Source organism: Dipodomys spectabilis, unplaced genomic scaffold (assembly GCF_019054845.1).
Source record: "Dipodomys spectabilis isolate Male_0828 unplaced genomic scaffold, ASM1905484v1 ptg000034l, whole genome shotgun sequence".
Taxonomy (NCBI): domain Eukaryota; kingdom Metazoa; phylum Chordata; class Mammalia; order Rodentia; family Heteromyidae; genus Dipodomys; species Dipodomys spectabilis.
Window position 1 is genome coordinate 11,834,442 of NW_024870711.1, and position 142,254 is coordinate 11,976,695.

General features: G+C 50.3%; 2 protein-coding genes across 6 annotated transcripts in view; one reads left to right on the top strand and one right to left on the bottom strand.

Moving 5' to 3' along the window:
* The first annotated feature begins 7,104 nt into the window (after positions 1–7,104).
* On the top strand, positions 7,105–92,933 carry Rbm33 (RNA binding motif protein 33). Of its 5 annotated transcripts, none has more exons than XM_042677117.1 (19): positions 7,105–7,155; positions 16,764–16,842; positions 19,077–19,125; positions 23,450–23,526; positions 25,671–25,983; positions 29,486–29,605; positions 42,127–42,298; positions 47,994–48,202; positions 50,391–50,673; positions 55,326–55,384; positions 67,286–67,418; positions 67,804–68,147; positions 69,962–70,255; positions 71,926–72,213; positions 76,354–77,004; positions 84,827–85,036; positions 86,980–87,168; positions 90,216–90,304; positions 90,557–92,933. In XM_042677117.1, exons 1-19 carry the CDS (start codon positions 7,113–7,115, stop codon positions 90,603–90,605), a joined length of 3,651 nt encoding a protein of 1,216 aa, XP_042533051.1. In that variant the 5' UTR covers positions 7,105–7,112; the 3' UTR covers positions 90,606–92,933. The 5 variants fall into 5 exon arrangements, with proteins under 5 accessions (XP_042533051.1, XP_042533052.1, XP_042533054.1 ...); XM_042677118.1 differs by having other exon boundaries at positions 84,830–85,036; XM_042677120.1 differs by lacking the exon at positions 84,827–85,036.
* Positions 92,934–135,376: 42,443 nt separating this feature from the next.
* Positions 135,377–142,254, bottom strand: part of Shh (sonic hedgehog signaling molecule) — a 7,336-nt gene continuing 458 nt past the window's right edge. The window contains exons 2-3 of the mRNA XM_042677113.1: positions 138,077–138,338; positions 135,377–136,098 (exon numbers count right to left, since the gene is read on the bottom strand). Coding sequence (XP_042533047.1) covers positions 135,377–136,098; positions 138,077–138,338 — 984 coding nt within the window. The remainder of the gene's footprint in view (positions 136,099–138,076; positions 138,339–142,254) is intronic.

The window sequence follows — 142,254 nt, forward strand, 5'->3', positions numbered from 1 at the left end:
ATGTCAAGCTGACAAGACTATGTGGTTTTCTAATGATGAATATGCCCTAGTAAGGCCACTAATAGAGATGCTATCTTATGGGTAAAATGGATAACTAGAGCAATAAAAGAGGTAATTACAAAAGACTGAGAACACTGGGAAAAAAAATGTTTAACCTCACTAGCAAGAGCCAATACTGAGATGTCATGATTCACCAATCAAATTACCACACACACACACTGAATTTATTAACAACAAGTACTGTGTGAGAGATGATCCAGCCTTCCCTGCAAGGCCTGAAGCCAGAGGCTCATAGCCTTTGGTTCATTTAGAGGACTAAGAGGCACATGAAAACCTGTTTCCTGAGGCCAAACCCAGGGTATACTCCTACTGTGCAAGGTGCAACTCTGGAGCCATTCTAACTTTTCACTAGGTAGGATATTTTGCTGTCTAAACATCTTGATAAAGGAGACTATCTCCCAAGAAAGAAAATACTCAGCTGGGCACCGGTGGATCATGCCTGCAATCCTAGCTACTTAAGAGGTTGAGATCTGAAGATCACGATTCAAATCCAGCCCAGATAGGAAAGTCCATGAGACTCTTATTTCCAACAAGCCACCAGAAAACCAGAAGCGTAGCTGTGGCTCAAAGTGGTAGAGCACTAGCTTTGAACAAAATTTCTCAGGGACAGTGCCCAGGCTAGGAGTTCAGGCCCCATGCCCAAACATATATCAGAACAAAAATACCTAACCAAACTACAAAAATACTTAACCAAACTATTAAACGTTGATATGATTTTATGTGTGTAGTCAACAAAAACGAAGCCCCTACTCATTCTGGGTGGTGAGTATCAGGAAGCACATAGGAACGTTGTCTCTAAGTAGCAAGACTACAGCTATTTTCTCAGTCCTAGTCTTGCTTATCTCCACTAGCCAGTTTAATGCAATGTTTGTGTTTGCTTTGATGATAAGAAGAACTGCTGCTGGACTTCATGTCATTTTCCTTCTCTCAGAGGACCCAGCCATCAGGTGCTATCTTGGAGGTGGAAAGCAGTCTTCACCAGACACCAGCGGGCCCACCTCCTTACTTTGACCTTCCAGCCTCCAGAGCTGTGTCAAGAAGCCCCAGTTCTTTATTACTCCCCCACCCCCACACCAGGGTGGCCTTTTGTTTTGGCAGCATCGGGGGACTAAGGAAAAGGGAAATTTACTGATTTTCCCCTTTTGAGTTTTCTCCCTCAGGAGCCTGCATTACCTTCAGCATCAGAAAATAATTTGAGGGAAAAAATGAACAGTGACTCATAACATACACCATAACAAAACATTAACTCGAAATGATCATAGACTTAAATGCAAAACCTAAATCATAAAACTTCTAGAAGAAAGTCTTTACAACCTCAGGTTAAGCAAAGATGCCGTAGTATCACAAAAGCACAAAAGGAAAAATTTGATAAATTGGATGCTACCAGAATTATAAACTTATGTTCTTTGAAAGACACTTAAGAACATGAAAAAATAAGTCAACTGGGAGAAAGTATTTTCACACCCATAAAGATTTCTATCCATTGCATAAAAAGTTTTCTTAAAACTTGGTAATGAGAAAACCACAGATAGGTCAGCAAACAAGACCTACCCACACCAAAGAAGCTCATGAAAGACACTCTGTCTCTAGTCATTAGGGAAACAAATTAAAACCACAATGGAACACCACCGCATTATCTATGAGAATGGGGAAAAGCTTGAAGTAAGTGCAACCTGGCTCTCCTGCACTGCAGGTGCAAATGCAAGGGAGAGCAGCCATTTCCAAGAGCAGCCAGGTCCTGAGCTGACTTGTGGGGAGGCGGCGGTTCCTGCAAACCTGGGGTTTGGAGATACTCAGAACAGTGAAGGATGGGCTGAATGGCAGCTCCTGCCTTTACCCTGAGGAACTCACTTCCTCCTTGAAATACGTACTTTTCAAGTATTAAAGATACTGGGTTGAGCCACATGCTGTGTCTGTAATCCCAGCTACTTGGGAAGCTGAGATTCAGAGAAGCTGAGAGCAGCCCAGGAACAAAGTTCACAAGCCTCCAGCTCAACAAATAAAAAACGGGAGTGATGTGCATGATGATCATCCCAACTACAAGGGAAGCGGAAACCGGGATGGTGGGCCAAGTCCTCCGGGCAAACGCGAGACCCTATTTGAAAATAACTACAGCAAAAAGGACTATGGCCATGGCTTAAGTGAGAGAATCGGTCTTCCGTCCTTTTTTTCCAGGCTCAGCATGAAATGAACAAGATGTGTTCCTGCTGATCCTCCCTTAGGATGCAGCCTCAAGAATTGGGATTTTTCAAAAAGAAGGACTAAGGACAAAAGTAATCTTCTGCAATACTTCATTGTGTCCAATAAATTAGAAAATGGAGAAATCTGATGCATAAAGTCTTCAACTAGACTTATTTCACAAAATTAGACCTATTTTTATAAAAGTAAAAAAATGGTATAACTTCATGTGTACAACTTCTCACGTGATTATGGCAGAAGCCAAAATTCTGTGAACAATGTAAAGTTTATTACGTTTCCCACCTGCCCCAGTGAGACAGGAGTTAGTGTGATTGCCTGCCTCCTGCTCAGGGACTATTCTAAAACAGTACAGATGTGGTATGTATGATAGGATGCAAGTCTTTCAGCCAACACTGGAAGATAAACACCTTCAACAACCAGGACCTCTAGTCAGGTGACACCAGCCTACTCCACCCCCACTCTCTTGGCTGCCATCTCTAATAGGAGCAAGAAGAAACATTTTGTGTGAAGATAGGGCCATTGCTGCTGTGTGGCAGGAAGTAGTTTCTAAAGAAAGAGAGCTATGGCCTTCCTCCCTTATAAAAGTACAAAGGTCCACGCTCTGTGTGTGGGGGGGGCGCGCACACACACATGCGTGTGCACTGTTGCTGTTAAACAGGGAGTTAGGACATTTCATGGAGGAGAAAAATGGCTTGGATGTTGATTAAAAAAAATAATAACATTCTGGCCCGCTAACTTCAAAGAAGAGCCCGGGACATGCAGTAGGTCTTGCCAATCTGCAGCCCTCCTAGCCCAGAAAAACTGAGAAATGACAGCCATGGTCTAACCACTGAAGGCCAAGAACTCTTCTGCCTGATGGAAGAGGGCTTGACAAATCCTAACTTGGTCTCAAGAAAGTTAATGACACATGAGCCCTGTTTTCTACACCTGACACCTCCATGTCCCCATACTCCAATAAAAGCTTGAACCCAATCTTGGGACTTCCAGAATAGCTCCTTTTTGAGCCTGCCCACCTTCCTATCAGGAGAGTATTTTTACTTTGTTTGTCTTTGCCCAATCAACCTTTTTCTGCTTAAGTCTCCTCTGTGTCCATCCTTGAACTATTTCTATGATGTCACCAAGAATCTTCTGGCTCGTGGGCCTGGTATCTTAGCTTCAGTAATGCTAAGATGACATGGTTTTAATGATTTTATAGGTAAAATGCTCTTTATAAAGAGCAGATGAAAATAAACTAAGCCGCATAGTAAGTGAAGGTGTTATGATTGAAAGTCAAAACAGAACAGACATGGAAGTCAGTGCGAAGTTCTTCTTTGCAGGGATGGATTATGTGGAGGTGGCTTGTAGGCCTAGCAATGTAATCCGGGACACCACTTGTGAGGGTTTAGGACCAAGTAGAGAAAAAGAGAAGAATTCTTTTTTTTGGGGGGTCCGGTCGTGGGGCCTGAACTCTGGGTCTGGGCGCTGTCCCTCAGCTCTTCAGCTCAAGGCTAGCGCTCTACCACTCGAGCCACAGCGCCCCTTCCGGCTTTTTTCTTTTTGCTTATGTGGTGCTGAGGAATCGAACCCAGGGCCTCAGGCATGCAAGGCAAGCGCTCTACCACTGAGCCACCTTCCCAGCCCCAAGAGAAGAGTTCTTGGGCTACCTGCACTTTAGCTGTCTGTACACTAAAGGAACAACTCATAGAACTCGTGTTATACTTTTAGAGCTTTAATTTTTTGCTAAAAAGTTGGAAGACCCTGGGCAGCCAGGAGTGGCACAGCTGGTGACTGCGTCGCCCCCAGGTTGTCTCCTCCTGAGAGCGCTCCCAGCGCCTCCCTTCAGGACGGGCCTCTTGTCATTGCACCTGCTGGTGTCCCGGCTGCATATTTGCTATTTGTGTGTGCACACACGCACATGCACTGGTACCAGAGGCTGAACTCAAGGCTTCTGGCTTCCCTGCACACCACTGGGGTTTTACCCACTTGAACCAGGCCTCCGGTCTGGCATTTTGTTAACAGGAGATGGAGTTTCACACACTTTTCTGCCTGGGCTGGATTTGAACCTCAATTCTCCAGGTCTCAGCTTCCCAAGACACTAGGATTACAGGTATGAATCTTTGTGCTCAGCTGGCTCATTTTATTTTATGGGGCTTGAACTCGGCCTGGGTGCTATCCCTGAGCTCTTCAGCTCAGGTGAGTGTTCTACCACTTGAGCCACAGCACCACTTCCAGTTTTCTGGTGGTTAATTGGACATGAGAGTCTCACAGACTTTCCTGTCTGGGCTGGCTTTGAACCACGATCCTCAGATCTCAGCCTCCTGAGTAGCTAGGATTACAGGCATGAACCACCAGCCCCCAGCTAAACTGGCTCATTTTAAAAAACATTTTTTTAAAAAATCTAGCTTTCATTGGAAAAGTTTCTGTTGCTGCCCCTGCAATTAAAAAAAAAAATCTCTGTATCATCTAATATGCTTCTCCTTTCACCCTGACATTAATTCCAGATCCATAGAATATTTGCAAATATACAAGTTTACGTCTTCCAGTTATATCCATCTGATGTGTGTGTCATAAATCAAAGTCGCGTGATTCAAAAAACTAAGGAACTATCACGATTTCATGTATCACCAGCTAAACAACGCATTTCACTGGGAATTCTCTCCCCCCTCCCATTATAGTGCTTTTTTTTTTCCGGTTCTAAGATCCAATTCAGGACAATGTCTTTTGTCCTCTGTCTTTCCATCTGTGGGCATTCCTTTGTCTTTCATTCGTTTATAATTTTGGCAGTTTTCAAGAGGACTGACCGAGGGTTTTGTAGATGACTCATGAATTTTGGTTGATGTCTTTTTTCATGGTTGGACTGAAAATATGCATTTTGAGTGATGAATATCAGAAGTGCTATTCTCTATCCATTAGATCACATTGGGGGATATGGTGTCAATATGGCCATGTTTTTCCACCTTAGTGACATTTCCTCCTTTTCTACTCTAATTACGAGTGATATTAGGTCTAGCTGCTATTCAAGGGGAAGAGAATAAGACTTTCTGGAGGGGGGATGTGTATAAGTTCTCCACAGGAATGAACTATTTTGAGTAGGAAGCTTTGTGGCTATGAAAGGGTCCTTCATTTCTTTAAAATCCCTCACTGATCTCTGCATCCACCGTAGACTCTACAGCACTAACTGTTGTCCTGTCTCATGATTCTCATGTCCCACGTTTAGTTTATGAAATCCTTCCATTAAGGAGAGTGTCCCCTCTTCTCCATTTGTAATTTACTCAGTCACATACCTGGATCATCCCTGGGTTACAATCCAACCTCGTTGTTATTCTGTTGCTTGAATTGTTCTAGCTTTTGCCATTGGGAGGCATGAAGTGCAGTTTCTTTAGCCTTTTTCTTTTTAGCCTTTTATTCTCGGATATCGCAAAACTAGAATTGCCTAGAATCATGATCAGCTATTTCCCTCCAAAGCCCCAGTTCCTTTAATTTTGAGATCAAGTGCTAAGTGTTTCCACTCCTGGGTCACCGATCCTGGATCACAATCCCTGGGCTTCTTCGTACTCAGTGGTGAAACACCTGCTTATGGACTAACGTGGGTGTGTGCCCCAGATCTCCCTCGATGGCTTCCTCCCCGACGTTCGACGCTGGTGGATCAGAGAATAGAAATGCAACGGCACTGTGGTGCGTAGAGGATTTGCGTCTTGGCGAGGCCAGACGTGAACCCCCAGGCCAGCCACGACGCGGTGTGGGAACAAGGGGAGGCGCTGTGAACCGGGGTCTTCCGCATGGACAGCCAGAACAAGCCCTAAAGTGCGGGTCTCGGATGCTTCGGGGTGGTGACCCAAACCCAACTGGCCCGTGTGTGCGCACGTACCGGACCTCACTTCCGCCGGTGGGAGGCGCGCGAGGCTCCTCCGGCCTCGGGGCCTGCGCGGCGCGGGCGCGATGCGCGCGCACCCCCGGGCGCACGGCCCTCGGCGGGCCTCGCGGGGCCGTCGGGGCGGGGCCGGGTCGCCGCGTCCCACCACCAGACAGGTTTCGAGTGCTTCGCTCCCGGGCGAAGACCACGTCCACCAGCCGCTACTCCAGGGATATTTACCCGCCCGCACTCACGGCCCGCTCGCCCCGGCCGGCCCGGCCCGCACACCGCGGCCGCGGGGTCGCCGTCTCGGGCCGCCCTACTGGGTCAGGGCCCTCGCGGACCGGGCGCCGAGGCCTCCCCGTCCGGTGCCACCTGACAGGACAGCTGTCAGCTAGGCCCCGCGCGCGTGCGCGTGCGCGTGCGCGTGTGCGCGCGCGCTGCCGCCGCCAGGCCGCGGCCGCCAGGAAGCCGGCCACGCCGTTACCGCCGCGGGCGACGCCGCGGCCCCACTTCCGACGGCGGGCGGGCCGTCGTAAAGCGCATCTGTGCCGACTGCTGCAAAGCGCCGGACGACGGCCCTCGATTGGTCTACGGCCTGTGGCGACGCCAGCTCCCGCTCCCAGGCTTCGGGGTTCGGGCCGGGCTGGCGCGCGGGCAGGCCGCGGGGCGCGGCGGAACGCTCGGGGCGGGGCCCGGGGCCTCGGCGGCCGCGGCCCCTCCCGCTGCGCGCCCCTCGGCCCGCCCTCCCTGCGTCCCTCCCCACGTCCCCGCCTCCCGCCCGCCCGCCGCGGCCGGCCCTTCCTTCCTCCCGGCGTGCACCGCGGCGCGGCCATGTTGCCGTAGTGTTGTTTTCCTCCTGCGGTGGCGACGGGCCGCAGCCGACCGCGCCGCGCCGGCCTCGCCTCAGCGCCCTCGCCGGCGCCGGCCCGCGCCGCGCCGCCGCCGCCCCGGTCCGCACCGGCCCCGTGGTCCCGCCCGCGGCTTGGGCGGCGGCTGAAGACCGGGCTCGGCGGGCACCATGGCGGCCGCCCTGGGCGCGGGCGGAGGAGCGGGCGCCGGAGGTACGTGGGCCCAGCGGGCCGCCCCGTCGTGCGGGCCCCGGTCCCGCCGGCGCCGGGCGGCGCCCGTCGCGGCGCGGAGCGTTGGGCCCGAGGCGGCGCGGGCCGGCGGCGGCACCGGGGCCCGGGCCGGCGGGCGGGACCGAGCCGGGGCGGGCGGGCGGGCGGGCGGGCCCGAGGCCCGGCCGGGCGCGGCGGGCGGGCGGGCGGGCCCGTGCCCGTGGAGAAGCCTCGTCAGCGTGAGGCTGTCAGCGGCGGCGAGGGCGGCCCCGCACCGGGGCCCCGGGCCCGGCCTCGGCGGCGTGCACGCGGCCCGGTGCGTGGGCCGCGCCTGTCACCCTGCGTGGCTGCCGTCCTGCCGGCTGGTGAGCGGAGCCTTTCCAGCCGTCGCCTTCGGGACGCGGGTGCGGGGTGCCTGGTCTGCGCGGGCCTCGTGCCCGTGCCCGCTGCGCCCCCGCGCGCCCGCAGGTCCTCCGCGAGCTGCCCGCCGCGCCCCGCGGGGCCCCGCGGGCCGGCGCCGGGCGCACGGCGCGGGCTGGGCCGACCCTGGCCGCACACGGGAACTACAGATGGATGTGCTTCCTTCTGGAGTCGGAATGTTCTTCAGTGCTCGGAGGGTAGACTTTTTCAGAAGTGGTTTTCATGCTGTCCGCTCGTCTACTCACAAAGTCATGCTCCACCAGAAGGATCTACATGGCCTAGTAACGCCTCCCTGAGAGCTCCAGACAGCGTCTTTGGCACTTCACGTGAACATACTACTGCATTTGCCCCTCTCCGTGGTGGGGATTGGATTCTGGGTGTCCGTTTTGGTAGGCATGTGTTCTGCCACTTGCGCCATGCCCCCAGTGCTTTGCGCAGTCTTGAAAGTTTAAAAAAAAAAAAAAAGATAAATCATCCTGTAGCGCCACCTATACTCATTGTGTACCTCCACTTCAAAACTTGGAAAGAATACTAAACCATTACAGTTGGAAGGAAGGTAGCCTGGAGAAAATGATACATTAGGATGGAAGTAGACGAGCTCAGGGCTTTGACTTCTACTCCAGTGTTATGTTACTATTTATTTATTTTGCCAGTTTGGGGGCTTGAACTCAGAACCTGGACACTGTCTTAGGTTTTTCAGCTCAAAGCTGGCTCTCTACCACTTGAGCCACAGCATCACTTCTGACTTCTTTTGCTGATTAATTGGAGTTAAGCATGTCAAGGAATTTTCAGCTCTGGCTGGCATCGAACTTCCATGGTCAGATCTCAGCTTCTTGAGTAGCTAGGATTACAGATGTGAGCCATCAGTGCCTGGACTGTTTGAGTTTTAGTATGTCAATACGTAGTAAGGCAGGAAAGTTCGCAGCACAGTGCAAAAGTTCGTCGTTTGAGATTAAGACATTACTACTTTTTTTTTTAACGTTTCTTTTGTATGATTATAAAGGTGTGATACACAGAGGGGTTACCGGTCAGGTAATGAGTACATTTATTTATTTATTTTTTTTGTCGGTCGTGGGGCTTGAACTCTGGGCCTGGGCGCTGTCCCTCAGCTCTTCAGCTCAAGGCGAGCGCTCTACCACTTGAGCTACAGCGCCACTTTCGGTTTTCTGGTGGTTTATTGGAGATAGGAGTCTCACGGTCTTTCCTGCCCGGGCTGGCTTTGAACCGCGATCCTCAGATCTCAGCCTCCTGAGTAGCTAGGATTACAGGCGTGAGCCACCAGCACCCTGCGAGTACATTTCTTTTTGAACAGTGTCACTGCTTCCCTCGCTTTCTCCTAGTTCCTCCGCCCTCACAAATTGTATAGTTCATTTTCAACATAGTGTTTAGTGAGTATCACTACTGCATTTGTTCACCCTTTGTCCCAACATTTTTGTGCTTCCCTTTTACCCTCCCCCAAATAGATAAACTTACATACAAGACAAAAAGTACAGAAAACAAAAAGAGTGACATTTCTTGGAGTTCATTTCCATAATTGTCATTTTACATGATTGCAAGCACATAGCTATTGAGCCTTTGTTATCCTCTCCCAAGAATATCTTTCTTTAGTCTCACTGTGTGAATGTCTAGAATCCTGTATAATTTATCATGTCCAAGTGAATTTTTTTTTGTCTTTTACCATTCAGTTGTAGACAAATTTTAATGGAATTCAGATTGAATTTACTGAGTAGAGTGTTTGTGGAATTACTTCTCCCATGGTGTTGACTGATAGTTATCTCTATGTGGCCATTTGATTCTTTTTTTTTTTTTTTTGTCGTCGGTCGTGGGGCTTGAACTCTGGGCCTGAGTGCTGCCCCTCAGCTTTTCAGCTCAAGGCGAGCGCTCTACCACTTGAGCCACAGTGCCACTTCCGGTTTTCTGGTGGTTTATTGGAGTTAGGAGTCTCATGGTCTTTCCTGCCTGGGCTGCCTTTGAACCGCGATCCTCAGCTCTGGGCCTCCTGAGTAGGATTACAGGCGTGAGCCCGGCTGCCATTTGACTCTTAACTTTTTTTTTTTCCTTCAAGAACGCTTAATTTCTGAGCTGGTTGTTGGTGGCTCACAACCTAATTCTAGCTACTCAGGAGGCTGAGATTCAGAGGATGCTGGCTTGAGGCTAACTAGGCAGAAACATCTGTTAGACAGCATCTCTAGAATAACCAGCAAAAAGAGCTGTAAAAATGTAGGCAAGCAAGCATCAGGTTCCTGAGTTCAAACTCTGGTGCAGGCAAAACAAAACAAAATTTAATTTTTTGTTTCACCTGCTAGCATTTGAGGAGTGTCGGAAACAAATGCTTTATTTTCATGTAGCCAGAGGGACTCCTTTCAGCATTTCTTTCTTTCTTTGTTTTTTTTTTTTTTTTCTGGTTGGTCATTGGGCTTGAACTCTGGGCCTGAATGCTGTCCCTCAACTCTTCAGCTCAAGGCTAGCCCCCTGCCATTTGAGCCACTGTGCCACTTCTGGTTTTCTGAGTGGTTTATTGGAGATAAGAGTCCCATGGACTTTCCTGCCCTCCTGTCCAGACTGTCTTTGAACCACGTCTTTGAACTGCTATTCTCAGATCTCAGCCTCCTGAGTAGCTAGGATTACAGGTATGAGCCACCAGCGCCTGGCTTTCCTTTCAGCATTTCTTGTTGAGCATGTGTATTACTGAAGGACTTAGGTTTATTTATCTGGGAACATAACTTTTTTTTTTGTTTTGTTTTTTTGGGTCTGGTCGTGGGGCCTGAACTCTGGGCCTGGGTGCTGTCCCTCAGCTCTTCAGCTCAAGGCTAGCGCTCTACCACTTGAGCCACAGCACCACTTCCGGCTTTTTTCTTTTTGCTTATGTGGTGCTGAGGAATCGAACCCAGGGCCTCATGCATGCAAGGCAAACGCTTTACCACTGAGCCACCTTCCCAGCCCTGGGAACATAAGTTTTGAAGGGTAGTTATTCAGATATACACTTTTTGTTTGACAGGTTTTTCTTTTAGCATGTTAAAATATTTTATTCTACTACCTTCTGGCCTGGATGGCTTTTAATGAAGTGTTGTCAGTATGCCATTTAATTAAGGATCCCTTGCATATGACTAGTCACTTTCCTCTGTGCTTCCCAGATCTTTGGTTTGGTGTTTGAAAGTTCTGCTACTGGGGCTTGAACTCCAGATCTGAGCGCTGAAACTGATCTTTTGTGCTCAAGGTTGGCGCTCTACCATTTGAGCTACAGCTCTGTTTTTGGCTTTTTTTGGTGGTTAATTGGAATCTTGTGGACTTCAGAGTCTCATGGACGTTCCTGCCTGGCTAGTTTTGAATTGCGGTCTTCACATCTCCACCCTTGGGTAGCTAGGATTAACAGGTTTGAGCCACTGGCACACAGCTTGAGTTTTAATTATTGGTATGAATACCTGAGTTTATCCTGCTAGTTCATTGAACTCCTAGATTGTATGGAGTCATTTTACATCAAAATTGGAAGTTTTTGGCCATCAGTTCTTGAGCAGTGTGGATTACAGTCTGCCTCCCTCTCCTTTGGGTAACGAAGGCTAATGGGGCCTTTTCTAAAGATGTGTGGCCTCTCTGTCAGTTCCCTGAGAAATTAGTTCAGAGGTCTGCCTTTATTTTGTCCTACTTAGAACACTTTCAGAGCTAAAGTTAACAACAAAGTTAGTGTTGTCAAAACCATTTAAAGACGAATACATACACTGTGTTGGGTCACCTGGGATGCAAAGAACAGTAGGAGGCAGAACAGACAAAACAGACCAAAACCTGGGAAAAGGATGTTGGGGAGGAACCACATGAGGAAGTACCCAGAGTACCATGCAAACATGAAATGTTCATTATAATTTTCATTTTTCTGATGTCCAGTAAATTTGGCATGGTTATGTGTGTTCATTGGCTGTTTGTTATCTTTGGAGAAATATATATATATATTTCAATCCTTTGTCTATTTTTATTCAATCTTAATATTTTTGTGACAGACACTCCTATTTTGTGGGATATAATAAATTGTCAATAATCGTAGACACCAGGTGACACAATTAAAAGCTTGAATTTTTTTTTCCCTAACTGGATTTTGTTTTAGTCTTTTGACCCATACCTCCCATAACATCTTCCCTAAACCCAAGCTTCTTACCACTACTGTTTTCATCTTTACTTTTATGAGTTCAACATTTTAGATTCTATAATTTGTATATTTAATACAGTTATGTGGCATTTATATTTCTGTGCCTGGCTTATATTAGTTAACATAATATCTAACATCTATGTTGTCACAAATAACGTTTCCTTTATGAGGGTAAATATTTCATTGTATAGATGTAATTCACATTTTCTTGAATCATTTATCCATTTATGAACATTCAAATTGTCTTTGTTGCTGTGAATAATGCTATGGTGAACATAAAAGTACAAATACCTTTTTTGACAAAAAATGAAATGTTCAATTTCATTTTAGAATTTATTTATGATCACAAAAGAGATTGACTTAGAGTTCCCTTCCTTTGCATGTGTGAATGCATATATGTTGAGTGTAACATTTTTATTAAGTACTAGAAGAACTTTGTGTCTGCAGGGTCATTTGACTTTGTTGTTGTTGTTGTTTGGTCATGGGTCCTGAACTCTGGGCCTGGGCGCTGTCCCTCAGCTCTTCAGCTCAAGGCTAGCACTCTACCACTTGAGCCACAGCACCACTTCTGGCTTTTTTCTTTTTGTTTATGTGGTGCTGAGGAATCAAACCCAGAGCCTCATGCATGCAAGGCAAGCACTCTACCACTGAGCCACCTTCCCAGCCCCTCATTTGACTTTTTAAGTTATGCTTTCAGTTAGTTTTCATTGTTGGTCTGTTTAGCTTTTATAATACAAAGGTTAATTTGGTGATAGTTCACCCAGAAGAAATACTCTTTATATGTTCATGTCAATACACAGTTAATACTGTTGCTTCCTCAGAGTGGGTGTGTTGAAGATAGATTTTTTTTTTTTTTTACATACCTATACTGGGGCTTGAACTCAGGGCCTGCCTTACACTTGGATTTGGCTCTTTTTACTCTACCACTTAAATAAGCATACTTCCATTTGGTGGATAATGGGAGATGCAAGTCTCATGGACTTTTCTAGCTAGAAGCCTCAGATTTCAGGATTATAGGTGTGAGCTACCAGCAATCAGCAAAGATAGATTTTTAAAAAAAAATTTTTGGAAACTGGTGTGTCTGAACAAATTTTTAACTTGGCTCAACTTGGGTGGGCTCAGAATTCTGGGTAGGGATTCATTTTCTTTAAATTTGTGATGGCTTGCTGTGTTCTACTCTTGACAAGTCATTCTAATACCTTAGAATTTTTGTGTTACCTTGTTTCTCTGAAAGCTTTTTTTTGCCTTCCAGTACTAGGTTTGAACTCCAGTATTGCTAGTATTCTCTGGAAATTTTTAGCAACTTTCTGTCTGTCTCTTGCTGTGTGTGTATATGTATATATGCTTCTTTTTCAGTGCTGGGGAATCATACTCAGGGCTTCCCACATGCTGGGCAAGTGCCCTCCTGTTAGCTACATCGCTAGCACAGCATTCTGTCTCTTAAGCTTTACAAATTTAGAACGTGGCATACAGTAAATGAATTTAGGTTTCACGTTTTAAAAAGTGTCTAGTAATTCATGGGAAAAGAAATGGAGTATCAGTTACTCTTAGTGAGAATGGGACCATGGAGTTGGCTGATGTTGGCTTCCTCCTGTGTCTTCTCGGGGTGTAAGGGGGGCTCTGTGGCCCCCACAGCAAGAGGCAGAGCCCTGGCTTACACCAGATAGGACTTACTTTCAAGATGACCAGTGTGCTCCTTATTTCATAAATCGAAGGTTCTTTTTAGGAAGACCCTGTCTTGGGGCCCCTTACTACATCAGTTTTGCTTGTTTGTTTTTTAAACGAGTACAAGCTTATATAAAACATTATGATGAAAGAATTTTTTTGAAATTTTTGTTTGGCTACTTAGTAGTTGATATTTATACTGTAGAGCTAATATATTGACTGCAAGTTACTGAATATTGCCTGTTTTTTTAAGTTAATATCTCAATAACTGGTCTAGATTTGTCTTATATAAAATGAGTAACTTTAAGTGACTCAGAATAGGAATATATATGAAGTAGGAAGGTTGAGAACCTTTGAGACACAAAAGTTTACAAATTTTACAAGGCCAAGAAGTGAATGTTACAGACTTTCCAGGGCTCATGATTTCTGTTGTAGCGATTCACCTCTGCCCCTTATAACTGGAAAGCAGCCATGAGATTACATTGACGTTAATGTGTTCCTTTAAATGTTTATGTACACAAATGGGTGGTGGCTGATTTTGGCCAACATCTGGCAGGCCTTGTTTTGTCACAGTAGTTACTAAAACTCTGTCCCAAGCTAATAGTCTCTAACATTTCTAATCCAAGTCCAAATTCCTGGAAAGAGGAGGAAATAGTGAAAACGGTAAATAAAAGTTGGGTTCATTGGTGTGTTTTAGAAAATTATGAAAATTGCAGCAGATGTCGTGATGGAAAGGAAATACCAGTGCAAGGTTTAGCTTAGGAGGAGGCTGTCCTGACAAGTCGTGGACTGTGCTCCTCTTGCTCATTGCCCGGGCCTTGTCACCACTGCACTTGCATTATCTTCCTTTGTTTCTGCTTAGCATGATTCATAATACTGTGAACTGATGTGACTGATGTAAATAAGTTAGAGCCTTAAAAAGAATTTGTCTAAAGATCTGAAGGAAAGAGGGAAGTGAGTGGAGAGAATTTAAGAATTAAGCCAGGCTTACAGGGCTCTTAGTATTCTTCTTAAGACTGAATCATTAGTTCAGTGAGTGTAATGCCTTCATTTCCATGGGTAGCAGAATTGCCATGTGAGTCATTAGTTCAGTGAGTGTAATACCTTCAATTCCCTGGGTAGCAGAATTGCTATGTGTGTCAGAATTTCCTTTCTTTTTTTTTTTTTTTTGGTACCAGTCCTGAACTCAGGGACTCTGGGCACTGTCCCTGAGCTCTTATTGCTCAAGGCTGGTGCTCTACCACTTGAGCCAAAGTTCTAACTCCTCCTTTTTGGTTTTTAATTGGAGATAAAGAGTCTTACAGATTTCACTGCCTGGTCTAGCTTCAAACCAGTGTCCTCAGTTGTCAGCCTCCTGAGTAGCCAGGATTACAGGCCTGAGCCACTTGCACCCAGTCAGAATTTCCTTCCTTTTAAAGGTTAAGTAATATCTATTGTATATAGACAGTGCCTCCCTTTCTCTTAATTTCTTTCCCCTGATAGCCCCCCTCCCCTTTTCTTTTTCATCTTTCAATAGAAAGGTTCTGAGGCTTGAACTCAGGGTCTGGGTGCGGTCCCTAAAACTCTACTACTTGAGCCACAGCTCCACTTTCAGCTTTTTTTGATAATTGCAGATAAGTTTCATGGACTCCCAGGTTGGCTTTGAACAGTGATCCTCAGATCTCAGACTCCTGAGAGTAGCGAGGATTGTAGGCGCGAGCCAGAGCTACGTGTTGAAAAATTTAGAACTTTCACCCTCAACCTCTTGCCTCCCAGGAGAAGAAGAGGCTGGAGGAGCTACCTCTGTCATTCATCGTTAATTCAACCAACCATGCCTTTGTAATGAGACTGCCATAACGTCTCTAAACTTTGGGTCAGTATACCATGGCCTGTCACCAACACCTTTCTTCTCCTTTTTCCATCTTCGTTAAGTGACACCTTGACTTGCAGATTGTTCAGCGTTCAACCGTCATTCTGAAAATCTCCCATTTCCCTTCAGTGGTGGCACTCCAGAGTGAGAGCAGGCCCTGCATACTCAGGCTCAGTTCTGCAGCATCCCCACTGAAGATGCCAGCCGTTGGTGGGCTCACATTTCCTCCTAGGTTTAGGTGTCTCAATTCACACAGGAACCAGGCAAACAGTACAGTACTTTGAAGCACTTCATCTCCTAGTCTGACTTGTTTTTATTTTCTTAACTGTGTCTTTTGGAGAATAGATGTTTTAAATTTTGGTTGTCATAACTCATCAGTTTGATATTCCATTGGTTTGGTTTTGCAGTCACATAAGAAATTTTTGCCTAACCCCAAACATATATTTTAGGGTGCAGTTTTATGAGGTATTGATTCAGGTTTACATCTTAGTGTAGTAGCAGTAATATTTGGGAGGCAGGGATTGGGGGGGAATCTTGTTTGAGGCTAGCCCAGGTATGAAAGTTTAGGATACTCTGTTTCAACTCCATGGCTGGGCAGTGGTCTCCATCTGTTACCTCAGTTTCAGTGTAAGTGGAATGGCTGGGTGCAGAGGTACATGCCTGTCATTCCTAGTGACATGGGAAGCATGAGGATTGTAGCCAGGCTGGGCATAGAGTGAGACCCTACATGACAAGTAACTGAAGCACAAAGGGGCTGGAGACATGGTCCAGTACTGGAAAAAAAATTATTGCCGATCCTGGGTCTGAACTGGGCCTGGGCGCTGTCCCTCAGCTCTTCAGCTCAAGGCTAGCGCTCTACCACTTGAGCCACAGCGCCACTTGTGGCTTTTTCTGCTTATGTGGTGCTGAGGAGTGGAACCCAGGGCCTCGTGCATGCAAGGCAAGCACTACTACCACTGAGCTAACTTCCCAGCCCCTAAAATTTATTTTTAATTAAAAATGTCTAAAAAAGACTAGATCAGAGCCCAACAAAATCATTACCAGGAAATGGATACATACAGGGTGGGAGGAGGGACAGACAAAGGGGAGAGGGGTCGATGAATAAACGAAGGGGGAGAATTCAGTCAAGAATTCACGTTTTTTTTTTCTCCAATCCTGGGGCTTGAATTCAGGGACTGAGCACTGTCCCTGACCACCTTTGTGCTCAAGGCTAGTGCTCTACCACGTCTAAGAATTCATTGTATATGTCACAGAATTAAGAAAAGTAAGGGGAGGAGGGTGGGTCAAATGGGGTAAGAATGTTAAAGGGTGTGACACTGATCGAGATGCAGTGCTTTCATAAACTGCTTTGTTATGTGACTTTATACAATCACTTAAAATAATACAAAGAATAACATTAAAAATGGTTAAAGTACTCATAATACCTGAATCTTTTGCATCTTGAAATGTCAGACTAGGAATCCTTCAGTTGTTTGGTAGTTGATTATTTGTGTCTGTCTTGGTTTTGCAAAGCTGACTTGAATGGACTCTTCCTCACAGATGATGACTTTGACCAGTTTGATAAGCCTGGTGCAGAGCGGTCCTGGAGAAGAAGAGCTGCTGATGAGGATTGGGACAGGTACATACATGCTGTCTCCTGTGCGTCTTTACTGGGGAGTCTAGGCTGACTCTTGATGCTGCCCCTGCGATACATAGAGATGTTACTGAAAGTGGTGTTGTGGCTCCCTGATGATCTGTTACGAATAGGCCTCCCTTGTGGACTAGTGCTCTCCAGGTAGAAGATTGCTCAAAGGGCTGTGCCAGGGCTGTACTAGCAGTACTAGCATTGACTTTGTGGACATTCACGGGTGTAATTATGCCAGAGTGCCCTCTGCTCTACATCCTATCCAATATTTGGATAGACTTTAAAAATTACCATCTTAATATATATTGATTTTAATTGCATTTTCCTGATTGTTAATAAAAATGAAAGTGCCTTTTTAAGAATGCATACATGCATACAAGGTACAAACTCACAGTAAAGACAGATGTCAGTTCATATTGCTGGGCTTCTGGTGGAGAGTTATACTAAGGTAAGGGGGGAGATGTTTTCTGAAGCATTTTTCAGGACATTTCTGTTTGTAAATAAAAATGTGCTTGCTTTCAAAGAGGTGCTTGTCTCCAATTTTTGATAAGATTGTTGGCCAAAAAGGTTGTTCTTACCCAAATGGTTATCCTGGTGAAATCCTTAAGAGTTCCCTCAATAGAACAAAGAAACCTCTTCCCAGGTAGTGTGCTTGCTTTTAAAATTTCTAGAGCAAGATTGTTGGCCAAAAAGGTTGTTCTTACCCAAATGGTTATCCTGGTGAAATCCTTAAGAGTTCCCTCAGTAGAACAAAGAAACCTCTTTCCAGGTAGTGTGCTTGCTTTGAAAATTTCTAGAGCAGTTACTACTAGGTGTTTTGTTTTTTTTTTGGCCAGTCTTGGGTCTTGAACCCAGGGCCTGGGCACTGTCCCTGAGCTGCTTTTGCTCAACGCTAGCACTCTACCACTTGAGCCACAGCACCACTTCTGGCTTTTCTGTTTATGTGGTACTGATGAATCAAACCCAGAGCTTCATGCATGCTAGGCAAGCACTGTACCACTGAGCCACACTCCCAGCCCCAGTTACTATTAGTTATTGTGGGAGAGAGTCACATGACTAATTACTCTTGCCACTAATTACGAGGGATGGCCAGGAGTTCATTACTAAATTTTTTAACAGTTGGTGTAGTTTTAATGTATTTGGTAAACTTCTTTGCATATTTACATCTTTTGTTAAGCTCTGTCTATCTAACTGATGACTGTATGAGAAACCATGTTTACTCTGGGCTGTGTGGTTGGTACTTAGGATTTGGACTCTAAAGCCTGACTGAGTTCACCTATTGTATCACAGCTTCCAGGCAGGTGTTCTTGGGCAAGTCATTTGACATCTTAGAGTATGTGATTTCCCACTGAAAAATAAAGGTGGTGTAAGTGTCTACTTGATAGTTATTAAGTCAGCTAGAGCTATACCTATAAAACAGTGCTTAGCTTTCTCAGATCTTTCCCAGCTCTCTTTGCTCTTTTTCCCAGCTCTTTCTCTTTCCTTGCTCTCTTTACGCTCTTTCTCAGCTCTTTCCTTCTCAGCTCTGTCCCAGCTCTCTTAGTTCTTTTTCCCAGCTCTCTCTCTTTCCCACCTCTTTTCCCAGCTCTCTCTCAGGTCTTTCCCAGGCCTTTACCAGCTGCGTGGAGTGCCAACCTGGCCTGGTTCCAGCAGGTCTACTGAATAAACCTACCCCTTACCTGAAAAAAAAAATAGTGCTTGGTACATTTTGATTAATTGCTATATAAATTATGCTTGTTCTGTGGGCTTAGCTCTAGTCTCCATCCTTTGGATGCAGTACTGTGCTTTTGTTGTGTGCAGTTCACTTATAACAGATGGGGCTGTTTATCTTCTTTCAAAACCTTCTCTTGTTAAAGAGATTAGTCACTAAAGATTTTTTTTTCCACTTTTTTTTTTGTCTGTCAGCAAAAGTCACAAATTCTTTCTAGTTTATTTACTTGCTCTTACTACCGCTCCAGTTAGTGTGCCTGGGGAACTGCCTTCCTCTTTTCAGATACCTTAAAACAACAGCGTAGAGGAACGCTCAGCTTCAAAGATGTGCCTTTATGTTTTGTTCATTTAGAGTCAGACTGAGATAGGGCTTTTCATTGTTAATAAAGCAGAAGGAAAGTATAGCAGCTTCACATGAAAGCCCTAAACCCACCAGGCTTTATCACATTTCAAATTGACCCACTTACTTTCCAATCTTATTAGGAATAATATTTTGACATTTCTCTTTTTTCCTTCAGTGAACTTGAAGATGACTTACTTGGAGAAGATTTGTTGTCTGGCAAAAAGGTAAGAAAAATACAGGTACTTCTGAGCAAAATCATGGTCATTGAATTTACTAGAACACATGCATGGGATGTACAATTACAAAGTCATTTGCCTTGTTATAGTGCTGGAAATGGAATTACATTATACCTCCAGCTCTGAATTCTTTCTTTAAATGCACAATTGGTTGTTTATTAGTAAATCCTTAATTATAACTCAGTAAAAAATCCTTTAAAGCAAAATATTTTATTTTATTTATGTATTTTTTTGGTCAGTTGTGGAGCTTGAACTCTGGGCTAGGGCCCTGTCCCTGTGCTCTTCAGCTCAAGGTGAGTGCTCTACCAGTTGAGCCACAGCGCCACTTTTGGTTTTCTAGTGATTTATTGGAGATAAGAGTCCGACGGACTTTCCTGCCTGGTCTGGCTTTGAACCTCGATCCTCAGATCATCTCAGCCTCCTGAGTAGCTAGGATTACAAGCATGAGCCATCTGGCTTAGATATTTTAGTTCCAACTGTGTCCAGAGCACTCTAGCAAGTATCAAATATGGGACTATGATAACATAAAACTTGCTCTTGCTTTAAAGGAATGTACCATTTGGAAGTTTGATATTTTGTATACTCATTCTGGAATTCACTTTTGGGGGTATTGATTGATGAGTTTGAAGATAAATATACCGAGATAAAACAAATGTTCATATAAGTAAGATTAAAAATTTCTTGTAAATAAAACATGTAAGTCACATTATCTTTTGTATGTATATATGTACATTATAAACTGTAGCAATGTATTTTATATACAAAACACATAAAAGTAGAAACATTAAGCAAGAGATGAAAATGAAACTTTGAGGTTTTATTTCTCAATAAAAAACTTACTATTCTCAATATAAGTTATTGACGTTTAAAATTTTAAGTTTTAAAATTATGAAGGTTTACTCTCAACAGTTATACTAAAGCATGTTGCACTTTTAGTGTTTAGTGGTATTCAAGTCTATATTTTCTGTATTTTAGATAACACAGATTGTTTTATCTGAGTTTTTTACATCATTGTTTTTTCATTTTGTCTTCTTTAGTATTACTTAAGATCTTATAAAAGAAATATTAGTTTTGCCGTTTTTCTGTTAACTTTCTCTGTTGTAGTATTAGCATTTAGGATTCTTTTTCCAAGCCAATTTTCCTTCCTCTGTTTTGCTTCATACTGATTATTAGCCTCCACATAGCCTAACTTTAGAGTGCCCAGACCTCTCCCATTGTAACAGATACAGCCTGGAGGAATAGTGACACCGTAGCAATTAGACAAACAACACACGTACCACCACCACCAGAAAATCTCAAGTGAATGTAAGAGGAGAAGTATATTATTTATCTTAATGTGCCTTTCAACCAGATGTCATCAGTTTTCAGTTACAGGTACTCTTGCTTCACCTCTACCCACCTCCTTCCTGAATTAATTTGAAGTAAATCTCAGACAATATAATCATATTTTATTTGTTTTTTTTGGTCCGGTCGTGGGGCCTGAACTCTGGGCCTGGGCACTGTCCCTCAGCTCTTCAGCTCAAGGCTAGTGCCCTACCACCTGAGCCACAGCGCCACTTCCAGCTTTTTTCTTTTTGCTTATGTGGTGCTGAGGAATCGAACCCAGGGCCTCAGGCATGCAAGGCAAGCGCTCTACCACTGAGCCACCTTCCCAGCTCCTATAATCATATTTTAACAAGTAAATCTTAGTATGTTTCTGGGATTCTTTTCTTTGAAAGTTGCCATAAATTTTTGCCCTTGTTTCATATTGCCACATTGCTTTCTAGAAATGTTTGTTTAGTCAATTTCTGTTCCGAATAAGTGTATTTAAACATCTCTCTCACCTATCCATTTTCCAGCTTTGATGCTGCTTTTTAAAAATACTCTTTGTTGGGGCTGGGAAGGTGGTTCAGTGGTAGAGTGCTTGCCTTCCATGAGGCCCTGGTTCGATTCCTCAGCACCACATAAGCTGAAAAAAGCCGGAAGTGGCACTATGGCTCAAGTGGTAAGGCGCTAGCCTTGAGCTGAAGAGTTGAGGGACAGCGCCCAGGTCCCACGACCGACCAAAAAAAAAAAAATTGTCACTGTGAGCTATGGAAAGTGATTTCTGGTGGTTTAATGCTTCTTTGATGTCTGGTTGAGGTACTGTGCCTTTGAGGTATTTATTGGTGAGTTTGTTGCTAAAGTCAGTGATTGGTCCCACCTGTTGGGTGTGTTCTTGTGTGGCCTTTGCTTTCTTCCTGGAGCCTGGTGAAGTGTTCATTGTGTACCTGTCTAGAGAGGCTCCTAGCTCCTACTTGACAGGGTGAGGGTACGGTGCACACTGTCATTTGTCAGAGAAGGGAGGTTGCAAGGGTCCAGTTTTACAGGCACCGTTGAAACGTGAGGATGAAGAGGCTGGTGTGACTAAGCCAGAACGTTTAAAAGATAGTTAGAGAAGTGGGCTACAGGTCTCCGCTCCTTCATTGCTTCTGTGTTTTACCTGAGTATCTCATGGGTCCAGTATGGGAGAATGTTTGGGGAGCCATCTTTTCCCATTTTGTAATTTTTGCTCTATGAAGTTCTTGCCTGTGAGCATTGGAAAATGTCATGGGAAGAAAGGTCAGGAGGAGGGTTTCCACTAGCATCCACTGCCACTTCTACCCCCTCCTGCCTGTCCTGCTGTCCTGCAGACTATGATGAGCATTGGGAAAAGTAATGGGAAGACAGGTCAGGAGGAGAGTTCTCACTAGTGTCCACTACCACTCCTACTCCCTCCTGCCCGTCCTGCTGTCCTGCAGACCATGCTGAGCAGAACTCTGTCCAACTTGCCTGCCTCTTGTGGAGAAAACAGTTCTCCCCACCTTCCTGAGGTGTGCAGAGAACCAGCTTGACCCCTGGAATGTAACCATAGCTCTCTTGGAGAGTCTTAACTTTTCCGGTGAAATGGATATTTGTGTCTACCTCCTGTGTCTATTACTTGGTAGGTTGGAGTTGAGAGAGAGGACTGAATTCTTAAGTAACATTTGTCCGTGGCCCATCACAGCATGCATTCCTTTTGTCTGCTTGGTGAATTATTACTTTACTGCTTCTTGACAAATACTTAAACGTTTACCTGAAAACTCATGGAAGCAGCCTCTTAAGTGATTGAATTGTTAGTTTCTTGAGATTTTATTCACTGAATTTGGATACTTGAACTTAGGTTTCTCTGTGACAGGCCTGGCTTACCCCTGATAGCAGCATGTTGGTTTGGATGGCAGGTTGTCACCTAACAGAAACTTCATTTTGAGTATCTTAAATATAGTGTTGTTTAAATCCACATTCCCTTTAAGTAAGCTGATCATTAGCTTGTTGTTTTAATCCTATTGTAATGTCCTTAGTAGATGGGATCCCTTGGAACTACCTTTGCTTATTAAAATCGCTGACGTTTCAGAAGCCTATTTTTTAAGGGATAGGTGTCTTTCCCCCCTACCCCCCCCCAAAAAAAAAAGAGAAAAAATCATTTGTTTCATTTAAGTAGAAGACCAAGTAAGTGTTTCTAATGTTAAAAAAAAATGAGCCAGGCACTGGTGGCTCATACCTGTAATCCTGGCTACTCAAGAAGCTAAGATCTGAGGATCACGGTTCAAAGCCAGCCTGGCTAGGAAAGTCTGCGAGACTTTTACTCCAGTAAACCACCAGAAAACTGGAAGTAGCCCTGTGGCTCAAGTGATAGAGTGCTTGCCTTGAGCTGAAGAGCTCAGGGACAGCATCCAGGCCTGGAGTTCAAGCACCCACGACTGACAAAAAAAAAAAAATCCCAAAAGTACGTGTGAGTGTGTATGTGGTTTTGGCCATCTTTTAGAAGAGTAACAGTAATTTATACATATAAAAAATTACAAAAGAGGAGGAAGGTGGGACCCTCTATCCCCCAAGGTAGAGTATTGGACTATTTTTGGCAGATACTGTGAAATTTGGCACTCTCATCAATATGATGAAGCTGCCTCTGCTTTCTGGTGGATCTGTGCCCAGCACTGTCATAAACTTGACATTCACTTTTTTATTGACCTGTAATAAAATAACTCAGGGTCATCCTACCCTCTTTCTTTTCTGTTAAGGTTAAGCTACATTTGATTGTTAAGCTTGCTGCTGCTTTGCTTTGCCTGTGGCATCTAAAAATCAGTCAGGATCAGTTAGTCAGGAGGCTGTATGTGAGATCTTTTCATTGTCTATGCTGGTACCAAACTGAGGGAACCTGGATGGCAAATGTTTTAGTAACATGAATTAGACACATTGAGTATAATGTGCCTTTTTGTAACAAGTTTTTCTTTTTATAGAAGTGACACTCATTAATTAGATTTCTTATTTTAATTAGAATCAGTCGGATTTGTCAGATGAAGAGCTGAATGATGATCTTTTACAGAGTGATAATGAAGACGAGGAAAATTTCAGGTACCCAATATTAACTCATTAAGATGTTCTTTATTTAAATTGATAGGAACCACTTATAATTACAGTGGAGCACAATTGAATAATGTGGTATTATGTCTTTGATGAGTAATTATATTCTAAATGGATATTAGTATTTTCTGAAGCCCATATGGATTGTTTCATAAATAAATTTAAAATCCTTTCTGTTGATGCAGGTCATGAAAGCTTGGTGTACCTGATATATTTTGTTGGTCAAATTCACACAGTGAGATTGAAGAGGATATTCTTAGGAGAGGATCACAAAAGCTTAATTCGCATATGATCATATAAAATGTTTATCAAAATGAACTAAAAAAATGGAAACAATAGGTTTTTTATTTTACCTTTTGTGATTTCTGTAAATTTATCTGTTTGGGGGTAGGGTAGGAGAAGCACAGAAATATTGGGGACAAAGGGTAAATAAATTCAGCCCCTGTATAATTATACAGGGGCTTAGAAGGTGGCTCAGCAGTAGAGTGCTTGCCTTGCATGCATGAGGCCCTGGGTTCAATTCCTCAGCACCACATAAACAAAAAAGGCCGGAAGTGGCACTGTGGCTCAAGTGGTAGAGCACTAGCCTTGAGCTGAAGAGCTCAGGGACAGAGCCCAGGCCTAGAGTTTAAGCCTCACGACCAACCAAAAAAAAAAAAAAAAAAAAAAGAACTAAATAGCTTGCAGGGAAGGGGGTCGGGAGGGAAAAAAGTTGGAGAAAACAAGGGAAGAGGTGACACTGTTCAAAAAGAAATGTACTCATTACCTCACTTATGTGACTGTAACCCCTCTGTTCATTACCTCTACAGTTAAAAAAAAAAAAAAGAACTTGTTTGGTTGGAGGGCAGTTACCTCAGACTTAAGCAAGTGACTGCAGTTTGATGATACTTTCTTTCATTTCAGTTTTTATTAATATGTATTTGGTTACTGAGTTACTATAGTAGATAGGTATACTTGGTAATACTCTGGTAGGTGGAATTTATTTTTTATTTATTTTTATTTTTGTTGGTCGTGGGGCTTGAACTCCAGGCCTGGGCTCTGTTCCTCAGCTCTTCAGCTTAAGGTGAGCGCTCTACCACTTAAGCCACAGTGCCACTTCCAGTTTTCTGGTGGTTTATTGGAGATAAGAGTCTTATGGACTTTCCTGCCCAGGCTGGCTTTGAACTGCGATCCTCAGATCTTAGCCTCCTGAGTAGCTAGGATTACAGGCATGAGCCACCGGCATCTGGCTTATTTTTTATTTTTATTTTTTCGTGATATTGGTGTTTAAACTCAGTTTTACACTTGTCAGGCAGACACTTCCACTTTAGCCATTCCCAGACTTAAGTTTTCTTACCTATACCACCTGTGTACCTGGAATTACAGGCGTTGCTTCATAAGCACACCAGACTTGTTCTTTGCTCTAAGGTTCTGTTAACTTTTGCCTTGGCCAGCCCATGATCCCCCTATCTCTGCCTCCCATGTAGCTGGGATTACGTAAACCTCTGCCTGGCTCAAGACATTTTTCAGTTTTGTGAGGAAACATTGGAAAACTGTAAACATACTTCTTGGTATTCCCATTGAGCCATAAGTTTGTAACAGATTTTCTAATGTAAGTTTAATTTTTTTTATAGATAAAAAATTACTTTAAAATTATTCTACCAGTTTAATTTTTTCAATCAAGTACTTTGACATTTTTGTTATATTTAAGTCTTTTGAGTTAAGTTGGTTTTGATAAATATCGTGGGAGTTTTTCAGACACGGTGTCTTGAAGTCTGTGATATATTTATTCAGTTTTGTGTTAAAGTGGGATACTTAATATGTGTCAACATAGATTTGTATAATCTTGCATTTGAAATATTATCCTACATCTTACTGTTGGTTCTTTGGGTGTGTGATTAACAGTTAGCGTGTTATGTCTTGCTGTGGTTGACTTGGTTCTTTTGGGCAGTTAAGCTGTAGTAGACAAGTGGAGGTGCTGTCTGCATGGTGGGTTTGTTACCAGCTCAATGGCTCATGGGGCTCTAGTTCGCTCACAGTTAAGTAACAGTGCGCTTATTAAATACTTGAATAACTTGCTTGGCGTAGTTTAATCTTTGTAAAATTTGAGCTCCACTCACAGTGGTTATCCTCGTTTGTATTCTTATCCTCTCTAGTTCTCAAGGTGTCACAATTAGTCTCAATGCCACCTCTGGCATGGTTACATCGTTTGAGCTGTCTGACAACACAAATGACCAATCTGGAGAACAAGAGTCTGAGTACGAACAAGGAGAGGATGAAGTAGCCTACCACAAACCTGACGGACGAGAATTGTATGCTCAGGAATACACAGAGGTAGGACAGTATGAAGGCCACGGTACAGAATTAACCGAAGACCAAATAGAGTATGGGGAAGAGCCGGAGGAGGAGCAGCTGTACAGTGATGAAGTGCTGGACATCGAAATCAATGAGCCTTTAGATGAATTTACAGTGAGTCTTTCCTCCTTTGTGTGGCCAAAGATAACGTGGCTTCCTGCTCTTAGGTTTCTAGACTGATTTGAAATCTATTTTACCTCCCTTGGGAGGAAGAGAAATTAGACCTTATTATCACTGTCTGCCAGTTTCTTTATCTGAGCTATGACAAAGTTTATGTTGACAGCTTGTTTGGCCAGAGGTAATGCTCTTTTGTCATTCTGGAAGGCTGCAAAGAATTGTGACCTTGAGGATTGCACCCTAAGGAAGAAAACAGCTTTGTGTGGTAGAGATGCTCTGTCAATTGTTAGAAGTACTTAATGCAGGGCTTTATCCAGGCTTTAGACAAGATCTGATAAAGTCCTTCTAAGGTGAAAAGATTATTGACCTGCTAAAGACATCTTTAAGGTGCTAATATACCACAGTGATTGATGTCCTGTTCATTCATTTTTTTTTTTTTTGGTAACTGAGAACTGTCCAAACCTGAATAAAGAGATTGGATGGTATAGAAAATGTTACACATAATTTCTTATCTGTAATCAGCAAGCAAAGATTGTGCTGATTTTTATTTCAGAAAGGTTTTCTTTAAGTTGAACCATCTGGAAAGACAAATGTAAAACTGTAAGTTTGCTCATCTGTCATAGTGAACCCTCTAAAGAGACTTGCTTTTTTTCAGTTAAGCACTTAATGACATTCATACAGGAAGGAGGTGACCTCAGCATTTGTGTAGAGCCATGTGATTTTTGGAGCACCAGGGTCCCATTGAGGTGCAGAGGAGTTGGGAGTGCCAGGCCAGGCAGGAGGTGTAAGGGCCCTTGGAGCATCTGGGAGAATAGTTCTTGGATGTGTCTTCGTTTAGGGTCTGCTGTCATTTGAGGAAGATGCTCAAAAATTACCCAGGGTTGGTTTTTTATGTGTACACATGCATATTTTTCAGAAGGTTTGATACATGAAACCTGAGGATGTTCAGTTTCAGTCATGATTGTGCCATGTGTGTATCTTAGTGAGAAGTTTCTTTCTGAATGACTGTTCTTCAGAAAAGATGTTACTGGATTGGTTAATAGAGTTAAGGAAAGACATCATGGGGATGTTTTACCTTGTAGCCTCAAAATGATGTGTTTTGTCAATAAATCCTTCATTAGATAAGGGATTCTGATATATAGGTGTATTTGTATTCTTTGTTAAAGTAGGACACTATTTTAAAACAATTCCTAGAAACTATGCCAAGGCCTCATCAAATCATTTATAAATTAGTGATAAAATCAATGATTGGCTAATTATTCTGGAGTCCTTTCCCCTTTTAAATTTGGCTGTGCAGCATATCTTTACTGATTGATGTCTAAGCATTGGCTTTGGGACACAAATACTGTTGAACCATAAAACGTGAAACTGCTCATGAAGTTAGAATTTAGTTGGACAGATGACTTTGAGGGTAGTACTTCGTCATATAGGAGCATTTTTCACTTGGCATTTTTGAGTTGTAAGGAGACATTTCTTCTATGTTCTTCATAAGGGTTGAAATAAAATTCAGTCTTAATTGTAGAGTGTCTGTGGTCTGAGATTCAGATGTTAGAAAAAAATCAAATTTGGCAATTAAAACATTTTTATAGAATTCTTCCACATTAAAATAAACTATTTTTGTCAGAATTACAAAAAGTAAACATTTACTTAGAAATTCTGAAAGTGTCCTAATGTTTTCACAGAGAGTGGTCAACTTGGAATGTGCTCACCTTGGACTGTGAGAGAATGTATCTGAAGGTTGTGTGAACAAGTCTGGTGTGGCAGCCATGGCCATCCTTTTCTGTTTCCATCCTTGACCACTGTGGTAGTATCTGAAGATGGGGTTGTATAGGAAAAGGTGTGTGGAATTAAACTGGAATACTCCATTCCTGTTAGGCATTTGGAGGCCTCTCTCATGGTTTTTCAAGACTGTCTCTGACTTGTAGAATACTTATCTATATTTAGACTAAGGAATATATGAGTAGATTGTGTCCTGGTGGTATGTGGCTTATGATAGTTTATTTACCTGTTCCTTGTTGTAATTGGATTTGTTAACCTGCTCTCTAAAGTCAGGTTTAAACTCTGAAGGTGGCCCCATGAGCACATTCTTTTCTGTGAGAGCTCACCTTACAGTTCTGAAGACTGTTGAGGCATAACTTGTAAACCACCGAATGTTCAACTAGAAGGACTCTCGCCTGTAAAGAGGGAGATCCTGAGATGCTCGTGTGGGCAGTGAGTTTTAGTCATCGTTACTTTCATGCTCCAAAGTAACTTTTAAGTGTGAAGTTTGCTGATAACTCTTCTTGAGAATAAATAGTGATTTTATTTGAATTTATATTCTTGGTGCAAAAAGGCCTGTACATTGCTTGGCCATCAACAAAATAGTAAAAATTATCTGTTGATGATGAATATTTTAGTGTAATTAGTATATTAAGGGCTTGCAAAAATTAATGTAGATTGAGACTCACAAGACATTGTTTGGTAAAAACACTTCCAGATTTACTTTTTTTGGGTAGCAGATTCTTTTCTTCAATGCCTGCCTGCATTGCGTAGTGAGGGTTAAAGGCTGACCCTGCCTGCATTGTGTAGTGGCTGGAATCTTGATCAGCATCTCTGGCTTATTTAAAATCTAATCTGACTGTTTTGCTAAAGTTGATGCTAGAGTAATGGTGGCGATTCTTTTTCGTAGGCTTAAGTTTCCTCTAGAAAGTAGAAAAGTGTGTTCAGATCATCTTGAGAGGCAGTTTGGACATTGAGGTAGTTTCTGTACTTGGACACAGCTGCTTTCTTGGGTATGGGCAAGACTGTCATACATACTATGTGGTAGGTAATGAGGGGCTAGGTTATGAGGTTAGGGCTGCTTCTGCTTCATAACCATTTTACTGTACAATTTGAGCATGTGGCCTCTGGGAAGCCTGCCTTTGCTAAGTAGGATCAGTTCTGTAATTTGCTCGTAATATAGGAGTATCCTACTTTCTTTGGCAGTGATCATCTCCAGTCAGCTTGCCTATATCCTTCCATGAGCCCAGAAGGGCTTGCTGATTTGCCCCTAGCATTTCATGCAAAGCCTAAAGTCAGCCCTTCGCTCAAGGGAGGACTTGATGGAGAAACCAAATTCAATCTGAGATTTTCAGAAAGCACTGTATTGAGTCAAGTTGCCCACAATTTTGTGGTCTCTACTGCTGTAAGACTCGTGAGAGTGGGCATGATTTCAGCCCCTCCTGCTGCCAAACTCCTCAGTAGAGCATTTGGCTCAGGTCTGCCAGGGCTATTTTTCCTGGGGTGGATTTGAGGGAGAGCTGTTTAACAGGGCACTTGGACAGGAAACAGAGCTCATGTCACTAACTAGGCCAGCATGATACCAATACTTTGTTTGCATGAACACAAAGGAGGTGCTTCCTGCTTTGTGCTCAGTCAGGTAACTAAGATAATGCCGCATGAGTCATGAGATGAAAAGTGCTGTAAAAAAACAACCCAAAAGCTTGGTGAGAAACCATTTCTTCTCTTTAATGGCTGTTAGGATGAAGAATACTTGCAGGCTTATGGTGGGCACCAAAGGCTGCGAGCACAGGAAGACTGTGCGGCTGAAGATGACTTAGATGAGATTACTGATCCCCAGGTTGCTCCTGAGACCCACGAGGTATTTGTTCAACTTCTAAAGTTTCCTGGGTGTTTTCCCCCCTTCCAGGTTTAAAATCGGCATCTTTGATCTCTTTTCTTGAACTGTCAGTGTAGTAACATACTCAAGCTTTCTAGACCCTTAGAGAAACATATTTCCAGAAAATTTATGTTAGTGTTCTATATCAACAGTGTGAAAGTGCTTAGAAAGCAGTGTTCTAATTATTTTTAACTAGTATCCGTTAATTTGGACCATTATTAAAAAAATGCTGCAAGATTCCCCGTGTCTGGGACCTGTCTTAGCTATGGAAGAGGCAGAGGTGAAGGAAGCTGGATACTCCTACCTCCAGGCACTTCATGTCTGATGTTGGGAGGAAAAGACATTGCTCATTCTGGGATGTACTGGCAGAGGCTATATTACCAGGGTATCCTGTGGGAAAGGGCCAGGTCCTCCCCCCTTTTCCACTCCCCCCTCCCCCACCCCCCCCCCCCCAACATAAGGAAGAAGTGACTCTGAAACAGCCTTCGAGGAGGTCAGGGCTTTGGATTATCCCATGCCTTTCTTTGAGAACTGACCTTATGGTTAAACCCTTAGGGTATAGAGTCATTGCTCAGCTTAGGGGGTGTGTGTGTGTGTGTGTGTGTGTGTGTGTGTGTGTGTGTGTGTGTGTGTGTGTGTGTGTGTGTGTGTGTGTGTGTGTGTGTGTGTGTGTGTGTGTGTGTGTGTGTGTGTGTGTGTGTGTGTGTGTGTGTGTGTGTGTGTGTGTGTGTGTGTATGGCTCATTGCTCAGCTTAGCGGGGTGTGTGTGTGTATTTGGCTCATTGCTCAGCTTAGCGGTGTGTGTGTGTGTATGGCTCATTGCTCAGCTTAGCTGTGTGTGTGTGTGTGTGTGTGTATGGCTCATTGCTCAGCTTAGCGGTGTGTGTGTGTGTGTGTGTATGGCTCATTGCTCAGCTTAGCGGTGTGTGTGTGTGTGTGTATGGCTCATTGCTCAGCTTAGCGGTGTGTGTGTGTGTGTGTGTATGGCTCATTGCTCAGCTTAGCGGTGTGTGTGTGTGTGTGTATGGCTCATTGCTCAGCTTAGCGGTGTGTGTGTGTGTATGGCTCATTGCTCAGCTTAGCGGTGTGTATGTGTGTGTGTATGGCTCATTGCTCAGCTTAGCTGTGTGTGTGTGTGTGTGTGTGTGTGTGTGTGTATTTGGCTCATTGCTCAGCTTAGCGGGGTGTGTGTGTATGTGTATTTAGCTCATTGCTCAGCTTAGGGTGTGTGTGTGTGTGTGTGTGTGTGGCTCATTGCTCAGCTTAGCGGTGTGTGTGTGTGTGTGTGTGTGTGTGTATGGCTCATTGCTCAGCTTAGCGGTGTGTGTGTGTGTTTGGCTGTGTGTATGTGTATTTAGCTCATTGCTCAGCTTAGGGGTGTGTGTGTGTGTGTGTGTGTGTGTGTGTGTGTATGGCTCATTGCTCAGCTTAGCGGTGTGTGTGTGTGTGTGTGTGTGTGTGTGTGTGTGTGTGTTTGGCTATAGAGTCATTGCTCAGCCTAGTGTGTGTGGCTAGAGTCATTGCTCAGCCTAGTGTGTGTGGCTAGAGTCATTGCTCAGCCTAGTTTTTGTGTGTGTGTGTGTGTGTGTGTGTGTGTGTATGTATGTATGTATGTTAGTGTCCCTGTCCCTGACCTTTTTTGCTCTAAGGCTAGTGCTCAGCCACTTGAACTATACAGCTCCACTTCCAGATTTTTCCTTGTTTAATTGGAGATGAAGAGTCTCAAGGACTTTCCTGCCTGGCTAGCTTTGAGCTGTGGTGCTCAGATCTTAACCTCCTGAGTAGCTAGGATTATAGGCTTGAGCCACCAGCACCTGGCTTCTTGTTGGTTTTCTTAAAAAGATGTCCTTATTAGTGTTTATTTCTCAGTAATTTTCCGTAATGTGGTTTCTCTGATCTCGAGAGATCACCAAGGCTGATATTTACTGGCTTCGCATTTATTTGGTGTGTTACATGGAGACCCAGTGGGCTCTTTCCTAATGCACCAGGAGCACATGTGCTGGTACAAACAGAACTGGTTCCTGGGTGTACCCCCTTCTTCCCTCCCATAGCTACATTTGAGCTATTTGAAATAACTTGAGAGTTAGAAAAAAAACAATAATACACAAGGGACTCTGTAGGAAAATTTGTGTATCCCAGGAACCCCAGCAAAGCTAAAGGAGATGCTTTAAAAGCTTAAGAAGACAGGCACAAGCAGGCCTGGTTCCCCGACGACTTCTGTAGCATGAAGCTCAGACCAGTCTAGTCAAACCCTGTAAGGAGTGACTAGGTGAAAGAAAATTAACCCTGTGAAAGGAAGGAGCGTAGCCGACAGGACTCATTCCCAGAGAAATACAAGGCCTTTGGTGCCCATTAATTTAGTTCTTTTTATTAGTATTGCTGTATTAAGGTTTTTATCTTTATTTCCCTCCCTGTTCTCTTAAATTTTGTTTGTAGTGTATTTTGGAGTGGGGAAATATTTTATGAATTTCAATCTTCAAATGGTCTCTGGAGATGTGCATAAACTTTTGTGTTGTAAAGTATGTTAACAAGCTTTACGTTGCCTGGTGCCTCCTGGAAGTGACAGCCCATGGCTTGTACATCTAGATAACTTGAAATTTAGTTTTGGGAATGTATTTATTAAACTGTTAAAAATACAAATGGCTACTTGTCTTCCAGTTTTCAGTGCCTTCTGGGAGTGGGGAAAGGGAAGAGAGAAAAAAGACTGAGGGAAGTTGCAGCAGGTACACACACTAAGGGAGGGGAGGAAGGAAATGACAGGCATACATGCTAGGGGAGGAGAGGAAGGAAGTGTCAGGCACACATACTAGGGAAGAAGAGGAAGGAAGGGGTCTTTGGAGGAACATGAGTAAACAGACAACTTTTTCTTAAGTGAAAGCATAACGCACTAATAGGCATAACATTTCAGACAGATTGAGAAAAGATTCCTCTTTTGGGGAAAAGAGATTTCTGTTTAAAGCAATGTGAAATCTCAGATTAAAGATTTCAGCATTAACCTTCATGTACATATAATCACCCTTCCCCCAACCTTAAGTATGTTGGGAGAAAGCATTTTAATCATTAAGCCATTAGGCTTACTGAGATAGAAAACCAAATATTAGGTTTTGTTTTTGTTTTTTTGGGGGGGGTCCGGTCGTGGGGCCTGAACTCTGGGCCTGGGCGCTGTCCCTCAGCCCTTCAGCTCAAGGCTAGTGCTCTACCACTTGAGCCACAGCACCACTTCCAGCTTTTTTCTTTTTGCTTATGTGGTACTGAGGAATCGAACCCAGGGCCTCATGCATGCAAGGCAAGCGCTCTACCACTGAGCCACCTTCCCAGCCCCCAAATATTAGTTTTATATCCCACTAGTGTCAAAAGATGCCTGAAGGCATTTGGGATCTGCTATTGGCCTCAGCATTAATCAGGTAGGTAATCAGGCTTGGTTCTCAGACTTAAGTAATAAGTTCCAGGCCTCGTTCTTGTTGGTGGATTGCAGGAAGATTGAAAGGGTCTAAGGTCACCCTTTTGGGTGTTTCAGAGTTCTCACATACCACTCATAGACCTCACAAATTAAACCTCAGTCTTGCGCTCTTCCTGTTAACAGGGCAAGCTAGAGATAAGTGTTTTAGTAAGGTGACAACATGTTCAACTAAAATTGGGAGTTTGGGTGTTGATTAGTAATATCTAGATTTTTGGTGTTAGGAGTTTTAAGCCATATGGAAAAAATGTGATCTGATCATAAACAAGTGATCTTAAACACTGTAATCAGAGTTAAACAAATAACTGATGTAGGGAAACAGTTGCATACAAGCCTGAGAATGAATATTTTAGTACACAAAACTAATAAGTTAATATTCAGTACATTGTATATTCAGTATATTTGGATACGTGCTATGAAAGAAGGGCAGATAATATGAGGATTCAAAAGTAGAATAGGCAAATGAGCTTATAAAAATATATTCAGTGAAATAAAAATTGAAGCAAAATGTGTGGAATATGTAAATCTCTCCCCCCCCCCCATAAGCTAGAACCTGGATAAAGATTAAAAAAAAAAAATCAGCAGTAGATGATAGGATTAGTCTTAACTATTATATAGGATTTTCTGACTTAAAATTTTTTTTGTTTTTGACAAGGAGAAAGTGACAGTGTTGTTAATTGTTTTTGCAAATAAAAAGTAATCTATGTAAATAAAAGTATTTTGTCTTCTAAATTATGAAGAAGCAAGAAGATGTGGATAGTTCCATAATTTGATGCTCTTATTTGCAAGGCAATTAGAGGCTGTGTTGGACTCTTGTGACTTCTAGTTGCTGTCACCTCTTACATGGAATCTCCTGAGTGTTCAGTAGACAATTGAAAAAGCTAAATGTACAATAAGCCAAATCAACGTTGCATATTTTTATACCATTTGCTAAGAAATACGTTATTTGCTTTAAAAATGTATGCCTTTAAAGTTTAGTAATTAAAAGTAGTCTTAAAAGTTTAATATTTTACCCTTTTTTATTATTGGTTTCAATTTAGCTTGTATGTGTTGCTTGTTTTAGGGTTTCCTGCAGAATTTCTGTATTGCTCATTGTGGGTAGCATGTCTAATGGTTTTATTGTAAGTATGTGATGTACTAGTCTTTTTCTGTAGCAACAGATAATTTGGGCATATATTCTTCAAGTAAGTAGAATCATTGCATTGTTAACCTAAAAGATAGTTTTGGAGGATTTTAGGTGCTAAAAAGTTGATATCACCTACTGTTTCAGTGCATTTACAAGCTTTGGTTTTGGGGTGCTATTGAGTCATAGTATTAAGTCTGAATAAATTATATCCTTTTCAGGTTTTTTTTTGTTTGTTTGTTTTGGGCTTGAATTCAGGCCTCGTTGCTGTCCCTTAACTATTTTGTTCAAGGTTAGCGCTCTACCATTTGAGCCACAGTCCCCCTCTGGCTTTTTGGTGGTTATTTGTAGGTAAGTTTCTCACGGATTTAGCTCTTTGGCTGGCTTGAAACCATCGTCTCAGCCTCCTGAGTAGCTAGGATTATGGGCCTGAGCCCTGGCCTCAATAGCCACACATTCCTGCTTTTTGATTTTCCTAGTTCTTTGGCTTGTTTTCTCTTTCTTGCTTGCTTTCTGTTAGTATTGGGATTTGAGTTCCAGGCCATCTGCTTGCTAGGCTGGCACTCTATTACCTCCGCTAAGCCTCCAGGCCTGTTTTTTTCTTTTTTCTTTTTTCCTGTTTATTTTTGAGATATTGTCTCTTGAACTTCCCTGCCCATGTGGCTTTGAATTTTGATCCTTCTTAACTGTTTTGAGTAGCTGTATTACAGGTGTGAGCTACCAGCACCTGCCTGGCTCCTTCTCTTAAATTAGATGTCTGCAGTATTGAGTAACAGTACCCTTTGTATTCTGTTATCAGTAGCAGCAGTGCACGGCTCTGTCTTGACTCAGACAGAAGGAGGAATTAAGTTGCAGTTTTCACTTGACTCCAGTGTAGTAGGAGTTGTAAAGGTCCAATGTTTGAATCTGAATTTGAGCCAAAAAAAGTGAATTAATTTTAATTGAAAAACCTATTTTAGATGGTTTATTTTATGTAATGTGTTTGCTTGGTTAATGCACAGAAACCACTATATTTAAAACAAAGTGGAAAATAACTGTAAAGATCATCCTTTCTAATTATATAGCTGCATTAGTGCTAGTTGTGCTGTTTTATTGTGTGTGTAAATTAGGCTTGCTAATTCAGAAAGTTTTGGCATATATAATGAAAAAAAAAGTGGTTTTACACTACCATTTAAAATACTTTAAAATTGTAATAGTTTACATTCAGGAATCAATTGTTTTTTTTTATCTCGGGCACAGTAGATTTTGGTGCTTTGCATGTATCCAGATTACCATCTAGAATTTCATATGAATGAAATCATGTGTCTCATGTCTTGCTAAACTTGTTTCTGAAGTTCAAGTAATTACATCTATCAGTTTATTCCATTTATGGATATATCTTACTAATACATTTTCTTGATATTAGATATTTGGGATATTTATACTATTTTTTGCTACTGTGATATTACTCATCTTTTTGTGGTTATATTTTTTGTGGAATCACTAAGACAAGGTATATGTTTGGTTTTATGAGAAACTGCCAAAAAGTTTTCCAAAGTGATTGTATTTTTTTTTAACCTCCTCCCCATATTGTAGGAGAGTCTTCATTGTTCCTGTTATTTGATGATGTCACTCTTCATTTAGTCCTAAGGAGTGGTCACTGTGGTAGAAGGTTGTCTTTATAATCTGGATATCAAATTATTGACCAATAATGTGGTGTATTAATACTTTCTGTAAACCTGTGGGTTGTGTGTTCATTTTCTCAAATTTATCTTCTTTTGAGTAAACAATTTTAATTTTTCTGAAGATAAAGTAAGTTTGTTACCTAAGGAAAATTTCCTCATCCTAAGATTATAAAGTTTCATTCTGATGTAGTTTGGAAGGTTTATTTTTGCCTAGCTTTAGTTCAGGAGTTTAGGATTCGGTCTGCTTCAGCTGGATATGAGATAACATTGTTTCTACACGCTTACCTGATGGTTTCACCACGACTTGGTATGTACGCAGACTTCCTTTCCTAGGTGAGTGGCTTAGTGCTTGTGGACTTTATGCTTCTGCCTTTTTCTAGTCTTTGTTTCTGTTTCTTTGATTCACATTTATGTCTGTATTATAGTCTTGACTAGTGTATCCTGGCATCAGGTAGTATTAACCCACTAATACTGTTCAAGATTATTTTGGCTATTCTTGGTCAGATTTTCCATATACATTCTAGAATGTATCTGGTAGTATCTACTAAAGTCTGGCTGTGGTTTTTAACTAGATAGCATTTAATCTTTTGATAAAATGAGGAAGATTAACATAATCTCCGTGATGTCTGTTAATACGGACCATTTAAATTCTTTACAATCTTAAGCCTTTTGTTTTATTATTTTTCTTTTGCCTTATTTTGTAGGTATTTAGCATAATAGAAACATTGAGTGCAGAAGATCTTGATGTTAGGGGAAGATGCTTGGTAATTGATCAGTCATTACGTATGCTATTAGAAGTTGTGTGTTCAGATTGGATGAAGTTGTTTTATTTTTCCTTTTTCTCATTTGCTTCAAGTTTTTAAAAAATCAGAAATGAGTGATTTTGTTGATACATACCTTTTCTATATCCTTTATCTTATTACTGTGGATTAGTTTCGCTTCTTAAGACTATAACCATAACTGCACTTCACCGGTTTTCCCGTGAGTGTTCTTATGGGATCCAGTTCCAGGTGCCATTGTTGTCATGTGTCCCCTTTGTTCCCTGTGGTATGGGTGTGTCAGCTTTTTCTTTGTGTTTCATTACCTTAACACTCTGAAGTGTGAGCCAGGTATCTGGTAGAATATCTTGCAGTGTGGGTCTTAGGATTTGACTGAAGTTAGGGCTCATGAAGAGTAGGTACTGCAGAGCTGACATTCTCTTTTCTTAGGTTTGTAGCAGTAGGCACAGGGTAGCATCTAGGACGTCACTGTGGGATACAGAGATGACTTTACCGGTGGTAGCTGCATCTTCATCACTTGGACAAGCCCGAGTCCGCCACTGCATCCTTTTTCTTTTCTTTTTCCTTTTCTCCTTTTCTTCTTTTCTTTTTTCTTCTTCCCCTTATCTACTTGGAGGCAGTTCTGGGCAACCCTTCAAAGTAAGGGGGAAGACTGGGAACTTAAACTTCAGTTTTTGGAGAAGGAAAAGGATCATCTTCATAGATTTGCAGTTCTTTCCTAGATAAGACCTGTCACTTACCAGGTGTCAGTAGTTCACACCTATAATCCCAACTACGTGGGATGCTAAGATCTGGATGGTTATGGTTTGAGGCCAGCCTGGGCAGAAAAGTTCACCACTCTTTTTTTTTCTTTTTTTTTAATTGTGAAAATACTGTACAGAGGGGTTACAATTACATGGGAGAGATAACGAGTACATTTTTTATCAAGCATTGTAGCTTCCTCCTTTGTTTCCCCTTCCCATCCCTTCCCATCCTCCCCCCCGCCCCCCAAAGTTCACCACTCTTATCTCCAAAATAACCAGTACAGCAGCAGGGCTAGAGGCTCAAGTGGTAGAGTGCAAGCTTAGCAAGCGTGAGGTCTTGAATTCGAACTCCAGCATCTCCAAGAAAGAGAGGGGAAAGTTTTGAATGTTAGATCAAGCTTGTGTTTATATGAATTCTAATTGGTTTTGATGTATTATCTTATTTTCTATTTTGCTGAATTCCATGTGCTTTTCTAACATTTTAATTTTATTGAAAACTGCACTGAACACTAAATGCCTACCTTTACAATAAACAAATACAATAACAATAACTCACATTAAGATGCAAAATACTTTTTTTTTTTTGGTCGGTCGTGGGGCTTGAACTCTGGGCCTGGGTGCTGTCCCTCAGCTCTTCAGCTCTAGGCGAGCGCTCTACCACTTGAGCTACAGCGCCACTTCCGGTTTTCTGGTGGTTTATTGGGGATAGGAATCTCACGGTCTCTCCTGCCCGGGCTGGCTTTGAACCACGATCCTCAGATCTCAGCCTCCTGAGGAGCTAGGATTACAGGCGTGAGCCACCAGCGCCTGGCTTTGCAAAATACTTCTGATAGCTACTATTCTTCTGTTTGGGATAGTTTATAATTTTGTCATAGAACCAAGAATGTATCATATTGTACAAAGGTTCAAAATAGGCCATCTTTTAAAACAAAAAGGCAATGATTCACAAGACTATGAATAGAAGATGTAAATAATTGATGAGAATTTAATATGATTTGTAAAAAATCAATCACATTTAATAACACTTCACATGTTTAAAATAACTTATCAGTGTCTAAAAAAGTGGGTTGGTTCATAGATAGTCTGACAAGTAACCATAAAAAGTTTCCTGAGACCTAAAGGAATGCTTATAGTTCAAAGACTTTGTACTCAATAAACAGCTGAAGATCTGAAACTGAGAAAGTATTTTTGAGTTAAAAACAGCTTATGAAACTTAATATTTTTCTTTTTTGCCTCATCAGAGGTAATTAGTGAACTTACAACCCACCTTCCTGCGCAGTATGTAGTGGTGAAAGAGACACTTCTGCTCAGAACTAGAGTTATAAGGTGGGGACATTTTTTTCTCGCCTTTTTGTGCTGGGCTCATTAAACTCAGGGTCTGGTCGCTGTCTCTGGGCTTTTGTGCTCAAGACTATTGCTCTACCACTTGAGCCACAGTTCCACTTCGATGTTTTTGGTGGTTAATTGAAGATAAGAATGTCAAGATTTTCCTGCACAGGCTGGCTTTGAACTATTGATTCTTGAAGCTCAGCCTCTGAGATGCTAAGATTACAGGCCTGATCACTGGCACCTAGCTCAGTATTTTTTATTTTGGTGGAAATTATTTTTGGAACTCATGATGCAACAATTCTAGAGCAAGATGCTCAGGACCTGCTGTGACCAAAACATTGATGGAAGAGAGGTCTCTACTTGTGATTTCAGGCACAGATGAAAATGTAACACATAGTAACAGAAGTTAGTGTGTGGTAGTTCTTGTCCTAGACTTTTAATGCTTTCATAAGCAGACCACACCTTCAGTTTTCTAGCTCTTCTAACCTTGACACTGCAACATCAATAATGTGTATGTCCGAGATCAATGAAAAAGACTCAAACTCTTTCTCTTGGTTTATCCATATTTCCTCTCTTGGTCCCAAGTTTATCTGAGTGACTACTTCTCATCACTCTCTGCTCGTGCTCATTGGGGTTCTTCTGATTACCTCTGTGTGTTTGTGGCCTGTTTGGGAGGGGCAGGGCATGACTCACTGGGATGCCTACAAGGCCAGTGCTTCTGGGGGCTGCAGGGACTCCTCGGGACACCTGCATGTGGGTGGCACCTGGGACCTCCTTATGGATCAGATCGCTTGCTGTTCCATTACCAGGGAGCTGATGTGATTAAAACAAACAAAGCTCTTTGTTTACCAAGTTTTTTAAGCTTTCTGGGATTGACCCGTGACTGCTCAGCTGGTCTCCATGGCAGCTGCCTCCCTCCTCTCTCATGAGGTTGGTTCACCACTCTGGGCCATGTCGCGAGTACAGATGAAATTTGGTGGATCTTTCAGTGGACCCTGAACAAAGCTAAAGTGTCCTTCATGAATGACAAAAGCTACCCCTCAAATCCCACCCTTTTTGGGGCCTGGGCTAAGGCTTCCTCCTAAATTCATCAGGAATGCCTCTTGCTTCATCTGTTTGAGGCAAGTTGCTAGTAGAGTGGTGGTTATGTTTGTTGAGTTTGATATCCAGGGTTACATAGTCACTGATAGAGAAGGTCTGTAGGGTGTAGACCCTCTCATGTCCAGAGACTGTTCTGTCTCGTCCGGCAAGTAGGGATCATAAAATGCATTGTTGAATGCGAATACCTGGCCCCATGGTACTGAAGCTGACAAGGCCTCTCCCCACGAGTTTGGTCTTCTGAGGCTGCCCCTCATATCTGCCCCCAGTCTGTACTTGTGGAGTCTGGTAAGCAATGTTTTGTTGTTCACAGTGAGGACTAGGCAGATGGTCGGAGCCCTGTTGTACAGCTGCATAGGGAGGCTTGTAGCAGCGTGGCGTCTGTGTTGTCCTGGCCACTGTGGATCTGCAAGGTCACTCAAAGGGCCTTGAATGTTTCCATGTTTTCCTTGGTGAAGTTATGGTTTGGTGTATCATGGCACCCACAACCTGTTCAGTACCTTCTTTTGGATTTCCTGAGCAGACGGTTGCACAAGGCCCCAGCGCCCTGCTTCTTCAGGATGGACTTTTCCTTGGTGCAGTCTATGCCATCTAGCCCAAGTGCCACTACAGAGCTGAGGTGCTGGGGCCATTCAAGCTCTAGAGGACACACACCTTTACAAATTCTGTCTAGTCACTGCTTTTGGATTTGTTTGTAAAGTCTTGGAGCTGCAAACACAATTACTTGAATTTCCAGGATGGCTGTAATAGTCTCTTTGCTTTGACAATGGTAATTTTTCTCCTCTGTGGCCTTACTATTCTGTGTCATCTATAGTCCTGAGCATTGGTTCCCCTGAGAACTTGTGAGAAATGCAGAATTTCAGGTTCCACCCTAGGACTGCCCACATCAGAATCTGCTTTGAACATTTTAGTGACTGGTATACAGTGATCTGAGGCAGCACTGTCTGTAGCATCTGGAGGTAGCAGAGACTATACTAGAGTCTGGACCTCAACAATGGTCTTAACAGCCACCACACACTCTGATTTCAGATGCCCAGGAAACAAATCAAGATTTCACAACAAGAGTTGGAGATGCTCATGCTCTAGCATTTTCCAGCAGACTGAACCTCAGAGCTGAATGGTAACATTGTAGCTACAAACAAAATTACATAGGCTACAGTGAAATTGGTTTATCCTTTGTCTTTCCCTTTTTAGGCATTTGAGTTCCTGAAGATGTTTCCACTTGTTGTGTTTGTCCTAGAGACTTCATTTGTGGTTTTTCTTTTTACAGTGAAAATATTGAGGAAAGGAAGAATATAGAATGATTGTATTATGGGGTTATTTTAAAATTTATTAGGCACTTATAAATTTCTATTAAAGGTAAATGATATTTTTGAATTATAAATCACAAGGATAGAAAGGCAAATTCTGTTTTCATTAAATTCATGAAGTAGTTAAGGATTAGGTGCATGGCTCAAGTGATTGAACTTGAGCCTAGCAAGTACAAATCCCTGAGTTAAAAAAAAAAGCAACAAAAAATAAAGGAAGCTATACTGAAAAAGTGATTAAAGAATCTCACATTCTGTATGCACCTATCTTCTAGCTGACAAAACTTGGAGGGAAGTTCACAGACTCTCATGCTTGACAGCCAGAATTGTCTAAAGAAGCTAGTTTAGGATGAGATTAGAGGGAATTTTTGTGGCAAACACTGATGTAATGAAATTTGGTTTTAGTGTGAAGAAGTGACATAACATAAGTATTGGTAAGTTAACTCTAGAACTAAATGAAGTGAATAAGGGAAGAGGTGGTGAATGATAAAGACAGACCCTGAAGGGTAGAGCAGCAGCAATCTCGACAGCTGGTTTGGACTGCTTCTTATAAGGGCCAAGAATTGAACTGTGGAGCCCATGTGGCTAGAAGGAATATGCCATCTAACACAGGTTACCATACAGCTCACACTCTAGAAGATTCGTGTTGATCTAACTGGTGTGGAATTCATAAATATTAATTTGGCTTATGTTACATTCAACTTGATGTGCCATGATCTGGATTAGGACTCAGGACCCATAGGAATAGTTGGAAATGACCCTAAGAAGTGTAACAGGAATGTATAGAACATTGGATGTTAACATGACTTTATGCTTTTTCCAACATTAATTCTAATACTTGTGTTTTTTTAGGGTTAGCCTAGCATTTCACATGATCTTATACTAGGACATTTTGAAGCATCTTTACATCTTAAAGCTTAAAACAATTTTAGCATATCTAATATTAAATGAGTGAATATGAACTCAGTATTTTCTCCCTGTTTGCTTTGTATCTGCCATGTAGGGAGGTATGGAAACCCTGGAACTGCAGAAGGATATTAAAGAAGAGTCAGATGAAGAAGATGATGATGATGAAGAATCTGGTCGATTACGTTTTAAAACTGAAAGAAAAGAAGGAACAATTATTAGGCTCTCAGATGTAACTAGAGAGAGGAGGAACATTCCAGAAACTTTGGGTAATGTTTTTGCCTATCTTCCACCTTCCTTCCATCGCATTTCAGATTTCCTAATAGTTTTATTATGGTTGATTATGGTGGATCACACAGGAAAAGAAAATTGACTGTAGGTGACTCCAGGGTGTAAGGTGGTGCTCAGCTGTGATACTGTGGAAGTGGCTGTTTGTCTTGAGTCACAGTGTTTGAGCAAGCTAGTTAAGCTTGCTATGTCTTGATGACTTTCTTCGCAAGTCCATGCTGCTCTCCCTCATCCCGTTAGCTCCAGGCTTGTCCTCCGCCGGCATTGGGATGCTGGGCAGAGACACGAGCCATCCTTGAGACACTTCTCGAGGTTGCCAGGAATCATTCTTGACCAAAACAGTTTTATTTTGTACTTTTATTGTCTCATGGCCATTGCTTTTGGGTGTTCTTCTGTTCTTAGTGTTTAGTGTGGTAACTTGTTTTCTAGAAGTAATCCATTAAATGTTACTGTAGGCAAGCGCTGCTATGGAATATCAGCCACAGCCTGGTGCTCACTAATAGTCATGCCCCACCCCTCTAGGTAAGGTTTGTTCCAGTGTCCTCTCATCCAAGACTTCTCTAGACATTTCTGAAGTTATGATATAAAGTTGTCAGTTGATCTAAACCCAATTTCTTAGCAATAAAACATTTCTTAGAAACTTAGGATGGTTCTGAGAAATTCTATCTAAAGTTGACCGTGAATAAAAGGAGGTAGAGTAAAAGTCCCAAAACATGAGGTGAAAAGAAACTAAAATGCATCAGCAAGAGACATTGGTAACAGCAGAAGAAAGACATGTCAGCTTTGGATCTGAGCAGGGTGAACAAGGGAAAGAGTTCCCATCTATTGGCAGCCCTGGAGGGGAGAGGTGGGGAACATTTTTCTACTTGGTCTTAGGCCCCATTATTTGGCTGTGGCATTGATTACCTGCATTTAAGACCAGAAAAGTGAGCTGAGCTGAGCTCCCATGGGTTGCTATGAGGTCTAAGAATATTGTAATGGTAGCAGTGGGAATCTTTCTTCTCTGGAACCAGCTGGCTATATGGCCTGATTTTGCCTATCATGTCCCTTCTCTCTACGCCACTTCAGTCACCCAGTTAGTGATAATGTCCTTATTTTGAAATGCCCAGCTTGCCTGTGTTGATAATTTTTATTTCATTCCTTCAACTCTTTGTTGTCAGGACCTTTGTTGTGTTTCCTTCTTTTTAGAGCCTCCCTCCCTTCCTCCCCGTCTCCCTCCCTTGTCTCCCCCTCTACCTTTTTGTCAGTTCAGGGGCTTGAACTTGTGTTGTACCATTGGAGCCAGGCCTCCAGGCTGTCTTTTTGCTAGTTAATTGAAGATGTAGTATGTCAGACTTTTCTACCTGGACTGGCTTTGAACCTTACTCCTCCAGGTTGTAGCTTCCTGTGTGCGTGGCCAGCTTTATAGGTGTGAGCCACTGGCACACAGCATATACTTTTTTTTTTATTCAAAGCAGTTGCCTTAAATCTTTTCTTGTATTCGAGGCACCCGACAGCTTTAAGTTATACTGCTTTTTTAAACATTAGGAAATGACTTTAACTGAATGTGGGTAGTGTGTAGTTCATTTGCTAGATGATAGGGCAAGATCCTTACTGCTTCCGTTACAATATTCTTAGCCCTCATAGCAACCCATGGGAGCTCGGCTCAGCTCACTTTTCTGGTCTTAAATGCAGGTAATCAATGCCACAGCCAAATAATGGGGCCTAAGACCAAGTAGAAAAATGTTCCCCACCTCTCCCCTCCAGGGCTGCCAATAGATGGGAACTCTTTCCCTTGTTCACCCTGCTCAGATCCAAAGCTGACAAGTCTTTCTTCTGCTGTTACCAATGTCTCTTGCTGATGCATTTTAGTTTCTTTTCACCTCATGTTTTGGGACTTTTACTCTACCTCCTTTTATTCACGGTCAACTTTAGATAGAATTTCTCAGAACCATCCTAAGTTTCTAAGAAATGTTTTATTGCTAAGAAATTGGGTTTAGATCAACTGACAACTTTATATCATAACTTCAGAAACGTCTGGGTAAGTCTTAGATGAGAAAATGGAGGAGGAGGAAACTGAATGGGAAAGGGAAAGAGAACTTGTAGCCATCTTCATAAACTAACTGTTTAGTGAAGTACCATGTGAAGAAGAGCAGCTTTCTGTGTTGACTTGTTACAGTATCTGCCTGAAGACTCTATCTTGTCCTTAGAGACAGATGTTCATGTTTTACACTTTCGTGTATACTTGTGATGAGAAGCTTAGTGTTTGGAAACACACTTTTTCCTGTAACCACAAGCTAGGATTAGTCCTAATGCCCAGAAATAAGAAGGTCTGGTTGTGCACTGGTAGTTCACGCCTTAATCCTAGCTACTCAGGAGGCTGAGATTTAAGGATCAGGGTTCAGAGCCAGAGGGGGCCGTTAAATCTGTGAGACTCTTATCTCCAATTAACCACCAGTAAACCAGAAGTGGTGCTTTGGCTCAGACAGCACCCAGGCCCTGAGTTCAAGCTTCACAGAACTATTAGCACCTCCTCAAAATTAGACTACTTCATACTGAGGACGAGGCACAGGAGTTGATAAGTCGAAATTTGCATAAACTATCTTCTAATGATAGAAGTCAGTCTCAGGATTTGTACAGAGATAAGTAATTTACTTAGTTGTATAATGCTGTTTACTTTCTTTGGTACTGAGATTAAAACATCTTGCTATGGGAATACTATTTTGTCTCATGATTTTTTGGTTTCTGGTGGTATTATAATTTGAATTCAGGGCCTCTGACTGGCTAACCTGGCGTGGTATCTCAGAGCCAATGAAAGAAACAGCCAGTCCTGTTTCACTTGCCATTTTCAGGGTAAACTTGCCTGTATGTACGTAAGCCACATAGGGCTTCCTATTCATAGGTGTGTTCCACCATATCTAGCTTTTCTGTGATGGAGATAAAGTCTTATGGACCCTTCTGCCCAGACTGGCCAAGAATCTGATACTGACAATCTCAGCCTCCCTTGTTGTTTGACAGGCCTGTTGTCACTGCTCCAGGCTGTGGGTTGAGAAGGGGCTCTCATGAACTTTCTGCCCAAGCTGGCCTCAAGCCACAATTCTTCCCTTTTTGTTTTACCAAGTAGCTATAATTACCAGTGAGCTTGGCAATATGTTTTTTTTTTTTTTTTTTTTTAATTTTTGTATATGGGCCTGAGCAGTTCCCCTGAGCTCTTCAGCTCAAGGTGAGTGCTCTACCACTTGAGCCACAGGACCACTTCCAGCTTTTTCTGGTGGTTAATTGGAGATAAGAGTCTCACAAACTTTCCTGCCCGGACTGGCTCTGAACCATGATCTTGAGAGCTCAGCCTCCTGAGTAGCTAGGATTATAGGTGTGAGCCACTGGTGCCTGGCTATCGTTTTTAATATTTTGATTTAAAAAACCAGTTTTCTTTTTTTTGGGGGGGGAGATAATAGCATTGGTTAATATTGAGAACATTCTGTGTTTAAAATGAATGAAAGCTCTGATCCTAAAAAGGTTATATGTGAAGTGAGTTATTTTCAAAATCTAGAGGGGAGTTTTGGTTATCTTTAGTCTATTCAGATACAGTGTCCTATAGATTGGCATGTGACAGTCCTGACCATTAAGGAACTTAATGCACAATTTTTGACTTGTAGTTTTGAGTTTGGATTAGTTGAATTTGGGAGTTTCATCTAGATTAGGAACTTGAATGGTTAATTTTTTCCTTAACCAGGTTTCTGGAAATTCAACCCTAGAGAAAAAAGATGTGAGTGGCTATTTTCTCAATTTTCCCAAGAACAGTGCATGACCTCATATTCAGATGAATTAGGTTATCACATACAAAAGATGGTGTAAGTGGTAGCAAGTGGTAGTTTTCTCATGGAACCCAGTGGAGCAGGGTGGCAAGAACATGTATATGTTAGGGATATATTACTTTGAATGCAGGTGGGATGTCATTGACCAGTTTCCCTGCTGCATGAGCCCTGAAGTTCAGAGCTGTCACTTGGGAAGTCGACCTCACATGGTCTTTGAAAGCAGGATGAGCTAGAAGGGCAAGGCTGCATGTATGTTACTTTTTTATTTACCATCTGTGAGTAGACATTCAAATTCTGTGTTAATGCTAAGATGAACATGTATTATGTTAAATTGTTTTTTCTTGCTTTAGCCAAAGAACCTGCTTTCAACATCTGCTCAGTGTTCTTTTGAACTAATCCTTAATTTAGTTTTAGCAGAGTATGTGGAAAAAGATTTTCACTTCGCGCCAAACCATTAAAGATTGGTAGTGCCAGCAATTACATTTGGCGCTTGTGTTTACAAGATACAAAATAATTGTTTGGTTTAGTTAACCTTTTTTTTTTTTAAAACAACAAATTCTAGATTGTGATTTGCTAGGTTTTTTTTTTGTTTTTAGTTTTTGCCAAACAGAATATGCCATTCATTAGTCATTCCTTTCCAACAACTATATGATTATCTGTGTATATATATATATTCTTACTGTATAAGGAAGAGGCTATACAGTATAAAATGTTGTTATGTTGTGCTATATTTTACTTTTGAATCTGGACATAGTTCAGAAAACACTTAAAGAGAAATTAACATTTCAGTTGAAGTTACAAATGTAATTTCCATCCTGTCATATTTTGGTGACCTTTTATGACAGCTTGTCTCAATTGGAGGAAAGCATTTTTACTTGCTGATTAAAGATGTCATTTGAAACCATTTTATTACTGAGGATAGTGAAATTAATCTTGACATTCAGAACCACTAGAAAAATAATTGCTGATTCACTGCATAAAATGTGTGTGTGAACCAATCATGTAGTAAAGATTAGAATAAAATCAGATTAAATTTTCTTTCACATAGGCTTGCAGTTCATTTGAAGGGGAGGGGAATATCATAGAACAATTTCAAGAAAATGAGGTATAGCTTAGACTTTTCAGAGTTTGGAAAAGGTAACAGAGTGCAGGATAGGAGATAGATTTCTTAAAATTTAATGTGCTGTTGGAGGGCAGGTTTCTTAGTCTAGTGCCTATATTCTTTTGTATTTGAGCATGGGCAAAGAGGTGAGCAGCTGCTCAATGCTCCACAGTTCTTGCATCAGTAAGTTTTTCCTTGTATGGTTTTGCATGAATTTAAGTCAGCATTTTTTTACAGAATGAAATTTTCATATGATTATAAAATTTTGAGGCAAAATAGTTTTAAGTGAGCTTTATATTCTTTAGGGAATTCATGATTTGACTTGAGTGGGTTCATTAATTTTCAAGTTAGAATGATCAGAACTTGTTTTCCAGAGTATTTTTTGCCATTGTATGTAAGAGCTGGGCTGGTACAGGCTTAGGAGAGAGTTCTGACCAGTGTCATTAGCCTAGAGAAGGAGAAATGAGTCCAAAGGACTCAGTTTCCTGAGACAGTCATTAACTCTAATGTTGGCTGTTGTTGATAGTCTCACTAAGCATATCGTTGTGGTCTCAGGTGAAAATACTTTAAAATATAGGTGACACTTGCATTTTGTTGCACAGGAAAGTCTGTTCAACAGATACCACCATTGAGTGTGAGTGGCATGATGGTTTCACACTTGTGAGTTGTGACTGAAGTACCTGCTGCCTAAGCTAATTGTCACACATTTCTTTCCTGTTCTCAAGAATCTAGTGTAGGCTGTTTGAAGATATCTAATATGTATGTATTTTTGTCAAACAGAGCTTTCAGCAGAAGCCAAAGCTGCATTGCTTGAATTTGAAGAACGAGAGAGACAGCATAAACAAGGACGCTATGGTTCCCGGAGAGGAGGAAGACGAGGAGGCTCTCTGATGGGCCGTGGAGTGGGAGACCAGAGGCGAGAGAGCAATGAGAGGGGAAGGATGAAAGACCACAGGCCAGCCCTGCTTCCTACGCAGCCCCCTGTCCTGGTAATTGCTCTGTTTTGATACCTGCAGATTTGAGGGCAGGGAGTGTGCATTTGTGCATAGTGTATTCCAGAGACTTACCCCTTCCTAGCATGAAATTCAAGAGAAGCAATGGAGTAGTGCCTGACAGTGTCTGCTTTGCAGTTTCTGTAGTGCAGTTTCATAGTAGTCTTAGATGTTAAGGCCTCCGGTGATCGAGCAGTCCCTAAACCCCATCCCTCACCAACTGTCAAGGGAAGAGCTAGCTACCTTCCTGCTGCCTCTCTGTCAGCATGGCCCTGCTCCAGCAGAGCACTGTCTCCTCTCTTGCTGCTAGACAAAGGGTCCTTTTGGGTAGACTCTCTTCTAAAAATGTCCCTTTTCTCCCCCTCCCTCCTCTCCTTTTTCTTTCTCTCCATTCCATATAAGGTAGTGTTATAAAATGTATACAATATATATAGTGTGTATCAGACTAGTAGAGCTCCATCTCCCCACATTCTTACTGTTTTCTTTCTTTTGGAATGAGGGTGAATGCATTTAAAATCTCTGAATAGTTTTGAAATTCCTCTTCTGTTATTTTTTAGGGTTTGCTTTCTTCTCTCTGAGCAGCTTTTTTGCCACCCTCTGCCATCTTTGTATGAATCTCATCCCTTCTTTCCCTCTCTGGTTTCTCTAGAGGAACATTTCCAGCTGCTCTGCCTCTCTACCTGGCTGTTGCACATGCCCTAAGCCTCATTCATTTAAAACCACACAGAGCTGGGTGCAGTATACATGTCTATAATCATAACACCCTAGAAGCTGAGCTAGGAGAATCACAAGTTCATGGCCAGCCTGGATTTACATAGTATTTGAATTTAGCCTTGGCAATATAGCAGGACCCTGTCTCACAAAGGGGGAAAAAGCCAGACATAGTGGTACACACGTTAAAAGTCCAGCTTCTCAGAAAGAGGTGGGAGAATTGAAGTTCAAGAAACAAATGAAAGCAAGAGTATTATCTTAAAGTACTTGCTAGAAGCCCTGTGTTTAATATTCAGTACTGGACTCCATCCCCCCCCCCAAAAAAAAAACCCATTTAGGATCTTTCCTTTAAACTATTATGCTCTTAAATTAGACTATGTGTTACTGTGGGTGTCCCCATGTTGACTGGTGTGCTCTCTAGGACAGTACAAAAGTGAAAAAGATAAGCCAGGTCCTCACAGTCAATGTGCACACCACAGGGTGAGGAATAAGAGGGAGGAGAGCATAGATTCTGGGAGTGGAGAGAATGTCCCCCAGAGCATGATAGCTAGCCAAGGCCACATATGTATAGTCTCAGTTGTACTCATCGTACTTCATCAGATCTTGACCCTTGGTCCATTCACTTTTTACTGTGGCTGGGGTTCTTTAATCTTAGCATAGTCCCTGTCACACAGTTGTGACTGGTGCCAAGACCTCTTCAGCATCCACATGGCAGCTTTCACGTGGAGTCAAAAGCCCTTCTTGTTTTGGCATTATCGAAGGAAAATGGCTTGTTAAACTAGATGGCAGCAAAGAGTATGAGTATACAGCTTCTTTATTGTATTCTAACTTGTGATCTTTGGGCAAATAGGAATGGTATCACTGGATCAGATGGGGTAGTTCTGTTTATAGTTTTTTGAGGAATCTCCAAACAGCTTTCCATGGTGATTACATCAGTTCTCACCCATCAGGAAGAATAGATGGATCAGAGAAACAGATGGATCTGGAAAACAAGTGAAGTAGGTCAGGCTCAGAGAGACAAAGGATGTATGTTTTCTCTCATGTGGAAATTATTTCTAAATTAAAATCGTACATATGGCAGGGCCATATACATGTATACAGAAACAGATTGACTAAAATATACACAGGGGAGGGCTACAATGGTGTAGCTCCTTTGAACAACTGACCTACAGTTTGACAAAATAAATAACAGGAAACTAGAAGACTAGTGGAGAGAGGAAGGGTAGTTACTATAGTCAGTATTCAGAGTACCACGTGAAAATGGAACTGGGTAACTTGAGGGTGCTGGGTGGGGTGGAGACAGTTGAGAGTGGGATGATGACATGGGTCAAGATGCACTGTTCTCACAAACTGACGTGGCTGAATTGAAACCCTTTGTATAGCTCCTTTATACGCTTATAATACATGTGCATCCCTTCCCTTTGCTTTTACGAGTATGGATTTCCATGAATTTCTCTTGTTTTGTGTTTTATAGGCTCACTCTCCGAGGCTAATCCCTCCTCCACAGCCACCTCCACCCCCGCCCCCACCCCCACCCCAGCAGCAGCCAATCAGAAGTCTGTTCCAGCAGCAGCAGCTCCAGCCCCTGCTCCCCCTGCAGCACCCCCACCACCCCTCCCCGCCACAGGGTGTTCACATGCCCCCGCCAATGGAGGCTCCGAGGATGATGCTTGCCCCACCCCCCGTGACCCCGCAGCAGCCCAAGAACATCCACATCAACCCGCACTTCAAAGGCACCGTGGTGACCCCTGTTCAAGGTGTGTGTCTGTCCAGTTGATTGAAGCCCATGGCTTGTGCCTCTGGAGGCTTTGAGGTTGGGCAGGAGCCCTTGGTGGCCAGACTCATTTCAGGCTCAGGTTTGTGAGGAGCCTGGTTGCCTTTCTACCTCCCTTTACTTGGATACATTTTCCCTTACTGTCTTGTCTTGTGGTTGAGAGGACGGTCCCGAGCATGCTCTCAGGGTGAAGCACCCTCCTAGCGGTAGGGGAGAATATGGCCAGTGGCGTGTGTCCCTGTCCTCTGCCCCCTCCTTGGGCTCCCCTTAGTTCCTATCTGCTGGTGCCGAGGAGCCTGGTTGTCTCCGTTATTGTGACCTGATAACTTCTGGTGTTACCATGACAGGAATGGGGTTACTGGAGGTGGGGGCTGTTGAGAAAGCTCCCCTGAAGCATAGTTACCCTGGAGTACAGCTCCCCTGAAACGTATCTCCTCTGTATATGCTTGGATATGCTCTGGATGTGCTCCTGGAGCGCCAGACACGCAGATGTGCTCCAGCCAGGCCGTTTGAGCAGAAGCTTTCTGTCAGTCCCCTGCTTTCTCCTGGCCTGGCAGTCAGTCCATCAAGGGAGTGTAGTAGGAGTGCTCATGGGTTCAGTCCTAGGTGCAGGATGTGAGAGGAGAAGGGAGCAGGTCGGTCAGGAAATCAGAGGAGGACAGCAAGGTAGTGAGATGTCTTCCAGGCAAGACGGTCACAAAAAACAAAACACAAAAAAAAAGCGAGACGACTAGTTTAGTCAGGCCTGTTGCAGCCATCCTCAGGACTTGGCTTGTACTGAGGAGTGACACAGCATTGCATTGGTTTTGTTTGGGAAGGGTCATTTTACTACTACGTTTCAGAATAAGGCTTTGGGGGAAGCAGGGTGAGAGAGGCATGCAGTGGGAAGTGACTGTAGGAGTGGAGGGAGCAGAGGAGAGACCTCTGCTGGCGTGGCAGCCGCAAGAGGGAGGGGCGGCCGGCCTGTGCACTGGATTGATGAGCACACACCAGAGCTGGGGGAGGTGGGAGCAACCCAAGACTGCACCCACCTGTGGGGGCAGTGGCTATTGTAGGTTCACATTTAGAGCCTTGGCCAAAGTGCAGATTTGGGCATCACCAGTGCCTAATAGATCTCAGGTTCTGCAGGCGGGTGTTGATTGGTTGGGAGACCTGAGGTACTTTATGTGAGGGGAGAATCTGGTGGAGGTGCGAGGCAGGAGGACAGTACTGAGGAGATGAGTGCCTGTATTCAGTGGAAGGAAGGTCTTGGCCAGTGACTAGGGGCGCAGGAGGGCAGTGTGCACAGGCCTAACAGTGTTGTCTCCAGCAAAGCTATTGGTGATTGGTGGGAGGGAGTGATTTACTTGACTGAGGGTCTTTATTTCAGATGGGGAGGATCTTACCACACACTGGAGAAAAGACTAGCTAGCATTCATGTAGGTGAGAGGAAAAACATCTTGACAGGCAGTATGCTGAGCAGGGCTGAGCTGGGGCACTCAGTGAGTGTGGCAGACAGCTGCGTGGGGGTCAGTGGATGGGGATATCTTCCATGGTTCTTTGGATGGCCTCACTTTTCTCAGTCAAGCTGGGAGTAGGACATGGAGAGGTCTGAGAGGGAAGTCATGCGGTCGCTCTCCTGGACTGATGACGGTAGTGAGAACGGGCAGCTTCTTTCCTGCTGCCTTCAACCTCCTGTGTCCTAGGTGACCATGAACAGTTGGGTTTACAAAGCAGTGTAGGGGCAAGCCTCGTGGATGATGATACATGACGGCCCCTGTAGGGAGGAGATGGCAAGGGGGGATAATGGACGGTTCAGGTCGGCCCTGAAGACGGGGAGCCAAAGTAGAGAAGCTGTACAGAAAAGCAGGCTGGAGAAAGGACGACAGCCTGAGGGGCAGGGTGCTGGAGATGGTGGAGCAGTCCAGAAGCTGGACTTGCGTGGTATACGAGGAGGGTCAGCTGCTGTGAGACTCCAGGCTGGGGTTGAGAACAGCAGACTGAGTGGGAGGGTGCCCGTCCTGGGTGAGGAGAGAGGGGGTGCCCATCCTGGGTGAGAAGAGGGAGGGTGAGAAGAGAGGGAGGATGCCCGTCCTGGGTGAGAAGAGAGGGAGGGTGCCCGTCCTGGGTGAGGAGAGAGGGAGGGTGCCCGTCCTGGGTGAGAAGAGGGGGGTGCCCGTCCTGGGTGAGAAGAGGGAGGGTGCCCGTCCTGGGTGAGGAGAGGGAGGGTGCCCGTCCTGGGTGAGGAGAGGGAGGGTGCCCGTCCTGGGTGAGGAGAGAGGGAGGGTGCCCGTCCTGGGTGAGAAGAGAGGGAGGGTGCCTGTCCTGGGTGAGAAGAGGGGGGGTGCCCGTCCTGGGTGAGAAGAGGGGGGTGCCCGTCCTGGGTGAGGAGAGGGGGGGGTGAGAAGAGAGGGGGGGTGCCCGTCCTGGGTGAGGAGAGAGGGTGAGGGTGCCCGTCCTGGGTGAGGAGAGAGGGAGGGTGCCCGTCCTGGGTGAGGAGAGAGGGAAGGTGCCCGTCCTGGGTGAGGAGAGAGGGGGTGCCCGTCCTGGGTGAGGAGAGGGGGGGTGCCCGTCCTGGGTGAGAAGGGGAGGGTGCCCGTCCTGGGTGAGAAGGGGAGGGTGCCCGTCCTGGGTGAGAAGACGGAGGGTGCCCGTCCTGGGTGAGAAGAGGGGGGGTGCCCGTCCTGGGTGAGGAGAGAGGGGGGGTGCCCGTCCTGGGTGAGGAGAGGGGGGGGTGAGAAGAGAGGGGGGTGCCCGTCCTGGGTGAGGAGAGAGGGTGAGGGTGCCCGTCCTGGGTGAGGAGAGAGGGTGAGGGTGCCCGTCCTGGGTGAGGAGAGAGGGAGGGTGCCCGTCCTGGGTGAGGAGAGAGGGAGGGTGCCCGTCCTGGGTGAGAAGAGAGGGAGGGTGCCCGTCCTGGGTGAGAAGAGGAGGGGTGCCCGTCCTGGGTGAGGAGAGAGGGGGGGTGCCCGTCCTGGGTGAGGAGAGGGAGGGTGAGAAGAGAGGGGGGTGCCCGTCCTGGGTGAGGAGAGAGGGTGAGGGTGCCCGTCCTGGGTGAGGAGAGAGGGAGGGTGCCCGTCCTGGGTGAGGAGAGAGGGAGGGTGCCCGTCCTGGGTGAGGAGAGAGGGAGGGTGCCCGTCCTGGGTGAGGAGAGAGGGAGGGTGCCCGTCCTGGGTGAGGAGAGGGGGGGGGTGCCCGTCCTGGGTGAGAAGGGGAGGGTGCCCATCCTGGGTGAGAAGGGGAGGGTGCCCATCCTGGGTGAGAAGGGGAGGGTGCCCGTCCTGGGTGAGGAGAAGGGGTGCCCGTCCTGGGTGAGAAGGGGGGAGGGTGCCCGTCCTGGGTGAGGAGAGAGGGAGGGTGCCCGTCCTGGGTGAGAAGGGGGGAGGGTGCCCGTCCTGGGTGAGAAGGGGGGGTGCCCGTCCTGGGTCAGAAGAGGGAGGGTGCCCGTCCTGGGTGAGAAGAGGGGGGGTGCCCGCCCTGGGTGAGGAGAGAGGGAGGGTGCCCATCTTGGGTGAGGAGAGGGGGAGGGTGCCCGTCCTGGGTGAGAAGAGGGGGGGTGCCCGTCCTGGGTGAGAAGAGGGGGGGTGCCCGTCCTGGGTGAGGAGAGGGGGGTGCTCATCTTGGGTGAGAAGAGGGTGGGTGCCCCCAGCTTTTTGTCAGCAGGAAGGTGAAGGGTCTGGGGCTGGTAGCCAGGGCTGCTCTTGGTCATCCTGTGCCTCCAGCAGGTGCAGTAGAGAGGTGGGGAGCGCCTGTGGTGGCTCCCACGCTGACAGGCATAGGGGTCTTGGAGCAGAGGACTGTGGCACTGACAGGCTGGCTGGCCCTGAGAGCAGAAGTTAGCACCATCTTGAGAACATGTGGTCCTTCAGAGGACCATGCCTTTTAGTCTCAGGCCCCTCAGCCCGTGAGATACAGGCAGTGGAGCAGGGTCAGCCCTGCTCGGGCCTGCCCATGTGAGGGAGAGCTTTTCAAAACTGAGGGGGCTTAAGTACATGTCTTGATAAAAACGGCTTGATTCTTCTTGTAGATTGATGACTTCTGTTGGTTTGAAAACAAAGAGTCAAACCATATGTTAGCATCACAGATAGTTTATTTGACCGTCCCCGGCATGGGTGTATGAACCTTTTCCCCAATTGCCAGGGTGTGCTGTTTTTCTTTCTCTGCCTGTTTCCCTCCTCCCCATCTCTCTCTCTCCTACCTCTCTACTCTCTACCTCCTTTCTTTTCTTCCCTCCCTCTTCCTCCCTCCCTCTCTTCCTCCCTTCCTCTCTCCTCCCTTATTCTACTCCCCCTCTCTCATGTGGTTATAGAGAATTAAAATTTGTATATGAGTGTAGGAAAAGTGCCTGGAATTAGTGCTTGGATAACCTGGATACAAGTTTGGAAAATAAACTTAAGTTTTTTATTTTAGAGGAATTTTATCTTTCATTGCAAAATGTTTTAATTCTGACTAGTAATGTTCTATTAAGATTTAAGATTCAGCTTGTGCTATTGTGTACTGAAAAATAATTATTCTCCCTTTCCTTTTATGTAGTTATTAGAAATACTGATGCTTAGATGTGAACCTACTGTATGATTGTGTGTGCATTTGTACTTTGCTGTCCTTTCCAGTGGTGTGGACATGCAGTGATCTGATTGTAATGCAGGTGTTTTCTTGCAGTGCCGTTGCTGCCAGTTCCGAGCCAGCCGAGGCCTGCTGTGGGACCACAGAGATTCCCAGTGAGTAGCAGCTGCTCCTGTCGTAATGAGGAGAGCACATGTTCAATAGGAGATATTAGTAATACTATAGGCAGGAGCCTAGCCAAACACAGTTGTAAGGATGGTAAATACTGACAGTAATCTCTGCAGTGAAAATGTTTGTTAAATAATTAAGGTCATTGGGTTTTTGAGGGTGGAATTAATTTTGTTTAACTGTAAAATTGTTGATCAGGGATCACCTGTGGAGTACCTTTCACCTTAAAGAATATGAATTCTGATTTTGTTATTGTCCAGTGTTAAGTGGAATAAGATGGCTCTTGCCTTAGAAGAGGGGGCATGTGTGTGCAGACATGACAGATACGTGTGTTAGCTATAGGAATAAAAATGAGGTTCCCTGCTTGTAAAAGAACCTTTAGAGTCTTAATGAGCAAATGAAAGTGTCCACTTCAAATTAGATTACAAACAAAGCACATATTCATAATTTTCATCTGTAAATAGAAGAAAAATATCCTTTATGTGGTTATTTAAATACATACATGTGGATTCTTGTTAGATTTGTGGTCTGAATTTATGATTGTATTATAGCAGTGAGTACATGTTCTCTTTAAAACACAATGTGGAGAAAATGGACATTTATATGTAAAGCAGAGAGTTAACTGAGACTCAACAGACTGATTTTCAGGAAATATATAAATGGCCCATTTGACTAATTAACTGTGATAATTTACCAAACTGGTTTAAATGGACCACCTACATGTATAATTATTCCAGTAATTATTCAGAAATACACTCTTTTGGATTTAAGGTTCTGAACATTCTTTAGACGCTTTCTTGATTGTAGCTATTATTTATAAATTATGATAGGGTTTCCAAACCTGGTTCTTGTTGGTCTCGTTCCAATGTTTTTTGTTTTTTTTTTAAGATTATTTTTCTAGTTGCAATGGTTTGTTATTTTTAGTTGCTATTTAATGAGTATCAATTCCTATTTAGGGCACTTGTCTAACCGACAGGGTAACATGATTTTCTTTTATCTTTTTGCAGATTTTTTATTGTGATTGATTATTTCACAGTATTGTGGGATAGTGATGCTTAGTTAAAGTCACACATTCTAACCTTCATGGGGCAAATTGTCTATGGTGGTCTATAAAGTTTATGAGTTTTATGGGCTTTGACAATACAGTTATTTCTTCCACATCGGGTGATCTGTACATTTCTTTCCGTTTGCTTAGTGTCAGCTGTTCCCTCTTTCCTTCTCATTCCCTTCTTCCCATCGCTGCCATTGAGTTCCTTAATTCATTTTGATCAATGTCCAGTGCAGCTGATGGGTCCCACTGTTGTATGTTTTCCCCTGATTCCCTCTAGTTCTGTGTCCTCCTCCTAGTTTCCCTCTGGTGTGCACATATATACCATATATGTGACTAGCAGCATGGGGTCATTTAGTAATGATTTGACCAGATGAGTGGAGGTCCTTTGTTTCTTGAGTCTTGTTTACTTTATTATATCACCTTATGTTTTGGGTTTAACATCCACTGGATAACATGATTTATACTTTAGATGATTTTAGACTTTAGAAATATTTTTTGATGAAGTAGTTGATCCACTTGGTACCAACATTTTGCCAACATTTTCAGCACTTATCCTTTAGGGTTGTGAACATTTTTATTAAACTATTATTAGACTTGTTTTCAAGTTTTATTTACACCATAAGAACAACATTGTATGTGGAAAGCACTTGCAGTTTTTAGAATAAATGTAGAGTAATGCAATTCAGTACTTTCTATTAAAAAAGTGTAGTATTTTTCAGTATAAATGAGGCCTGTGGAGTTTTCAGATAATCTTGTAAACGTGAGTTTAACTCACTCAATTGGGAGGGGGGGGTAGAGGAGTCTAGGAGTATACTTTCTGTGAAACTTTGCATAGGACAGTATTTATGCTCCAAACATGGAGAATCAATTAAAGGGGCATAGACTGTAGAATCAGAAGATCATAACAAACCTTGCTTTGCTCAGTTCTCAGTTTGATGAAAATTGGCACAGAGACTTTCAGACTCGAAGTTTTACATCCCAAGGAAACAGATTCTGGTACAGACTGCCAAGGGTAACTTCACAAATGTTTATTGTAGGGAAGAGGGATGCGGCAGTGCTTCACAGTCAGATTCTGTGTTTGTGTCTGTTTGAATTTTGTTTTCCAGTGTTCTTTGTTTTGTGTACTTACAGTCTAATTGCTCTCTTTTCCACAAAGGCTGTCCTTGGTATTTTTATCATTAATAGGAAGTTATTAAGCCCATTGCTTACCCATAGTTCATGTGTTTGTCTTCCAAGCTATGTTTTTAAAAAGCTTACTTACTAATGTATCACTAAAATGTCAATTATTTTGAATGTTTTGAAATGTTATTTTGAAGTTTTGAAAACTTTGTTTTCCTGACCTGCTATTTTATGGGTAAATTCCAGGATTCACATTGAAATGTTTTTGACCTGTGGTGTTTCAAAATTGATTTAGGCCTTCGATTTTTGCATTGGTTATGTTGGGCAATGCTGGGTTAGAGTTAACTAGTTAAACACCATGTAGTTTGGCTCTTGAATAATTTCTTAGTGCTCTTTGCTTAATTAAGAGTGGAAATTGTGTGTTTGAGTTAGTCTTCTTAGCAGTTGTATTATGTGTCTTGAGCCAGCAGAGAGGTTGTTGTGTGTACTTGCTCTGCATGGCAGTGCAACATGCTGTATCAGGTGCTAGAGATTGAGTCCTGCTGATGTGCCCCGAATGCCATTTCATGCAAATCATGTCTGAGAAGACTGCTGCATCAAATCACATTTCATTCTGATTATACCTCTTACAGATGAGAAACCAGACTTTATTCTCTACAGGAAAGAAAGTCTTGCTTTTGAATGCTTACTGTTTTTACAACATGCTGGTGATGACTTGTAATTATTAGCACTTAAGATAGGGCAGGGATGATGGACATTTTCTCTTATCAAATCTACGAGTAGTAGCAGGAGAATGTAGTAGGAGATCCTTCCAGCTGTCAAATGCTGTCAGGCTTGCAAGGAGAGAATGCAGTTTAAAATGCAGGTGACATGATACCCAACATCCTGCACTTGCTCCAGAGTTTCTGATTAATCATGATTACCATACATTATCATACCATCAAATTCAATCATATCAATGAATCCCATCAGTGGCAGCAGCAGGAGCAGCTAAACACAGGGGGCAACAGCCATTAAAGAAGGGGGTTTGTCAGATTTCGTGACTCTTAACTTGGCTGGTGGCTCCTGGATGTGTGGGTGGTGATAGGGGCTGGCAGTTGTCATTGGTTATCTTGTAAAATTGGTTTCTACTGGTTTTTACTGTTGGTGCCATTGAGCTACTCTGTAAAGATGTAAGGGATTTATAAACTAGTATGCTTTTTTATTAGTTTACTACTATTTTGTTGCAATAGCAGTAACACCATCATAAATAAAACCTCTTCAGAGATATAATGCTCCAGAAATGTGGTTAAACCTTGAAATACTGTTTGTCAGTCTGCAGTTTAATAATGAAGACTGTTAATGTCAGACTGTACCACAGAATTTTAAACTCTGGTGTTTGGAGTATAATTCCTCAAGAGGCTGCTTTGTGGGGAGGAGGGGGTTGGGGATGGTGGTGAGTTTTTTCCCCTCCTTATCAGGCAGGCACTCTACAGCTTGAGTCATAACCCCATCCTTTTTCTGTTCACTTATTTTTCAGATAGTTTCTTGTGCTTTGCCTAGGGACAGGCTCGGACTACAGTCTTCCACCTGAGACTACTGGAGTGGGCCACCATGTCCATTTCTTTCTGTTACGATTGAGGTGTAGTCTCCAAAGCTTTTTGTCTGAGTCCACTGCAGACTTTGATCCTCCTGATCTCTGTCTCCCAATAAATGTACTTTTTTAGATTAACTTTGAAAGAGATCCAGAATATATCAAAATCCAATGCTTCCAAAAGTTTAGTTTTTTTTTCCACGTAATCTTCTTAGTGTACTATCCTGTGAGTTTTACCTGTGCCTACTATTGTATAATTGTCATAGTGAGTACAGAGGACAGTTCTGTCACCAAAAGATTCTGTATTTCCCTTACCCAGGCGTTGGTTCATTTTGTTTCTTCAGTTATACTATAGTTTGGGGATATAAATGGTATTCTGTTTGCAGTTTGGCTTTTTCTACACAGCACAACCCAAGGTTCATCTGTTTTGTAAGGTAATTGCCCTGTGGTATTCCAGGGTATAGAGGTACCACAGTTTGTTCATCCATTCCTAACAAACTGGCTAGAAACATCAGTGTGAACATAGGTTGTCAGCAGGGACCGGCAGGTAGGATCTATGGACTTAACACAAACTGTATGCTCTCTGTTGGTATTGTTGACATCACAGCTTTGCCTTTTTTTTTCTTTCTTTTTTTGGTGGCCAACAGGGGCTTGAACTGAAGGCCTGGGCACTGTTGTTTAGCACTCTACTACTTGAGCAACACATCTGCATCCAGCTTTTTGGTGGTTAATTAGAGATAAGAGTCTCAGACTTTCCTGTCTGAGCAGTCCTTAGATCTCAGCCTCCTGAGTAGCTAGGATTACAAGTGTGAGCCACTGGTACATGGCTGCCCTGCTTTTTAATAGGTTTTTGGGGTTTTTTTGATTTGTTTTATTTTTGGTGGATTGTGGGGCTTGGACTTAGGCCTGGGTGCTGTCCCTGAGCTTTTTGAGGCCAGTGCTGTATCACTTTGAGCCACAGCACCACTTCTGGTTTTCTGGTGGTTAATTGGAGATAACAGACGTTCTACCTTGCCTGGCTTTGTACTGCGGGTCTCAGATCTCAGCCTCCTGAGTAGCTAGTATTACAGGCATAAGCCACCGGCATCCGGCTAATTTGTTGTTGTTGTTTAATGAGGAAATATAGTTTTCCTAGAACACACGTTGTTGAAGATTAAGGATGAATAAAACGTTTATTGAGTAATTACTGAATTTCACATTTTGCTAAGAGCAAACCTTTGCTTAGAATAACCTTATGAAGCAGAGGTATCATTATTTTCTCCATCTTACAGATTGGAAAGCTGAGTCTTAGAAGAATGAATGGCTTGAGTTCACCTAACTGTGCAGGAGATAGGATTGGAACCAGAGTTGTCTACATCTTAATTCTTAGGCTGTACTTGCTCTCTAAACTCTGAAATTGCACCATCACACTGCAAGTCTGACTGCCGTGGGTTCTGAGTGGGGCATGAACTCCTAGGGTGCAGGGCCTGGCAAGGTATGTGGGAGGATCTTGGTGGAAACATGCCTAGGGCTTCTTTTCTGAAAGAATGGAGGAGTCCTTGGCAGGTTTGGCTAGAGCACTGTTGTGTCTACAAAAAAGTTTCCATTTGAAGTGTGTTCTGGTTTCCTTGCTTAAACTGGTAGCATTGTTTAAATGAAATCTATGTGGTGTTTTCTTTTCCTATAGTCTGAAGCCTATTACTTGGCTTTGACTATGCACTTCTCCAAAGTGGTTAGCGGGTGTGTGCAAATACAAAAATACCTTCTAGGAAAATGAATGTAGGTATTTAAACAAGGCACAATCCCAAAGAAAAAGTCTATGGAGAATACGGAGATAAGAGGATTAACACATTGTGTGATAGAGGGCTGCAGTTTTAATTATGTCAGGGTCACTGGTGGTCTTTATTCTTTGAGTTTAACCCATTTAATCAGAGTTAACTGAGAGGTGTTCTTAAGTGTCAATTGGTTTCTTATGTAGTTCTTTGCATTTTGAGTGAGATTAATAAATGAAAACATGTTATATAGGAAGGTTATAATTTATTGAAAGATTCATGAAATTTCAATGACATTGTTAAGGTATTTAATTAGTCTTATTAAAACATACCAACTGACCCTTTTAAGGAAGCTGATAAGTCACATAATAGCTGTTGGAACCTTTTTATTCTCAGCTTTATACGATTAACTTTGTGTTAAGCAATTTATGCAAAGTTGCCATCTCTTTTTTGTAACCAAATTATCGCTTCTTCCTGAGCAGGATTAATATAGATAACATCATGTAATTAACAAGAGATGCAAAAAAGTGAAAATACAATTTGTGTAAGAATTATAGGAAAGAGAATGGTAATTTCTTACCTTGGATTTTTAAAGCGATATAAAGAAAAGGAAAACAGCAATGATTTGAAAGGATTAAAGTAAGTAGTCTTTTCTTTCAAAAGATAAAATTACAGTAAGCACTCAAAATTTTGTTAAGTGATATAGTCACAGCTCACTAACAGTCTTAAAATAATTTCTGCATTTGGTAGAGGAAATTGGTAATTCATTATCCTTTATACCCAGGAGACAATAGAAATTACTAATGGAGTGAACATGAAAGCTGAGAGCCCTGGTTTCTTGAAGGCACAGGCACTGTGCTAAGATGGAGAGAGCAGTTCATAAGCCATGATTTCCTGAACTGCCATTCGTTGACGATAGAGCCTTAGAATCTGGCTCTGTCATCCTCTCGTTCGCTTAGAATCTAAACTTCTCCAACCAAGGAAAAGTGGCTATTTAATCTGTTTCTTGGCTGTTATGTCAAGGTTGGCCTTGGGTCTTGTGTTGTGTGAAGATCTGAGTGGGCTTGGACAGAACTTAAAGTGACTTGAAAACCACAGATGTTCTTTTTCTGCATGAGAAGGTTCTGACTAGTCTAGCCGCTCTGTGTTATTGAGGACCCATCTCTATTTTCTTCTGTCCAACCATCACCTAAGTACATTTGAGAGTCTGGAGATACATGGCAGCCAAGGCACCCAAGGATTTGGTGAGCCAGCATGGATTCTATGAGCCACCTGGGAGACAACCAAGATCCCAGGTTTGGAGTGATTGTAACTGGGCCAAGACTTAGGGCAACAGAAGCAAATCTGAGATGGGAGTTTGGTCACTTCAGTTATGTAAGGGCTCCAGGGAAGCAGGAAAGGGATGGAGCAAGCAGGTCTCTGATACAGTTTCAGGTTGAGTCTTGAACTGCCTCCCAGTCCTTGGGGTGAGCCTTGGAGCTTAAGTCCTTCCTTAATCTAGAGTTGTGAGCCTGAGGCAGCATGCTTCTCTCTCTTACTATGTCAGGCATTCCTTGGAGAAGCAGTGCTCATAAATCAGGGTAGCCTTTGCAGTATATAGGTTATGGCTCTGTGACCTAGTTGGCTCCCAAATGTCCTGTCCAGGAGTAGTCTTTGGTACAGACTAATTTCATAGTTTGGGACCCCTTGGCTTGGCACTGCATAATGCATTAATTTTTTGTTAACTTCCATCCATAGACATGAACCACTTGGGCAAATTCAGAAAATTTTACATACTAAATGAGTTATTCTGCCTTTGTTCAGACTTTCTCCTGTCTTTTGCTCTTCCTTAAGCGATTTTTACTGTAACATGCATAATCCGAATTTGTCAATCTGTATTTACGCTTAGGACTTGACCCTGTAAAATGCCTTGATGTTATGTGGGGTATGAGGAGTTAGTGCTAAATACCATCTTTTGAGGAAAAGGAGTTTCCTGTCTCTTACAGGAATTTCACTCAGTTCTATAGTAGAGCTGGGGAGGCTGGCTGGAGGTATGTGCTTTTGACCAGTGTGGAAGCAGACACTGGACTGTCTGAATAACTCTTTCTTCAAAGAAGAGTTACAGCCTTGAAATAGGGGAGTTGGTTGCAAGGGAAAAGGCAGTCCTGGTCTCTCCCTTTTCCCTCTCTTCTGATGTTGCATAATTATGATAGGATCAAGTTCAGTCACTGGAGAACTTGGATCTGTTTATTCTTTTGGTCACCAAAAGATCATCCTAGATCTTGGCTTGCCTGTCCTTCTAGTATACTGTATGTTTGTTTCATACCCACTCGTTGTAGCGCCTTGGGCACATCTAAACCTTCCATACCTCCTTCATGCTGCCATTCAGTAAGTCCTGTGTGCTTTATGGACATGAAATCAGCTTGCTGTTAGAAACAGGAAGTTCATTGATCCATTCAACGTCCATGATGGCCTGTGTGCCAAGTCCTTTACCAAACACAGACACATACTGGTGTCCACAGCAGACCTAGCCTTGTCCCTCCCTGACCCAGCTATCGTAGGCTAGAGAGGGAGAGGCGTGGACAGAGGAACTGGGAGACCCAACTTATGCCTTATTTATGAAGGCTTTCTGATTTGAACATAGAAGTGAATGCAGGAGGTGGATCTGTGATATTACCTTTTACCTTATGAAGAGATAGGGAAATTGTCAGAAGCTCTGTGTCTTCATTATAGCCTGAATTGCCATTTGTGAAAAATGTCATGTAAAAACTGATGATGACACCTGCCCGTGTTAGACTCTTTATGATTTGATGGGTGCTGGGCCAAGTAAGTGCTTTGATGTCCCCATGAGAAAAGGATAAAGGTACTATTGTTACTCTGGTTCTCAATAAACTGAAGCCCTGGCCAAATCAGCCCCATTCCCAGGGCTACAACTAGGGCGTGGCCGGGCTGAATGATAGCACTCAGGGCTCTGTCTTTTAGACACGGGAACAGGCGCTGCTCTCTCAGATGAGCTCCTTTGCAGGTGCATCTAAAAGTTAGAATAAAGTTCTTCTCTGCCATTGCCCAAGTTAATCATGTTCTACTGAGCAGATGAGAGAATTGGGAGGCTTTGTTATATATCATAAGGCAGTGCCTGTCAATATCTATTTAGATAGCACATGGAGAATTTAGTAAACGAAAGTTTGAGGAAGAGATAAATAACACAACAGTAACATTCCAAAAGGGCCAGATTTGAGATCCCGATGTATTTTCTGTGTAATACACACAACTATCTTTAGATGTTTTGAATAGTTAATGCTGGATGAAGGTGACTCACCCTGTGATCCTGGCTACTCAGGAAGCTAAGATGTGGAGGATCCAAGATGAAGCCAGCCTAGACTCTAGAATAACCAGCAAAAAGCAAGGCTGGAAGCATAGCTAAGTGATAGAACTCCAGTTATGAGCAAAAAACCAAGCAGCCTTGAAACCCTGAGTTCAAATAAGCATACAACAAAACAAACAAAATAACAGCCTTACAAATACTTAAAACAATTTTTAGGGAAGTAATGTGAACCTAGTTTGCAAGCATCTCAAGGTTTATTGAGTTTCTTTTTGTAAGGAAAGGATGTAGGGAGTTAAGCAAAGGTCTCAACCTCTCTAGCAGAGACGGAAATCAAAACTTAACAGACCTTCCACTTAGGGCAGAGTGGGAACCAGTCTTTTTTTCCAGTTACATTTTGCCTTATCTATAATGAGAAAACTCTTCTCGGAGGACTTGACATTGGCTGTGTCTGATGGAAAGAGGGAAGTGGGGGTGGGGAGGAGTTTCTCAAGAGCTTTTCAGCCACGTGATCAGAACTGTTGAATTGACACTTGCAGCTCTGCCCTGCAGTCACACAGTTCCACCAATAATGCAGATTTCACACCGAACCTACATTCTTCTAGATCTCTGAGTCTAGTAAAAGTAGAAGCAAGTCTGGCTTCATACAAAATCATGAAGGCTTGTTGTAATTATGAGCAAAACCAAAGGAGTCAAAGAGTAAGCAGAAGTCCCTGGCTTTGCTGAGAGCCAGCTACAGCTCCTGGCGACTGACAGAAGCACCCTGTGTCCTGCAGTGAGCCCTTCAGGAAAACAGCCATGTGTAATTTCATAGAAATGACCCCCAGGTCACTGGGGTCAGGTGGTCCTGCCCAGTCAGTAACTGAATCAGTTACCTGAAGAAGAGTGTTCACCTATCACTAGTCAAACATAAAGGGTTGTTATTTTTCCTGTCTTTCAGCTAAATATCAAATTTTCATCAAAATCATCAAGATTTTCTTGCCTATTACGGGCACTACTTGTTTTGGGCTAGCCCCTTGAAGCTGTTCAGTAGTAGAGTAAGTTTGCTCTGGCGTCTCAGGAGTCTCAGTTTTGAATGTGCCTTACTGGTTTCTTTTGTGTTGGTCTTTTTGAATGCCTCCTTTGCGTCCCTTCCCTCCCTTCAGGAAGTGAAGTTCAGTGCATCCTCACACAACTTACAAGGACAAGCCAGCCTGGACACGCAGTTAAAGTTTGACTCTGGGCCAGAGTTCCAAATTGCTTGGGTTGAGGGCCATGCAATTAGTCTGACCATTCCACAAATGAGAGGGTGATAACCCAAGAAACACTTAAATACTTTTTAAAAATAAAGCTGTGTCTTTGATCACTAATGTGTTATCCAGGAAGTTATAATGACTATTGAAAAGCGTCTCTGGATGTGGCCGTGGTGGTCTATGTTCATAATCCTGGCACTTAGTACTTGACAGGGCAAGGAGAAGGGATGTTGCATATCTTGTATTTTAATTAGCTTCATATAAAAGAGTAAAGATATTTTTAAAATACAGCCTTTGATCCTGGAAGAAAGTAGGCAAATCAGTTGGAACTGTTTGTGCATCCTATTTCTAACCTGTGTTGTTAGAAATGTGTTTGAGAGCCAGGTATGGTGGGGGGGGGGGTACACACGCATCATTCCATCTTCAGAGGAGGTGGAGGCTGACGATCACTTGTTCGTGGTTACTTTAAGCAAAGGTACAAAACCCTGTTTCAAAAAAACGAAAAAAGATGATGTAGTTCAAGTAGCTGAGCACTTGGCTTAGCATGTAGAAGGAGTTTCACAAAAAGAAAAGAAAGGAAATATTTTTTTCTATCATCTTATCAAAGTAAAGATACTAAGAAATGACCACATCAAAACACCAGAGCAATGAAGTCTCAACGTTGTTGTTAAACATGTATACATTTATTAAAAAGCCTTTCTAATGATGTGTAGGAAATATCACATGTATGCTCAATTGTAAATCTTACATTCTTGTGTAACATCTACTATTACGGTTTTATCTCAATGGACATCCTTACAGCTGCGAGAGTTTGACCTTTGGGTTTCTCTGTCCCCCTACTGTTCAGTAAGTTCCAAGTACTTGTATTGGGATTATCTGGTTTTGCCTAATGTTTTGGCATCATTTTGGGTAGTGTGTAGGCTTCCTGGCTTGTGGTTTATGGAGTGTTTGTTTGGTAGTATTCATGTGGTACCTCCAACAGAGTTGGCTTTTAATGAGGCAGAAGGCATGGGGAATCAGAAGAGGCATTGCCAGTGTTACAGAGTGTGAGGTCACATTAAATGACAGACACTAGGGTTTCAAGTAGATGAGGGACAATTGTGCCTTTTAAAGTGGAGGAATGCTTGCACATTTTCAAGGATGACATCCAGTGAAAACGAAAGGATTACTTTGGCTGTGGCTAATAGTTCTTTCAGGAACAATGTTTCTTTAGATGTTGCTTCTTAGGGAAGTAGGATGGTTTAAAAATTTCATGAATGATTAAAAGACTAATCGGAAAATGAAGCAGTTGTACTTTGTCTTTATAGCATTTTGCTGCAAACATGTAGTAAGTGGAAACTTTTGAGTCTATGACAATTTTTTTTTTATCTGACTGTAATGTAATACTTGTAATTTGGCTTCTTAAACAAATTCACATTTTTCTGTTATAGTACAAACTGAATTTCTTTTTTTGAAGTAAAGTACCTTTAGGTACTATAGCATAGCTGTAGCTATGCTCTTGTTAAGTAGATAACAAAGAATAGCATCTTTGAGAAGATAAATGTCATGAATGTCCAAAGTAGTTTATTGGATTAGTGGAAAAGAAGGTCAGTAATTGCATAGATTTCAATAAGCTGTAAAATAGTAATCTCCCTGCTGTTGATAATATTACAACACATGCATTTTTATTTTTGACTATTTCATTATAGCAGAATCACTTTGTAAAATGTTTATATATGCATGTGTGGATATTTATATGTAGAGGGGGGCATATGAGAAGTCTGGTTGTCCATACTGATATGTAAGATCGCTTGGGATTGTGTACATTTCTGAAAAATAGCAGAATATTCTGTTTTTCACCCTGGGTTTTTATGTTCTTCAGGGCCCCCCAGAATTTCCACAGCACACACCTGGACCTGTGCCCAACAGTTTCAGCCAGCCCCCCCGACTTCCTCTGCAGGACCAGTGGAGAGCCCCACCCCCACCCCAGGATCGAGACCCTTTCTTCTTGGGAGGTGCGTAGGGAAGGGTGACTGGACAGGACTGCATGCAGAAGCTGTATTAGGTGATACACCTGAGCAGTTCCTAATAATGCTGAGTTCACGCCCAATTGGAGACGTTGTTCGTAGGTTCAGGGCTCACTGTACAGTGGTCTTGCCCATCTGATGTGAACCTTGGACAAGGTTGGTATCTGAAATGTGACACTCTTGCAGAGGAGGAAAGTTTTCATAGAAACTGGTCTACAAAGCAACCTAGAAATAAAGAGGTCAAATCTAGAATTATTTCTTAAGTATAATCTTCCAATATTTGCCAGTTGTGTTCACAGACACTTTCAAAATGACTTGCCGTAAGACACATGTGGTCTTTCTAATTTGCAGTTAATGCTCTTTTACTCTCCAGTTTCAGGTGAACCGAGGTTCCCCAGTCATCTTTTCTTGGAACAGCGAAGTCCTCCTCCACCGCCGCCTCCTCCCACACTACTGAACAGCAGCCACCCTGTTCCTGCTCAGAACCCCTTACCATTCACTCAGCCGGGACCAGCATTCAATCAGCAAGGACAGCAGCCAGTGTTCCCGAGAGAAAGGCCCGTAAGGCCAGCCTTGCAGCCCCCAGGTCCAGTGGGGATCCTGCACTTTAGCCAGCCAGGGTCAGCAGCCTCTCGGCCTTTCATTCCTCCTAGACAGCCGTTTCTGCCCAGCCCTGGACAGCCCTTCCTGCCCTCACATGCGCAGCCCAGCCTGCAGGTGTGTAATACAAGCTACCCTGAGGAAAACCAGGTGCATGTGCCTCTGAGGCTTTGAGTTGCATGACCATGGAACCATTCCAGTGCACTAGTTTGTAGTTGTTTAGAGTTATCTTCATCACAGATAACTTCCTTGAAGATTTCATTATCTAATACTAGGAGATATGGAATAAATGATTGTCATTTGGGGAAAATTGAAAAAAATCACTATTAGAGTTTTTTGTTTTTTGTTTTCTTTTTCTTTTCTTTTCTTTTTTTCTTTTTCTTTCTTTCTTTTTTTTTTTTTGTTGGTTGTGGGGCTGAACTCTGGGCCTGGGCGCTGTTCCCCAGCTCTTCAGTTGTAGACCAACATTCTACCACTTGAGCCTCAGCCCCACTTCTGGCTTTCTCTGATTATGTGGTGCTGAGGAATCGAACCCAGGGCCTCATGTATGCAAGGCAAGCACTCTACCACTGAGCCACCTTCCCAGCGCCTCATTTATTTTATTTATTTATTTACTTATTTATTTATTTGGGTCTGGTCGTGAGGCCTGAACTCTGGGCCTGGGCGCTGTCCCTCAGCTCTTCAGCTCAAGGCTAGCGCTCTACCACTTGAGCCACAGCGTCACTTCCAGCTTTTTTCTTTTTGCTTATGTGGTGCTGAGGAATCGAACCCAGGGCCTCAGGCATGCAAGGCAAGCGTTCTACCACTGAGCCACCTTCCCAGCCCTCAATTTTTGTTTTTAAAGGATGCACTCCTAATAAAATCAAGACATGTTTTGGTACTGTATTTGTTTGCCTTTGTGAGATTACTTAAAAGGCGTACCTATGTAAATAGAATACTTGGCCAGATTATTCTGCAGTGTACAGTGAAATGACCTTTCTCTGTGGGAGGTAAACAATCTTGCTCTCCACTTAGTATCTGACAGACTTGTGTGCCCTCTGCTGGTCAGTGTGCCTCCTGGGCTGGAGTGAACGCCTTCCTCTCTTACACCATTCTTCTTGTATTTAAATTACAGTTGAAGGGTACAGTGGTGGTGCACTTGAGTCAGCACTGCCGGAAAATAGATAGGAACATAGGAATCTAAGCCACAACAGGTAAATGGCTTTGATACAGAGTGTTAACAGAGAGTTAAGAATAGGGTTTTGCTGTTGTTGTCATTGTTGTGTTGTTTAAAGTTTTACTTTGTTATTTTGTCAGTCTTAGGGCTTGAACTCCAGGTTGTGTCCTTAGCTGGATCACTACCATTTGAGCCATGCCTCTACTTCTCATTAAATAAGTGTTTTTCCAAGTTCTTTTTATTAAAAATACAATCTTCACTGAGACATGGTAAAATATAGTTAAGTTTAAGAACAGGGAATTAAGCCATCCCATTACCTTGAAGTAGACACTACTGAACACGTGGGTGCATATGTTTTCAGTCTTGGGGCAGTATGCCCTCACACTCGTGCTTTTCTCCCTGGGTAATTTGTCAGCTGTTGTCTTTCACTATGTCCAGCGAGCCCCCTGTGGGAGTTGCCTTTCCTGTGTCACAGAGGTTCCCTTGGGGTTCGGTTCTGCTACTCGTGTCCTAGGGCTGGGAGGGATGTTCTTGAGACTGTGTGTTTATTCACATCAATAGTGAGTTCCTTTAGATAGATTCTTTCTGAACAGAAAAGGCTTAGGACAAACAGAATGTAAGTTAGAGTTGGTTTATCACTACACACGAGAGTAGTTATCACCTTCTTCAGTCTGAAGTGTGAAGTGTCCTCTGTTGAGGCTTTTGAGCAGAATGTTGGATTGGGCGACACTGAAATCTGTCTGTCATCTGTTGCTTTTCTGTTTTGGAATGAAAGGGGCCTCTGCACCCTCCATTGCCACCTCCTCATCAGCCGCAGCCCCAGCAGCCCCAGCAGCATCAACACCAGCCTCCACACCAGCCCCCGCTGCAGCCACCACACCAGCCCCCTCCACCGCACCAGCCCCCTCCGACGCACCAGCCTCCTCCACAGCACCACCATCACCTCTCTGCTCCCCCGCCTCCCTTGATGCCCATGTCTCAGCCACAGTTCCGGCCGCACGTGCAGACTGCCCAGCCTCAGCCCAACAGCAGTCGGATGCAGTGTGCCCCACGCCAGGGCCTGCGCCACGTAAGTACCAGCATCCTTACTGTCTTCACCTGTGGAAGTAAGGGCCTAACTTCCACCTTGATTTACATTAACCAGTGTGCTGTACATCTTCTGAAGTGAATTTGGCATATCCGTCCTAGATAATTATGTCATGATAGCTGCTCATAGACATGTAACTTGAGTAAGTGCTTTGGGATGATTGCCATTGTACCCTTGCCTGTGGCATAATTTTATTGTTATTATTAAGGTGTTGTACCAGAAAGGTTATCAATTTCATAAGTCTGGTAACGAGTATACTACTTTTTTCTGGAGTCACCTCTTCCTTTGCTTTCCCTCAGTATCCCTCTTCTGTCCCTGCACACAGGTTACATAGTTCATTTTCCACATAATAGTATACGAATAGCATGATTGCATTTGCTCCTCCTTCCTCCTTCTCTTTCTGTGTCGCCTTCCCCTATTCTCCCTAAAAAGCAAACAAAGCAAAACCTGCACCACCACTAACTAGTGGCTTGCCTTTTGACACATAGATTGTTACTGTCTCTTTGGATACTGAATAAATAAATGAATTCAGGAAACATTTGCTGACTGTCCTGCTCAGGCACTGTTCAAGTTCCTAGACATACAACAGAGAACAGAGGAGACAGAATTCTGCCTTTGAGGAGCTTGCATTCAGTTGTAGCAGAATAACGTGTCTATTTGTGGGGTGCCTTCCCAGGTACCACCAGCAAATAAATATGGGGCTTATTATATGTTGAAGGAAAGTAGGAAGTAATATATTGCTGTGAAAATAGAAGGGCAGTGGTCATTACCTTGTCCTCCATTAAATAACTAATTTTAATCTTAGGAAAAATTAGTTCAGGATTGTTCCATCGTTACAGATCTCAGCTGTAAGGGCTGTCCTTTGTTACTCCTGAGCCTTAGACATGTCACTAGCCTGCTTTATACCTCAGTTTTCTTAATGCCCTCCTCTTTGTCTTAAGGAATGCTGTTGGGTAATAGCAGATAGCTCTTGCCAGCCTTGTCCTGCATAGGGACCTCAGGGATTGGAACTCCACCCCCACTGTCTCATGCATCTTAAACACCTCGAGCATCTTCAAGATGAAAGTGACTGAGATTCTTTCTTGGATAGAATCTGGTTGTGCCTGTGGCTTCCAAGAAAACTTTTTTAGTAGGATCTTGACTTAGGGGCTGGGGGTTTAGCCCAGCAGAAGGGCGCCCGCCTGGCGCGCGCAAGGCCCTGGGTTCGGTCCTCAGCCCTGGGGAGAAAAAAAAAAGACAAAAAATAGCTACAATAGGATCTTGACTTAATGTATGGTTTCTCTACTATTCTGCCTTGAATAAGGAGTGGAAATGGTGTGCCATTGATCTGGTTGATTTGAGGCAAATAGAGTGCCTTTTGGCTTTCCTACTAAAACCGCTACAGAAAGTCATCTATATGATTTCTGTAACCAGGAGCCTGACTCTAGGCAAACATAGTACATTTACTGGCTCATGTCCTTGGCATTAGGGTATGCATCAGTATTTATGCATCTAAGAAAGTGTTTGCCGAGGAAAAAAGTATGTGACCCTGCAAAAGAGAAGTTGGTTACCATTGAGAAAGAATGACCGTACTTTCTCTTTGTGATGTGCCTTGTTACGTACTGTCCACCAAGTGTCCACTTGTAATTAGGGTTCTTTCCTTCCTGTGACAGAATGCAGCCTCTCAGAATGTAACCAAACGGCCCATGCAGCAGATGCAGCCCACAGCTCCCAGAAACAGTAATTTGCGCGAATTACCCATAGCACCATCGCACGTTATGGAAATGAGCAGCAGTCGGTGCTCCTCCACGCCTGCGGCTCAGGTGAAGCCCATGGTCAGCACATCCCCACCCTCCCGGGCCTCCGTGACCTCCAGGAGCTCACAGGGAAAGACAGAAGCCAAGGTCAAGCCTATTAGCCCTGGGGCTCAACCAAAGGAAGAAGCAAAAGCAGAACCCGAGGTAGGACATTTCCCTTACTAAGAAGTCCTTACTCTCAGACAGAAAACTTACCTCCCAGCTTTCTCATCTGCATGTTCTTTGTAAATTCCTGCTACCTTTCTTTCTAAGTAAGTTCTTCTAGCCTGATAGCAGTGTTTGTAAAAATAAGCTGTAGTCTCTTGCTGGTTTACAATGTTGGATTTTATGTATTGACACAATTGTTGTTTATGTTACACAGAATCAGCATATACCAGGCTTACAGATGTTTTTCTTAAAGGGACCAAGTAGCATCCAAATAGTTTAGGTCTTTTAGTCTAAACTGTCATAATGACTCAACTTTGCCATGTGGCACAAGCAGTTTATAAATAATTCTCATATGAGACTTTCCTGTGTTCCAGTAAAACTTTAGGTACAGAGTCAGCTGGTGGGCGTGATTTGGCTATGGTCTGTGGACTGGGCTGTAGACTACAGGGTGTGAGCTGTAGCCTTTGTGGGGACAGGGACTGTGGGCCTCAGATCCGTGGTGTGCTTTGGTCAGTCTCTAAGTATTCTTTTTAGTTTTACAAGGCAGACTCCTAGAAGGTGCCATCACTTTTACTGTTGGTCTTCAAGATTATAGGGGATCTGGTTTGTTGTGAATATCACTTGGGGCTTGAACTCTGGGCCTGGGCGCTGTCCCTCAGCTCAAGGCCAACGCTCCACCACTTGAGCCCCCGTGCCACTTCAGTTTTCTGGTGGTTCATTGGAGATAAGAGTCTCACAGGCTTTCTTTCCTGCCTGGGCTGGCTTTGAACCACTATCTCAGATCTCAGCCTCCTGAGTAGCTATATTATAGGTATGAACCATTGGCACCCAGTATGTTTCACTTTTTAACCTATTAAATGAGGGTAAACATGGCCCAGACTGGTACAAAGAAGTTAATTGTATCTATATTAGCTGAATTCACATAGGATGGAATGAAGTGGCCTGGTGAAAAGTGTACTCAGAGAAGAATTTAGGCAAGTTGTGAGTTGTTAATATTAGAAACCAGTCAACCTTGGTTTTAGCTTTTACATTTTTTTTTTTGTATTTTTTCCTTCACACTTTTTTTTTCTGTTAAATTGCTATAGCAATTGTAATGCTACCAAATCAACACTATAAAGTCAAAACATTAAGGTACATGTAATAAGCTTGTATTTTTAAAAAGGGGGAGGAATGATGTGTCTTTACAATCAATCTGAAAAAAAATGTAGATTTACAAATTGAGCTGGCTAGTTTATAAAAAAAATTCTTTGTTAAAAATTTAATGGTGCTTTTAGTTTATATAACTAGATTAGAACTCATATATGTAAGCTGATTTGGTTAAAAGAATGTGAAGTCCCATACACTTCTTGTGAATAATATTGGGCTGAATAGTAAGAGAAATGGACCTTCCAGGCATATTACTACCACATCTATTCCTTTGTGTTGGTTAATAGATGTCTTAAGAATTCTTCTGTAGAGCTACTTTTATAGAGATACTGTGCTTGGCTTTTGGCAGTAATAGAGTTTGCAGCAAACTCAGGGTCTTGAACTAGCTAAGCTGCTGGGCAATGCCTCCAGTCCTATTTTCAGTGTTTCTTTTGAGAGAGAATCTTATGATTCCAACAGTCTCAACCTTCCAAGCAGCTAGGATTTACAGGTGTGAGCCGTCAGTGCCTTGCTTTACAGATAGATGGTTTCTGAACATGAAATGATCCTTTTGCAAATCCCATGAATAACAAGTTTTTCTAAAGTATTTCTGTTAATATTCCTGAACATATTTAACCTTTCCTGAATGCTTGGAGAGAGAACTAATGAGTAATGATAACGCTTGTGTTTGGAGGCAGTGCATCTGGGTCCCATAGTGTATGCGCAGCTGTCTGCCTGAACTCTGTGTATGCTTCTCTGCGATTGAGGTGTGTCTTTGTATCTTCTCTCACGTCACTTCTTACTCAGTAAGGGTGTTTTCCCGGATGATAGAAAGCCCCTCACCTGCCTTCACGTGTTCTTGTGAATCTGCCCTGGTCTTTGAAATTTAATAACTGAGCCTGGTAGATTTACCCCTGTGTTGACCAGCACACCTATGAGGGCCCCAAAGGGTACCTTCTCTATACTCCCTTTCAAGGGGACTCTTCACTGTGTGCTTACTTACATTTCCAGTGTTCTCCGAATGTTTAAGGTTTGTTCAGGGCAGATAAGATTTGTGAATAGGTGAATTCTAAGTAGATAAAATCTATAATACTTTTTTTTTGGGGGGGGGCATGTGACTAGGTGATTTTTATAGTTAACTCATTTTTATAAAGTTAACTATTTTTTAAATGTTTTTTTAACCGTTTTTAAAAATGGTTAACTTTTTAAAATATAAACTTTTTTTTTTTTTTTGTCGGTTGTGGGCCTGAACTCTGGGCCTGGGCACTGTCCCTCAGCTCTTCAGCTCAAGGTTAGCCCTCTACCACTTGAGCCACAGCGCCACTTCTGGCTTTTTCTGCTTATGTGGTGCTGAAGAATCAAACCCAGGGCCTCATGCGTGCAAGGCAAGCACTCTACCACTGAGCCACCTTCCCAGTCCAAATATAAACTTTTAAAATATAAACTTTCCTTGTGTGGTTTCCACAAAACCATTGTACTCTATTTTTTTTTTTTTTTTTTTTTTGGTCAGTCATGGGGCCTGAACTCTGAGCCTGGGCTCTGTCCCTTAGCTCTTCAGCTCAAGGCTAGCGCTCTGCCACTTGAGCCACAGTGCCACTTCCAGCTTTTTCTGCTTATGCTGAGGAATCGAATCCAGGGCCTCATGCATGTGAGGCAAGCACTCTACCACTGAGCCACCTTCCCAGCCCACCATTATACTTTTAAAAAATTTACTTTATTGTTATTATAAAGGTGACATGCACAAGGATTATAATAACATGACTCAGGTAATGAGTACATTTCCTTTGGTACTGTGTATTCCCCTCCCTCACTCTCTCCTAGGTTTCTCTCCTACTGTTTCCACCCTCGAGTTGTATAGGTCACTTTATCAGTGTTCAATGAGCTCCACTGCTGCACTTTTTCACCCTTTGGCCATTGAGTTCTGGACCTTTCCCCCACCATCCCGAAGATATACACATGAATATATACATAAAGAAAAGAAGGGCTGGGAATGTGGCTTAGTGGTTGAGTGCTTGCCTAGCTAGCATGCTTGAAGCCGTGGGTTTGATTGCTCAGTACCACATAAACAGAAAAAGTTGGAAGTGGCGTTGTGGGTCAAGTGGTAAAGTTCTACCCTTTAGCAAAAAGTGCTCAGGGACAGTGCTTAGTCCCTGAGTTAAAGCCCCAGGTCTGGCAAAAAAAAAAAAAAAAGAATTATCAACAGAATTTTTTTTTAGAGGCAATCTCCCTACCTTGGAGTTTGTTTTGTTTGATGTGTGTGTGTGTGTGTGTGTGTATGATTTATATATATGATTTTATATAATAAATGTAAGGAGGCAGGTAGGCTTTGTGCCTTTGTGTGTCTCTGCTGAGAATGTCCTCTTGGACCATTTGGACTTTTCAAGAATGTTTTGATAAGACACTGAGAGTGGTCTGGTGCTGGAATATTCTGGGCATTCCTTCTAAACCATTAATATTCCAATACTGCAATTGGCAACATTTTGATTCTGAGGAGGGTGCCCGAGTTCAAGGTCAGAGAGATTGACTTGTGCTGTTCATTATAGCCAATTATTCTGTGACAAATGAGTTTGAGATCAGGCTGAAAATTCTCTACGAAAAATCAATAGTTCTCATCAGGGCCTTTCAGGACATTTACACCCCACCTTTTGTTGGTTTGTCAGGGAAGAGCCAGATAAAACCCATGTGACGGTGGGGCCTTGCTCCTGTTGCCATTCCTATTTGAAACATTTTGATATCTTAAATGGATAGTTTAATTGGTTTCAAACTTGTAAATTAGTGGAAATTTGCATTATTTCGTTGCTGGTATGCTGATAAGGGTTTCCAAATTAGCTTTAACTAGTTTTTTCCCCCTTCCCAGAGGAAGGAATTATACTTAGCCTTTAGGAAGATTTTGAAGGCCTTTCAAATACTAAATTGAAAGGTTTGTGGGTTTAAGTCTCTGCTTAGTTTGTCCAAACAGATTGATCTTCTTGCTACATGTAGCAAGGTAAAATTGTGCATTTTTTATTTCAGTTTCCTGATGAAGATGAAGAAACAAGGTTATATCGCTTAAAGATAGAAGAGCAGAAGCGCCTGAGAGAAGAAATCTTGAAACAGAAGGAGCTACGACGACAGCAGCAGGCTGGTGCCAGGAAGAAGGAGCTGCTGCAGAGACTTGCACAGCAGCAGCAGCAGCAGCAACAACTGTATGCTCCACAGGCTCCCATGGAGCAAGAGGAGCAGGCGGCCGCACCCTCACCCACCAATGGTAACCCCCTGCTGCCTTTTCCAGGTGCCCAGGGCAGGCAGAATGTGAAAACGAGACTTCTTGTTAAAAACCAAGATGTTACCATTGCAAATGTTCAGCCGAAGACATCAGACTTTGCCCCATGCGGTGCTAATGCGCAGTATCCAGGACAGCAGATGAAACCACTGAAGCAGTTGAGGCCTGCTAGAACAGTCCCTCAGAGTCAGGCCCAGTCGCCGCACAGAGTACTCCAGATCAAACCTGTGGACGTGGAGGAGCAGCTCCCCCAACAGGTGCCCCGAGCAGCACCCCTCCAAGGCCGGCCACAGGACATGAAGCCAGGTGTGAAGAGGACTGTCATGCACAGGGCCGGTGGCGGTGGTGGAGACGGACCGCATGTCAGCTCCAAAGTCAGGGTGATCACGTTGTCAGGGGGGGTAAGTGGACAAGTTTTTATGTGCGTCTCTTCACCTGTTTGCTTAGACGGTCCTGCTTCCCACAGAAAAAGAGTTAAAAACAGGCTGTGTGAAAAATCATGTAGACTACCCTTTATTCTTGGAAGGTGGTATCCTAATTGTTATTTAATTCTGGTTCACTCTGGAACCCACATTATTTCTGTTGTCTCTTGAGTCTTACTGAAAGGCCGGTGTGTCATACTACAGTTATATATTTCCTAGTTTTACCTTTTTGTAGATTGTTTATGATAAGTTGTGATGAACAAATCTGTGGTAACAAATTCAACAAACTTGAACTATCGTGTGTGTTGTAGAAATAAAATTGCCTTTTACACAAAGCACATAATCTGTGGTGTGTAGAATTAGATCCAGTGAGCCCCCAGAGGCAGAGTGAACAGAGTGGCAGGGTAGCGTGCACACGCGAGTGTGGGTGTGTGTGCGTGCGTGCGCGTGTGTGTAGTTCCACTTTTAGGCAGCGTTGTCTGAAGCCTACCTTTTTTTCTTTCAAGGAGTAACAAAATCCTACATGGGAGCATGTGTGGTTTTGTCACATGCTTGTGATGGGAGTATGCTTGTCTGTGCCTCGTTCCTTTCTTCATCATAGCACCATTTTAGCTCATGTTCATAAGGCACACAAATTGTGGGTTTCTGCTGTAGTTCAGGCAAGTTCAGCTCTCTAAAATAATAAATCATTGCAGATAGATCCCATTTCCCCAGCAAGGTGGGGTACAGAGTACTTGCTGCCTTGTCCTGCCAGATAATCTTACTTAGTAACTTAGTGAGTTACTTAGTAAGTAACTCACATCTTTTGCCCTAATTACAATGAATTCTGCAACAAGGAATACATGTTCGTGTGTTGTGTGCAGATTCCACTATAAATTGAGGAAGAAAGAGGAACACTGTAAAGAGGAGCTTTTAGATGAAGCCAGCTAGTAGAGATTGCCCTAAAACACAAAAGAATAACCTTGTTAATTCTAATTTTGGTCATACCAATACATAATCTTAATAAGGTAATAATAGAGCAAATGTAAAGGATATAAAATATGTACATGTCTAAACTTACTTGAAGTCATCTCTCTGTATTCTGCGTGATTCAGCACAGAGGTAGGAAGTACCTTAAGCCCGTGTTCTGGGGCCTCTGCTTTGGCCCATAAGAAATGGCCTAGTCGTGAAGATGTCTGGGCAACTGGTCACTTGGCTGCATGAACCATTGTTCACCAGTGGGGTGAGCACCCATCTCCTCTGGGTCTGGGTGTGGGGCTTTGTGTCAGGGCACCCTCCTTTGAGTGTGAGGGAGGAAGAAGTAGCGGCCTGAGAGCAGCCGTCTAGTGTGTGCTCCAAGAAAAGGAGAGCAGACATTTTGTCGATCAGGGTAATGAAAATTTTAGAAAATTTTAGAAATTTGGCAGCCAATGAAGCCAACAGTCCTTTGTTCTTTGGGCCGCATAGAGAAGTCTGAGAGCCACGGGATGCCCTGGCAGGAAAGCCAGCTGTCCAGTCAGAATTCTCTTGTATTTCATCTTTTAAAAGCCTGTCATAATGATGCCTCTGAAAGTCCCCATTTGCACTGGGGGAGCTCACTTTGCAAAGTTAGACTGAATGTGTGGCTTCTCACCGTCTCAGCAGGTACTCCTGGATTTTCTCTAGGGAGGCAGTACATATTAACCCCGTCTCCTTCGTGAGCTTTACTTCGTTGTATCTTCAGTTAAAGAGAAGTTGTACGAGCGGCGTGAGGAGCTCCTGGTGCCTTAACCGTCTCACCTGGTGTTTACATCTGACATGTGTGCTGTTCTCTCCTTTTGCCCTTACACACAAATGCACACATGTTTTCCTAGACTGTGCTCGAGTAGGTGGGCAGGCAGAGGACCTGTGCTACAGAACCACACTGGAGTTGCTGTTTGTCAGGGCCCGGAAGCCCCACCCCAGCACAGGACTGTTGCCTAAGGCAGTTGGTGCGGCCAGGGCCAGCCTGGCTTGCCCTGTTTCTGATCCCCTCCAGTCTGGATCCGTTCTCAACCTTTTATTGTGTTTTTTGCCCTTGACATTTTGAAAGAGCAGATGCTTGTGTACTTTAGGTTTTCCTTTTGCTCCCCTTGACCAGTTTTAGGTGTGTGTGTTTGGCCAGATGGCTACAGAAAGGATATGGTACCGGCCTCCGTGTGCCAGGCCGGTGCCTTGTCCAGGTTTGCCAAGAGGACTGTCCCTTCAGTGGTTGAGGGAGGTGTGCTGTGACTGTGAGCACCCCTCGTCCACACTCCTGCCTTCAGCTTGCCGGGGCCCATACTCCTTCCAAGCTTACCAGCCGCTGGGCTCTTACTGTGCCAGTCTGGTCTTCTTACTCTGTTTTATTCAGAGGACTACACTGTCCTTAATGACTGGAGTGGCCCGCCAGCCTCTGCCTGCTGGCACTGCATCCTTTCACATCCAACTTGCCTGTGAGCCAAGTTGCTCCTGTGCAGCCTGTCCCTTCTCTGCCTAGCCCTGGGACCAGCTGCCTCTTGGAGGCTCCAGCTCCCTCTAGTGGGAGCTGTGTGCATCAATGTCCAGTGCTGTGACAAACTGAGGTGATGAACTTGGAAGGTTTATTTCATGGGTTCTGTACACGGCCCCTAGCCTCATCTCTCTGTCCGTGGTGGCATCATGCATAGTGGTGAACAGCTGGAAGGAAGGCATGCGGGTGGAGGAGGGAGCCAGCTTCTCAGTAGCCCCTTAGAACACACTGCTGCTAACTACTTTCCTTCCACCAGGCCTCACCTCCTGAGGCCCTACCACTTCCTAACACCCACGGCTGGGGACCATGCCTTCACACACGACCTTCGGAGGGCCTCTGAGACCCAGAGCATCATTTCTCTCAGCAGAATTCCCCTCCCTCGCTCCTTCCCCTCCTTTCCTTCTGAATTGCAAAGCGCCAGGGGTCCTGCGCTCCGTGGATTGTTTTGTCTGTTACTGTGAACCTGGTCATGGCGTGAGTCTTGGTCATTGGTATTTATAGATGCAGAGGGCTTGTGAAACCTTGTGCTTTGTCAGTGAGCAAAATGCAGAGCAGCTAATGGTGAAGGAAAGTTCTTGGGGCCTTTTCCTACCACCTGTTGAGTAAACAGCCTGTGTTCTGGGTTCAGTCCCACATTCCTCAGTCACCTAAGGAAGAAGTGTTGGTACCAACCCTGGTGAGGTGTGTTCATAATCTACGGGACAGCTGTGTCCTTAGGTATCAAAACAAATAATCTAGGTTGAGGCAGTCTGCATTGGTATTGCTTGAGCTGATACCAAAGTAGGAACCTGTCGTTTGTTGAGTTCTATAATGAACCCAAGTGGGTATGGGCTATGAGTATACAATAAATAGGTAAAAACAGAGGAGATGATGTGTGAGTAGTGTAGATTCTGAATGGAGAGGAAGAGATGACTGGGTCAGGAAGGAGACAGGGTTGGAAGGGGCTTTCCAGGAAGAAAGCGGAGGCCCCTGCGGCTGCCTGCAGTAGTTCTCAATTGAAGAGAGGCAACTTGACTGAGGTACCTGGGGAGGTCTGGAGCTAGGCCCTCACAGCAGCGCTGGGTCATTGTTAGAACAGTGCCAAGCCCCTGGAAAGTTCTGGCAGACGGATCATGGGGACTGAGTCAGACGCCCGCAGTGTGTGAGTTAGTCTATTCTTGTTTTTAGGAGACAAAAGATTTATGACAGTTATTATTTTCAGGCCTTCTTTTAAGTTTTAACCTGAATGTTAGTATGCAGAAAGACTACTGAGCATTGAGTTTGGAGGCAAAGAGAAACATTCATCCATTTTTATCCTTCTGTCCTGCAAATCTGCAAATCATCTTAACATTTTGGGGCAACTAAAAAGAAGTTTGGGGCTGTAGTGCCTTGGCAGTTTATGTATGCTAGGTTGGGATTTGCTACTTTGTGCCCTTGTGCTCGCTTCTCTGTGCCACGTTTGCAGCCTGGGGCCCTGTGGGCTGGCGCTGTGTCTTACAGCCCAGCTCTGCAGGGCTTCTGGCACCCAGCACATTACACGCCCTCCACCCTTGCCGCTGTCTGCAGACTTCGGACTCCTGCTTACTGCTGCTGCTTTGAAGGGACTGTGACCTCCCGTTCCATGTTTGTCTATAGAATTGGGGTCACGTTCAAGGACGTTATAAGTACTTGAGAAATCAGGTATTAAGCTAACAACATCCACATGGTTCACCATTTCTTCTGTCAAAGCAGCAGAGGGAGAGACTTCTGAGGATGAGAATAATGGTTATTTCTGTAGACCTTCATATGAAGAAGGAAGTGAGCAAAACCTGGGGGAAGAAAAACAAGTAACATTAATTTTTATTAGTAATTACTTCTGCCATGCTGTCATGCAAAAAAAAAAGTGTTTCCTCCTCAGATTGCCTTCTTTGAATTGTGGCATTCCTGGGACTGAGTTAAACAGCCTGTTGCCTTCTGTTTGGAAGTATGAAGGACAGGGCTGCGGATAGAGTTCTGGGAGACCAGTTGTGAAGGGAAACTGAGGGGGAGGGAGGGCCGAGGCAGCCAAGTTGGTGCAGGGCAGGCCTCTGTGGTGCACAGTCCCCTCAGACCACTTCAGCAGGCCCAGTGGGTAGGGAGAGCTGGAGTAGGCAGGCCTCCGAAGCCTCCTGGAGCCCCTCTCACCCATGAGTGAAGGCCGTGGTTGCCAGGTGCAGGCATTGTGCTGGTAACCTCCGTGTGTGGAGGGCCCACCGTTAAACTCCTGGTGATCCTTTTTCTTTTTGAGGGGAAAGTTATACTTTACAGATTGAAAAGTCCTGGGCTGTCAGATCCCCGCAGAGACTCAGACTTTGGTTTGTTCCTCCAGAAACCACTGAACTTTGCTTTTTCTCATACCTAACTAAGCTCAGAAAGGCAGATTGTTACAGGAGCAAGCAGGGTTCTGTCTGTGCTGTAAGATCAGACAGATGTGCAGAGGAGCCTTTTCCCTCTGAAGCCCAGCAGTTAGGAGCCCATCTGCCTCATGAATTTGGCTCCTGCGTGGACTGTGATAGGCAGAGGGACAGATAGAGGCAAGATGGCATTGTAGCTTTCCATTGTGTCTGTGTTGGCATGCTTGCCGTGATTCAGAGAATAAGCAAGCATTCCCTGCTGAAGAGTCTTCCCATCCCGCCCAGAGGCGTGGGTAGAGAGCTGGCCTGGGACCTTGGAGAGAGCTAGTTTCCTTCCCCTTAACTCAGCCAACCGCAGCAAGAAAAGAGAGAAACGTTAAATGTGTTTGTGTTTGGAAACGTGATGTGGCTTGCATATCATTTCCTGCGCAGATTCTGGCCGAGCGTCACAGAGATGGCCAGGATAGGCCCCGCATTGTTGTGGCTAATGGAAACCTGTGCGGTGAGCGCTGTGGTTGTGTGATCAGCAGACTGCGGTGACAGGGAAGTGTGGCGTTATCGGACGGGGAATTCACGAGAGGCTGCCCTGGGACACCACACCACTGTCCTCTGTGTGTCCGACAATGTTATCTGTCCTCAGCACCGAGTATCAAATGTCTGCCATGAGTGCAGAAATTAACTTAATGTCACCTGAAGACATGCAATTAATCTTTTAGAGGTTTTCATAATACCTTTACAGAAAGAGTTGCCAGTTTGGCGGATTTGGATTTTGGGGTTTAGAAGAAGATAAGGAAAATTAATTTTTCATCAGGGTTAATACAAGCTAGCAGGGCCATAAAGGCTGAGGAAAATGGTTGGGGAATTTGTCAAGTGTTGTCACTCCAGAATAATGCTGCTTAATGCCTGATAGGTATAATCAAGGGTTGAGATTTCTATGGAGAGGGATTAATCAATTTGCTTGCTACTGAATGCAAGTCAGTGATATCACTCTTCGTGGGGTTTAAGAATGAAAATAAGATTTGATCTGTCAAATTGCAAGAAGCCCTGACAGTATCAATAGGCATTTTTATCTGTACATTTAAGCCATTTGTTATAAATAAATTTGTCCTGCTAATGTTGGTGGCTACCAACCTCATTTTTGTGATGATTAAGTTGATAAAAAGTATCCCCTGAGCTTACTTAAATTCAGATAGTGCTTTATAGACAGCAACAAAACAAAACAGAGGTCCAAAGAGACATTTCTGTTGTATTCATTAAAAGACAATTATTTGTGCGAAAAGCCAACCAGTATGTCTCAACTGTTGACTAAGGTTGGCCCAGTTTCTTTCCTCCCATCTATTTTGGAGAAAGTGGAAGATTATTAAAATCACAGCGACACACACTGCTGTGTCAGAACTAATTATGGGTTCTTTTATAGTGCTGTTGCATAGGTTTGGTTTGGTTCACATTCCGCTTTTTGTCTGTGACTGTACGGGCACTGCTGTGAAGGTGTGTTTGTTCTGGGTCACAACCTGTTAGCTTATGGACTGCCCATGTCCTAGAGTTAACTCAGGAGTTCACGGTGTTTCCCTATAGTTTAGTTTTTCGTTGTGCTAAACTGAAAGGCACTACTTGCTCTCAATTGGAATGAGAAATGAAATTGTCTGACAAAATAAAATAACTTGTTGGTTTGTATCGAAGCTTTCCTACTTGGCATACTCTTCAGTTAAAAGTCAGACCACACTGCCTAACCGCGATGTAGTTGAAATGATGTCATGCTTTATTTTTGTTTCAGTTCCTGTTTAAAGTGTGAGTGTAAGTAAGCTCCTTCTGAGGAGGGAGGCGGAGTGGGGTCATGCCTGTGGAAGCATTCTAAAAAGGCTAGGAAGGTCTCTGAAGATTTCCATGATAAAAAATGTTGTAAAATTAAAAAACATGGCGAGTTTCTTGTAAGAGCTGAGATGGTTGGTCCTTTTTTACCCTTCTTCAGTGTAACTGCGGTAATTCCTGAAGTTACGGTGTGCTGTGTTTTTGTTTAAATTTACTTTTGTTTCTCTTAAATGCTTTCATTTCTTAGCCTGGCTTCCTAGGGGCTGGCCTTGTGCTGCCTACCTCATTGTCCAGCGGTGATCAGAAAGAGCCTTCACTCAGGTCTCTGGTCTGTGCACAGCCCCGTGGCCGGTGACCTGTGGAGGCTGCTGCTCTTGCTCTTGCTCCCCACAGTCCCCTGTGTGCTGAGCGAGAGCTGTGTCTGGCCCTTCTGTGACTCTTGCCGTCCCAGAATTTCCTCATCGGGTCTCTGTTTTGTGGCCGATGCGCCGCTTGTTCCAAAGCAAGACCCGCAGGCTCTCAGGCCCTGTGGGACGGCCGCATTCGTGGCGCACTCTGGTCATCCCGTCAGTGAGTGCTCCTCCTGTGCTCCCCTGCCTGAAATGGTGGCTTGGGCAGTGGTACCCAGTTGTGTCCTTGTTTGGAAGACCAGACTTGGCACTTTTCTAACATTGCCATCGCCGCAAGTTATGCCCCCTTTGACAGTTTGGTTTTTTTGCAGTCGGTGTTTGTTTGCTTCAGAAGCTTTTCACTAAACGGGCCCCCTAAAGATAAGCGTGGAGGTTCTCATGGCCCGCTTTCTGTGAGTGAAAGAACACTTCAGACTGGAGCTATATGTGGTTGATAATACACTTCTGTAACACTAGTTACGCGGGGGTGCCACATCGGAAGGATCTGCTGAGGATGGGCCTCAGCAGACAATCCCAGCTCCGTGGAAGTAGGGAGATAGGACTGCAGTTTGAAGCCAGGATGGGCAAACTATTCGTGAGACCCTATCTCAACAGACAAGCTGGGTGTGGTGGCTCCCTGACCGGTGAGGGATTCTGCCACGGACTCAGGTGAAGCGCCCAGTTTGGTTTGGTTTGTGGGTGAGTTCTGCCTCATGGTTGGCACTGGGCAGACACTGACCCACACACTGCCTTGTTGGTTTCAGCAGGGAGGAGAGAGCGATGGCTTTTTCCATCCCGAGACCCAGGCCCAGCGGCTTCCTCAGCCTTCGGAAGTGAGACCGCAGCCCGCCCGCAAGGTGACGCTGACTAAGGGACCCCCCCAGCCACCCCCGCACCTGCCAGCGGGGCCGCACACGCACTCAGCTGTTCCTCCTGGGATCAAAAGCATCCAAGGCATTCACCCGGCCAAGAAGGTACTGCGTTCATTCCCCTGCCTCGGCAGTTGGCTGGCGGTAGCGAGATGGCTTCCCTGGCGTGTGGTGCGTGGCCCTTGGTGCTACTGACGTTAGCACGTGGTTCCTAGCCTACACGCAACTCCTCAGGCCCCTGAGCACGTGGTTCCTAGCCTACACGCAACTCCTCAGGCCCCTGAGCACGTGGTTCCTAGCCTACACGCAACTCCTCAGGCCCCTGAGCAAGAGGGTGCAGGTGGCGCTGCTGCCTCCCTGCTTAGATGTCCCACATGCAGAGCTGGGGCTCAGAGAGGGGAGACAGGCCCTGGAGCTGGAGTGACCTGTGGGCTGAGGGACGTCTCCCTTTTTGAGCTGTCAGGTGGGAAGCCTGGACACCCCGGCGTCTGTGCCCTGCGGAAGGCCCATCTTGTCGGGTGCGTGTGGAGCAGTGCCCCTCGGCTTCTAGGGAGAGGTGTACGTCCTCTTAGCTTCCAAGGACAACTGACCACAAAGCCTCCGGGAGCAGCAGCGCCCTCCCTGCCGAGGGTGAAGGAGGGTGGCGCGGGCGCTGCGCCTCTCGCAGGGGTCAGGAGAGCAGAGCACTGAGTCTGGGCACACGGCCTCGGCAGCTGTCGGTGAAGGGGAGTCCCGTGGGAAGTGCTGGCTCCAGGAGGCCTCCAGCCCTCGCGGCCTCAGGTGACCTGCCGGTGTGACGAGAGGACAGGACAGACACGCAGGACACACAGACTGGACATGCGCGCACACCCCAGTTCCTTTGCCCCACCCTCACTTTGCAGAGCCATGTCTCCTGCGTGAGCTACCGTGGCGGTGCATGTAGAAATCTGGTGCTCATATCGCCCTTGTTGCAGTCGGGGCAGAAACAGCTTGTTTGCTTCTAGTTTCCAGCTGGTGTCACTAGTAGCTTGTGTCACGTTTTCCAGAGTGTGACTCTGGGACCTGTCCCCGGTGTGACAGAGGAGTTTGCGAGAGTGGCTGTCACTTACTTACTGCAGGTGTCTGGGATGCCCCCTCACGCCTTGGTCTGTGGGTCTGAGCTCCCTGCGGCCTTCTTTCTTCCTCTGCCTACCTGTGAGGACTGGAGGCCGTTTTTGCTTGGCCTCCAATTAAGAACTGGAGGTAGGACCTCCAGGAATCTGGAACTCTAGCTCTTCTCTGCCTCTGTATTCTCCGTTAGCCTGGGCCTAGAAGCTGGACACAGTCTCTAGTGGTCTACAACTAGGAGACAGTGCAGGACTGTCAGCCACGGCCTCTTTTAAGGGTTCCTTAGGCAGTGGTTCTGAGTCTTGAGAGGCTTTGGAAAATGGTGCTTTGGGGTCCTGCCCATGACCAGCAAATTGTCTTGTGTGTGCGAATGTGTACACGGGTGGTATGCATATATGCATATGTGTACATGTGTGCATGCTCATGGCATGTGTATATGTATGGAGGTGTGCACACATACACAAGTGGGAGTGTGTGTGTGTGTGTGTGTGTGTGAGAGAGAGAGAGAGAGAGAGAAAGGGAGAGAGAGAGAGAGAAGCCTTTGGGGTGAGGGTAGCCAGCAGCTGGGTGTGACTGCCACAGAGGCTGACCTTGAGAATTGGGCTGGGAAACGTCAAATGGGAGCAGACACCCCGAAATGCTTTATGACTGCCAGATGGCTTTTGCACTGTGCCCATCAGGTGTGCACAGACCTGACCTGTGCTCTGGCGTGAGAAGTGTGGGCCTCAGGACTGTCAGGACAGCTCCGCAGCCGCCTGCAGTCCCCATAGACCTCACCGAAGGATGGTCCTCCTCGCATAGCTGCAGGGCTGGTCAGTTCTCCCCCAAACACCGGTCTCTGCTGTTAAAGCCTCCTCCACTCACGGACATTAACGATGCTCATGCACTGCTTGTTGTGAATCTTGGTAGGTGTGCAGGTAACCACACTGGATGTCAGCGTGTGTCTTCTTTGTTGTTGCCAGGCTGTTATGCATGGACGGGGCCGAGGACTGGCAGGCCCCCTGTGCCGGGGGCGCCTGATGCCAAATAAGCAGAACCTGCGGGTGGTGGAGTGCAAGCCGCAGCCCTGTGTGGTGTCCGTGGAGGGCTTGTCTTCATCTACCACTGATGCCCAGCTGAAGAGCCTGCTGATGTCCGTGGGGCCCATCCAGGTGAGTCTCTGGTGGTGGTGGGGTGCGGGTGCCAGAGTTAGCTGCCTCTCATGCCAATTTCCTGGAGAAGAAAATGCATATTTGTTCACACTTGATTGTAGAATTTTGCTTCAGACTCAAGATCTTAACTATAAGTTTTAAGAACTGAGTAAATGCAACTGAACAGATTTTCCTTGGAAATCCTCATGCTATATGGAGTCCACACATACACATAGACTTTTATGTATTGTGTCATTTTATTCATAATCTCTTCGGTTTTAAAGTAGTTAACCTGGGCTTGGTTCCCTCAAACGGCCTTCCCACATGAACGGCTGTGAAGCTGGGTTCGGACTGTATAAATGGCATGGTGACTCTGACTGTATCTCTTGTAAACTGGGCTGATCTACAAGAGTGAGTCAGAAACAAGCACCCGTGTCTGCTGTGATCAGGTTTTCTTGGAAGCCCTTGGTTTCTGTTGCGTCTGAGCCCTGAGCCTGCAGCTGACCAAGTGAAGGGACGTCCTGGCCGCTGTCACCCGCCTCCCCGCACACGGTGTATCGGGAGCGCAGCTAGTAGAGGTTTAAGATACACAGTAAGACACACAGTGAAAGCTACAGTCAGAGCTGAGTGGTACAGAGTGCTGTCTTTTATCCTGCTTTCTTGCTTCCCAGGTAAACCTAGGGTCTGATATAAGTTAGATACAATATGTTTCAGACAGCCACCCACTGAGAGCCCTGAAAGTGAAGAGTGGAAGAAAGCCCTCCAGAACCCTGCCTGATTCTTAGGTTGTCTAGGTTAATTATGGCTACCTGTATTACGGGATTCTTGGAGACATAGTTAGAATTATTTGTTATTTGTATTTAGCTCTGAAAACGTCACCTTCGTTTTGAGAGCAGATTTCTAGTGTGCAGTTAGGAATGCTTTATTGATGGCGGACATCAAGCTTGTGTGGAGGGATAGGTGTTCTTAGGTGTGGTAGAGGGCAGGAGGATCTCATGTTTGAGGGCCAGGATAGGTGGTATAGCCAGACCCTGTCTTTTAGTGATGCAAGATGCGTGGTTTCTAAGCAGCTGCATGATGAGGATTGGTTTGCAGACACAGCATTGATGGTGGGGCATAGGTGTACTTCCAGGGCTATTCCAATTGGAGACCAAACAAACAGTTTAGTTGTGATGTCAGTATGAGAGCCTTGTCCCCTGCTGTGCCCCTTGCTGCTTCCAAAGAGCTGGTGTCTGTAGTGCAGTCTGCCGTGCTTGGGCTCAGGCTGGGGCTCTGGCTCTGGCTCCTGGGGAAGGCCTGATGACGTGGCTGCCCGTGCGGCCTGCTGGGCCCCGCAGTCTGCTCTCTTTCTTGAATATTGTGGTGTAATGGCACACTTAGCAAGCAGGTACTGTTTGCTGCTTCTGGACATGGACTGGGGCTCAGAGCTCCAGGATTAGCCGCACCCCGTGGAAGCATCTGCCCCGCCTCACCTGTTTTATAAGTTGAATTGTAAACTTTGAGATTATGAAGCTCTCGAGTGCCCCCTGCATCTGCCACTCCCCCCCCCCCCCCCCCCCAATTCTGAAGAGAACTAGAAATTGTGTTACAAAGAATCTTTAACGGCACTCCTGAAAAATCCTTGCAAAAACAGTGTTACAGTTGACTAATGGCTTGCTTTATGTAGAAGCAGCATCTGAAAAGGAGAGCGTGTTCTGGGTTGTAGAAGGTGCTGTGTTCCAGGCCCTCCATGGGTTGCCCCTGTGGTGGGTCCTTGTCTTCCTTCCTGGAGGCCAAGGCTCAGTCTGCGCCAGTTCTCTGTGAGTGGAGTTTATAGATGTTTAGACGTGGTACTTACAAAACACAAAGTACTTCATTTCTTAATTAAACAGGAGAGGCCCTCAGTGCCGCCCGCGTCAGAGACACTGAGGGGGTGCTGCCCCTGCCTCCAGGCCTGGGGAGGAGAGCTCAGTCTGTGCTTGGACATGGCGCCACCTAGTGTTTACTTGCTTGGCCACAAGCTCGTAAGCCCTGAGGACTCCTTACAATGCGCTCACAGGCCTCTCCAGAGCTAGGAAGAGTAGCAGGATTGTAGGAATTGTGTAGCAGAACATGGACCTGATATTATCCAGACTTTCAGATGGGCGAAGGTGCAGTGCACCGAGAGTGTGCTCCTCAGGGTCCATCCTCCTCCTAGGGTGCAGCCAGGCAGGCTGAGTCAAGAAGCAAGCTCACCGGAACTCCTAGGGTCTTGCTGAAATGGTGTCACTTTTTGCTGGGGTTTGCCTAAAGTTGTGCTAAGAAGAAAAAAATAATTTTTATCCTACGCTAAATGAAATTCCATAATTGGGAAACAGAAATTGTTCCTTACAAAAGCAGGAAGGTTGTCTGCACTCGGTGAGCATCATTGTCAGAGTTAGGGAAGGTCAGCCCTGGGTACCACAGAAATGTAACTGTCCATCCATGGCTCTGTGCCAGACTGTCAGCTCTCGGCATCAGCTTCGTCATCTCCTCCAGCAGTCCTGAGTTAAACACCTAGCCACGGCCAGCTCACTCTTCTGCTGCTGTAGTGACCCTCTGAGCACAGCCAGCTAGAGTGCCAGAGCGTGGGCTTGGCAGAGAGACTGGCTGTAGGCTTTGCAGTGCCTGTCTTGTTGTGTGCCACTTGGGCAGATGACGTTCAGGAACTAGGTTGACTGCGTGTATAAAATGGGGATGGGCCTTGGGCTTCCATGTTGTGTTGGTTAGATGAGCTGGTGTGCCTGCCTGTGGTCCTTATGTGAGGTGTGCTCAGGGGGCTGCAGACAGCACTGCTGGAAGAGGGCATGACGGCATGCAGGCAGTGTCTGGCTGGTGGTGGATGTAGGCTCACAGTGCTGCCCGAATTCCCTGAGAATCACAACGGGAAGTGCACTGCTGAGTGACTGTACACTTCCTGCTTTTGTAAGGAAATTACTTCTTTGTTCTTAATTCTGTAGTTTCATTATCATAGGATAAATCTGTTTTGGAACAGTGTAGGCTCACAGTGTGCAAGTATGTACATTTTACATTGCAGTGTGGTATTAAATGTTTCTGTTTCCTTCCTCTAGAGTTTACAGATGCTTCCCCAGCAGCGGAAAGCCATCGCAAAGTTCAAGGAGCCAGCCCATGCGCTAGCATTTCAGCAGAAGTTCCACAGGTAGTCTGTGTTCTAGCTGATGGCAGGAGGGGAGGCGCAGTCTTGGGGTTCAGACCGCTGTTCTAGGGTGCGCAAGTTCCCAGAAAGCCGTGGGCAGCACATATGCTCAGAAGGCCACGGGGAGGAGGGGCTCGCATTGCTTGTGCGGATGTGACTTTCCTGGGTGATTTTCGTGGCTCACGCATGGGCCTGCCTTCCTGGGTTTTGCCTGCTGTGTAGATCTAGTATTGACATCTCTCTGAATTCCTGCAGGCACATGGTCGACTTGTCTCACATTAACGTGGCCCTGATTGTAGAGTGATTTCCCCAGTCGGGCCTCACACTGCACACACTGTGGAATTTCCTCCAGGAGGCTGCTGGCCAGCGGGACCCAAGGAGCACAAGTCTCCAGTGCCCAGCCGGCTAACTGTTGTTCGGGACACCAGCCAGCCACAGGGTCATTCCAGAAGATCTGAACTGTGGGGATGTGATGAGCCAAGTCTGGTGTTAGGTTGCTTCCAGTTCTGTTGTCAGAACTCCAGTCCTCCTTTTCTTTTGTTTTCCAAGTGCTTACAGTGCATGTAGACCCTGTTCTTGGTGACCTCCTGTGTGATCCGGCCACAGCAACTTAGGTTCAGGAAGGAACGTCACTGGCACATGTTTTGAGTGGTTTCCATAGCAAAGAATACTTGATAATGGTTGCACTTATCTTCAGTGCAGGCTAGAGCAGAGCTTTGTACCAGGCTTAACTGGAGCTGTTTGCTCAGAAAGCCCTCAAAGGCTCTGCTAAAAACGTAGGATAAATTTGGGTGATTTTGGATTGGTGTGGGCACGCCCTGGAAAGCATGGTGTGAGTGGGCGTTGGGGGGGGCGCCATGGAAGTGGAAGTGGCCATTCTGCTTCTTGTAAATGTCTCCCACACGCCAGCAGCGCCTTCCAGAGTCCCAGGTGAGCACTCGCAGACAAACCCGGTGCCGCTGGGCCCAGGGCCCTGCACCCCGGACAGGACAGCTCTGCCGCCTCCAGGCGGTCCTCTCGAGGCCTGGCAGCCTGCCTTGCCCAGTTGAGGTGCATTTGGAGGGCGGCAGATCTCCTTTGAGTTTTCTTTTAAAGGCAGCCCTGGGTGGCGTGTCTGTGTTGCCTGCCGGGTGATGTGCACAGTCACTGCTTTTTTTTTTTTTTTTTAAACTTTTGTTTTAAGGGACATGCTGTCTGTGGGGGCCATCACCCAGAAAAAGTGGGTCTGTGCTAGTGGTCCTGGTGGGTGCTTGCAGGTCAGATGGCTCCATGTGCTAGAGGACAGCGCGGCACCCACCTGTGCTGCCCGTGGGGGGTCCCAGTGAGGGTGCAGTCCGACAGGGCGTGGCCTCAGCATCACTCACGTGATTTCATAACACACTTAGGAGGGGATGGAGGGAGCTAGGAGCCTGTGCCCACTTCCTGTCCCTGGTTCGCCCACCGAGGACCGGCCTGAGCCTCGCAGCTCTCCAGAGCCACCGTAGACTCCACGGAGGCAGCGTGGACTGACAGCAGCCGCCCTCTAGAGCTGGCGCGCTGCAGTGTCCGTCAGCAAGGGCACTATGTTAGGAGATAGGGATCCTCCTCGGGGGCCCTGGGCACCTGGCCCCCTGGGACGTGGCCTGGCACTAATTCTGACTTCCCTGTGTCCGCGGAATTCTGGGGAGCCAGGAAATGTCAGCACTTGTGGCATATTCTAGAAAACTGCAGCTCTGCTGTCAGCTCTGTTCTAGAAGCCCCTGACTTGCCCCATGCAGATACAGACGAGGCCGGCTCTGCATGCCTGTAACAGGCCCGGGCACTAGGCCATTCCGTGTGCTGTCAGGGTGACCTGCTGTCGTTATAGACACAGGTGTGATCCTAGGTGTAAACAGTTTATTTGGCTCAGGTCAAGTGGTTGGGTAGCCATAGGAGCTAGCCCGAGGAGAGCCAGACCACTGCTTACCCACCGGCCTTGGGAAGGCTTAGCAAGGTTCACAGGGTGTCAGATGGCCCGCCCCATCTGCATTTTCTCCCTTGAGAAGTAGGCACTAAAGCATGGCAGTCAGTGTTAAGGGAACAGGTCCCGTTTGGGTTCCATTCTCAAGGATAGACTTTGGAGCTACTCACAGCTTGCTCTTGGCCCCTTGCACATGTGCTATAACTGCGCACTCCAGCAGGCAAGCAGCACATGGGAGCCAGCCCCCACCCAGTCAGACAGCCTCGGTGCACCATGCACGGCCACAGGGAGTGGGCTCAGGATATGTGCAGGCTCAGTCTCCCAGCAGGACACCATAGCGAAGGAGAGAAGCAGAATTAGAAAGGAATGCCTTTCCATTTCCCGTGCACTTCCACAGTGAAGTCCAGCCACGCACCTGACCTCGTGGAAGATCTGCTGCAACCATTATCTTTGTTCTTTTTTTTTTTTTTTATCATGCATTTGAAATGAGATGCAAAAGCATTGGCATATGTAAATACGGACCTTTTAAAATTAAAACGTTACTGGAGATGCTTTCAGCTCAGCAACATCTTAGCTATTTGTTAGTTCTTTTGTGTTGTCTCATCAGAGTTCAATGGAGACACTTCCGTAATTGTTGATGTGTTTGTGTATACATTCAATTTTTATAAAGATGGTAGTAAGTCAATACATTTACCCTCATCTGTGTATTATTTGTTCACAAATTCAAGGAGCTTAAGCAGTAAATATGGCTCTATCTCTGCAGGATCAGCAGGCCACGGCCTGGGGCCAAGTTATTCCCCTCCTTCCTTCTGCATTGTTGATTTGTACTGTAATATGAGTTCACGTAGCTGCTTACTTGGTCATAACCTTGCATGACCCTGGCATGGCCACACTTGTGAACCCTTATCTCTTCTCTTCTGGAGGATAAGGCTAAGCTCTTCTTCCCCAAAGAAATTCATAGGTGCCCCTGTGCTCACCAGCTTTCTTCGAAGGTCCTGCCCCCAGCCTCCTCATGCAGGAGTGGGCTGGGCTGGGTCGGGTGTGGGATTTGTTTCCCCATAATTACTTTTAGTCTTGAGTGGGTTCGTAGTGGGATGGGTGAGGGTCCTGAACAGTTGTCTAGGCTGGTATTGGGCACATTTCTGAATTGTTAGAACTTGGGCCCTTTGTTTCCAACAGCCTCTGCCTAATGCTGCAGACAGGCTTGCTGCCCAAGGTCATCAGCAAGGGGTCAGAGGCTGTGGAGGGGAGGGGCTGGTGGGAGGGGTCAGTGTGGGTGTCTGCTGTGCGTGCCCTGACTGGGCCTCCAGGGGTGGTTCTGTAGTCAGACCCAGAACCCCAGAGAAACAGGCCCTGGGTGGCTTCCTGGAGAGAGCTCTGTGCTGGGCCTTAGGGCTGGGCTCCACTCACCAAGGCATGTAGGTTAGTTAGCCAGAGGAAGGGGCCTTGTTTGAAGGACTGGGTTTGGGAACCTATCACTTCTCTTTAGAATTCTGTTTTTTTGTTTGGTTTCAATTCTGTTTCGCCTTTTTGTTTCACTGTGGTTTTGTTGGGAAGGTAAGCTCGGTGGGCTTGTAGGCTGTTAGACAGATGCTGGGTGAAGGGAAGTCTTGTAACCTGGTTGCACGGGTCCTCGGAGGGAGGCCCAAGGTGGTGGCTGAGCCTTGTTCTTAGTAAGGCTCTGTGTGCCTGCTCCTGGGCCCCTGGGCCTCTGGGCCTCATGTGGGGCCCGGCTTGTATTTCCCTCCCTCCCTCCTGCGAGTAGAGGGGTGGGAGGAGCACTGAGGAGGGTTGCTGGCTGTGCAGGTGTGCTGTGCAGGGTAGAGGGACTGAGTCCCCGTCCACAGAGTCGAGACCAGTCGGGGGGGGGGGGGGGATCCTTAGATACTGTTTTTAATAAGCATTTCTAGTATTTAACAGTTGTGGGGGGAAAAAAAGGTGTCATTTCCACCTTCTTAAATATGCCCCCTAAAGGCGTTTGGCCTTGATTTATCATTAAATCCTAAGGATTTTATGTAAGGTTTTTTTGTGACCTATTTAGTTTTTATCTCTTACAATGCCTAGCTTCCTAGGTACATAAGCCCATGGCCTTGTGTACCGGAACCAGAGCAGCCCACCGATTCATATTGGATCTCCAGGTATGCCTCGTGCTGCACACACCGCTGGCGGGGGCTCTCGCGCACACTGGTGCTGTCTTCTCTGGAGACTGCTAAACAGCTCCCTCTTTTGGATGCTGTTGATAGCAAGATGGGCCAGTGGAGCAATGCTTTTAGGGGAGAAAGCTCTCAAGTTCTTGCTTTTCCTTTCTTTCTAACCAGTGGAAGTGGAAAGAGGATTTTACGTCTGTATTCTCCCTGCTTTCGTTTTACTAATTTTGAAAGGTTTGTAGAGAGACGCTTTGTGTAGTTTTTTGGTGTGTTATTTTTTTTAATGTGTTCCACAGACGGGGCAGGAGGGCCGGTGTGGTGCTCATGTGCTCTGTACTTGACGATGTCCTCTGCTGTAGAGAGTAGGCACATGGTTCTTTACTAAACTCCTTTTCATTTAAGGCATGTGCCGTGGGATCTGCGTTGACAGGAACGGAGTGTCGCTCTTCGGAGCTTTCTTCCAGCTGCCACAGCCGCACACGGTGCTTGGGGGCAGAGGCCCGCCTGCCGGTTCTCAACTCAGCTTTGCTTCCCACAGGCCAGGGACCAGAAGGCTTTTTTTTTCTGCAAGGATCTAACACGCTTCAGTCCTGCTCTTCCTTTGCAGGTGCAGCAAGAGCCGCGGACCTGTGCCCTTTCACCCGCGCCCCCCCCCCCCCCCCCCCCCCCGTCGGGTCACCTCACCCCAGCCCGGCTCCCGCTTGCTCCTCTCTTCTCTCCCACTGGAGGCCCATTCCTCCCATCTGTCACCTTCTCCCGCTGCCCTCTCCCCTGCCATGCTCTCTGCTCCCCCTGCCTCGGCCCTGCGCTGTCTTCGGCATGAATGCTCGCGACCGTCCAGCCTGGTCTCTAACCTTTGCTTTGGCAGGCCTCTCCTTGTGCTTCCTTCTTCCAGGTCGTGGTGAGAGTAACGTTTTGCTTCTGTTACTTTGCAGTTGGTTCTGTAGGAGTGTGGGGGCCACAGATGCCAGCATCGCTCAGGTGTGGTTGGCGTGTCATTAACACCCCCTTCTGTTTTTGCCCCTCTGCCTTTGCAGGACCCGGGCGTGGGTCAGTGGTAGTGGTAGCATTCTCGTTCTGCTTGGAAGTGTGGCCATGAGGCCGTGCGCTGCCCCTGGTGACTGGTCCTGCACTGGCCTCCCTGTGTCCCCGCGGCTCAGGGGCCAGTGGGGCACCCATGACTTGATGGGAGCGCACCAAGCGGTTAAAAGCCAAGAGATGGCCGCCTTGCTTTCCTCTGGGCTCCTCTTCCTTCCTGTCTCCTCTGGGTGCGGCCTGCCTGCCTGTGGGAGGGGTCTGGCCTCACCTCAGAATGTGTATGTGAAGAGTAGTGGCGACATAGGTGCGAGGGATGTACTGTTATGTATCATGTGTGCGATTGCCTACTGAAAATGTGCTTCCGCTGTTCTGTACTTGGAAAGGTGTCAATAAAGGCTCGTAGCTTCCACACGGTGTGGTCCTTAGTCTCCTTCCTCCGCGTGTCTGCCGTGCTGCCCTCCAGGGCAGGGGAGGGCGTCTCGTCCGGGCGCGCGCCCGCCGCCTGTGCTGCCCAGGCCCAGGAAGGCCACCAGATGCCACAGGAATGGGGCCCACGCTTACTGGACAAAACCAGAGACTTCGCACTCGTGAAAACACTGCAGGTGGGGGAGACCGGCCCAGCCCCCAGGCCTGTGCCCGCCCCGTGCCACCGCCCTCAGTGTAGGCTGGGAGTTTGTCACGGAGTCCGCCTCCCCAAGCATTCTCAGTACAGCAGTGCTGTTCCAGGAAGCATCGTTCAGGAACACCTTCGAGATACCCAGATGTGCTGTGTACACGCCCTGCCCCGCCCCCGCCCCGGCCCCGCCCTGCCCCGCCCCCGCCCCTGCCCCTACCCCCACCCCTGCTCCTGCCCCTGCCCTGCCCCTACCCCCACCCCTGCTCCTGCCCCTGCCCTGCCCCATAGCTCATCTGGACCAACCGCTCTCACATGGGAAGTGCTTACTGGGCACAGGCCAGTGGTGGCAGTGACAGTACAAGGGGCATACCCTTTCTGGTCATACACATTGTCACTAGCCAAGGGTTGAAGGTGGCGGCCAGTGAGACAGAGCTGGATCAGAACACACCAGTTGGCACAGGAAGGAAATGTATGTGCCCCTTTGTTTGGGTCACTACTCAACAGCCCTGAGTATATGACAGCACTCTGGAGGATTGGTGAGCCTCCAGACCTGTCTCCTGAGTAGGATTACGGCCTCTTCTTAGAGAGACTGGATTAGTTAAGTAAAAATACTTAATAAGTTCAGACTCTGGCCAGACGCTGGTGGCTCACGCCTATAATCCTACCTACTCAAGACCCTAAGGTCTTAGGGCTGTGGTTCAAAGCCAGCCTGGGTAGGAAAGTCTCTGAGACTGCAATAAACTATACGCAGAAAAAGCCAGAAGTGGCATAGTAGCTCAAATGGTAGAGCGCCAGCACTGAGCATAAGAAGCCAGGGACAGTGTGGCCCAGTCCCTGAATTCAAGCCCCCAGGACTGTTAAGAGAATTAATTAAAAAGGTTCTGGTTCTTAGAAGAAAGTCAGCCAGATAGACAAATCGCTTGCAATTAAGAAGGCAAGAACCGAGGGTGCAGTTGCTAGTGCTCCGAGCTCTCTTCCATGCCGTTTGCCTTCTGCCTGTCACTCGCAAGAGGGGTTGGGGTTTGTCCATGGGTGACAGTTTTTCTGACAGCGTAAGTCCTCAAAGCCATTTCTACAGCACTTCAGGGCTTCCAAGACTGCATACTACTCCATTCCATGTCGGGACTTCCGAGACTGCATACCACTCCGTTCCCGGTGCAGGACTTCCAAGACTACATACCACTCCGTTCCGTGTGCAGGACTTCCGAGACTGCATACCACTCTGTTCCGGGTGCAGGACTTCCGAGACTGCATACCACTGTGTTCCGTGTGCAGGCCGCGTTTGGTTGACCAGGTCGTCTTTTGGATGTCTGGTGGCTTCCAGCTCTTCCAGCTCTGGTTGTCAGGAGCAGAGCCTCTGTGGATGTGACACTTAACCACCATCAAGCCCTGGCTTTCAGTTCTTTGGGCTCTGTAAGCAGAAGAGGAGGTGCTGGTGGGGGGTAATTCTGTTTTTGAGGTGTCTTCATCCTGTTCATTCTCCAGCAGAGCCAACTTGCTGGGGTTTGAATTCAGGACCTCACGCTCTACCACATGAGCCATGCCTGCAACTCTTTTTATCTTTGCTATTTTTCAGATAGGTCCTCACATTTTTGCCAATGGCCAACCTCAAATTCAGATCCTCTTTGCATAGCTGGGGCCAGAGATAATGTACATTCTCTCAAGTACACACTACGTTCTCGAAGATAAACCACGCTTGGCCTCCAGGTCAAACTTAAGAGTGAAGTCGTGTTGGAGGGACAGAGATGGACAAAGAGTGAACGAAGGCAGCAGTGGTACTGGACACTGTTGAAAAGGGACTACACCTGATGGGTAGGCTGGGATGGACAAAGTGAAAGGAAGGGAAGGGGTGATACTTTCCAAAAAGAAATGCACTCTGCCTGACGCAGGTAACCAACCCCTCTGTACCTCTCCCTTCTAATAACAACAAATTGAGTGAAATGTCAAATAACTTTGCTGAGCACAGTGGAATGAAATTAGGAATCAATGCCAGGAGGAACATTGAATAGGTGGAAATTAATACAGTCTTGGATGTCCAATGAGTTGAAGAACAAATGAGGAGGAATATCAGGAAGTAAATGAAGATGGGAGTCACAACCTACCACAGCCTATGAAACACCAGCACTCAGTGCAAAGGACCTGGCAGTGACCGCCAATACAGCACTCAGTGCGAGGGACCTGGGCAGAAAGGACCTGGCAGTGACCGCCAATACAGCACTCAGTGCGAGGGACCTGGGCAGAAAGGACCTGGGCAGTGACCGCCAATACAGCACTCAGTGCGAGGGACCTGGCAGTGACCGCCAGTACAGCACTCAGTGCAAAGGACCTGGGCAGAAAGGACCTGGCAGTGACCGCCAATACAGCACTCAGTGCAAAGGACCTGGGCAGAAAGGACCTGGGCAGTACCTGCCAATACAGCACTCAGTGCAAAGGACCTGGCAGTGACTGCCAAGGACAGAGGAGACTGAGAGCAGCCTGACTGCAGCCCAGAACTAGATAGGAAGCACAGACAGGCCAGCTTCAGCAGAAGGAAGCAAAGATTGGAGCAGGTGAGGCTAGAATGAGCTGGGCCTGGTGGCTCACACCTGTCATCCTAGGTACAAAGGAGGCTGAGATCTGAGGACTGCAGTTCAAAGCCAGCCCAGGAAAGAAAGTCCGTGAGACTCTTATCTCTATTGAACCACTAGAAAACCAGAAGTGGTGCAGTGGCTCAAGTGGTAGAGCACTAGCCTGGAGCTGAAGAGCTGAGGGACAGTGCCCAGTCCCAAAGTTCAGGCCCCATGACTGACCAAAAAAAGGGGAAAAAAAAAAAAAAAGACTACTCTGACTGGAAAGATTAGTGCAGTAGAGGTCTTTGAAACGAGAAAGTTGACAGATTAAGAAAAGAAGGGAGCAGAAAACAATTTAAGTGAAAGAGACATTACAGCCAACACCATAGACATGAGAGGTGACAGGCGACCACGGTGAACCGCTGTTCACCAGCAAATGAGGCTGCAGACGTAGGGAGATTCCTAGAGGTAGGTAGACCAAGATGGAGTCAGAAGAAACAAACCATGTGCATGGCCAGTGACATGGAGATTGGAACAATGACCTGCCAGCTGTTGCAGATTTAGCCCCAGAGTGAAGCAGTGCTTGAATTCTTCCAGAATAATTAGAAGGCTATGGAACACTTCCTCACTCTTCACAGGTTCAGAATTACTCAAAATCAGACAAGGATGGTATCCCAGAACCAGCAAGATTCTAGCAAACAAAATCCCACAGCCCATGCCCAGTGGGATGCACCCCTGCAGAACACACACAAGCCAAAAAGCGTGAGTTGCGACATCAGTGGTAGAACAGACACATGGTGCTGTGGTGGTGCACACCCGTGTCCCCACTGCGTGTGCACACCCGTGTCCCCACTGTGTGTGCATGCCCGTGTCCCCACTGTGTGTGCATGCCCGTGTCCCCACTGTGTGTGCATGCCCGTGTCCTCACTGCGTGTGCAAGCCTGTGTCCCCACTGTGTGCACGCCCGTGTCCTCACTGCGTGTGCAAGCCCGTGTCCTCACTGTGCATGCCCATGTCCTCACCGTGTGTGCATGCCTGTGTCCCCACTGTGTGTGCATGCCCGTGTCCTCACTGCGTGTGCATGCCCGTGTCCTCACTGCGTGTGCATGCCTGTGTCCCCACTGCGTGTGCACACCCGTGTCCTCACTGCGTGTGCAAGCCCGTGTCCTCACTGTGCATGCCCGTGTCCTCACCGTGTGTGCATGCCTGTGTCCCCACTGTGTGTGCATGCCTGTGTCCCCACTGCGTGTGCATGCCCGTGTCCTCACTGCGTGTGCATGCCCGTGTCCTCACTGTGTGTGCATGCCCGTGTCCTCACTGCGTGTGCACACCTGTGTCCTCACTGCGTGTACATGCCTGTGTCCTCACTGTGCATGCCCGTGTCCTCACTGCGTGTACACGCCTGTGTCCTCACTGCATGCCCGTGTCCTCACCGTGTGTACATGCCTGTGTCCCCACTGTGTGCACGCCCGTGCCCTCACTGCGTGTGCAAGCCCGTGTCCTCACTGTGCATGCCCGTGTCCTCACCGTGTGTGCATGCCTGTGTCCCCACTGTGTGTGCATGCCCGTGTCCTCACTGTGTGTGCATGCCTGTGTTCTCACTGTGTGTGCATGCCTGTGTCCCCACTGTGTGTGCACACCCGTGTCCTCACTGCGTGTGCAAGCCCGTGTCCTCACTGTGCATGCCCGTGTCCTCACCGTGTGTGCATGCCTGTGTCCCCACTGTGTGTGCATGCCTGTGTCCCCACTGTGTGTACATGCCTGTGTCCCCACTGTGTGTGCACGCCCGTGACCCCACTGCGTGTGCACGCCCGTGTCCTCACCGTGTGACATGCCTGTGTCCCCACTGTGTGTGCACGCCCGTGTCCTCACTGCGTGTGCAAGCCCGTGTACTCACTGTGCATGCCTGTGTCCTCACTGCGTGTGCACACCCGTGTCCTCATTGCGTGTTCACGCCCGTGTCCTCATTGTGCATGCCCACGTCCTCACTGCGTGTGCACGCCCGTGTCCCCACTGCGTGTGCACACCCGTGTCCCCACTGCGTGTTCACGCCCGTGTCCTCACTGTGCATGCCCACGTCCTCACTGCATGTGCACGCCCGTGTCCCCACTGCGTGTGCATGCCCGTGTCCTCACTGTGTGTGCAAGCCTGTCACCATGTGTACATGCCCATGTCCTCACCGTGTGTGCATGCCCCTGTCCCCCCGTGTGCACGCCCGTGTCCTCACCATGTGTGCACACCCGTGTCCCTCTACCATGTGTGCACACCCGTGTCCCTCTACCATGTGTGCACACCTGTGTCCCTCTACCATGTGTGCACACCTGTGTCCTCACCATGTGTGCACGCCTGTGTCCTCTACCATGTGTGCACGCCTGTGTCCTCTACCATGTGTGCACACCTGTGTCCCTCTACCATGTGTGCACACCTGTGTCCTCACCATGTGTGCACACCTGTGTCCCTCTACGATGTGTGCACGCCTGTGTCGCTCTATCATGTGTGCACACCTGTGTCCCTCTACCATGTGTGCACACCTGTGTCCCTCTACCATGTGTGCACACCTGTGTCCCTCTACCATGTGCGCACACCTGTGTCCTCACCATGTGTGCACACTGTGTCCTCACCATGTGTGCACGCCTGTGTCCTCACCATGTGTGCACGCCTGTGTGCCTCTACCATGTGTGCACGCCTGTGTCCTCACCATGTGTGCACACCCATGTCCCTCTACCATGTGTGCACACCTGTGTCCTCTACCATGTGTGCACGCCTGTGTCCTCACCATGTGTGCACACCTGTGTCCCTCACCATGTGTGCACACCTGTGTCCTCACCATGTGTGCACGCCTGTGTCCTCACCATGTGTGCACACCTGTGTCCTCACCATGTGTGCACACCTGTGTCCTCTACCATGTGTGCACGCCTGTGTCCTCACCATGTGCGCACACCTGTGTCCCTCTACCATGTGTGCACGCCCGTGTCCCTCTACCATGTGCGCACACCTGTGTCCCTCTACCATGTGTGCACACCTGTGTCCTCACCATGTGTGCACACCTGTGTCCTCACCATGTGTGCACGCCTGTGTCCACACCATGTGTGCACACCTGTGTCCTCACCATGTGCGCACACCCGTGTCCCTCTGCCATGTGCGCACACCTGTGTCCCTCTACCATGTGTGCACACCTGTGTCCCTCTACCATGTGTGCACACCTGTGTCCTCTACCATGTGTGCACACCTGTGTCCTCACCATGTGTGCACTCCTGTGTCCCTCTACCATGTGTGCACACCTGTGTCCTCACCATGTGTGCACACCTGTGTCCTCACCATGTGCGCACACCTGTGTCCTCACCATGTGTGCACACCTGTGCCCCTCTACCATGTGCGCACACCTGTCCCTCTACCATGTGTGCACACCTGTGTCCCTCTACCATATGTGCACACCTGTGTCCTCTACCATGTGTGCACACCTGTGTCCTCTACCATGTGTGCACACCTGTGTCCCTCTACCATGTGTGCACACCTGTGTCCTCACCATGTGTGCACACCTGTGTCCTCACCATGTGCGCACACCTGTGCCCCTCTACCATGTGCGCACACCTGTGTCCTCACCATGTGTGCACACCTGTGTCCCTCTACCATGTGTGCACACCTGTGTCCCTCTACCATGTGTGCACACCTGTGTCCCTCACCATGTGTGCACACCTGTGTCCCTCACCATGTGTGCACACCTGTGTCCTCACCATGTGTGCACACCTGTATCCTCACCATGTGTGCACACCTGTGTCCTCACCATGTGTGCACACCTGTGTCCCTCTACCATGTGTGCACGCCTGTGTCCTCACCATGTGTGCACAACTGTGTCCCTCTACCATGTGTGCACACCTGTGTCCTCACCATGTGTGCACACCTGTGTTCCTCTACCATGTGTGCACACTGTGTCCTCACCATGTGTGCACGCCTGTGTCCTCACCATGTGTGCACACCTGTGTCCCTCACCATGTGTGCACACCTGTGTCCCTCTACCATGTGTGCACACCTGTGTCCTCACCATGTGTGCACACCTGTGTCCTCACCATGTGTGCACGCCTGTGTCCCTCTACCATGTGTGCACACCTGTGTCCTCACCATGTGTGCACACCTGTGTTCCTCTACCATGTGTGCACACTGTGTCCTCACCATGTGTGCACGCCTGTGTCCTCACCATGTGCGCACACCTGTGCCCCTCTACCATGTGCGCACACCTGTGTCCTCACCATGTGTGCACACCTGTGTCCCTCTACCATGTGTGCACACCTGTGTCCCTCTACCATGTGTGCACACCTGTGTCCCTCACCATGTGTGCACACCTGTGTCCCTCACCATGTGTGCACACCTGTGTCCTCACCATGTGTGCACACCTGTATCCTCACCATGTGTGCACACCTGTGTCCTCACCATGTGTGCACACCTGTGTCCCTCTACCATGTGTGCACGCCTGTGTCCTCACCATGTGTGCACACCTGTGTCCCTCTACCATGTGTGCACACCTGTGTCCTCACCATGTGTGCACACCTGTGTTCCTCTACCATGTGTGCACACCTGTGTCCTCACCATGTGTGCACACCTGTGTCCTCACCATGTGTGCACACTGTGTCCTCACCATGTGTTCACGCCTGTGTCCTCACCATGTGTGCACACCTGTGTCCCTCACCATGTGTGCACACCTGTGTCCCTCTACCATGTGTGCACACCTGTGTCCTCACCATGTGTGCACACCTGTGTCCTCACCATGTGTGCACGCCTGTGTCCTCACCATGTGTGCACGCCTGTGTCCTCACCATGTGTGCACACCTGTGTCCCTCTACCATGTGTGCACACCTGTGTCTTCACCATGTGCGCACACCTGTGTCCCTCTACCATGTGCACACACCTGTGTCCCTCTACCATGTGTGCACACCTGTGTCCCTCTACCATGTGTGCACACCTGTGTCCTCACCATGTGTGCACACCTGTGTCCTCACCATGTGTGCACACCTGTGTCCCTCTACCATGTGTGCACACCTGTGTCCCTCTACCATGTGTGCACGCCTGTGTCCTCACCATGTGTGCACACCTGTGTCCTCACCATGTGTGCACACCTGTGTCCTCACCATGTGTGCACGCCTGTGTCCCTCTACCATGTGTGCACGCCTGTGTCCTCACCATGTGTGCACACCGGTGTGCCTCTACCATGTGTGCACACCTGTGTCCCTCTACCATGTGTGCACACCTGTGTCCTCACCATGTGTGCACACCTGTGTCCCTCTACCATGTGTGCACACCTGTGTCCCTCTACCATGTGTGCACACCTGTGTCCTCACCATGTGTGCACACCTGTGTCCTCACCATGTGTGCACACCTGTGTCCCTCTACCATTATTGCACACCTGTGTCCTCACCATGTGTGCACACCTGTGTCCTCACCATGTGTGCACACCTGTGTCCTCACCATGTGTGCACACCTGTGTCCTCACCATGTGTGCACGCCTGTGTTCCTCTACCATGTGTGCACGCCTGTGTCCTCACCATGTGTGCACACCGGTGTGCCTCTACCATGTGTGCACACCTGTGTCCCTCTACCATGTGTGCACACCTGTGTCCTCACCATGTGTGCACACCTGTGTCCCTCTACCATGTGTGCACACCTGTGTCCCTCTACCATGTGTGCACACCTGTGTCCTCACCATGTGTGCACACCTGTGTCCTCACCATGTGTGCACACCTGTGTGCCTCTACCATGTGTGCACACCTGTGTCCTCACCATGTGTGCACACCTGTGTCCTCACCATGTGCGCACGCCTGTGTCCCTCTACCATGTGTGCACGCCTGTGTCCCTCTACCATGTGTGCACGCCTGTGTCCTCACCATGTGTGCACACCCGTGTCCTCACCATGTGTGCACACCTGTGTCCTCACCATGTGCACACGCCTGTGTCCCTCTACCATGTGTGCACACGCCTGTGTCCCTCTACCATGTGTGCACACCTGTGTCCCTCTACCATGTGTGCACGCCTTTGTCCTCACCATGTGCGCACGCCTGTGTCCTCACCATGTGTGCACACCTGTGTCCCTCTACCATGTGTGCACACCTGTGTCCCTCTACCATGTGTGCACACCTGTGTCCTCACCATGTGCCCACACCTGTGTCCTCACCATGTGTGCACACTGTGTCCTCACCATGTGCGCACACCTGTGTCCCTCTACCATGTGTGCACGCCTGTGTCCCTCTACCATGTGTGCACGCCTGTGTCCTCACCATGTGTGCACACCCGTGTCCTCACCATGTGTGCACACCTGTGTCCTCACCATGTGCGCACGCCTGTGTCCCTCTACCATGTGTGCACGCCTGTGTCCCTCTACCATGTGTGCACGCCTGTGTCCTCACCATGTGTGCACGCCCGTGTCCTCACCATGTGTGCACACCTGTGTCCTCACCATGTGCACACGCCTGTGTCCCTCTACCATGTGTGCACACCTGTGTCCCTCTACCATGTGCGCACACCTGTGTCCCTCTACCATGTGTGCACGCCTTTGTCCTCACCATGTGCGCACACCTGTGTCCTCACCATGTGTGCACACCTGTGTCCCTCTACCATGTGCGCACACCTGTGTCCCTCTACCATGTGTGCACACCTGTGTCCTCACCATGTGCCCACACCTGTGTCCTTACCATGTGTGCACGCCTGTGTCCTCACCATGTGCGCACACCTGTGTCCCTCTACCATGTGCGCACACCTGTGTTCCTCTACCATGTGCGCACACCTGTGTCCCTCTACCATGTGTGCACACCTGTGTCCCTCTACCATGTGTGCACACCTGTGTCCCTCTACCATGTGTGCACGCCTGTGTCCTCACCATGTGTGCACGCCTGTGTCCTCACCATGTGTGCACGCCTGTGTCCTCACCATGTGCGCACACCTGTGTCCCTCTACCATGTGTGCACGCCTGTGTCCTCACCATGTGTGCACGCCTGTGTCCTCACCATGTGCGCACACCTGTGTCCCTCTACCATGTGTGCACACCTGTGTCCTCACCATGTGCGCACACCTGTGTCCTCACCATGTGTGCACACCCGTGTCCTCACCATGTGTGCACACCTGTGTCCTCACCATGTGCACACGCCTGTGTCCCTCTACCATGTGTGCACACGCCTGTGTCCCTCTACCATGTGTGCACACCTGTGTCCCTCTACCATGTGTGCACGCCTTTGTCCTCACCATGTGCGCACGCCTGTGTCCTCACCATGTGTGCACACCTGTGTCCCTCTACCATGTGTGCACACCTGTGTCCCTCTACCATGTGTGCACACCTGTGTCCTCACCATGTGCCCACACCTGTGTCCTCACCATGTGTGCACACTGTGTCCTCACCATGTGCGCACACCTGTGTCCCTCTACCATGTGTGCACGCCTGTGTCCCTCTACCATGTGTGCACGCCTGTGTCCTCACCATGTGTGCACACCCGTGTCCTCACCATGTGTGCACACCTGTGTCCTCACCATGTGCGCACGCCTGTGTCCCTCTACCATGTGTGCACGCCTGTGTCCCTCTACCATGTGTGCACGCCTGTGTCCTCACCATGTGTGCACGCCCGTGTCCTCACCATGTGTGCACACCTGTGTCCTCACCATGTGCACACGCCTGTGTCCCTCTACCATGTGTGCACACCTGTGTCCCTCTACCATGTGCGCACACCTGTGTCCCTCTACCATGTGTGCACGCCTTTGTCCTCACCATGTGCGCACACCTGTGTCCTCACCATGTGTGCACACCTGTGTCCCTCTACCATGTGCGCACACCTGTGTCCCTCTACCATGTGTGCACACCTGTGTCCTCACCATGTGCCCACACCTGTGTCCTTACCATGTGTGCACGCCTGTGTCCTCACCATGTGCGCACACCTGTGTCCCTCTACCATGTGCGCACACCTGTGTTCCTCTACCATGTGCGCACACCTGTGTCCCTCTACCATGTGTGCACACCTGTGTCCCTCTACCATGTGTGCACACCTGTGTCCCTCTACCATGTGTGCACACCTGTGTCCTCACCATGTGTGCACGCCTGTGTCCTCACCATGTGTGCACGCCTGTGTCCTCACCATGTGCGCACACCTGTGTCCCTCTACCATGTGTGCACACCTGTGTCCTCACCATGTGCGCACACCTGTGTCCTCACCATGTGTGCACACCTGTGTCCTCACCATGTGTGCACACCTGTGTCCCTCTACCATGTGTGCACGCCTGTGTCCTCACCATGTGTGCACACCTGTGTGCCTCTACCATGTGTGCACACCTGTGTCCCTCTACCATGTGTGCACACCTGTGTCCTCACCATGTGTGCACACCTGTGTCCTCACCATGTTTGCACACCTGTGTCCCTCTACCATGTGTGCACACCTGTGTCCTCACCATGTGTGCACACCTGTGTCCTCACCATGTGTGCACACCTGTGTCCCTCTACCATGTGTGCACACCTGTGTCCCTCTACCATGTGTGCACACCTGTGTCCTCTACCATGTGTGCACACCTGTGTCCCTCTACCATGTGTGCACACCTGTGTCCTCACCATGTGTGCACACCTGTGTCCTCACCATGTGTGCACACCTGTGTCCCTCTACCATGTGTGCACACCTGTGTCCCTCTACCATGTGTGCACACCTGTGTCCCTCTACCATGTGTGCACACCTGTGTCCCTCTACCATGTGTGCACACCTGTGTCCCTCTACCATGTGCGCACACCTGTGTCCTCACCATGTGCGCACACCTGTGTCCCTCTACCATGTGTGCACACCTGTGTCCCTCTACCATGTGTGCACGCCTATGTCCTCACCATGTGAGCACGCCTGTGTCCTCACCATGTGTGCACACTTTGTCCTCACCATGTGTGCACGCCTTTGTCCTCACCATGTGTGCACACCTGTGTCCCTCTACCATGTGTGCACACCTGTGTCTTCACCATGTGCGCACACCTGTGTCCCTCTACCATGTGCACACACCTGTGTCCCTCTACCATGTGTGCACACCTGTGTCCCTCTACCATGTGTGCACACCTGTGTCCTCACCATGTGTGCACACCTGTGTCCTCACCATGTGTGCACACCTGTGTCCCTCTACCATGTGTGCACACCTGTGTCCCTCTACCATGTGTGCACGCCTGTGTCCTCACCATGTGTGCACACCTGTGTCCTCACCATGTGTGCACACCTGTGTCCTCACCATGTGTGCACGCCTGTGTCCCTCTACCATGTGTGCACGCCTGTGTCCTCACCATGTGTGCACACCGGTGTGCCTCTACCATGTGTGCACACCTGTGTCCCTCTACCATGTGTGCACACCTGTGTCCTCACCATGTGTGCACACCTGTGTCCCTCTACCATGTGTGCACACCTGTGTCCCTCTACCATGTGTGCACACCTGTGTCCTCACCATGTGTGCACACCTGTGTCCTCACCATGTGTGCACACCTGTGTCCCTCTACCATTATTGCACACCTGTGTCCTCACCATGTGTGCACACCTGTGTCCTCACCATGTGTGCACACCTGTGTCCTCACCATGTGTGCACACCTGTGTCCTCACCATGTGTGCACGCCTGTGTTCCTCTACCATGTGTGCACGCCTGTGTCCTCACCATGTGTGCACACCGGTGTGCCTCTACCATGTGTGCACACCTGTGTCCCTCTACCATGTGTGCACACCTGTGTCCTCACCATGTGTGCACACCTGTGTCCCTCTACCATGTGTGCACACCTGTGTCCCTCTACCATGTGTGCACACCTGTGTCCTCACCATGTGTGCACACCTGTGTCCTCACCATGTGTGCACACCTGTGTGCCTCTACCATGTGTGCACACCTGTGTCCTCACCATGTGTGCACACCTGTGTCCTCACCATGTGCGCACGCCTGTGTCCCTCTACCATGTGTGCACGCCTGTGTCCCTCTACCATGTGTGCACGCCTGTGTCCTCACCATGTGTGCACACCCGTGTCCTCACCATGTGTGCACACCTGTGTCCTCACCATGTGCACACGCCTGTGTCCCTCTACCATGTGTGCACACGCCTGTGTCCCTCTACCATGTGTGCACACCTGTGTCCCTCTACCATGTGCGCACACCTGTGTCCCTCTACCATGTGTGCACGCCTTTGTCCTCACCATGTGCGCACACCTGTGTCCTCACCATGTGTGCACACCTGTGTCCCTCTACCATGTGCGCACACCTGTGTCCCTCTACCATGTGTGCACACCTGTGTCCTCACCATGTGCCCACACCTGTGTCCTCACCATGTGTGCACACTGTGTCCTCACCATGTGCGCACACCTGTGTCCCTCTACCATGTGTGCACGCCTGTGTCCCTCTACCATGTGTGCACGCCCGTGTCCTCACCATGTGTGCACACCCGTGTCCTCACCATGTGTGCACACCTGTGTCCTCACCATGTGCGCACGCCTGTGTCCCTCTACCATGTGTGCACGCCTGTGTCCCTCTACCATGTGTGCACGCCTGTGTCCTCACCATGTGTGCACACCCGTGTCCTCACCATGTGTGCACACCTGTGTCCTCACCATGTGCACACGCCTGTGTCCCTCTACCATGTGTGCACACCTGTGTCCCTCTACCATGTGCGCACACCTGTGTCCCTCTACCATGTGTGCACGCCTTTGTCCTCACCATGTGCGCACACCTGTGTCCTCACCATGTGTGCACACCTGTGTCCCTCTACCATGTGCGCACACCTGTGTCCCTCTACCATGTGTGCACACCTGTGTCCTCACCATGTGCCCACACCTGTGTCCTCACCATGTGTGCACGCCTGTGTCCTCACCATGTGCGCACACCTGTGTCCCTCTACCATGTGCGCACACCTGTGTTCCTCTACCATGTGCGCACACCTGTGTCCCTCTACCATGTGTGCACACCTGTGTCCCTCTACCATGTGTGCACACCTGTGTCCCTCTACCATGTGTGCACACCTGTGTCCTCACCATGTGTGCACGCCTGTGTCCTCACCATGTGTGCACGCCTGTGTCCTCACCATGTGCGCACACCTGTGTCCCTCTACCATGTGTGCACGCCTGTGTCCTCACCATGTGTGCACGCCTGTGTCCTCACCATGTGCGCACACCTGTGTCCCTCTACCATGTGTGCACACCTGTGTCCTCACCATGTGTGCACACCTGTGTCCTCACCATGTGTGCACACCTGTGTCCCTCTACCATGTGTGCACGCCTGTGTCCTCACCATGTGTGCACGCCTGTGTGCCTCTACCATGTGTGCACACCTGTGTCCCTCTACCATGTGTGCACACCTGTGTCCTCACCATGTGTGCACACCTGTGTCCTCACCATGTGTGCACACCTGTGTCCCTCTACCATGTGTGCACACCTGTGTCCTCACCATGTGTGCACACCTGTGTCCTCACCATGTGTGCACACCTGTGTCCCTCTACCATGTGTGCACACCTGTGTCCCTCTACCATGTGTGCACACCTGTGTCCTCTACCATGTGTGCACACCTGTGTCCCTCTACCATGTGTGCACACCTGTGTCCTCACCATGTGTGCACACCTGTGTCCTCACCATGTGTGCACACCTGTGTCCCTCTACCATGTGTGCACACCTGTGTCCCTCTACCATGTGTGCACACCTGTGTCCCTCTACCATGTGTGCACACCTGTGTCCCTCTACCATCTGTGCACACCTGTGTCCCTCTACCATGTGCGCACACCTGTGTCCTCACCATGTGCGCACACCTGTGTCCCTCTACCATGTGTGCACACCTGTGTCCCTCTACCATGTGTGCACGCCTGTGTCCTCACCATGTGAGCACGCCTGTGTCCTCACCATGTGTGCACACTTTGTCCTCACCATGTGTGCACACCTGTGTCCTCACCATGTGTGCACACCTGTGTGCCTCTACCATGTGTGCACACCTGTGTCCTCACCATGTGTGCACACCTGTGTCCCTCTACCATGTGTGCACACCTGTGTCCCTCTACCATGTGTGCACGCCTGTGTCCTCACCATGTGTGCACACCTGTGTCCCTCTACCATGTGTGCACGCCTGTGTCCCTCTACCATGTGTGCACGCCTGTGTCCCTCTACCATGTGTGCACACCTGTGTCCCTCTACCATGTGTGCACACCTGTGTCCTCACCATGTGTGCACGCCTGTGTCCTCACCATGTGTGCACACCTGTGTCCTCACCATGTGTGCACGCCTGTGTCCTCACCATGTGTGCACACCTGTGTCCCTCTACCATGTGCACACCTGTGTCCCTCACCATGTGTGCACACCTGTGTCCCTCTACCATGTGTGCACGCCTGTGTCCTCACCATGTGTGCACACCTGTGTCCTCACCATGTGTGCACACCTGTGTCCCTCTACGATGTGTGCACGCCTGTGTCCTCACCATGTGTGCACGCCTGTGTCCCTCTACCATGTGTGCACACCTGTGTCCTCACCATGTGTGCACGCCTGTGTCCCTCTACCATGTGTGCACACCTGTGTGCCTCTACCATGTGTGCACACCTGTGTCCCTCTACCATGTGTGCACACCTGTGTCCTCACCATGTGTGCACACCTGTGTCCCTCTACCATGTGTGCACGCCTGTGTCCTCACCATGTGTGCACACCTGTGTCCTCACCATGTGTGCACGCCTGTGTCCTCACCATGTGTGCACACCTGTGTCCCTCTACCATTATTGCACACCTGTGTCCTCACCATGTGTGCACACCTGTGTCCTCACCATGTGTGCACACCTGTGTCCCTCTACCATGTGTGCACACTTTGTCCCCTCTGCTCTGGAGCTCCCCATCTGGTCTACTCATAGCAAGACCTCTATGTTCAGGGGAAGCTTTTGATAAAATGGAGATGAAATGTTCCTTTGTGATTAAAAGTCTTGCACATTGTGTATGGAGAGAATGTCAGCAGTATGAAAGCTATAAACAGAGCTTGTGTGCTCCGTGGTGAGGAGTCAGCTGGGGTCATGGCCAGTCCGGGTGGTCGCTGCCGTTTGTGACACAGCTCTGGGAAAGAGTCCTTGGGCAAGAAAAAGAAAAATCCTCCAAACTAGAACCGAGGAGAGAAAATGGTCTCTGCTTGAAGATGACATGATCTTACAGGTAGAAAACCTTCGAGATTCTGCCAAAGCATTCTTAGAATAAAATTAAGTAAAAGTTGCAGGATTAAAAACTCAGCATATAATGGACTATGACAAACTTTACAGGATTCTAGACACCAAGACACAGTGAGGCCAAATCAGGAGTCTTAGAAAAGCACCAAGTTGTAACACCCAAGCCCCTCTTCTGCATATGTAAAATAATACACGGACTGAAACAACTCAAAAGAGAAGGAAACAAAGGTCTTTTTCTTGATCTGTCGTTTTCTTTTCCCATGACTGTGATAACCAAGTGTTCCATTTCTTGATCCGCCCCTCCCCTCCCTCTGATCCCGAATCTCTGGCCTCCAGGATGCAGTCCGCCTGGTCCTGCCACCACTGAAGAATACCCCCGCCCAGTGATCTTTGAGCCTCTGTCGACCGCCACCTGTGTGGTTCTGTGTGTATGAACTGCCACATTGGAGGTCGGTGCTGTTCTTGGTCTTCCCTGACAAGGCAGTTGGTCGGTCAAATAAAAATCCTTGTCACCTTTAACCCCGCCTTTGCACATGTTCTTGGCTCTGAGGACATTGCCAGGACTATGTAGTCTTTACCCCATAAATGGGTACACATGTGTACAGCTAAGGGAGGGGGAGGGCTGCGCTGGACATTATGGTAAAGTGAACCGTGCAAGTCATGGGTGGAGATGGGAGCGGAGGAGAATGAGCGACCATGACAACAAAGCAAAAGGAAACAAACGCACTTCCCACCCGACACCTACACAGTGACCCCCCTGAATCCCACCCGACACCTACACAGTGACCCCACTGAAAATCACCTCTAAAACAGGGCAATTAAAAAAGTCAACATACACAAATCCCTTGAACTTTTTCACAGACACCCATAAGACTGAAGAAAAACTGAGAAACCAATTTCCTTTCTAGTGGTCAAAAAATGAAATTCATGAGGATAAAGTGACGGGGGGGGGGGGGGGGGCGGGGGAGGGAGGATGGTAGAGGAATTTTCACAATAAAAACCTATTAATTAAAAAAAAAATCTTACCAAGGAGGGCTGGGAAGGTGGCTCAGTGGTAGAGCGCTTGCCTCGCATGCATGAGGCCCTGGGTGCGATTCCTCAGCACCACAGAAGCAGAAAAAGCTGGAAGTGGTGCTGTGGCTCAGATGTTAGAGTGCTAGCCTTGAGCTGAAGAGCTGAGGGACAGCGCCCAGAGTTCAAGCCCCTCGACCGACAAAGAGACAAAAAAATCTTACCAAGGAGATGAAGGAACTGTACACTGCAAAGTGTGACCCAGTCCTGCAAGAAGGGGAAGAGGACACAAATACATGCAAAACGTCCTGTGTCTGTGCCTCTGGAGGGCTGCACGGAGGAGGTGCAGCTGCCCAAGCCGCTGCTGCGGAGCGCCACCCCAGCGGGACCCCTGTGGGACCCCCGTGAACCCCCATGGGACCCCCGTGGCAGTCAAACTCCAGCAAAACCCTCATCCCGCATGGAAAGCAATGTTACAAAGACATCTGCAGGTTACCATCCCCATCCCCAGCCTGTCAGTGCCCAGAGCCCGGCCCAGGTCTGGGTCCATAAACTCCCCCTCCCACACTCCCCCTCCTCCCGCACTCCCCTCCTCCCACACTCCCCTCCTCCCGCACTCCCCTCTTCCCACACAGCCCCTCCTCCTCCCACACTCCCCTCCTCCCACACTCCCCTCCTCCCACACTCCCCTCCTCCCACACTCCCCTCTTCCCACACTCCCCCTCCTCCCGCACTCCCATCCTCCCACACTCCCCCTCGTACTCCCACACTCCCCTCCTCCCACACTCCCCTCCTCCCACACTCCCCTCCTCCCACACTCCCCTCCTCCCACACTCCCCCTCCTCCCGCACTCCCCTCCTCCCACACTCCCCTCTTCCCACACTCCCCTTCTCCTCCCGCACTCCCATCCTCCCACACTCCCCCTCCTCCCACACTCCCCCTCCTCCTCCCACACTCCCCTCCTCCGACACTCCCCTCCTCCCCGCACTCCCCTCCTCCCGCACTCCCCTCCTCCCGCACTCCCCCTCCTCCCGCACTCCCCTCCTCCCGCACTCCCCTCCTCCCGCACTCCCCTCCTCCCCACTATCCTCTCCCGCACTCCCCTCCTCCCGCACTCCCCTCCTCCCGCACTCCCCCTCCTCCCGCACTCCCCTCCGCCCACACTATCCTCCTCCCACACTCCCCTCCCCCTCCCGCACTCCCCTCCTCCCACACTCCCCTCCTCCCGCACTCCCCTCCGCCCGCACTCCCCCTCCTCCCATACTCCCCCTCGTCCTCCCACACTCCCCTCCTCCCACACTCCCCTCCTCCCGCACTCCCCTCCTCCCGAACTCCCCCCTTCCCACACTCCCCTCCTCCCACACAACCCCTCCTCCTCCCACACTCCCCTCCTCCCACACTCCCCTCCTCCCACACTCCCCTCTTCCCACACCCCTCCTCTTCCCACACTCCCCTCCTCCCACACTCCCCTCTTCCCACACCCCTCCTCTTCCCACACTCCCCTCCTCCCACACTCCCCTCCTCCCACACTCCCCTCCTCCCACACTCCCCTCCTCCCACACTCCCCTCCTCCTCCCGCATTCCCGCTTTCCACACTCCCCTCCTCCCACACTCTCCTCCTCCCGCACTCCCCTCCTCCTCCCGCATTCCCCTCTTCCCACACTCCCCTCCTCCCACACTCCCCTCCTCCCACACTCCCCTCCTCCCACACTCCCCTCCTCCCACACTCCCCTCCTCCCACACTACCCTCCTCCCGCACTCCCCTCCTCCCACACTCCCCTCCTCCCACACTCCCCTCCTCCCACACTCCCCTCCTCCCCACTATCCTCCTCCCGCACTCCCCTCCTCCCGCACTCCCCTCCTCCCGCACTCCCCTCCTCCTGCACACACTCCCCTCCTCCTCCCACACTCCCCTCCTCCCACACTCCCCTCCTCCCGCACTCCCCTCCTCCTCCCACACTCCCCTCCTCCCACACTCCCCTCCTCCCACACTCCCCTCCTCCCGCACTCCCCTCCTCCTGCACACACTCCCCTCCTCCTCCCACACTCCCCTCCTCCCACACTCGCCTCCTCCCCGCACTCCCCTCCGCACACACTCCCCTCCTCCTCCCACACTCCCCTCCTCCCACACTCCCCTCCTCCCACACTCCCCTCCTCCCACACTCCCCTCCTCCCGCACTCCCCTCCTCCCCAACTCCCCCCTTCCCACACTCCCCTCCTCCCACACAACCCCTCCTCCTCCCACACTCCTCTCCTCCCACACTCCCCTCCTCCCACACTCCCCTCTTCCCACACCCCTCCTCTTCCCACACTCCCCTCCTCCCACACTCCCCTCTTCCCACACCCCTCCTCTTCCCACACTCCCCTCCTCCCACACTCCCCCTCCTCCCACACTCCCCTCCTCCCACACTCCCCTCCTCCTCCCGCATTCCCGCTTCCCACACTCCCCTCCTCCCACACTCTCCTCCTCCCGCACTCCCCTCCTCCTCCCGCATTCCCCTCTTCCCACACTCCCCTCCTCCCACACTCCCCTCCTCCCACACTCCCCTCCTCCTCCCACACTCCCCTCCTCCTCCCACACTCCCCTCCTCCCACACTCCACTCCTCCCACACTCCCCTCCTCCCACACTCCCCTCCTCCTCCCACACTCCCCTCCTCCTCCCACACTCCCCTCCTCCTCCCACACTCCCCTCCTCCCACACTCCCCTCCTCCCACACTCCCCTCCTCCCACACTCCCCTCCTCCCACACTCCCCTCCTCCTCCCACACTCCCCTCCTCCCGCACTCCCCTCCTCCCACACTCCCCTCCTCCTCCCACACTCCACTCCTCCCACACTCCCCTCCTCCCACACTCCCCTCCTCCCACACTCCCCTCCTCCCACACTCCCCTCCTCCTCCCGCACTCCCCTCCTCCCGCACTCCCCTCCTCCTCCCGCATTCCCCTCTTCCCACACTCCCCTCCTCCCACACTCCCCTCCTCCCACACTCCCCTCCTCCTCCCACACTCCCCTCCTCCCACACTCCCCTCCTCCCACACTCCCCTCCTCCCACACTCCCCTCCTCCCACACTCCCCTCCTCCCACACTCCCTCCTCCCACACTCCCCTCCTCCCACACTCCCCTCCTCCCACACTCCCCTCCTCCCACACTCCCCTCCTCCCCACTATCCTCCTCCCGCACTCCCCTCCTCCCGCACTCCCCTCCTCCCGCACTCCCCTCCTCCCGCACTCCCCTCCTCCTGCACACACTCCCCTCCTCCTCCCACACTCCCCTCCTCCCGCACTCCCCTCCTCCCGCACTCCCCTCCGCACACACTCCCCTCCTCCTCCCACACTCCCCTCCTCCCACACTCCCCTCCTCCCACACTCCCCTCCTCCCACACTCCCCTCCTCCCGCACTCCCCTCCTCCCACACTCCCCTCCTCCCGCACTCCCCTCCTCCGTCACTCCCCTCCTCCCACACTCCCCTCCTCCCACACTCCCCTCCTCCCACACTCCCCTCCTCCCCACTATCCTCCTCCCGCACTCCCCTCCTCCCGCACTCCCCTCCTCCCGCACTCCCCTCCTCCCGCACTCCCCTCCGCACACACTCCCCTCCTCCTCCCACACTCCCCTCCTCCCACACTCCCCTCCTCCCACACTCCCCTCCTCCCGCACTCCCCTCCTCCCGCACTCCCCCTCCTCCCGCACTCCCCTCCTCCCGCACTCCCCTCCTCCCGCACTCCCCTCCTCCCCACTATCCTCTCCCGCACTCCCCTCCTCCCGCACTCCCCCTCCTCCCGCACTCCCCTCCTCCCGCACTCCCCCTCCTCCCGCACTCCCCTCCTCCCGCACTCCCCTCCTCCCGCACTCCCCTCCTCCCGCACTCCCCTCCGCCCACACTATCCTCCTCCCACACTCCCCTCCCCCTCCCGCACTCCCCTCCTCCCACACTCCCCTCCTCCCGCACTCCCCTCCGCCCGCACTCCCCCTCCTCCCATACTCCCCCTCGTCCTCCCACACTCCCCTCCTCCCACACTCCCCTCCTCCCGCACTCCCCTCCTCCCGAACTCCCCCCTTCCCACACTCCCCTCCTCCCACACAACCCCTCCTCCTCCCACACTCCCCTCCTCCCACACTCCCCTCTTCCCACACCCCTCCTCTTCCCACACTCCCCTCCTCCCACACTCCCCTCCTCCCACACTCCCCTCCTCCCACACTCCCCTCCTCCTCCCGCATTCCCGCTTTCCACACTCCCCTCCTCCCACACTCTCCTCCTCCCGCACTCCCCTCCTCCTCCCGCATTCCCCTCTTCCCACACTCCCCTCCTCCCACACTCCCCTCCTCCCACACTCCCCTCCTCCCACACTCCCCTCCTCCCACACTCCCCTCCTCCCACACTACCCTCCTCCCGCACTCCCCTCCTCCCACACTCCCCTCCTCCCCACTATCCTCCTCCCGCACTCCCCTCCTCCTGCACACACTCCCCTCCTCCTCCCACACTCCCCTCCTCCCACACTCCCCTCCTCCCGCACTCCCCTCCTCCTCCCACACTCCCCTCCTCCCACACTCCCCTCCTCCCACACTCCCCTCCTCCCGCACTCCCCTCCTCCTGCACACACTCCCCTCCTCCTCCCACACTCCCCTCCTCCCACACTCGCCTCCTCCCGCACTCCCCTCCGCACACACTCCCCTCCTCCTCCCACACTCCCCTCCTCCCACACTCCCCTCCTCCCACACTCCCCTCCTCCCACACTCCCCTCCTCCCGCACTCCCCTCCTCCCCAACTCCCCCCTTCCCACACTCCCCTCCTCCCACACAACCCCTCCTCCTCCCACACTCCTCTCCTCCCACACTCCCCTCCTCCCACACTCCCCTCTTCCCACACCCCTCCTCTTCCCACACTCCCCTCCTCCCACACTCCCCTCTTCCCACACCCCTCCTCTTCCCACACTCCCCTCCTCCCACACTCCCCTCCTCCCACACTCCCCTCCTCCCACACTCCCCTCCTCCTCCCGCATTCCCGCTTCCCACACTCCCCTCCTCCCACACTCTCCTCCTCCCGCACTCCCCTCCTCCTCCCGCATTCCCCTCTTCCCACACTCCCCTCCTCCCACACTCCCCTCCTCCCACACTCCCCTCCTCCTCCCACACTCCCCTCCTCCTCCCACACTCCCCTCCTCCCACACTCCACTCCTCCCACACTCCCCTCCTCCCACACTCCCCTCCTCCTCCCACACTCCCCTCCTCCTCCCACACTCCCCTCCTCCTCCCACACTCCCCTCCTCCCACACTCCCCTCCTCCCACACTCCCCTCCTCCCACACTCCCCTCCTCCTCCCACACTCCCCTCCTCCCGCACTCCCCTCCTCCCACACTCCCCTCCTCCTCCCACACTCCACTCCTCCCACACTCCCCTCCTCCCACACTCCCCTCCTCCCACACTCCCCTCCTCCCACACTCCCCTCCTCCTCCCGCACTCCCCTCCTCCCGCACTCCCCTCCTCCTCCCGCACTCCCCTCTTCCCACACTCCCCTCCTCCCACACTCCCCTCCTCCCACACTCCCCTCCTCCTCCCACACTCCCCTCCTCCCACACTCCCCTCCTCCCACACTCCCCTCCTCCCACACTCCCCTCCTCCCACACTCCCCTCCTCCCACACTCCCTCCTCCCACACTCCCCTCCTCCCACACTCCCCTCCTCCCACACTCCCCTCCTCCCACACTCCCCTCCTCCCCACTATCCTCCTCCCGCACTCCCCTCCTCCCGCACTCCCCTCCTCCCGCACTCCCCTCCTCCCGCACTCCCCTCCTCCTGCACACACTCCCCTCCTCCTCCCACACTCCCCTCCTCCCGCACTCCCCTCCTCCCGCACTCCCCTCCGCACACACTCCCCTCCTCCTCCCACACTCCCCTCCTCCCACACTCCCCTCCTCCCACACTCCCCTCCTCCCGCACTCCCCTCCTCCCGCACTCCCCTCGTCCCACACTCCCCTCCTCCCGCACTCCCCTCCTTCCGCACTCCCCTCCTCCTGCACACACTCCCCTCCTCCTCCCACACTCCCCTCCTCCCGCACTCCCCTCCTCCCGCACTCCCCTCCGCACACACTCCCCTCCTCCTCCCACACTCCCCTCCTCCCACACTCCCCTCCTCCCACACTCCCCTCCTCCCGCACTCCCCTCCTCCCGCACTCCCCTCGTCCCACACTCCCCTCCTCCCGCACTCCCCTCCTCCCACACTCCCCTCCTCCCACACTCCCCTCCTCCCACACTCCCCTCCTCCCACACTCCCCTCCTCCCCACTATCCTCCTCCCGCACTCCCCTCCTCCCGCACTCCCCTCCTCCCGCACTCCCCTCCTCCCGCACTCCCCTCCTCCCGCACTCCCCTCCGCACACACTCCCCTCCTCCTCCCACACTCCCCTCCTCCCACACTCCCCTCCTCCCACACTCCCCTCCTCCCGCACTCCCCTCCTCCCGCACTCCCCTCCTCCCGCACTCCCCTCCTCCCGCACTCCCCTCCTCCCGCACTCCCCTCCTCCCACACTCCCCTCCTCCCACACTCCCCTCCTCCCACACTCCCCTCCTCCCACACTCCCCTCCTCCCCACTATCCTCCTCCCGCACTCCCCTCCTCCCGCACTCCCCTCCTCCCGCACTCCCCTCCTCCCGCACTCCCCTCCTCCCGCACTCCCCTCCTCCCGCACTCCCCTCCTCCCGCACTCCCCTCCTCCCGCACTCCCCTCCTCCCGCACTCCCCTCCTCCTCCCACACTCCCCTCCTCCCGCACTCCCCTCCTCCCACACTCCCCTCCTCCCACACTCCCCTCCTCCCGCACTCCCCTCCTCCCACACTCCCCTCCTCCCACACTCCCCTCCTCCCACACTCCCCTCCTCCCACACTCCCCTCCTCCCACACTCCCCTCCTCCCCACTATCCTCCTCCCGCACTCCCCTCCTCCCGCACTCCCCTCCTCCCGCACTCCCCTCCTCCCGCACTCCCCTCCTCCTGCACACACTCCCCTCCTCCTCCCACACTCCCCTCCTCCCACACTCGCCTCCTCCCGCACTCCCCTCCGCACACACTCCCCTCCTCCTCCCACACTCCCCTCCTCCTCCCACACTCCCCTCCTCCCGCACTCCCCTCCTCCCGCACTCCCCTCCTCCCGAACTCCCCCCTTCCCACACTCCCCTCCTCCCACACAACCCCTCCTCCTCCCACACTCCCCTCCTCCCACACTCCCCTCCTCCCACACTCCCCTCTTCCCACACCCCTCCTCTTCCCACACTCCCCTCCTCCCACACTCCCCTCTTCCCACACCCCTCCTCTTCCCACACTCCCCTCCTCCCAAACTCCCCTCCTCCCACACTCCCCTCCTCCCACACTCCCCTCCTCCTCCCGCATTCCCGCTTCCCACACTCCCCTCCTCCCACACTCTCGTCCTCCCGCACTCCCCTCCTCCTCCCGCATTCCCCTCTTCCCACACTCCCCTCCTCCCACACTCCCCTCCTCCCACACTCCCCTCCTCCCACACTCCCCTCCTCCCACACTCCCCTCCTCCCACACTCCCCTCCTCCCACACTCCCCTCCTCCTCCCGCACTCCCCTCCTCCCGCACTCCCCTCCTCCTCCCGCATTCCCCTCTTCCCACACTCCCCTCGTCCCACACTCCCCTCCTCCCACACTCCCCTCCTCCTCCCACACTCCCCTCCTCCCACACTCCCCTCCTCCTCCCACACTCCCCTCCTCCCACACTCCCCTCCTCCCGCACTCCCCTCCTCCCACACTCCCCTCCTCCCGCACTCCCCTCCGCACACACGCCCCTCCTCCCACACTCCCCTCCTCACACACTCCCCTCCTCCTCCCACACTCCCCTCCTCCTCCCACACTCCCCTCCTCCCACACTCCCCTCCTCCCACACTCCCCCCTTCCCACACTCCCCTCCTCCCACACAACCCCTCCTCCTCCCACACTCCCACACTCCCCTCCTCCCGCATTCCCCTCTTCCCACACCCTTCCTCTTCCCACACTCCCCTCCTCCCACACTCCCCTCCTCCCACACTCCCCTCCTCCCGCACTCCCCTCCTCCCGCACTCCCCCCTTCCCACACTCCCCTCCTCCCACACAACCCCTCCTCCTCCCACACTCCCACACTCCCCTCCTCCCGCATTCCCCTCTTCCCACACCCTTCCTCTTCCCACACTCCCCTCCTCCCACACTCCCCTCCTCCCACACTCCCCTCCTCCCACACTCCCCTCCTCCCACACTCCCCTCCTCCTCCCGCACTCCCCTCCTCCCGCACTCCCCTCCTCCCGCACTCCCCTCCTCCCGCACTCCCCTCCTCCCGCACTCCCCTCCTCCCGCACTCCCCCCTTCCCGCACTCCCCTCCTCCCACACTCCCCTCCTCCCACACTCCCCTCCTCCCACACTCCCCTCCTCCTCCCGCATTCCCCGCTTCCCGCACTCCCCTCCTCCCACACTCCCCTCCTCCCGCACTCCCCTCCTCCCGCACTCCCCTCCTCCCACACTCCCCTCCTCCCACACTCCCCTCCTCCTCCCACACTCCCCTCCTCCCACACTCCCCTCCTCCCACACTCCCCTCCTCCCACACTCCCCTCCTCCCACACTCCCCTCCTCCCACACTCCCCTCCTCCCACACTCCCTCGTCCCACACTCCCCCCTTCCCACTCTCCCCTCCTCCCCCACTCCCCTCCTCCCGCACTCCCCTCCTCCCGCACTCCCATCCTCCCGCACTCCCCTCCTCCCGCACTCCCCTCCTCCCACACTCCCTTCCTCCTCCCACACTCCCCTCCTCCCACACTCCCCTCCTCCCACACTCCCCTCCTCCCGCACTCCCCTCCTCCTCCCACACTCCCCCTCCTCCCACACTCCCCTCCTCCCACACTCCCCTCCTCCCGCACTCCCCCTCCTCCCGCACTCCCCTCCTCCCGCACTCCCCTCCTCCCGCACTCCCCTCCTCCCGCACTCCCCTCCTCCCGCACTCCCCTCCTCCCGCACTCCCTTCCTCCTCCCACACTCCCCCCTTCCCACACTCCCCTCCTCCCACACTCCCCTCCTCCCACACTCCCCCTCCTCCCGCACCCCCCTCCTCCCGCACCCCGCTCCTCCCGCACCCCCCTCCTCCCGCACCCCCCTCCTCCCGCACTCCCCTCCTCCCGCACTCCCCTCCTCCCGCACTCCCCTCCTCCCGCACTCCCCTCCTCCTCCCGCACTCCCCTCCTCCCGCACTCCCCTCCTCCCGCACTCCCCTCCTCCCGCACTCCCCTCCTCCCACACTCCCGTCCTCCCACACTCCCCTCCCCCTCCCGCACTCCCCTCCTCCCACACTCCCCTTCTCCCCCACTCCCCTCCTCCCACACTCCCCTCCTCCCCCACTCCCCTCCCCCTCCCACACTCCCCTCCTCCCACACTCCCCTCCTCCCGCACTCCCCTCCCCCTCCCACACTCCCCTCCTCCCACACTCCCCTCCTCCCACACTCCCCTCCCACACTCCCCTCCCCCTCCCGCACTCCCCCTCCTCCCACACTCCCCTCCTCCTCCCACACTCCCCCTCCTCCTCCCACACTCCCCTCCTCCCACACTCCCCTCCTCCTCCCGCATTCCCCGCTTCCCACACTCCCCTCCTCCCACACTCCCCTCCTCCCGCACTCCCCTCCTCCCGCACTCCCCTCCTCCCACACTCCCCTCCTCCCACACTCCCCTCCTCCTCCCACACTCCCCTCCTCCCACACTCCCCTCCTCCCACACTCCCCTCCTCCCACACTCCCCTCCTCCCACACTCCCCTCCTCCCACACTCCCCTCCTCCCACACTCCCTCGTCCCACACTCCCCCCTTCCCACTCTCCCCTCCTCCCCCACTCCCCTCCTCCCGCACTCCCCTCCTCCCGCACTCCCCTCCTCCCGCACTCCCCTCCTCCCGCACTCCCTTCCTCCTCCCACACTCCCCTCCTCCCACACTCCCCTCCTCCCACACTCCCCTCCTCCCGCACTCCCCTCCTCCTCCCACACTCCCCCTCCTCCCACACTCCCCTCCTCCCACACTCCCCTCCTCCCGCACTCCCCCTCCTCCCGCACTCCCCTCCTCCCGCACTCCCCTCCTCCCGCACTCCCCTCCTCCCGCACTCCCCTCCTCCCGCACTCCCCTCCTCCCGCACTCCCTTCCTCCTCCCACACTCCCCCCTTCCCACACTCCCCTCCTCCCACACTCCCCTCCTCCCACACTCCCCCTCCTCCCGCACCCCCCTCCTCCCGCACCCCGCTCCTCCCGCACCCCCCTCCTCCCGCACTCCCCTCCTCCCGCACTCCCCTCCTCCCGCACTCCCCTCCTCCCACACTCCCCTCCTCCCGCACTCCCCTCCTCCCGCACTCCCCTCCTCCCGCACTCCCCTCCTCCCGCACTCCCCTCCTCCTCCCGCACTCCCCTCCTCCCGCACTCCCCTCCTCCCGCACTCCCCTCCTCCCGCACTCCCCTCCTCCCACACTCCCCTCCTCCCACACTCCCGTCCTCCCACACTCCCCTCCCCCTCCCGCACTCCCCTCCTCCCACACTCCCCTCCTCCCCCACTCCCCTCCTCCCACACTCCCCTCCTCCCCCACTCCCCTCCCCCTCCCACACTCCCCTCCTCCCACACTCCCCTCCTCCCGCACTCCCCTCCCCCTCCCACACTCCCCTCCTCCCACACTCCCCTCCTCCCACACTCCCCTCCCACACTCCCCTCCCCCTCCCGCACTCCCCTCCTCCCACACTCCCCCCTTCCCACACTCCCCTCCTCCCGCACTCCCCTCCTCCCACACTCCCCTCCTCCCGCACTCCCCTCCTCCTCCCACACTCCCCCTCCTCCCACACTCCCCTCCTCCCACACTCCCCTCCTCCCACACTCCCCTCCTCCCACACTCCCCTCCTCCCACACTCCCCTCCTCCCACACTCCCTCCTCCCACACTCCCCCCTTCCCACTCTCCCCTCCTCCCCCACTCCCCTCCTCCCCCACTCCCCTCCTCCCACACTCCCCTCCTCCCCCACTCCCCTCCCCCTCCCACACTCCCCTCCTCCCACACTCCCCTCCTCCCGCACTCCCCTCCCCCTCCCACACTCCCCTCCTCCCACACTCCCCTCCTCCCACACTCCCCTCCCACACTCCCCTCCCCCTCCCGCACTCCCCCTCCTCCCACACTCCCCTCCTCCTCCCACACTCCCCCTCCTCCTCCCACACTCCCCTCCTCCCACACTCCCTTCCTCCTCCCACACTCCCCCCTTCCCACACTCCCCTCCTCCCACACAACCCCTGCTCCCGCACTCCCCTCCTCCCGCGCTCCCCTCCTCCCACACTCCCCTCCTCCCACACTCCCCTCCTCCCACACTCCCCTCCTACCGCACTCCCCTCCTCCCGCACTCCCCTCCTCATCCCACACTCCCCTCCTCCCACACTCCCCTCCTCCCACACTCCCCCCTTCCCACACTCCCCTCCTCCCACACTCCCCTCCTCCCACACTCCCCTCCTCCCACACTCCCCTCCTCCCGCACTCCCCTCCTCCCACACTACCCTGGTCCCACACTCCCCTCCTCCCACACTACCCTCCTCCCGCACTCCCCCTTCTCCTCCCGCACTCCCCTCCTCCCACACTAGCTAGAATGTTTCAATCTCGGTGTCCATGGCAGGTGGAGGGGTGTGTGCATGTGCGGAAGCCCTGGTGGAAAGGTGAGTCCACAGGAGCCCACGAGCTGTATGGGTGTAGGCAGCTAGCAGAAATGGCTGCCTCCTGTTTCCTAACCTGCTGTGGGCTCTGAGGTGCATACCTGTGCTCCCAGTCAGGAGGATTGACATTCAAGGCCTCCCAGGTGGAGGTCACCAAGACTGTATCTCCACATGGAGGCCCAGCATGGTGCTCCCTGCCTGTGGTCCTGGAGGCCCGGCCCTCACCTCCCGGGGCCGAGTTGCTGTGCACATTTACTCTGCAGTCAGGCCAGGAGCACTGCCGCCAGGTCAGGTGCACCACGTGCAGGACAGGAGCACCGTGGTCAGGACAGGAGCACCGTGGTCAGGACAGGAGCACCGTGGTCAGGACAGGAGCACCGTGGTCAGGACAGGAGCACAGTGGTCAGGACAGGAGCACCGTGGTCAGGACAGGAGCATTGTGGTCAGGGCAGGAGCACCGTGGTCAGGACAGGAGCATTGTGGTCAGGACAGGAGCACCGTGGTCAGGACAGGAGCACCGTGGTCAGGTCAGGAGCACCGTGGTCAGGACAGGAGCACTGCGGTCAGGTCAGGAGCACCACGGTCAGGTCAGGAGCACCGTGGTCAGGACAGGAGCACCTGTGGTTAGGACAGGAGCACCGTGGTCAGGTCAGGAGCACCGTGGTCAGGTCAGGAGCACCGTGGTCAGGTCAGGAGCACCGTGGTCAGGACAGGAACACCATGGTCAGGTCAGGAGCATTGTGGTCAGGACAGGAGCACCGTGGTCAGGACAGGAGCATTGTGGTCAGGACAGGAGCACCGTGGTCAGGTCAGGTCAGGAGCACTGTGGTCAGGTCAGGAGCACTGTGGTCAGGACAGGAGCACCGTGGTCAGGTCAGGAGCACTGTGGTCACGTCAGGAGCACCGTGGTCACGTCAGGAGCACTGTGGTCAGAACAGGAGCACCGTGGTCACGTCAGGAGCACCGTGGTCAGGACAGGAGCACCGTGGTCACGTCAGGAGCACTGTGGTCAGGTCAGGAGCACCGTGGTCACGTCGGGAGCACCGTGGTCACATCGGGAGCACCGTGGTCAGGACAGGAGCATCATGGTCGTCAGGAGCACCGTGGTCAGGACAGGAGCACCGTGGTCACGTCGGGAGCACCGTGGTCAGGACAGGAGCACCATGGTCAGGACAGGAGCACCGTGGTCAGGTCAGGTCAGGAACACCGTGGTCAGGTCAGGAGCACCGTGGTCAGGTCAGGAGCACCGTGGTCAGGTCAGGTCAGGAGCACCGTGGTCAGGACAGGAGCACCATGGTCAGGACAGGAGCACCGTGGTCAGGACAGGAGCACTGTGGTCACGTCAGGAACACCGTGGTCATGTCAGGAGCACCGTGGTCAGGTCAGGAGCACTGTGGTCAGGACAGGAGCACCATGGTCAGGACAGGAGCACCGTGGTCAGGTCAGGAGGATTGTGGTCAGGTCAGGAGCACCTGTGGTTAGGACAGGAGCACTGTGGTCAGGTCAGGAGCACTGTGGTCACGTCAGGAGCACCGTGGTCACGTCAGGAGCACTGTGGTCAGAACAGGAGCACCGTGGTCACGTCAGGAGCACCATGGTCACGTCAGGAGCACCGTGGTCAGGACAGGAGCACCGTGGTCACGTCAGGAGCACTGTGGTCAGGTCAGGAGCACCGTGGTCACGTCGGGAGCACCGTGGTCACATCGGGAGCACCGTGGTCAGGACAGGAGCATCATGGTCGTCAGGAGCACCGTGGTCAGGACAGGAGCACCGTGGTCACGTCGGGAGCACCGTGGTCAGGACAGGAGCACCATGGTCAGGACAGGAGCACCGTGGTCAGGTCAGGTCAGGAACACCGTGGTCAGGTCAGGAGCACCGTGGTCAGGTCAGGAGCACCGTGGTCAGGTCAGGTCAGGAGCACCGTGGTCAGGACAGGAGCACCGTGGTCAGGACAGGAGCACCGTGGTCAGGACAGGAGCACTGTGGTCACGTCAGGAACACCGTGGTCATGTCAGGAGCACCGTGGTCAGGTCAGGAGCACCGTGGTCAGGTCAGGAGCACTGTGGTCAGGACAGGAGCACCATGGTCAGGACAGGAGCACCGTGGTCAGGTCAGGAGGATTGTGGTCAGGTCAGGAGCACCTGTGGTTAGGACAGGAGCACTGTGGTCAGGACAGGAGCACTGTGGTCAGGACAGGAGCACCGTGGTCAGGTCAGGAGCACTGTGGTCACGTCAGGAGCACCGTGGTCAGGTCAGGAGCACTGTGGTCAGGACGGGAGCACTTTGTTCAGGAGCACCTGGGGTCAGGTCAGGAGCACCGTGGTCAGGTCAGGAGCACTGTGGTCAGGACAGGAGCACCATGGTCAGGACAGGAGCACCGTGGTCAGGTCAGGAGCACCGTGGTCAGAACAGGAGCACTGCGGTCAGGTCAGGAGCACCACGGTCAGGTCAGGAGCACCGTGGTCAGGACAGGAGCAACGTGGTCAGGACAGGAGCACCGTGGTCAGGTCAGGAGCACCGTGGTCAGAACAGGAGCACCGTGGTCAGGTCAGGAGCACCACGGTCAGGTCAGGAGCACCGTGGTCAGGACAGGAGCAACGTGGTCAGGACAGGAGCACCACGGTCAGGTCAGGAGCACTGTGGTCAGGACAGGAGCACCGTGGTCAGGTCAGGAGCACTGTGGTCAGGTCAGGAGCACTTTGTTCAGGACAGGAGCACTGTGGTCAGGTCAGGAGCACTGTGGTCAGGACAGGAGCACCGTGGTCAGGTCAGGAGCACTGTGGTCACGTCAGGAGCACCGTGGTCAGGTCAGGAGCACTGTGGTCAGGACGGGAGCACTTTGTTCAGGAGCACCTGGGGTCAGATCAGGAGCACCGTGATCAGGACAGGAGCACTGTGGTCAGGTCAGGAGCACCTGTGGTTAGGACAGGAGCACCGTGGTCAGGTCAGGAGCACCGTGGTCAGGTCAGGAGCACCGTGGTCAGGTCAGGAGCACTGTGGTCAGGACAGGAGCACTGTGGTCAGGACAGGAGCACTGTGGTCAGGTCAGGAGCACCATGGTCAGGTCAGGAGCACCGTGGTCACGTCAGGAGCACTGTGGTCAGGTCAGGAGCACCGTGGTCAGGACAGGAGCACTGTGGTCAGGTCAGGAGCACCGTGGTCAGGACAGGAGCACCATGGTCAGGACAGGAGCACCGTGGTCAGGTCAGGTCAGGAACACCGTGGTCAGGACAGGAGCACTGTGGTCAGGTCAGGAGCACCGCGGTCAGGTCAGGAGCACCACGGTCAGGTCAGGAGCACCGTGGTCAGGACAGGAGCACTTTGTTCAGGACAGGAGCACTGTGGTCAGGACAGGAGCACTTTGTTCAGGAGCACCGTGGTCAGGTCAGGAGCACCGTGGTCAGGTCAGGAGCACCGTGGTCAGGTCATTAGCACAGAGGCTGGTGATATGCTGGCTGGTTTGGCGTGAGTGCTGCGGCGTGGGTATTTTCAGCCGAGGCTCCTGCCACACCCCAGGCCGAGCTCTAAAGAGTCCCCTGGGACCCAGCTAAAACCCTTCTTACAGGACGCTGGACCAGAGGGTGCGCCAACCCCACTCAGAGTGTTGCCCTGGGGTGAGGGCCCTGGGGTGAGGGTCCCGGGGAAGGAGCCTCTCTGGCCAGCCCTGCCGCTGTTCACGTCTGTGATCGCCGAGTCCTGGGCTCGGCTCGAAGGAAGCTTGGTTCAGGATCACAGCACAGAAAAGCTACTGATGCCTGTGGGTTGGGTTATGCCCTGCTGGTGCACCAAAGTTTTGAATCAGCCCTGGTGTGGGGGAGGGGTTCACGGGGTCCTTTAAACACTGGATCATGCCATCCGCAAAAGGCAATAGTTTTACTTCTTCCTTTCCTATTCGGATCCCTTTGTGTCTTTCTCCTGACTTGTTCCTGTTGCTAGGGATTCAGGTACTACATTGAGGAGGAGTGAAGACAGTGGACTCTTCTCATTTCTGATTTAAGAGAAAATAGTTATCGTTTTTCACCATTAAGTATAGTGTTGGCTGTAGGTTTGTCATACAATCTTTATTATATTGAGGAATATTCCCTGTATTTCTAGCTTCTCCAGAGCATTTTTCACAAAAAGGTGTTAAATCTTGTTAAAAGCTTTTCCGTCTCTGTTGAGCTAATCATGTGGTTCTTGCCCTTGCTTCTGTGATGCGTTGTGGAACACTTATTGATCTTTGTGTGTTGAACCGGCCTTGCAATCCCCAGGGTGAATTCCATTTGGGCATAGTGTGTCATTTCCTTGATTAGTTGTTGGATTTGGTTGGCCAGAATTTTATTGAGAAGTTCTGCATCTATGTTCACCAAAGAGGTAGATGTTCTCTTTCTTATGGTCCTTATCTGATTTGGGGGTGAGTGTAATGCTGGCTTCATAGATGAGTTTGGTGGTGACTCTTCCATTTTTATTGCATTGAAAACTTTGAGGAGCATGGAAGTAACTTCTCCTTTGAAGGCCTTATAGAATCTTAGCTGTAAAGACAGTAGGTCCTGGGCTTTTCTTGGGTGGGAGGTCTTTTATTGCTGTTTCAATTTCATTGCCTGCCATGGGCCTGTCTGTTTGGTTTATAATTTGTTCAACCACTCTTGAAAGCAATGTGGAGGTTCCTTGAAAAATTAAACAACTTTTCTGTGATCCAACAATTGCACTTCTGATCATTTATCCAAAAGATTACAAAGTAGGATACAGTAAAGCTACCAGTACAACCATGTTCACTGCTGCACTGTTCCCCTAGCCAAGGTATGGAATCAGCCCAGACTCCCCTCAGTGAACAAGTGAATCAAGAAAATGTGGTATATATACGCAATGGAATTTTACTCATCTATTAAAAAGAATCTTACTAGGTAGGCTCTGGTGGCTCATATCTGTCATCCTATCTATTCAGGAGGCTGAGATCTGAGGATTGCAGTTCAAAGCCAGCCTGGGCAGGAAAGTCCTTGAGACTCTTAGCTTCAATTAACTACCAGAAAACCAGGAGTGGTGCTGTGGCTCAAGTGGTAGAGTACTTGCCTTGAGCTAAAGAACTGAGGGACAGAGCCCAGACCCAGAGTTCAAGCTCCATGACTGACCAAAAAATAAATAAATAAATAAAAAGAAAAAGAAGAAGAAAAGAAAGAGAAAGAGAAGTGAATCATACTGTACTCTTTGTAAAGCAATGGAAAGACCTGGAGAAAAAGTTGAACTCTGTGAGGCCCAGAGGGACAAAGGACCCATGTTCTCCAGTGTGTGGAAGCTGGGCTGAGAGCACACATGGTCAATTAATGCGCTGGGTGATATACATGTGTGTACAAATGTATTAACTAAGATGTAATAGACTCAAGGGAGAACTCAAATAGCATTATTGATGGCCAAAACCAAAGTTCAGGAAAACAAACCACCAAGTGGGGTCAAGGGGAAGGGGGTGGACAAATGAAGCGGAGAAGAGGGGAGAATGTAGTAAAAAATCCAATGTGTATCCTACAAAATTAGGAAGAGTAAGGGAAGGGTGGGGAGGGGAGGGACGGGTGAAAAAAAAGTTAAAAAAGAACCAGAGCACGTTGGCGAAGGTCCAGTGACCTTGGAAGGGCATCTGTCTGCATGGAGATAGACCTAACCTGGAGGGAAGTGAGGACACAGGACCAGAGAACTTCTGAGCTGAGAGGAGACTCCCAGCCCCATCTCCGCTCCCACACGAGGAAGGGAGCCCTGCTTCAGATCATGGGCTCAGATCACCGGCTGCTCTCCAGAGTAGCTTGAACCCCTCCGCACAAGGCTGGCTCTGGAGTCGGGGGCCCTCCGGTGGCCAGGAAGGCAGGAAGCAGTGTGGACTCCCTGCGCCAGAGTGGCCTGAATACCATGCCCTCCCCCGCCCCGTGTCTCTCTGTGCCGGTCCTGGGGCCTGAGCACTGTCCCTGAGCTTTTTGGCTGAAGGCTAGAGCTCTACCACTTGAGCCACAGCACGACTTCTAGCTTTTTATGGGGGTGGTAGTGGTAGTTAATTGGAAATAAAGGTCTCACAGTCTTTCCTGCCTGGGCTGGCTTTGAATTGCAAACCTCAGAGTAACGGGGATTATAAGCGTGAGCCACCAGCGCCCCACTGGCCTTCACTTTTTCTAAGACAGTTATCTTTTCTCCTTTTCTCACCACTGCAGGATAAATGTATCCTGTGGGGGGAGGGGGGGGCTGGAGGAGGAAATGTCAGGCCACAGATGTCCTGCAAAATCATGGCTATGCAACAGGCCAGGCATGCGTGCTTCTGAGAGGCTGTCTGTGGCTATCTGCCTTTATGATTCCGTATGGCCTGTGAATGATGTTACAAATATCCAAATGGCCCTTGGCAGAAAAAAAGGGGCCATGGACCCCCTGCCGCTGCGGAGTGAGGAAGTGCATGCAGGAAGAAGGGCCGCTCCTCTTCACGGCCATCTGTCCCTGTCACTGTCTTTCTGCAAGGTGACCACCAGAGGGCGCTGAGACTCCACAGAGGGAAGGGTGCTGGCCTGAGCCGCCTTCCGCTTCCTTCACTGGGGAACTCGGGGAGGACCTGGGGACGGTTCCAAAGCAGGGCACTGGCTTGCCCACACTTCGTGCTTCTGGGGAAGAGATGGGAGGAAGGAAGAGAAGATCTGGCTGTAAGGAAAAGCCCTCTGCCACCTGGTGCCTTCCTTGCTGCCGTTTTTAGTGTGGGTCAGGGAACAGCTGGGCTGGGAAGGAGTGGAGCCCCCCGGCCCCCCGGGGTGGCACCGTGTGCCGTGGGGCTCATCCCAGTGGGATGAATCTAGATGGGGGGCGGGGCTCATAGGAACCCTCGGAAGGTCACAACTTCCTGCGTCCTCATCTGGGACACAAGGTTCCATCCTGAAACCAGGGTGTGTGAGTGTGTGTGTGCGCGTGTGCGCACACGAGCGTGCATGTGCCCACCTGGGCACCCGCATTTCTCTGCTTTCTGGCAGCGTCTCTTCTGATTTACCTTCAGCCGACTCCAGCTCCCCGCTGGAAGTGCAGTTGTCGCCTGGGAAGGGAAATGAGCTCACACGGAGCTCAGAGCGGAGGACGAGTCCACGCCACCTTCGCGGCCGCCCTGCCCAGGCCCGTGCCCGTTCACTCAGTATGTGAACTACTCGTGCAGGGGTCGTTTTCTTTGGGAAGCTCGAGCTCGGGCAGAAAAGATAAAGAGTTGTCGCCACGCTCAGCTGCGTGCCCACCCCGGGGTTTTCTCTTAGGAGGGAAAAGTGATGCCATGCAGTGGACTCGACCTCTCAGAGCCCGGGTGCCGGCGCCCCGCCCCCTCCAGACCCCGCTGCTGGTCTGGCACAGCCTGCACCAGAGGGGGTGGGCGGCTGCCTGCTCCTCTCCTCCGGGAGGGGAGCCTCTAACGCCACCCCAAGAATTCCAAGGAAAAGCCGTGTCCTTGGGCAGCCAGGCACTGCGGGCCGGCACTGCCCCAGCCCAAGGCCCCAGAGCCGGGGAGGAGGGTTGCAAATGTCTGTCCCGAAGCAGACGGCCACTATTTGGAGCTTTTGCAGGCCACAGGCATTGTCTGCAGCCCCCGGGAAAGCTGCCACGGGGCCGTGATGAGGGAGGGAGGTGTGTTCCAATAAAACTTTACTGAGTGGACGCAAGTGTGAGTGGTGTATATCTTCCTGGGCAAGGAAGCACCGTTCATCTTTAGCTTCTTTGCTTTAAATACTTGAAAATATCAGAGACAGTCTGGGCTCCCGGTGGCGTAGAAGGAGGTCTCGGACCCGATCTGTCTCGGGCATTTTCATCTGCCCACATCTGCCTTTCCGGCCATGGCCCACCTAGTACAGAGAAGCTGGGATGCAGGGAATGCGGCTGTGGTTTGTTCCCAGCAAGACACACACGCGGCTGCTTTCCTAGGCCTGGCCCCGGGGACAGGCTGTGCAGCTTTCCGGGTCCTTCCAGAGCTCGGGGCCACTGGCTGGGTTCCCTGGCAGGCACTTTATGGCTTTCTGGCCAAATCCTGCCACCAGCCTGCATTCCTTCCAGTGTTTCCATGTGCGTGTGATGCCAGCAACAGGCCGCGGGCCGGGCAGGGTGGCTCTGCCACCTGTCTGAGGAGTCAAGTGCTCTGACAAGCCTGGCATCTCCACAGCCCGCCCCTCCACACCCCCTCCCGGCCCCTCCAGCACCACCTCCCGAGGTCGGACACAAGGAGAGGCCCTTGAGCCAGGGGACATGAATGCTTCCACCTCAGACAATCCTGGAAGTCTCTGTAAGTTCTTTATTCAGACAACAGAGCACAAAGATACAAGTTCCAGGTGCATCCTGATGCACATTTTTGACGGGCACAGAGACGCATCGAGTCCGGAGCAGCTGCAGCAAGCGCCCCGCACGCACGGTGCACAAAGCGCCCTCCACCCTCAGCCTGGACGCAGTGTCCTGTGGGCTGCATGGCTGCCCTCTCTCCAGCCCTGTGGCGGCTTTCCCCTCGGCCGTCACGCTATCCTGCTGAATGAGAATCTTCACGAGGGACTGAGGGGCCGAGAAGCAGTGGCGCATCACACAGCCCTAAAATAGTGAGCTGCCTGGAGCCAGCTGCTGTGTCTGGTCACAGGCCCCTCCTGGCCCGGTGCCTGTGGGCACAGTCACCCGTGGGCAGGGGCGGCCCAGGGCTGTTCCCTGGCTCACACAGGCAGCAGCAGGCTCCCCGGGGGCCCAGCATCACTGCTGTGGCCTGCGCCTCTTGTCTGTCTCCGACCAACGTCCATGGAGTAGAGCAGAGATTGCCACCTCCACCGGGCACTGAAAATGCCAATGTTGACACCAAAGACGGATCTGCGGAGGGAGACTGAGGCCTCACTCAGCCGTGCGCAGGGCTGGCCCCGAGGAAGTGCTTCGCAGTCAAGGCCTCCTGGGCCAGCCTCCAAGGCCAGGCCCTCAGCAAGCTCTGGGGCTGCGTTCTGCTGTGGACACTGGCACAGGCCTTGGCACGGGGCCAGACCCTGCCAGGAGGGAATGAGGTCCCATCCTTCCTGCTTTCCAAACCAAGACACCCTCCAGACCAGCTTCACCTGCAGAGGCCCCAAGACCCCACAGCCCCACTGCCCCAAGCCAAGACCACTGTGCTAGCCAAAGCACAAAGCGGGACCCTCCACAGGCCCAAGAACCGTGCGGAGCTGGAAGGAACCTCCCCCAGACCCAGCCGCCCTTGGTCCTGACCGAGGCCCCTGGCTGAATTCTGGGCCTCGCAGTGGACAGACAGGTGGAGTGGGCCAGAGCACAGTGGGCAGTTCCCCGCCCCCCCCCCCCAGTGCAGGCCGAACACACACAGTCCCAGCTGGCTGGCCAGGGCCCTGCCGGGCGCCTGGCCTGCTCCTTGGGGCACTCTGGCCGAGGGAAGGACAGCACGATTTCAGGAAGCAGCTGTGGGTCCTCCCCGCCCAGCAGAGGCAGCCAGGCCTGTGGTCACACGGGGTGAGGGGCTGTGCGCCCAGCCTGTCTCCGGGCGCCTTGGCGTGGGCTTTGCTAGTGAGGGGTGAGGTTGGGGGAGGGCGGGCCGGCCTTGGGGAGGGCAGGAGGACCCTGGCATGGGAAGCAGACAGACAGAGGCTTCTCTACCACTGAGAGACACAGGTGCGCTGTCTGCCTACTCCGGCTACCCACTGAAGTCAGCCAGAGTCCACACCAGGTAGAACAACGGGGCTCCAGGTGTCCCAGACAGAAGCCACGGAGAGCAAAGAGGAGGGCTGCAACATGGATCTCAGGTGTTCAAACTAACAGTCGGTGCGCGGCACACTTTATTTCTATAAAACTATTACAAAATATTCCAAAATACATCTTAGTAAATTTACAGCAGTTATTTCTCAATTTATTAATGCAAAAAAATCCTTTGTTTTTTTTTTTCTCTGTACAAACTACAGGCTCCATCCTTGTGAGCTCCTCGCTGCGTGTGCTTTTAAAAAATAGTCTCTTCTAATAAATTCTTTGAGGTTAAAAATAACAGTTCTTCCAGTTTGCCCCCCCAAAAAGGTGTGTGTGTGTACGTGTGTGCGTGTATGTGTGTAACAGTCGTGGCTCCCAAGAACGTGGCCAAAATGGTGATTACAAAGCAAATAGTAAACCATGAAGACAGTACAGAAGATAGCTGTCACATTGGAAACTAGTTAAATTAAAATAATATATTTTCATATTTTACACTATTTCAAAAAATGAAATGTCATTCAGTTAAGTATTGATCTCTCAAAAAATCTAATTTACAATTCTGTGTATAAAAATATAATTTGTGGACCCCACGAGGCATGGTTGAGTTTACATTTGCCAAAAAGCAGGAGCATGGCTGAGGGGGAGGAGGAGGAGGAGGAAAATAAGAGGAAGAGGAGGAAAAGGAAGATGGGGGGGGGGAGGAGGAGGAGGAGGAGGAGGAGGAGGAGGAGGAGGAGGAGGAGGAGGAGGAGGAGGAGGAGGAGGAAAAGAAGAGGAGAAGGCGGCTGGCGTGCAGAACTTCGTTTTGCACACCCGAGAAGAGGGACAAGTAGAAAAATAGACTCTGAGCAGGTTGCTTGGCCTCACAGAATAACCTTCCCCCGTGAGTACAGTTCACATGATAATAATAAATTATCCAAGACACAAACTATTAAGGCTCTTGAAGACCCGGTTCATATTATTTAAAATATCTATTCATACCAAACAAATAAATAGCCAGGAGAGGAGGAAAATAACCAAAATAAAACAACAACGAAGAAACTCAAAACAACACATAAACTAAACACAACAACAAGGCTTCCCGGGGTCTTTGTTTCCTTAGGGTCTACTTTGGACTGTCCTACGTTATTATTATTATTAATATTAATTATTTATTATAATTAGCAGTCTCGTTCCGTGCGCGTGCCCCGTGTCGTGGCTTCCTCCTGCGTGCCTCCCGCCGCCCGCCCGCCCCTCCGGGCCGCGCGGGGTCCCCGCGGCCTTCAGCCGGCTGGGGCCGCCATGCCCAGCGGGTGCATGGTCTCGCTGTCCAGCAGCCAGGTGCCGATTTGGTAGAGCAGCTGCGAGTACCAGTGCACGCCCGGGGCCGGGGCCGGGGCCGGGGCCGCGCCAACGCCGTCCGTGCGCGCGGGCGCGGGCGCCAGCGCGGCCAGCAGCGCGTGCGCCAGGCGGAAGGGCGCGAAGGCCCAGTGCGCCCAGCCGTGCTCCTCGATGACGGCGTAGCACGAGGCCAGCACCCGGTTGACCAGGATGGTGCCCTGCGCGGTGAGCGGCGCGTACGCGCCCGCCGCCTCCTCGCGCACGGTCACGCGGTGCACCGCGGCCGGCCGCAGCCGCCGCCGCCCGCCGCGCCCGGACGCCACGTACACGCGCTGGCCCGGGCGCACGCTGCTGGCGAAGAGCGCGCGGCGCCCCGCCGGGGCCGAGCCGTTGTGCGGCGGCGCCACGAAGAGCAGGTGCGCGGCGGTGAGCAGCAGGCGCGCCCGCGGCTCCCGCGTCTCGATCACGTAGAAAACCTTCCGGGCGCGGTCGTCGCGGTCCAGGAAGGCCAGGAAGTCGCTGTACAGCAGCCGGCCCTGCTCGTCGGCCGCCAGCACGCGGTCCCCGGGACGCAGCTCCCGCACCGGCTTGGTGCCGCCCCGCTCCAGGTGCACCGTGGCCCATCCCGGGAAGCAGCCGCCGGACTTGGCCGCCACCGAGTTCTCTGCGGTGGGGAGGGAGGAGAGGGACAGGTGTTGAGGCCGCGGGGTGGGGGCCGCAGCCCGCCCCCTCCCCGCTGGCGCGTGGGGCGGCAGGCGGGTCACACCGCACACCGGCGGCCTTCCCCCCCCCCCCCCCCAGCCCGGGCCGGCGCGCGCCCAGCCCCGCTCGCTCGGATTCCCGGGAAGCCTCCTTCTTCCTTCCGCCCCGGGGCGCCGGGCCCGGGGCTGGGCTGCGGGGGGCGGGGGGGGGGCGGGAGACATAGCTGCAGTAGTTGTAGCAACTGCACAAACATTCCCGGGAACGGCCCGAGGTGTGAAAACCCGAGGCTTGTGTGGATTCTCTAATTAAAATCCAATAAAGAGCCCGGCCCTGTCGCGGTGGTTTCTGGAATAAAGCGGAGCCCCTCTTGGAAGCGGGGTCTCCTCCCCCGCGGCTGGCTCTGCCCTCCGGCCGCCCCTCCCTATTTACTCAGGTGCCGAGCCCTCCCCGCGCGCCGTTCACACGCGGCCTCTCCAGAAGCCGGGCCTCCCAGGCACTGTTTGCACAGCCCGGCCTCTCCTGCGAGCACTCGAGCTGTGTATTTGAATTTTAAATGGCCCGGCCCGCGCCGCGCCGGTTCTCAAGGCCCCTTGACTACCCGCGCTCTCCGGCCCTCGGCCGCCGCGGGTCCCCAGGACAATCCTGGCGGCGGGGGCGGGGCGCGGGGCGGCGCGGGGGCGGGGTCCCCGTCGCCGGCGCATTCCGATCTCTGGGATCAGGCTTTTGGCAAATAGAGATGGCCAGAAAGAAGCTTCCTGCTGGAATGGCCGAGGGGGGTTTAATCTTCTCATCGGTTTCTCCGTCATGAAGTGCGGGGCTGGGCCCCGGAGGCCCCGCGCAGCCCCCCGGAATGCGGGACGCCGGCTAGGCCCGAGCCGTCGACTCTCACGACCCCGCTTGACACGCACGGCGCCGCGCCCCGGCCCGCGTGCGCGGAATGCCAATGAGCGGCGCTGCGCTCCGGGCTCGGCCCCGCGGGGCCGGGGACCCGGAGGGGGGGGCGGGATCGTTTGGGAGGATAGCTTCAGGGACCCCCGCCAGGGGGACCCCGCGGCGCGGGGGGTGTGGGAAGGCGGGGCTCTCGCCACCTCCATTTCCCACCGGGGCCGCCCCCCCCCCCGCCCGTCCCCGCTCGGAGCCCCGCGGGGCGAGGGGCCGGCCCTGGCCTGAGACCCCCGGGCCGCACGCGGGCTGCCCCGGCCCCGCTCCCACGCCTCGGCCTTGCACGGCCTTGGGAAGCCGGTGCGTTCTCCACCCATCTATCCGGAGCGCCTGGACGCTTCCAAAGTGCCTTTCTACTCGCGGGCGCCATTCAAAGGCAGCTGGGGGGCCCGGGAAGTGGGGGCTTCCAAAATGCACTGCGAGCCGCCCGGCGGACGCGTCCACCGGGGGCGCGAGACGGCGGCGGCGCGCGCGCGCTCCCGAGCGGGGCCCGCGGGCGCGCCCGGGGACGGCGCCGCGCGCGGCTGTTCCTCCCGGCCGCCGCGGGTGGCGTTGCAGGCCCGGGGAAGTCGACCGGCGGGGAAGCCGGCCCGGCCTGGCCCCCGCGCCCGCCCGCAGCCCAGCGCCGCCCAGCTCGACGCCGGGCGCGGTGCGGGGGGGGGGGGCGCGGCCCTGCCGCCTCCCTCCCCCCGGCCTCTCGCCCCGCAGCTCAGCAGGAGTTGAGTTCGTTTAGACCCCGCGGGGCCCAGCGGGCAGGGGGGGGTTACGCCCCGGACAGAGCCCTGAGTGCTGAAGTCCGCGTGCGAGGCCCGCGCCCCGATTCCGGCCTCGCCACCTGCAAGGGCCCCGTTCTCCCCCGGCTTCCAAGGTGGGCAGGGTCCTGGGGGGGGGCCCAGCGGCCTCCAGAAAGAACCCCGCTTCCTCTGGACGCCACGTCCTCCTTGGTCCCCCCTCGGCCTCGGGAGCGCGGGCCGGCCGGGTCGGCGGGGCGGGCTCACCTGCTTTCACCGAGCAGTGGATGTGCGCCTTGGACTCGTAGTAGACCCAGTCGAAGCCGGCCTCCACCGCCAGGCGCGCCAGCATGCCGTACTTGCTGCGGTCGCGGTCGGAGGTGGTGATGTCCACGGCGCGGCCCTCGTAGTGCAGGGACTCCTCCGAGTGGTGGCCGTCCTCGTCCCAGCCCTCCGTCACCCGCAGCTTCACCCCCGGCCACTGGTTCATCACCGAGATGGCCAAGGCGTTCAGCTTGTCCTTGCACCTCTGCGGAGAGAGGGGAGCCCCGACCGACAGACGCGTTAGCTGAGGCCCCGCGACCGCAGACCCGGCGGTGCCGGTGAGAAAGGTCATGGGGGGGGTTGCAGGGGGAGGGGGAGAGGGAGAGGGCCAAGGGGGCTGCACGGGCAGGGGGCTGCAGGGGCAGTGAGCCCCCTCCGGGCTGAGCGCAGGGCCTTGTTGACCTTACGTTTCAGACATCACCCCCAGAATCTTCCCGAGGCGCCACAACCCTGCACCCCCCCCCCACCGCCCCCTTCTGCTCCCCAGGGCAGGTCTCCCGGTTGGAGAGGCCGGGGCCCTCGGCGGAGAGGCTGTCTCGCGCACTTCCGCAGGGAAGTGAGCCCCCGCCGGGCTGTGTCCGCGCCACGCCCGTGGGGAGCGGGGATGAGGCCTGCAAAGCGCGCGGCCGCCGAGCGCGAGTGCGGGGCTGGCGAGGCGCGGCCGGCCGGCGTCCGCAGTCCCCAGTCGGGCGGGCCCAGGACAAACATTCCTGGTCGCGGCGGCCCCGCTCCTCCCCCGTGGAGCCGCAGTGGCCAGGCCGGGCGGCGGTCTGGTTGTGGTCTTGTTTTGTGTAACCTGTTCCCCTCCTCCTCTCGCCTAGACCCGGTGCAGAAGGGCGTCCGGCCGGTTTGAGGCGCTGAAGAGGGGAGGGGGAGAGGAGACGGGGTGGGGCCGGGAGGCCGGGTGGGGGGGGTTCGACCTCCCTCCCCGCGCCCTGGCTGGCCCTCCGCTCCGCTCCCACGGGGGAGCCTAGGCCTGCGGTGTAGGGGGGTCCCCGAGACGCCCGACCCGGGTGGAGGCGGGGGGGGGGGGGGGGAGGCAATTCCAGGCCGGCTTTTGTGGAGCGAGGGCCGGGCGCCCACCTGGCCCACGCGGGGAGGGGTGCCGGGCGGAGGGCTGGGCACAGGTCGGGGACTCGGCGCTGGAATGACAGGTTGCGCAACAGGAAAAGTCTTGTGTATCTGGCGGCAATAAAACCCAGTAATGCGGTTGTGGAGTTCAACCCACAACCGATGGAGGGCCGGGGGGCGGGCCGGCCGGCGGCAGGCCGGGGCTCGCTCGCTCCCGGGCCTGCCGGCTGTGGTCTTTAAGGAAAGGTCCGAAGGGCAGAGTTGGGGTGAGGTCATCTCGCGGACTGCGTGGGTTTCACACGAAAATCAATCGGTAAGCCCGGGTCTGCTGGGAACCGGGCTTCGAAGCTGGTGCGCGCAGGCGCACACCGCAATACGCACACGCGCAACGCCGGCCCCGTTCCCGCCCCCACCGCGCCCGGGCTCCCGGCCGAGCAGGGGGAGCCCGGCAGCGCCCCGCCCGGGAAGCTGCCTGGCCCGGGGGATTCCGGGGGGGCCCGAGACGCGCCCCGGCCATCCAATAACGCCGACCCTGAGGGCCCCACGCGAGAAGCCCCGGGGGCCGACTTAGGCCTGGCGGCCGGTCGGGCCGAGGCCGAGGGGCGCCCGAGTTGACGCCCCGCGCCCTCCCCTCCCCTCGCCACCGGGCCTGCGGCCTCCGCGGCGGCGGCGGCGCGCTCCCGCGCGGGGCCAGCCGGGAAGCCGGGGTGGTTATTAATTCATCGGGTCGTGTGCCGCCAGTCGAGCGCCTCGGTGCAGCCGCTGTGAAGCCAGCCGGGCCCGGCGGGCGGCTTTGTGCCGGCGGAGGCCGCGCGCCCCCCAAGCCCTGAGCTCACGCGCACCCGCGGCCCAGCGCCGTCCCCACCCGTGGCGCGCTGAGCTCAGCCGAGAAGCGCCCTAACTTCCAGACCCCGGCTAGAGGAACCGGACCCTCTCCGCGAGCCCAGAAACGCCTCCCTCCAGCCGGCCCCGGGCGCCTATCCCCAGCACCCAAATCGCAGGGAGATGGGCGGGACGGGGCTCTCGAGGGGTCCCCGCTCCAGCCCCTCGAGGCCTCCCGCCCCGGCCCCCGGCACCCCGGCCTGGCACACGAGGCCTGCGCGGCGCAGTGTCTGTCTGAGCTTCCCGCTCCGAGTTAATATTAACCCGGAGCTCCTGCTCCAGAACGGCCCCGAAAGTTCCACTGGGGACGATCTTGCTATGGTTGAGGGAGTCGGGCGGCAGACGGGGAGGGAGGCGAGACAGGGCAGTGGGGTGCACGCCCGGGCCCGCGCGCTGGGGGCCAGCGGGCATGGGTTCCTCGCGGGCGAGCGCACACCTCCGCCTGGCCCGGCCCGGGCGATGGCCTCGCGTCCCCCCGCTCCGCTCCCCCCGCCGCGCGCCCCGGCCTGCGCCCCTGAACCCCCGGCCCGGGACCGCAGCCTACTCTCCGCCGCCTGCGTGTTTGGGGGTGTCCGTGGGGTTGGCTCTGCGCACCCTTCCCCCCCCCCCAGCCTCTCCCCAGGTGGAAGAAGTGTTTTCGTTCAGTCGGGCTGGGGAAGTTGACGGAGGCTCAGAAGTTCAAAGGCTGCGCGCGGCAGAGAGTGGCCGGGCGCGGGGTGCTCGGCCCGGGGGTGCCCAGTCCGGACGGGCAGGGGCGGGGGGGGGCACGCGGGCTGGGGGTGCGGCCGGCGGCCGGCCGGGCGCGCAACCCCGGCCCCTGCCCCGCCCCGCCTCTCCTCCTTCCCAGCCCCCGCCTCCAGGGCCCGGGCGCTCGTGGCGGCGGGACGGGCTCCGGGCTCTTTTGGGGCGGTGCTCGGTGCGCGAAGCTGCGGGGACTGGCGGCCCGAGCCCAACTCCGAGTGCACGGGAACCGAACCCTGGCGCCGGGGTTAGTACCCCGGGAGCCAGCGGAGCTGAAATGCGTCGCCTCGGCGCGCGGCTCTGCGCGCTCCAGCCCTGCAGCCGGCGGCCAGACCGCGGCCCCTGGCCGGAGACCCCGGCTCCGACGCCCGCCGGGCACACGCCCCGCCCCGGCTGAGGGACTCGGGTGTCCTCCGCCTGAGTCGCGCCTCTCGGGACCTGGACCCGGTCCCTGGCCCGCGGGGAGCGAGGGTGCGCAGGGCTCGGCGCCCCAGACCACTCCCCCACCCCGAGCCCGGCCAGCACGCGCGCCGCACCCCGCGGCCCGCGCGGAGTGAGCGGCCGCACGCGCCGCGCTCGGCTCCAGCGCGCGTCCGCACTTGCGGTCCAGATTTCAGGAGGTCGCGCTGGCGAAGGAGGGCGCGGGGCCGGGGGGGCCCGTCTCCCCCCGCTCCCCGGCCTCCCGTCCGCCATCGTCGAGCGGCGTTCTCCGCGCAGCTCCCCGGCAGCGACCCCGGAGCCGCCCGGCGCGCTCCCTCTCCCGCCGCCGCCCGAGCGCCCAGCCCCGAGGTAGCACTCGACTGTTTTAATAGGGCAGTAAAAAGGATGCTGACCTATATTCGCCAGGAACCCCATTTCCAGCTTCAGTCAGACGTGCGTGGAGTTGGAGACTGTGGAACTGGCTGGGGTGTGGGAGGAGGCGGAATTCGCGCTGGCGCTGCCGGGCCGCTCCCCGCGCGCCCCGCGCGCCCCGCGCTCCCCGCCCCCCCACCTTGGTGTGTTCGCTTCGGATTCTTATGCAAGCAGGTTGGAAACTAAAGTGATGCAATGCCAGGAAGTTCCCGGTCCCTCCCCCGGGTACCGCGGGCCGGGGAGGACGAGCATCCTCCCAGATCCTTAGGAGGCTCACTCGCCGCGGACGCTGCCCGGGACGCGGGGCTCCCCGGCCTTTTGTTAGAGCCGCCCCCGGGGTGTCGGAGGGGAGGCCGAGAGCGGGGGGGCCGGCAGGCGGCTCCAGGCCCAGGCCGGGTCTGCACAGAGCCCGGGGAGCAACTTGTCCCCGTCCCCCTTCCATTTCCATGCCTCCCACCCCGGGGCGAGGGGCGCCCCAAGTTGCCGGCCAGAGCAGGCACAGGTTCCGGGGAGGTCGGCCCAGACGCCGAATCGGATCAGCGCCATCCCGGACTCCCCCACCCTCCCCAGCCCCA

Excerpts from the sequence above, each read along its gene's own strand:
- Rbm33 (XM_042677117.1), top strand. The coding sequence starts at position 7,113 with ATGGCGGCCGCCCTGGGCGCGGGCGGAGGAGCGGGCGCCGGAG. Across the intron at positions 29,606-42,126 it reads TTGCTCCTGAGACCCACGAG|GGAGGTATGGAAACCCTGGA; the intron begins GTATTTGTTCAA and ends TCTGCCATGTAG. Across the intron at positions 85,037-86,979 it reads GCATTCACCCGGCCAAGAAG|GCTGTTATGCATGGACGGGG; the intron begins GTACTGCGTTCA and ends TGTTGTTGCCAG.